Source organism: Schistocerca serialis, chromosome 4 (assembly GCF_023864345.2).
Source record: "Schistocerca serialis cubense isolate TAMUIC-IGC-003099 chromosome 4, iqSchSeri2.2, whole genome shotgun sequence".
Taxonomy (NCBI): domain Eukaryota; kingdom Metazoa; phylum Arthropoda; class Insecta; order Orthoptera; family Acrididae; genus Schistocerca; species Schistocerca serialis.
Window position 1 is genome coordinate 380,151,592 of NC_064641.1, and position 144,179 is coordinate 380,295,770.

Here is a 144,179-nt window from a genome sequence, read left to right on the forward strand (position 1 = left end):
TATTTCTAACATGGGGGAACAACTAGTGACTAGTGGAAAACTAATGTGATGAGTCAAAAATGAGTGACTTTCTAATGTTAGGTTACGCAAGTTTATTTTCTGCTACAAATTTGACTGCTCTTAAGTTTACTAATAAAATGGGAGTGTTTCGCATGCAAGAAAGTTTTTTATTTTCAACTTTCTTTACAGTAGAATACTCGTGTTTACTTTATTGCTGAAGAAATGATTCATACAGGATGACAGTTATTGAACTGTATGAAGAAAACGTAAATTATTTAGAAACTATGGCGTGCACACGCTTTATTCAGCATGTAAACGTCACTAAAGATTTTCGGATTTAAGTTACGATATGTTCGATATGCCTGCATCATTAGCGATTATGTGGTGCAAACGAATAGCGAAATTCTGCATGACCCACCGAAGCGTCAGAACATCGATGCTGTCGACGATCTGCTGAATGGCTGCTTTCATTTCAGCAGTGGTTTTGGGGTTATTTCTGTACACGTTGTCTTTAATGTAGTCCCACAAAAAGGAGTCCCACATGTTCAGATCCGGAGAATATCGCAGCCAATTGAGGCCCATGTCAGTGGGCTCTGGGTACCCCAGAGCCTGAATTCAGTCTTCAGAGTGCTCCTCCAGAACATTAGGCATACTCTTGCATCGATGGGGTTGATCTTCGTCTTGCATAAACCACATCTTGATGAAACCAGTGTGACTTTGGATAAGGGGGCTGAAATGATCTTCAGGTACCGTTCGGTAGTCACCGTGCCACCAAGGAATATCGCACCGAGTAAGCCGTGACTGGACATTGCACACCACACGGTCACCCATTGAGGCTGAAGAGACTTCTCGATCGCGAGATGCGGATTCTCAATCCCCCAAATGCACCAATTTTGCTTATTGACGAACCCATCCAAATGAAACTGGGCTTCGTCGCTAAACCAAATGCGCACGTGCGTAATAATTCGCATCATTCCCCGCGGCCAACCGTGCAGTTTGAACGTCCAAACGCAAACCGTTCAGAAGTAATGATGATTTTATTTCATATAGTTCAATAACCGTCACCCTGCAAGAAAGTGGAAAAAAATTTGTGGTAAGACCATTGGTCCCTAAGCTTATACACTACGTAATCTAACTTAAACTTACTTACACTATGGACAACACACACACACACACATGCCCGACGGAGGAGTCGAACTTCCGACGGGGTGAGCCGCACGGACCGTGACAAGACTCCCTAAACCGCGCGCCTACCCCGCGCGCCAAGAACGAGAACTTGGAGAAAACATGCAGATTCCCCTAGTGCAATGCTGTAGTTCCGGTATATGAAACATGCTCGAAACTCCAGTAGATTTTAAATTAATTACGAAGCGACTGTTTCTGTCAATACTTTCGCAAAATGAAAAATATTCAGTAAAAGACGACAGGAAGACAAAAAATACCAAAGCTTAGTTCGAAAAAAGAAAAAGCACAAACAAATCGATTAAAGGCATAGTTTCATAACCGACGAATATAAAAAAGCCACTGTTTTAAATTCTTCTTTCAATTGTTGCAACACACAAATAGTAGACGCACGTAACCTAGTCATATCATTAACTGTGAACCATCAAATGGGTCACGTGATAAGTCAATGTTATGTCATCAGTCAGTATCAAGTGGCTTATGTGGTCAAGTGTTATTTGGCATTCTCAATAGTCAATGAACGACTTGAGTACAGCCCTGGCGAGTCAATTCCTTCAGTACTCCCATATGCTACTCCCAGTTGAAGGCCAGTTATAGAGCGCTGTCTCCTGGCGGAGGCATGAAATCTTGTTGAAAGCAGATGAATGTTATCCCATCGCCGTTTAATGTCTATGTCCAGCAGTGCGCCTCTTGTCTTTTTGACAAATTTGACAGCAGCAAATATTGCTAAGGAAGGCAGCAGCGCCTCAGAGAACACCGTCTACCATATCTTGCTACAAAGGCAGCTTCTCCAAATGTGTCGTATGCGAAGCCCATGTTATAACACACAAACACACACAATCACACAATTACACGCACACTTTTCCTCCAACGCTGAAAATTAACAGTCATTGCTAACGTGAAGGGCGTATGACGTTATTCACATTGTATGTGCTTGTGTCAGAAATATACATATTATTCAATAGATCCCACGAGTACGGAAGAAAGTTCTAATTCAAGTAATTGTACAAAGCACATATTATCACAGACGAGCGTCGTTTAACTTTTGGAACAGGTAAATGGCGACGATCGTCAAGCATTTACATTCTGCTGCTATTAGTGTTTGATCATAACACAAGGAATGACGATAAGAAGACGAAAAGCATGTGCTGATCGGTGATGTCTTTGGGGTTATAGAACGTCTCAGGTTCACCTGCTCAGTAAAAGTAAAGCTGTCAATCACTCAAAGATGGCTTGCCCATTAACGTGTATTGGTGACGTGGTACTACAGCAAGTGTTTCATGCCAAGTGAGGTATTTACAGAGCTGCAAGTCACTGTAAACGGCATAAAAGTTGATGAATTTGTAAGTCGGTCAGTTCTCAGAGGAACCACGGATCCCATTCTGTTAAGGCGGCGGTTCGTGGCTCAAACGGTGGTACAGGGAAAAGTGTGACAACAAGACCTCAAACTTGCAATAACACGTCGAGTCATGGCCTCTTCGGCATATTGATCCACTTACCTTGTGTTGGTACTTTCTCTCGTTCATGTGAAACTGACTTTGGGTCACCGAGCGTAGACAGCTATCGACTCCATCACAAAAATGCTAGACTGGATTAATATCGGGTGATTCTCGTGACCAAGCCATGGTCGTGAATTCACTGGAGTGCTCGTCAACCCAGCTGTTTGCAACCAATGAGCAATGACACGTTGTATCATCCAGTTGTAACACAGCATCTCCATAAGGGCACTCCAATGCCAGATATGTGTGCAGATGGTATGCAACAATATCCACCATACCTGGACCACAATCTTGTTGACACGAAGGACACATAGCTTCATGGGTCACTCTCATGCGTCCATCATCAGCTCAATATAATTGAAACTGAGACTCATCGAACCACGCTACACACAGCCACTGTTCCAAAGTCTAGTAACGATGTTCACAGGCCCATGCCAACCACTGTCAGGTCTCGGAGACGAGTTGGTCATCAGCTGCTGAAGGCTATGCGGTCCGTTTTACTCCCTATAGTCCTGACAGAAATAGTTTCCTGATCGCCCACATTCAGACCGGCGGTGATCTCACAGTAGATCATCGATTGCCACATATGGTTCTGCAGAGATGACGTGACGTCCGTTCGTCAAAAACCTGTGGTCATACCTGAGACGGTACTGCAACGCTTGCAGCTATCGATCACAGAAAGATCTCGTGCTACCTCTGAGATCAACGAGGAGCCTCTCTGACCAAAGACTAAATGATGAGTGTGCACCAAGCTGAAGTGAGCAGTCAGTGGTGCCCAATAAGTAAATAACACTGCGGAGCGAGGAGACGGGCAGAACGGTCCCTGTGCCTCGTAGAGTCGATGATTAGATGTGTTACTGCAATTTTGAGGGCTTGCGCAGGAACATCTTGCTATCACGCCCAATGCCCTCCCATGACTTTTGGCCTGTCACAGCGTATTTCCTCTATTCCGTTCTTGCTACACAGCATTAGATGACCTCACCCCTCCCCCCCTCTCCCTCTCTCTCCCTCTCTCTCTTCTCTCTCCACCCCAGGGCTGTGGTCCGAGGATGGGGCGCTGGTTTGGGCTTCATCAGTCACTTTCAGTAAGGTTGCCTGCAGGAGTGGTGGTTACGCAGTAATTGGAGTGGCAGCTGGTTGAAGAGGTCATAGCCGCTATCAGAGACCAGAGTGAACATTTCTGCTATTGAACGGCTCTACAGACACCAAATCTTGTTAAATGCCATTTAAGTTGTTTTTTTTCTACGCTGATGTTGAGTTCCTACTGGTTCTGATCATTGCACTTCTGTCTAGTATAAGTTGACAGACCATCTGGTTGTCGCCAATGTAGCATTAAGATCTTTATTTAGTTGGTTATGTGTGTTGATACTGTGTATACGGTAGTGTAATATTTAACCCAGCGCATGCTTTTATTAAAGGTATCCACACAGAAATATTGTATCAAAGAATTTAAAGCACAATCGGCGCTTCGTATCATTTCAATTGAGATTTTGTCCTTTTATTCATGTTGTTTAAGAAAATAAGTTTCCTTTATATCAGGACAGTTGTAGTATATGCTACTATATAAAGACAAATCGATGTGTAACTTTGTTACCAAAAATCTAGAAAAGGTATTAACCGCTTTGCTTTAGACTTTTGATTGATACTTTAATAAAATATAAAGAGAAAATATTGTTACCAAAAATGTTGAAAAGATGTTTACCAAATTACTTCAAATTTTTAGGCGATAGTCTAACAAGATTTGAAGGGTCATGAGACATTATTGAACATATAACTTTCACTGCAGTCACGAAGGCTGAAAGTACGAGTAATAATCGTGTATCCTGCCACAAACGTTGATGTGTGGGAATCACGATTCCATCTCGGGACGTGCAATAGCGGCAAGTTTCGTTTATTTCAAGCGTCAACTTCGCTTTGCAATTTTTCCGTGTAGAATTGACCTATTACTGCAATATTCTTTTTGTGATTTTTCACGTTACTAATTGCTTAATAAATAATACAGAATCCATTAAAAACATAGATTTGTTTTGAAAATAATAATTGCTTACGTTTTAGAATGTCATATAGTATTTACTTCAAATGGCTCTAAGCACTATGGGACTTAACATCTGACGTCATCAGTCCACTAGACTTACAAGGAGACGGCACGACCGTGGGGTCGGGGTTTTGTCCGAAATTTTGTGTGGTGAAAGAGGACCCCAAATACCTCACGTGGTTAAAATATTAGGACGCATTACCCGGAATATCCCGAGAAAAATCTATCCAAAGTTTCTTAGGTGACTTATGAGTATAAAATGTTAATCAATTGCAGAGCCTCCGTCTGATCTAGATGGTTAGGGCTCGGACTCTCACGCCAGAGGTCTCGGGTTCGATTCCTCCTCTGGCACTTTTCTTTCTTCTGTTTCATTTTCTTTTGTTATTCCACCAATTATTCAAAAAGTTTCTCAAACCTACATTATTTTTAAAACTTTATTTTAGCTCAAGAACGTAAAGTTTTTCATTCACTGAAAAATATTCGTGCTCGTTGTTCTGTTTCGTTTTATGAGGATTCAAGATTTAAAGGGGCTTTCTAAGGGTCCCCTTGGCATTACAACGGTCATCTGCGCATAGGACTGTGAGCGAGCCATGAGAAGTAAACGGCAGTTTGTTTTTCGATTTCGTCGTGAACAGACGTACCTGTTTCAAATTTCAACGTGTTATTCCGATCCGAGGTTTAACATGTCGACTGAAGAAGTTGCGCTGGCTAATCTGGAATAGGAGAAGAAATTCCTGAAGAATCCATTCATAGTGATCTATAAAAATTACGATTGCAGGACGCAGTGGTGTATTATGAAAAGCTGTTGACGGAAAATAATTTAATTGCATCGACATCTTCGGAAAAATCTCTCGCGATGCTATGTTATTGGCCGGAGAACTTTATAATAATACACTGGAACTTTTGGGTGAAAAAACGTTCGTAACTGAAGAGGAATTAATTCACGCTCATGAGGATTGCGAAGAATGTGAGGAGAACGACGAACAGTTCGAAGTGCCACAAAGTGAGTCGTCTCCAGAAGAATATAAACCGTCACCGAAAGGATTTAAAAGTGACATGATTCCCATTGCCTACAAAGTCAAAGTCGTGAATATTGCTAAAGCGCACCCCACATAGTCCTTGGCTACATCGCAAAAAAAAAAAAAAAAAGATGCCGCCAATTGAAGAGAAATGAATATCTTTCACAATGGGAGTAAGATATTAAAAGTGGTGGTACGCGAATGGATAAATTTGGGATGATAGAATCGTTGACCTACGACCGTTTTATGGAAGCAAGACAGCAATATCAGCAAATCACGACAAGAAATTTACAGCAATGGGCATTGGCTGCGGCTGCACAATTCGTCGATTTCAAATTCAAGGCGTCTGATCGATGGGTCACGGCATTTAAACAGAAGCACAGAATTTCACAACGCAAGATCACGAAACTGGTTTCGAAAAAAGAAGCGGTGTCAATGGAGGACATCCAGGCGTCTGCGGGGACCTTACGTCGGCAGACGTGCCGTTTAATCCATCAATACCATGAGGATTATGTGATAAATACTGACCAAACAGGTAAATACATGTTTTCTGCGTACAAAATGTTTTTACCGATGTAAAATACATCAATTCAAATTTAATTATAGAAAAAGTTATTTACATACACATTCGAATATTGTTTAATATTAAAAATACTATTGTTTCAGGTTGCCAATATCAATCTGTTTCCAACAGGACTCTCACAGAAAAAGGGAGTAAAACAGTTTTCGTGAATAAGTCGGATTTGAATAAAGTGACGCATTCGTACACCGCACAATATTCAATAACATTTTCCGGAAAACTGCTACCACATGTCTTCATATGCGACCGGTCATTTCGGACCCCGTATTCACAAATTAATAGATGGCTATGCCAATACTTATACGAACGTCGTCGTAACACCACCGAAGTCCGGAAAATTAACAATAGTTTTATACATGGATTTTCTCCGGAATTTTTTAAATTTTTACGTCGGGAAGAATAAATATTTACTTCTCATTGACTCTTGGGGAGGTCAAACGAATCCGGAGATATATGATGCAATTTTTCAAGATGACGAAAATATGCCAACTTGGTCTGTAAAAGTCATACCTCCAAAATGCATTTATTTGGTGCAACCTTGTGATGTTTACTTTTACAGGCAAGTTAAAAATTTCAAAAAGCGCTTGCAAAATTGCAGCGCATTGTTACAGGAGAATCGTGAAATTAATTCCCGGGAAGGTTGCATAAAAATTCATTCTATACTTCACCATCAATTATCGTCACCAATATGCCGAAACATGATTCAATATGCTTGGTTTGCCTCAAAATTATCAGAAACTCGAAACATTTTCGTAAATGTTAATGGGGCATGTTTTTGTACAGATTTATTGCAAACGCCCTGTGATTGTAAAAAATCCGCTTTTAAATGTCGAAAAAATTATTGCTTTGTTTGTTTTTACGATAGTTACCACTGCGGTTCTTGTTTATAATTATTATATGTATAAAAATTGAATGTTTCCCAGCCGACTTTGTTGTTCTGATTAAAAACCCATGTTTCTCCTCATATACTTTACAATGAAAAATGGAAAACCCGCCGCCATGACTTGTATTGTTGGACAAAAAGAAAACAATTTTTATTCAATAATGTAACTAATTCGTTAAAGGTAACGTAGGTTTGGGAAACTTTCTGAATAATTCGTGGAATAACAAAAGAAAATGAAACAGAAGAGAAGAAAAAAGTTCCAGAGGAGAAATCGAACCCGAGACCTCTGGCGTAAGGTCCGAACCTCAACCATCTAGGCCAGACGGCGGCTCGGCAATGTACTAACATTTTATACTCATGAGGCACCTAAGAAACTTTGGATCGATATTTCCCGGGATTTTCCGGATGGTGCGTCCTACTATTTTAACTATGTGAGGTGTTAGGGGTCCTCTTTCACCACACAAAATTTCGGACAAATACCTGACCCCACGGTCGTGCCGTCTCCTTGTTAGAACTACTTCAACCTAACTAACCTAAGGACATCACTCACATCTATGCCCGAAGCAAGATTCGAACCTGCGACCGTAGCAGCAGCAGGGTTCCGGACTGAAGCGCCTAGAACCGCTCGGCCACAGCGGCCGGCTTAGTATTTACTTTCACGAGCCCTGCGTTACATTCATGCCATGCCCGCAAAAGTCGTCATTTTTCAACATCTATCGGCACTGAAATGTTTAAGTGGACCACCCTCTACACACACACAGACACACACACACACACACACACATATACAGGGTGTTACAAAAAGGTATGGCCAAACTTTCAGGAAACATTCCTCACACACAAAGAAAGAAAATATGTTATGTGGACTTGTGTCCGGAAACGCTTACTTTCCATCTTAGAGCTCATTGTATTACTTCTCTTCAAATCACATTAATCATGGAATGGAAACACACAGCAACAGAACGTACCAGCGTGACTTGAAACACTTTGTTACAGGAAATGTTCAAAATGTCCTCCGTTAGCGAGAATACATGCATCCACCCTCCGTCGCATGGAATCCCTGATGCGCTGATGCAGCCCTGGAGAATGGCGTATTGTATCACAGCCGTCCACAATACGAGCACGAAGAGTCTCTACATTTGGTACCGGGGTTGCGTAGACAAGAGCTTTCAAATGCCCCCATAAATGAAAGTCAAGAGGGTTGAGGTCAGGAGAGCGTGGAGGCCATGGAATTGGTCCGCCTCTACCAATCCATCGGTCACCGAATCTGTTGTTGAGAAGCGTACGAACACTTCGACTGAAATGTGCAGGAGCTCCATCGTGCATGAACCACATGTTGTGTCGTACTTGTAAAGGCACATGTTCTAGCATCGTGATAACGTGCTCCATTGAGCGTAGGTGGAAGAACATGGGGCCCAATCGAGATGCTACGTACTGATGTGCTTGATGCTAGTACTGTAGAGCAATGAGTAGCACGTCAACACAAGCACCGAAGTAAACATTACCTTCCTTCAATTGGGCCAACTGGCGCTGAATCGAGGAAGTACAGTACATACCGACGAAACTAAAATGAGCTCTAACACGGAAATTAAGCGTTTCCGGACACATGTCCACATAACATCTTTTCTTTATTTGTGTGTGAGGAATGTTTTCTGAAAGTTTGGCCGTACCTTTTTGTAACACCCTATATATATATATATATATATATATATATATATATATATATATATATGGTGCGGCATTATGGGAGGAAGGATAATTGGCCCCCATTTTATCGATGGGAATCTAAATGGTCCAATGTATGCTGATTTCCTACGTAATGTTCTACCGATGTTACTACAAAATGTTTCACTGCTTGACAGAATGATGATGTACTTACAACATGATGGATGTCCGGCACAAAGCTCGCGTGCGACTGAAGCGGTATTGAATAGCATATTTCATGACAGGTGGATTGGTCGTCGAAGCGTTCACCTGATCTGACGTCCCCGGATTTCTTTCTCTGGGGAAAGTTGAAGGATATTTGCTATGGTGATCCACCGACAACGCCTGACAACTTGCGTCAGCGCATTGTGAATGCATGTGCGAACATTAAGGAAGGCGAACTACTCGCTGTTGAGAAGAATGTCGTTACACATATTGCCAAATGCATTGAGGCTGACGGACATCATTTTGAGCATTTATTGCATTAATGTGGTATTTACAGGTAATCACGCTGTAACAGCATGCGTTCTCAGAAATGATAAGTTCACTAAGGTACATGTATCACATTGGAACAACCGAAATAAAATTTTCAAACGTACCTACGTTCTGTATTTTAATTTAAAAAACCTACCTGTTACCAACTGTTTGTCTAAAATTGTTGGCCATATGTTTGTGACTATTACAGCGCCATCTATCACAAAGCGAAAAACGTGGTCCAACTAAAACATTCATATTTCTTTACGTACTATACGAATATGTAATAAAAAATGGGGGTTCCTATTAAAAAAACGCAGTTTATATCCGCTTGACCTATGGCAGCGCCATCTAGCGGGCCCACCATAGCGCCATCTGGTTTCCCCCTTCAAGCTAGACAAGTTTCGTTCTTTCTACTTTTTTCGTTTGACGTTTATTTCGTGAGATATTTGGCCCGGTCACGATCAATGGACAACGGCGTACACACACGCACACACACACACACATACACACACACACACACACACACACACACACACATATATATATATATATATATATATATATATATATATATATATGTGTGTGTGTGTGTGTGTGTGTGTGTGTGTGTGTGTACGCTGAACCTATGCACAAGATATTAAGCATATTATAAACCACTGTAATCGGTAAAATATATAAAAAACACAAAGCACCTTGCCCAAAAGGCCATGATCAATTACATATTACTCAGAGATGCTTGTTACATGGTACAAGTACGGTACACAATAGCACATCAACCTTTCTTGCTTTCAGAAATCCCGTTCTGGAGAAAGGGAGTCAAACGGCTGGTCATCTGGCTTGTCCCAATTAATGAAGTTGTTTTTACTAAGTTAATGTGTGTTGCCATTTTCGGGGATCCACAACGATGTGTATGAGTTGTGCAACACGTACCTTGATATTGCAAGCACTACATGTTTCATATGTGATGATGCTGTTGAAAATAATGAAGATAAGGGTACAATAAAGGGAAGGGTATTGAAAACCTTTGTTGATACCAGCAAGAGGAGAAAAGATGGCCATCATACGTGGTTAGAACGTTAAAAATCACTTGTTTTTCATGAGAAGTGTCCAAAAGGAATCAAGTGTTCTCAAGCCTGAAAGAGAAGTAAAATATCAAGACCGAGTAAACAGAGGTAAAATGAACAAGTTCAATTTCAAGGAATTATGTATTTATTGTAAGAAGGGTGCATCTGTATCCTTTAAGGCCCAGCAAAGTAAGTTAAATAAACACAGGCGAGATAGCGTGCACCTCTTAATGAACTTCGAGGCTATAGAAAGTATAATAATGGCTGCCGCTGCTTGAGAGGATGAACGGGGTGAGTATGTTTTATGGAAGCTTGGCGCTAAAGCAGTTGTAGCAGCAGCAGAAGGAAGGTACCACAGTTCCTGTCCCATGCATTTCTTTTTCCATGCATCTTCTGCAACAGATTCGGAACCTCGTGGTCGGCCGGAAAGTGCTGAAATGACTGAATGTATTGACTTCAGCGTGAAATGGATCGAAGAGAATGAGGACTTGTGTCAGTTTACATTAGAACACAGTCTGCAGACATTGATGGAGTTGTTCCCAGAAAGAAAAATAGACTTGTAAAGTTGTCTGAAATGTTTGAACACGATACAGTTGTGGTACCCGGAAGCAGCCAATTCCAGCAATCAGCAATATGCTTTCGAAACACAGGTCACCAACAATTGTTATAAATCTAGGAAAGCTGACATGAATGACAAACGTATGACAGTAGTGAAAGCTGCCACAGAGATCATACGTGAGGAGATCAGGTCAAAAGTGCATTCATTGGATAAGTATCCCTCTCCTCACATGTTTTATGTAGTGTGAACAATGACATCCCAGATTCTTTGAAGTTGATGTTAGACACAATAACAAGCACTGTTAAAATAAGAAAGGAAGATGGAGAAAGAATGGACAAAAGTAAAATAAAACTCCAAGTCATTACCCATTCACTGATATTAGCGATCCAAGCAAGATCATTCACGTCCCCAATCCTACTAGGAGTTGGAACTATGTTGTACAGGAAATATGGATCGAGAGACCTAGTAGATGTGCTTTCGGCCACGGGTTTCAGCAGTTCACATGGTGATGTGAAGAAATTTGAAATTTCAGCTTTTCAGCAGCCTCTTGAAATCGTAACCGAAAAACTCATCCATATAATTCAGTTCTGACAATGGAAACATAAACATGGATACAATTGATGACCATGACACTTTTCATGCAATGGGGGTATTCAGTATTTTACTCCCAAAAAGTCACTGACCCCAAGAGCAGCTATTAACAAGGTTAAGTCATTACCGAAAGCAACAACCGTCCACTGGAGCACTTCGACAAACCTACTGGAGGAAGTTTAGCCACAATGACCGTTGACGCCATAGCTACTAGTGAAGTTGAAAGATGTACTGTCGAGATCGGCAGATCTGCTGTGGGTGTACTGGAAAAGGAACAGTGCTATCAACTTACCTGGATGGAATGGGTTAATGGAGACAATAACATCTAACCAGCCCTTCTGGACCTCAAATATTGTGCCTCCCATTTATCAGAGCCCGCTCCCCGCTCCCTTCCTTCACCGCTTCAGATGTTGACAACATCTATACAGCCCTCTAAACAGATGCTAAAAAAATGTGAAGAGTGTTATAAAAAGTTCAGTTTTGTCACATTTGCCCATGCACTCTATATGAAAGCAAGAAAAGGTCTTGTTTCCTGTGGACTACATAGTGAGATGAGCTGTGTTATCGTGCAACTTGGTGGCTTCCACTTACTAATGTCCTACGTGGGTGTCACTGGATTCATAATGGATGGTAGTGTTTTGCAAGATTTATTCACTGTTTGTTTCGCACTAGCATCGACAAAAACGATGCCTGGGAACTACTATTCAAAAGCTGTAAGAGCTAATATTTTGGCTCAGCTTGCTGTTAGTAAAATTATCCTATCAACAATGGAGCTAACACAGATGGAGCACGCAGCATTATCATCTCTTCTAGACACCTCTGGGATTGATTAATTTGAATTCAATTACCTCATCGTGGAAGAAGTGATGCGGAAATTCTAAGCACAGTTACAAAATTTGGAGGAAAAAGCGCAACAGCGAAACTGTTAGTGCAATATTTTCCTGTGTTTCATACTCAAACAATTCACTGAAGCTGAGAAAAGCGGGGATTGGGAGTTGCACCTATCAAACGTAAAAAACATGATACCCTACTTTCACGCAAGTGGCCACTCTAACTACGCCAAAGCTAGCCAGATATACTTGTAGGATATGCAGGATCTTAATAAAAGACTCGCTCATACCGCATAAGAGCAATTTGTGAATAAAGGTTATTTTACCAACAGTCGAACCCAAAAACACTGGTCAGCGTATGGTCAGACATGACCACTGAAACAGTTGTCATGGGGGTTATATTCTCCTCTGGGGGCATGTTACGAGGGCGGGGGTTAAAGATGGAACTCCGGCTAGATGGATTGCTGGAATGCCAACAGCAGTATATGTCACACACACCAAATCGAGGAATTTTATGGTGTATCGTTTGCTTCATCAGATCAACACGTTGATACCACAAATTCTCCGATGAAAAGAGACAAAATTCAGTAAATGGTTCGATTCTCATGACCGGTTCTGTCAAGGAACGTCCATCATGTGCATTAGAGCAAGAGTGTTGGGAGATGAAACATGAACTGTCAAGAAGCTTATAAAATGGGGAAAAAAGCATGAAAAATATTCAAGGGAAAAGCTTTAGGTAGTGCAGTTCCTGAGGAAGAAAGGAGTAGTGGCCTATGAGCCGTGAAGTGTACAGTCAAGATGAATGGTGAACCAGTCGCTATTAGTCCTGATTTAATTTTCCGTCGGACCCCTCTCCACATGAAGACACCACAACACCTCGAATCACATTTCGACTTTGAATTAGTTCCACATCCATGATCTCTTTTTGATGACAACTGAATAATTGGCAAGACAATAAAATCGGACCTTTTTAAGCTGTTCAATCCAGTCAGTGTTGAAATCACAAGCAACACAACTTCGTCCTTGACGGTGGGTTCCTCTTACACCGCATTGTGTGGAACACTGATGAAGTTTTTTCCTCCATCATTCAAAAGTATGTGAACTACGTCCAAAAATACTTTAGATACAAATGCACTATATTGTGTGAAGGCTACCTTGAGGAGAGAGCTGAGAAAAGCATAAAAATCTGCTAAATGTGCTCGAAAACACGCGGTATGCCATCCGATTCTATTTTATTTGATGAAACAACGTCACCAACTATGTCAAATGAAATTAGTAAGTGTATAAAGTAATAAGAAACGTCTTATCTCAATATTGAAAGAAAAATTATGTGGTGAAGGGTATCAGGTCAAGCAGGCCATTGATGATGCAGACTCCTTGGTTGTTGGCACAGCCATAGAAAAGTCGAGCCAGGGAGCCATCGTCTTCATTGTTGGGGAAGATACCGATTTGCTGGTCCACTGACTGATCATGTACCTAGTAGTAGCGAACAGGAAGCGCCTCCCACATCTTTCTTATGAAACCCGGAAAAGGCAAGCAAGGCACATCCATTTACACCCTCAACCGTTCTAAGATCTCTGAAGAAGTCAAGAAACATTTTATTTCTTATCGTCTTCAGCGGCTGTGATACCACCTCTACATTTTTTCGACGGGGCAAATTAAGATTTATAAACAATTTTCAAAAGAACGCGAGCCTCCAGCACGCCGCCTCAGACTTCATGGATCCCAATCTCACTCCCGATAAGACAGCAGAGGCAGGAGTGAAGTTCATTGTGTGTCTGTTCACGAGTGGTAGGTCTAAATCTTTGATAAACTGTTCCAGAGCGCTATAACGAAAAATAATATCTTCAATTTGGCATGTTTGCCTCCCACCGAAGCCGCCACTCGCCAGCGCTCCCTCAGGGTCTACTTGTAATTCAGATCTTGAGGAATAATCAGATGGATCCACTGAAATGGGGATGGAGGGAAAAAAACGGTTTTATGCTCATTGAAACCACCCAACCACCAACACCCCAGGAGCAGCTCAACACAATATCATGACGAGCAAGAAGAGATGTCAAGCAACTTGTTCCTGCAGGAAATCGTTCTTAAAGTGGTCGGCTATATGCAGGAACTGTCATGCTTTCACTGTCTAGCAGAAGAGGACATCCTTGATTCGGCACAAACAGACGGTGAGACTGACAGCACTGAGAGAGAAATCGATTACATCCACTGCCAGAAGAAGGCAAAGAATTGGACGACGTTTCCTCCCCGGACCATCTTTTCCGAAAAACGTAAAAAAAGAAATAAAATGTATATACAGAACAATAATTTAGTAATATAAAGAATGTTTACAAAAATTTATCTCTCATCAGTTTTATAGTGTAATTGAAGTATATTTCCTTTAGTAAAACCTTTCACTTGATATGATGTTTTTGGTTCATTTTTAAATCGGTTTATTACAATTTTGGACTAGTGTGGTAATTAATTCGTATTAATACATAGAGCTAAGTATCTAAGTTGGTATGTACCTAACTAAATAGCCTTTGAATTTGAATATTTGGACCAATGTGATTGAGTTGGAGGTTCAAAAGGAATTGGACTTCGTAAAAATGTTTTAGCAAAATTTTGCGCTGCAAATGCTTTCCGGATTCTATTGGTATCTATGCATAGGAGTGAGGAAATTTTAAAATTTAGGAACTCTTTTTACGCAGACTTTAATGCTCTGTAACTCTGATGCAAGGTATTTTTCATTTGGAGTAGTCATTTTTGACTGGCAAGCGCTGGACGATGAGCATAACTCACTTTTCCACAAGTTACTAAGAAAATACCAATTTTTTACGATCGTTTGTAGATAAACAGATGAACCGATTTTAGCTTTAAGTAGGTCAATACACGTGAAATTTTATGCTCTTTCATTTTGGTTTTGAAAATATTTTCTATAGGATCCATCGTTGTCAAGTTATAGGCGAAAGACTGAAAAAATGTCAAAAAATATCTTCGTTTTTCGGCACTCAAACGTTTAGCATAAGACAGAAATCGTCGCAGACTTTCAGCTTGTCCACATTTAGTAGCCAGTAAAAGTCTATTTGCATTGGCCTAAAGATGTCTATTACATATGCAATGCCACACATGAATACGTGATCGCATACCCATTAGGAGATTATTCTTGATGTGCTAGAAACTCACTTCCACTCACACAGTGGCGTCCTGCATGGCCTTGTGAGAGAATTTCTGCTTTCTTTTAGGATGTGACATCGCAGTATCGCAATATTTAATGTTAGCGTAAGAGGGATGAATTTTTTTATCTTGTCATTATTTACAGATTTTATTTTTAATTTTTTATCTTATTTTTTTCAGAGTATTTTCATCTTACTTTCTGTCCTGTAAATATGAACCTTTCTTATCATGATCAAAGTCGGTTATTTTCATTTCATATGATTGTAGGAAAATTAGACACGTTTTTTAAAAAGAGACAGATTTCTGTCCCGTAAATAAAATAAGGCCGCGCATTGTTTGTCCCTGATTTAATTTGTCTCTCTGTTTAATCTGTCAAAGAATATAAGTAACTTATAAATATCATTCTTTCTGTAGTTCACACTGTAATTGTGGATCTGGAGTACGTAACGTAATTTCCGTTTTTGCCAGTGGGAAGGATGGATTGAGAGAAGGGGGTTATTGGAGGTGAAAGCAGGGAGTTCACATTCAAATTAAAACACGTGCTCAATTTCGCATTTAGTGATGTTTAATAAAGGTGGATAAAAAGGGATAATTAAAACCGATCGTTAATTACCTACTAATCAGGGTATCACTCATTTGTAATTATTTAACGCTAAACATTTTCAGTAGCTGTTTCCTGCATCACGTAACGAACTGCGCACAATATAATGATCAACATAAAACGTTATGAAGAGCGTGTTTAGCTGTAGTAGCTCTCGTTGTAACAAACAAAAAAAGAGAAACGCACAAAAAATTGGAACAAGTTGGCAAGCGTGTGCAGTCCTCCCGAACGTTACGCGGCGGATCAAATAGGTAACACTTTTTCTCGTTTGTCACATTCAGCGTTAAATAAAAAATAACATCGTACTGTTTGTTACCGAGCATTTATGCTTTTTAAGTTGCGCTGCACTCTCAGTAAAATTCGTCTGATGAGGAACGCATAGAGGCCTGCTGGCAAACCAAATCAGTCTAGGCGATGGAGGCTCCAGAGTGAATTATTTTCTTCAGTGGGCAATAACAGAACAGTACAGTTCCGATGTATTTGTTAAGTTTTGTTCCTATACTCTGCTCCTAGCGAACATATACGCGATAGGGAGAAGTTTGTTTTGTTATATATTTCCAACATGCTGTCGGTTGGAACAGCGACCAGCACAATCAGGAAAATGTGTCTCCTTTTGTCTGTCGTCGCACTTTTATTACATCTACAGGCTACCGGTTCTGCTACCAGGTACGACCGTCAGGGAATCCCCTGGGCCGCAGTAGCCAAGTTCACTTCTCAAGTAGGTATCTCATAAATATTTCATACGCGATATATCAACTTGGGAAGCGATTTTGCCAACTATTCTCCAGCGTATGGCCTGATGGTAGTTGTTACCGTAATCGGTAACCAGCAGACGATATAAACTTGTTAAAATAATTTTTTTTTTTTTTTTTTTTTTTTTTTTTTGCTGTAGCACTTAATATGCAGGGTGTTCAGAAATTCCCGTAGCAAACTTCTAGGACTTGTAGAGGGGAGTGAGAAGATAATATTTTAATTTGAAACCCATGTCCAGAAACGTACTGTTTCCGTGCTACAATCATTTGAAAACGTGTTGATAACGCGATCCTTTTACAAGTAACAGATTATGCGTTACCCAGTATATTGCTTGTTGTACAATTCCACTCATTAATAGCCAAAGAAACTGTTCGCGTACTCGTTGACGCGATGCAGTAAGGCCTCTTCCAGCTCAGGTGTGCGGCGTCTCCTTGGAGCAGCACAATCACGCCTGCTGACAGCGAAGTTACCCTTTCTCGAATCCGTTGCGTAATTGTGGCGGAAAGCGCATACGATGGAATCGGGCGTTGTGGAGAAAGATCTCGTTAAAGGCTACGAACAGCTCTTCCATTACCGTGAGCTTCGCCATTCAGCCCTGTTGCTCGAACACTTCCAGACACTTGAATGAGGTTCGAACCAGGTCACAGAGGTAGGCCGACTTCAAATGACATCAGCCGATCCGACCTAACTGCCCCATACAATGGCTATACTATTGTATACCTACCTAGCAAACACGTTTTCAAACGGCTGCAACACGGAAACGGTACATTTCCTCACAGGGTTCCTGTTCAAAATATTATGTACCCACTCCCCTCTACAAGTTCTGGGCGTTTGTAACGGGAATTTCCCAACACCCTGTATACTGGCTTTTAATAGGCTTGTAGTTTCAGCGCAAATCAGTCTAGCTGCAGCCAAGTAGAATGCGAATTTTCTGTTATTACCTTTGTATTCGTCCTTGATTTTGACGACATTCTCTAGGGAGTTTAGTAGGGGCAGCAAATAGAGGAAAACAGGCAGTCCCATCCGCGATTTTCACGTCCTTCTAAAAATTTACAGACGGTAGCCAGAATCACGTACCAACCGAACATAAAATGATTTGTTCGTTACAGCTTTCTTTTACTGTCGATGGATTATGAAAGACGAAGATAATACGGAATTGAAGACGTATCTGCGCTAAATAGTGAGTACATGCAGTAGTCGGAATGTGGTTAAAACGAGAAATGGTATCGGAAAACTACAGGTGCGCTAGGATTTATCAAGAGTGTGTGTGTTCCAAATGGGAATTTTTCATTATCTGTTTGCATGGTCACAAGAGATCACTGCCGCCAAGCCATTCTGCTATGGTAACAGCGCAGCTCGTCATTCTTCGAAAATTTTTCTTCTTTAATTGTCTGTACAACAGATAGTATTGACACTACGCAATTTCTAAAACCTGTTATACAGGGTGTAAATTTTATGTTGACAAACCAGAATAAATCGAAAAATAAGCTTCACAAGAAAAAATGTGTAGAATCCAAAGCTGATTATTTTCGAGGGGGCATCTGCTGCTACTAAAATTAGCCCGCCACCCCAGCCTCTTGGGGGTGGGGTGGGAGGCAACTTTGAAATTTCAAATAGGAACCCCCATTTTTATCGAAAAATCAGATTCTACATAAAAACCTAGGTACGTTTTGTCTTAAACATTTGTTTTGATTCTTGGTAGTTGGCACTGTAATTCAAGATAATCCAGCTCTCATTTTTGCGTGGAAAATGGTTACGGATAAATAAAAAATACTTATTTACTTCGTAAATTTTGGTTTCTAAAACTAAAACTCCCCTCTCTCCCCATAGGGTGGAGTTTGAGAGAGAGAGGAATTAGACTTTTACAAAATATGTTGACCCCAATTTTCTACGCAAAAATGAGAACATGGATTTCTTTAATTACAGCGCCGATTACCAAGAATCAAAACAAATGTTTAAGACAAAATGTACGTAGTTTTTATGTAGAATCTGATTCTGCAAGAAGAAATGGGGATTCCCATTTGAAATTTTAAAACTGCCTCCCACCCCAACCTCAGCGGGCTGGGGTGGCGGGCTAATTTTAACACCAGTAGATGTCCCCCTCGAAAATAATCAACTTTGGAATCCACACATTTTTTCGTGTGAAGCTTATTTTGCGAGTTATTCTGGTTTGTCAACTTAAAATTTACATCCTGCATATTGACAAGAAGTGGGCGTCGATCCTGTACAGCATAGAACTGTAGCCGTTTACACAACTATACTTTTCTAGTTGTTTATTTCTTTCACGTAATCATGATTTCGGCGTCATAACTATTCTCAAGTGCATGTTGAAATTTTACAATGTGTCTGGCATGTTTGTGGTATGTTTCGTCGAAAAACCATATTTTTCGTCTTATAGACCAGTTGTCGTATTACTACATGGGTATCTATTTAAGATACGTAATGTGACTGAAATTGTGCACAGCGGGTAACCATAAACACACGGTATGGAATATTTAACAGCCAATACTTTCTTGTGATCAGCATTCATCACATCTGTGCGTAATATGGAATGTGGAATTTTATTTAAGCACATGCCTGGCTACACACCGGAAACCCGAGAAGTGATTCGTGTTTTGAAGAGGCACGTCACCCAATGGTATGCTAATGAGGGCCGAAAGAAGCACATGACTGTCTGCAAGATCAGGAATATCTGAACTCAGTCGTTTGGGACTTCTCCACAGCGTCTGACGGTGATCACCACGTGGGACTACAGTTTGTTTATACCAAAAGGTACCAAGCCCTTTCCAGTATCAGCAAGGCGTCGTGGGCAGAGCGTCGGAGACCCTTATACGGAGTTCTGCAAGAAACGGTTTTTGGGCTGGCTCTGCATACCTGCAATTTCCTGAAGATCGGCAGCATGAAGCTAGATATCTACATGGAAGATAAGCACACCAGACAAAAAAAATTGGTCAGCACCAAGAGACAGCATACTAATAGCAAGAACACTTCCCCTATCTAGCCTATAACGGCCTTAATTCAGTGAGGAACAGAGTTAACGAGTTTTTTCAGGTATATCCATGTGAGGCCACTCATCGACGATTAGATCCCGCAGAGCTACAAAATTGCGGGTATGCCGACTGCTACGTTTCAGCCGTGTCCTAGACATTTTATGGGATTAATATCGGGTTATTTAGCGGGCTATTCTTGCCACGATAGGTTGCCTAAGTGCTCGAAAAATTAAGTACATGTGCGTACAGCCATGTGAACGCAGTTGGGAGTCACCTTCAAAGACTGTGTCCAAAGCACGATAATCGATATCTAGAAAAAAGGCGAACACTTGGTCGCCGAGAATGTTGGAATATACGTCCTGGTTCAAGTTCGCAGCAACCTGAACGAGAGGGCTAAAGTCGTGGTGCGTAAAACACCCAGAAAACAACACATAACCACCTCTGGCCTGAACTACACACTGCATAGACCTGCGGAATAAATACCTCGTTAGGTCATCGGCGCACCTCCTCTGCCTGTTGTAGTCTTTTTGCGAGCACTGTTCTTAAGAGCAGTTACGTGGCTGCAAGTGGTGCATCACTTGTTCTACGAGATAAGTCGTATAGTCTATGTTGATACAGTTGTGCAACCACTCCCGGTGTGGAAATGGGCACGCCCAGACAGAATAGCTCCTTTCTGTCTCCGCGTGGACTCAACCTACTGCGCTGATTCCATACGACCGACTGGCACTCGCCATTTCACATCAGCGGTGGTGGCAGGGGGTGGGGGCAAGGGTGAGGGGAGGAGTGTCTCTTGAGCATCTGGTGCCAGTTGCGTAGCATGTATAATGCTCAAAAGCAGCAAGTATGTTCTTTGAAGTGATGACTAATGTTTTGTGCTGTGAGCTTATCATGATGTTTAAATGGGGCGTGAGTCCACTCCACAGACTGGGCTATGGCTGAGAAGCCAAGCGAGCACCTGAAGACCATTTCCTCCAACCATCTCCAGCCCATCTCACCATATGTCCACAATGGAGCATGCCCCGTCAGTTGGATCATTATGATGCACTGCTTCGGCATTGTGTTGAATATTCATTTAACATAATGTGAACACAGTGGGGAAGTTTGAGAGAAGATGCACGGATATCTCACATCTCCCGTCTTCAGTATCAACTGTTCTCCTTCACATAAGGTTACTTTAGGCTGCCGCTCCCACTAGTAGAATATGATACTGGATGTGATCTTCTTTAACGTGCTTATAAAGTGCCATAAAGATATGGAGGAGTTTTAACTCAACCATTAAAATCATGGATTTGTTAGCAAAACGTAAGTTACCTCTTCCGTAATGCTCCTCAACTGACACTATTGGATTCACACAGGTTCATACTAAAAATCTGTTACCATTCCGTCTAAATGCTTGGACTGCAATAAACACACCTATTTTGTTTTTTTCTATTAATGAAAAGCTAAGTGCAGCAACAAGAAGTAAAAAAGCATGAACTGCTAAGTCACTGTAACATAGTACCTGTGACTCAGAACGTATGAACTGTTCAGTATCACTTTCTATGGCGTTACAACAGCTGGACTGTTAAGTTTCGTCTCATGCAAAATGTGCTGTCTCTTAGACATAGCAACAACTCTATTGTAAAATCGTGGCCTCTCTCATCGAGAACTGTTCCACTGTAACACCGAAAATAGGGAGATCAAAAAATGGTTCAAATGGCTCTGAGCACTATGGTACTCAACATCTGAGGTCATCAGTCCCCTAGAACTACTTAAACCTAACTAACCTAAGGACATCAAAAACATCCATGCCCGAGGCAGGATTCGAACCTGCGACCGTAGCGGTCGCGCGATTCCAGACTGAAGCGCCTAGAACCGCTCGGCCACTCCGGCCGCGAACCATTTGTCGCCGGCTTCATTCTTCGTCATCCGCACAGCTACAACATCGTAAGACCGTTAAGTGAAAAATGACATAGGCATTTCCCAGAGGTATTTGCTGCACAAAGAATGACTTACATTAATCAACAGCCATTTTGGATCTGGGACGTGATACATCAACTAGTACGTATTTTGGTGTGTAAAATCTGAATATACCTTTCAAAAATGTTCTAGCACGTACAATTTTTGCGTTTTTAAAGGTTTTTATTCTTCGCATTCAGTATTTCGCTTTTTGCTGTTCTTCTGTTTTGATGTTTAATTGTTTGTTTTTTATTTTCAGAGGAGAGATAGAAGATCTACAAATCGTCAATAAATGATTGATGTGGTAATCCAGTGGTGTGAAAGAGATCCTCAGTGAATGTTTCCTGTGAAAGACAGGCAAACTTTTTGTGTTCAAAACTTATACTAAGAAAAATGGCAACTAGCAAATCTCGTTGCTGTCTAAACAACCCCAATAACTTTTGTTGTGCGTGTGGGAAATTCACTCCAAAAGCCCAAAGAAAACCAATGACTGATTTGGTTAAGAAGGCATGTAAACTGTATTTTGATTGTCCTGATGGTGATCAAGATATAAATGTTGCACCTCATATTGCCTGCATAGCCCCTACTACAACCTTAACCGAGTGGTTGACAGAAAACCGCCGAACCATGTCATCCGCTGTTCCGATGGTGTGATGTGAGCCTACAGACCCTTATTCAGGTTGTTACTTCTATCCTACAAATATTTCGGGACATTCAAGCAAAACTAGACATAACATAAAGTATCCAAATGTGTCTTCAGTGCATTTGCCGGTGCCCTATAAGGCTCTGCCTGTTCCTCTCTGCAACTTGAAAGTCACAGAACCAGACACAATGTCAAAAAAATGTTCGAATGTGTGTAAAATCTTATGGAACTTAACTGCTACGGTCATCAGTCCCTAAGCTTACACACTACTTAACCTAAATTATCCTAAAGACAAACACACACACACCTATGTCCGAGGGAGGATTCGAACCTCCGCCGGGACCAGCTACACAGACACCATGTCAAGTGAATCAGAAAGTATTTAACATATAGAAGAGTACTGCCCTCAATATAATGACACTTCGCTTCAGCTCTTTAATCAAAACGAACTGAACGATTTGGTTCGCGATCTACAACTTTCGAAACAGCAAGTTGAACTCTTCAGTTCGAGAACGCAACAACGGAACCTTCTAGCTCCAGGGACAAAATTTTCCTGCTTCAGATCAAGAAGTGCTTCCTTCGCTCAATATTTCGACATACAGAATTCAATGTGTGTATGTAGAGATGTCTCTGATGGTGCAGCTAGGTATACATCATAATCCACAGAATTGGCGACTATTTATTGACTCCAGCAAAGTCAGCTTGAAAGCAATACTACTGCATAATGGCAATGCATTTCCATCGGTACCTTTGGCTTACGTAATAGACATGAAAGAAACTTATGAAATCATGGCTTTGCTGCTAGAGGCAATCAAATATAAGGATCATGAATGGCAGCTTTGCTGTGATTTAAAAGTTGTTGCACTCCTTACAGGTTTACAGGATGGATTCACGAAATACTGCTGCTTTTTCTGCCTTTGGGGTAGCCGTGAAACCAAGAACCACTATACAGTCAAGGCATGGTCTATAAGGAAGTCATTTGTTCCTGGAAACGTAAATGTGAACAATACCCCATTGGTTGAGCCCGATAAAATCATTTTGCCTCCCATTCATATCAAGTAGGGCATTATCAAGAACTTTGTAAAAGCTCTGGATAAAGAAGTTGAGGCCTTCAATCACTTAAAAGAAAAGTTTCCCAGATTAAGTGAGGCAAAGCTGAAAGAGGGTATATTTGTTGGACCACAAATAATAAAACTGCTGAGAGATCCAAACTTTGATACCAAACTCACAATATCCAATCAGCTGCTTCGTCTTTCAAAGCAATTGTGAGGGGCTTTTAGGGTAACAGAAAAGACAAAAACTATGTTACCATTGCGAATGATCTGTTGGACAACTATAAGAACATGTGGTGCAGAATGTCACTTAAAATTCATTTTTTACATTCTCACCTTGATTTCTTCTGGAAACATTTGGGAGCCGTATGCGATGAGCATGGTGGACGCTTTCACCAAGACATTCTTACCATGGAACACCGTTACCAAGGCCGTTGGAACCCTTCGATGATGGGTGACTACTGCTGGGGTCTTGTTAGGGAGATTGAAGTGAAAATATCTTCTGAACTAATTTGCACCTTTCATTGGCATCATGCCCATATATACATACAAAATAGTATTGATTTCAAACGTTCGGAATGCGTATTTTTGTTGGATTTAACTGTCTCAATTTTCATTAGTATCATTTTTTATTCTGCTGTGTATCTAGGAAATGTGACGTCACAGAGAAAAATTGATTTTACCAGTGTATTCAGCACCCCAAAATCAGGTAAATGCACCCATTTACAAACCAGATGCCGAAAAAAAGTTTAAATTTGTCAACTAGTGTTATCTGCAAGACCTGAAGCTTATGTGCACCTGTGTTATCATTGTCTTCAGACATTATCACCAAGCAGGGTCAGTTTCATTTGCAGGTAATCACCGAGTGTCGTAAAATTATGAAAATTAACTATTTATTGACAGTTTTGTGTGTTTGCTGATGACCAGTTTCTGTCTAAATTTTCTGCCTCAGTAACTGTTCATTCTTGTCTTGCATAACTGGGGCTTAACTAATTTGCAATTTTAACTATTCCATTCATTCACTTACATTAACGTAAAATTTCACAGACAAAACTAGTAACTAAAGATACAACATAAATTAAGAGTGCGCAATTACATTTATTCTGTTTTTATCTTAGCGAGTGATTACTGCTGGCTTGGTAAGTATTTTATTGATGTTATATTGAAAGTAAAAGCAGTTGCTCATTTGCTTAAACTAAATTTAATTCTGTCTTTCAACAAGCAAATGTAAACTGCTTGCCTTTTTCTAAATTTTGCGTTACGTTACAGTGAGCTTACTGGATGTAATATTTTATTTTTTTTTTTTTTTTTTTTTTTTTTTTTTTTTTTGCATAGCAAAGTTTTAGTTACATTTATTTCACCAGTAATTCCATTTAACGTTACTTTCAAAATTTGTTATTTCGGAATAGATAACTGCAAACTTAATGGTTTCTGATTCATTTATTTTCTTATGAACTGTTGTATTGTGGAAAAGTGTGACAACCTGTTGCCACATCAGTGATCATGTCCTTAAATTACTTTGCCATTGCCTTTCTTAAAATTCTGGAGATTCATTGCCCTAGCGGGCTGGCGACCGTTTAATTATCCATTTTTAGCTAATCAGTGTTTTCTGTGTATTATCGGTAAATTTTATAGTAAATATTTCCCTCTGTGTGGTGCGTGAGCGATTGCAGTATATTCCACCTGTTTCAACATTATCATCAGTATTTAGATTAGGTTTAGAATAGATTCTTCCTTCAGAAGGGTCTGTTGTAAATTTTCCTACAACTGACCAGTGTTATTTCCTTCGGTAACAATAGCCTTAGTCACTGTAAAATATCATTAAACATATGTGATCACAATCCGTTATATCGCAGTCCAGTAGGCCGATTAAGAAGGAGGACGTTACACCACTAGATAAGAAGTATACCGTTTATGTACAACTATTCGTTTAAATTTGGGCTATAGTTCTCCGACGTCCTCCTGGGCATAGGTAAGTGTTTGCAATTCCTCTTTGAGATATAACTTGACTGTCTCTCTTTATCTAGATTACTGAACGTGCAAATCATTCAAGTTCCGCTTGTCATCATAGCTGCATATTTTATTTGGAGAATATATTCAATGAAACAGCCCTAGAGACAGAGACTTTCATGTATTAACCATTCTTTTAAAATTTTGTCAAATACAGTTGGTTGTAGAAGCAAGTTCAAATATGCACATAATCGTACATAATTCTGTGCCAACGTTCAGATATATTTTAATGACCATAGACACGTATTTCAAATTCGCCGAGGTCTTTCCTCCTATGGCAAACAGTGGAAGGGCACCGTTGCGCAGGTGTTTCAACACCTGCTGCAAACTGGTATGAATCGGTGCCCTGAAAACCTGCAGACCGACCACGGAGGTGAATTTTACAGTAAGCATTGAATCGTCCCCTTTGAACAATTATACATGACTGTGCTTAAACTGACACACAATATTTTTAGCGCAACGCAGTCTGACTTTCAAAAATCCCTACAAAAGAATGGCCCTGACTAACATTAACCCATACGTTTCACAAATCACTTACCTCACCAAAAATCTTCGTTACTCGAACTACTGCAATACAGGGAGCGCCACTACTGCCAGCTAAATAAAAGATTCTAACTACTGAAGACACTAGCTACTGATAGGCATAGTTAGCAAATGAAAGATTTTGATAGAGAACAAACAATGTATTTACCCTAATAGTGTTCATAAGTCATAATATATATAGCAGTTCATGACATCCATTCTTACAAATTTCAAAGCTCCGCCATTTCTCTTCCCACATCCACCACTGCTGGCGGCTCACCTCCAACTGCGCAACGCTACGCGCTGTTAACATCCAGCTGCCCAATGGCGAATATTAAAACAATGCCAACCAGCCACAGACTGCACACAGCACAGTCAGTGATTTTCATATAGAGCGCTACGTGGCGTTACCAATAAAAAAACCTAAACAGCCTACTTACATAGCCCCCATGCTCCCCACAAAAATTTTACAAATTGTTTTGGGCAGTGGCCAATACAGATTCGAAAAAATTTTTCATAGTTACAATAACATAGATATCAAATGCACACACTTATTGATACACTGTTGGTCAAAAGCTAAAATTTTCTCACAGTCCATAAAGACAGTCCTGGTCTTTCATCACAGTATTAATTACAATTTTATGCACAAACTCACAGCATTAAAAGAAAATGCACCGGAAGTAGTGGATTTCCATGCAGTCTTGAAGAAGTAGTGTTGTCCTTCCAACAGAAAGACAGTGCTGACTCTTGACATGCAGACAGGTAATGGGCCCCAACAGAGCAAACCCACAGCAGAGTTTGGTCGAAGTTGAAGAATATTGGTAGGTAGGTCATCACAGAGCAGACCACTGTAGTCTTGTTAGAGATTACGGTATTGGTGGGCCACCAGAGGTGCAGACCCACTGCAGTCCTTGTAGAGATGGCCAGCAGCCATCTGTTGCAACTGTGCAGGCGCACAATCACCACTGAAGAATCTTGTGGACAATATAGCAAGTCCATGAACCACCACTTGTTATTTATTTTCCATTATCTTACCTTTTTTTGAAACGTCCTTAGAACCAGCAATGCTTTTAACCAGTCCCTTGCTGAATTATTAACACAAGTGCAAACACTAAAAGTTCCAATTTCTCACATATTGTGCAAATACTATGACCAACAGAAACGTGTGCGGTGAAATGTAACTTAATTTGAAGAACTGGTGTCTATACAATTATAAATTTACTGCATAAGAATACAATAACAAAGGTACAAAACACATCATTAAAGAACATAACAATACAGATAACATTTGTAGTAAAACAGGCTTTACAAAAGAATAGAAATAAACATGTACATCAGTGTTACAAGAATTATGACATAAGTACATACATAAAAGATCAGAATAACTTTTGAAACATCAAACTCACACATGAGCACTAAAACAAAACAGAATAAACAGAATAAATAATGTCTAACAGAATAAATAATGTCTAACAGAATAAATAATGTCTAAACATCAGAAAAATTCTACAACGTAAATCTTATAAGCTAAACACATAAAGACAGGAAAAACACAAATTCACATAGCATAATAACACAAAGGTACAGGACAGGGTTTGTTTTCAGTGTGATATTTGGTACTGCAGTCCAACCCACAACTTCATTCTGTAGGTATTTCCTCTTATTTCAACATTTGTTTCCACCAAAAGAATCCTATCCAAGCATCCTTTCTGTTTTCTGTTCACATCCTCTTCCAAAAATAGTTTTTCTCCACTGTACACTACTTTTTTAGCCAAACCATTTTCTTATAGCTTCTCAATGCATTTCTTCCAATTCATAACAGTTGGTTTCTTATATAGTCTACCCTCTCTTAAGCTAACTTAAATCTAATGAGCTCACATATATATATCAAGGGACGAGGCAATGCAGCAGCACATAACAAATTAACACAAACAGCAAGAACAAAAAAAATGGAAATTGACAAAGCAAGCAGCAGTAAATCTAAATTTCAAGAGCAAATGCAACATTATCACTAATATGAGCCAATCTGCAGCAAAAAGAAAAATAAATCAATAGTAAAACTGGCTTAACAGAGTAATACAATGTGAAATTCAGTAGCACTATGCCTGGCAAGCAGCAGCAGCAAATGCAATAACTTATACCTAAACATGACAAAGCTCAAGCAGAAAAAATAGTACACTAAAGACAACAATGCAGATAAGGGAAATGTCTGTTCACATCTTAATATCCATGTCATTAAAGTGGTGCACCACAAAAACTTATTTTATGAAATAAATTACCAAGTACTTGAGAAGAAAATTATGTATGCAGTTCCTGAGAAGGGAAATGTCTTTTTGTGTTCCCTCATTTTTTTGGAAGTATATCACAAAACTATTATTTACTGGATCTGTAGACAGAAAATATCTATAGTAGTACATCTATAAAATTTTATTTTAACCAATGCTGCAGTGCAGCTAGAAACTAGATATTAAACAAAATAGGCAAAGCAAGGTGTGAAACATCATTCACTAGCCATATGGCATTTCATAATGCAGTAAACAATCTTTCAACTAGCAAGACAATAGATGTGAGATGTTTCTCATCATTTCATTAGGCATTTTAGTAAATATCATAAATTATGAGCTCCACAGTCTAATCATATGTTTTCAAGTTTGAGCGTGTCGTATTTGCGATGCTTTCTACAAAGAAATGTCAATAGCGAGGATAATGGCCTCCTTTTTTCTCCTCCTGTGCCTCTGAAAGGCACACACTAATGGCTTTTTTCCAGGTGACTGTTATGCAGCTGGGTGCCCACGACGCATTACATGAAGGTCGTCACTTAACTTTCTTGCCGAAATATTTACAACACCAGTTTGCACTACAGTGACAGTCTCATATAAAATTTCACAGGTCGAGAATTTGCGTTACAAATGTGTAGAAACAAAATCCATTAAATATAATAGTGTCCAAAAAATTTTCGGTGGTGTTGTGATAGATTCACGCATTTACACACATTTTTATAACTTTAAAGTACGATTCTTGATTTACATCATCCTTTTTCACAAGTCAGAGTCCCTAGCCACTACTCCTTATTCCTTACCTTATTACACATATACATATTCATCAACACGTCTTCAATATTTCATCATAATAAATACATAGCATAATCAGATTCCTCATATAGCATCATCTCATTGATCATAAACATACCTCAACAGCATAATACACATCATCGTCATAATAATAACATCATAACAGATCAATCACATCTCAAAATTGTCGTAGCTTTCTGAATATTTTAAAACCTAAAATAAATTCTCTGCTCATTTCAAAAGTGTCATCTACCTCAAACGTACTTTAAAAATCATGATCCCATACCAAATACGACATTCAAAGCTCTCATAGTATCACAATTGTTCCGAAAAAATATGAACGGTTCACAAAGTACAGACAAATACAACTTCATAAGTGTGAAGTTATCCAACGGTGTAATTACGTAAACATCTGTCACTGATGTAGTAAAATAAATGTTTCTCTCTCTCAGTTAAATAATCAGATAGCTGTGTAATTCTGTGTTAGAAAAACATGGTACCGATTTGTAAAGTTGTATAAGCAAATACCATATTAGCTAGGGCTCCTTGTGCTTGCCAAACACATGATACACAAAGTAAGCGTGTAGCCCCCTGAGGATTAATGTAAGTATACCCTCAGGTGTTACAGAATACAGCAATGTAATGAAATGTAACACGGAAAACTTTCTTTGTAATTCAATAATCTTTAAACATAAATGTTTTAAGTACAAAATTAATCACTCAAATGCGTGTCCTATAGCGCTAAATTGTGCGTCTTGTTGTAACATAATCTCTGTCATTACTTAAGGGTAAAAAAATGTGCCAAGTGACGTAATTATCGTCGTCCATAAGCAAACATCTGTGGAAGTCAAAGTACTTATCTCGTAATAAACAAAAGCGAAATGCTATGCGTATAGACATCGTAGTTATTACATACGGTACTGTGATCAAGAAAGTACTACACTGCAACAAATTGTTGTGCTATAAAAAAAAGGCTGTCTTATTGTAGCTATACCACAAAGTTACTACTAAAACATGTTTTACTTTCCAGAAGAATTCAGAAAAACTGTGCAGATATAAAGCAGATACAGCACAAAAGCAACAATGTAAATTGTGTCACACATTAGTAGGATCGTGATATAATTGTGTAGCTGTCAAAAAAACCAAACGCTAAGTCATCTTTAATCCCACAGAGAGTACTTCAAATAAAGAATGTCTTTTCAAGTAAACCAAAATGTTGCATGAAAATCTCATTAGCAGTGCCAGTATATGTCTAATTATGTGAGCCTTATAGTCGTTACGTGATCGTGGAACTAACAAGCAAGAATGTACAAATAACAACACTGTGTCATCTGTTCACTATAACAATGCATTCGTAAGAGTACAATGAAATAAAAACAGGTTTGGCTTTATGGTTCCAAAGCATGCGTGACCAAACAGCAGATCTGAATTGCGGTCCATTATCTGAAATGACTTTACTAACGTGTCCAACTTCACATAAGAAATTTTTAACAAAGGCGTTGGATACAGCCCATCCAGTGGCTTTACGTAACGGAGTGAAAGAAACAAATTTTGAAGTAAGTTCAACAGCGACTAGAACGTACGAAAATCCATTTGATGTTCTGACAAGGGGTCCCCAGAGATCAACAGCAGCTAATTCTTTTAATTTAGAAGGAATGATAGGAAACAACGGAGCACGATGTGAGTCAGTAGGTGGTTTCGCCTTTTGACAAAGTTTACAAATAGACAAGACTCTTCGAATTCTCTTTTCCATATTGTTAAAATAACAAATCGTCTGAAGAATATGATAACATTTTCGTGGACCAAAATGTGCATAGCTGAAATTAATGTATCAAATGAGCTTATTAACAAAATCGTCAGGAATGCAAAGTACTCATAGCTTGTCATCAACAGTGCAGCGTTTGAACAGTATGTTGTTTCTAACCAGATAATAATGCCGAATATGTGTGTGTGTCTTTTCATGCCATTTACTTTTGATGTCTTTCCAAGTCGGATCTTTATTTTGTTCATGAGCAAAGTCCTTAAAAGATGTGGTGATGAAGTTTTCAAAGGCGACTTTCTGAATGTAAAGAATACTGAAATTTTTCTTGAGGTTTCCTTCTGTGTTACTTTTCTCAAGCCAAGCCGGTGCACGTGACAGTGCGTCCGCAACAATGTTCTCCTTGCTGGGGAATGTAGACTATTGTGAAGTGGAATTCTTGCAGAAATAATGCCCAACGTGTTTTAACCTGTCATTGTTTAATTTTGAAGACATAGGAAATTGTAATGCACGATGATCATTGTATACTTTCACATGCTTACCAGAAAGAAAGAAACGGAATTTGTTAAACGCTCAAACGATAGCTAAAGCTTCTAATTCAGTAACGGAATAATTTTTTTCAGATTTTGTTAGTACTCTGCCAGCAAAAGCAATGGTTTTCTGAACAATAGTGTCATTTTCTATGGTTTCTTGAAATAAATGGGCACCAAGACCGACTTTAGAAGAATCCGTGCTAAGGCAGAAATCTTGTGACAGATCTGGATGAGCTAGTATTGGTGGGTTAAGTAGCGATTCTTTCAAAGAATTGAATTCCAACTGTGCTTGTTCGTCCCAGTTCCAAATACTATTTTTTCCAGTGAGAGAACAAAGTTTAGGTGTCACTAGAATTTGCTTATTCAGAAAACGACGGTAAAAATTTACGAGACCTAGAGAACTGCGGACTTGTTTTTTTGTGGATGGAACTGGAATGGCTCTGATTGCTTCCAACTGTTCAGGATCCGGCTGAATGGCTTCAGAAGAAATAATATGTGCTAAAAACCTCACCTTTGACCTACCAAATTCAGACTTTTCCAAGTTAACTGTAATTCCAGATTCTGCAAAAATACGTAACAAACTGTTGAGGATGCAATTATGTTGTTCCCATGAGGCTTCTGCTATTAGAATATCATCCACATATAAGGTGATGTGACGTTTTAAGAAATCAGGTAATATGGAATTTAGCCCGCGAATGAACGCTGCTGAAGAAATGTTCAAACCAAAAGGAAGTTTCCGAAATTGATAACAAACGCCGAAACAATGGAAAGCTGTGTATTTTCTACATTCTGGATGAAGTTCGATCTGATAAAAGCTGGATCTGAGATCAATAGAAGATAACACTTTTACACCATTAAAATTTTGAAGAAGTTCTTCCATCGTTTGCGGCCTGTCTGTTTCAGGAATGATGATAGTATTGATTTGTCTCGAATCTAAGACAACTCTGATCGATCCATTTTTCTTCTCAACAACATGTAATGGATTGTTGTATGAGCTTACTGCAGGCTCAATAATGCCCTCGTCAAGCATAGATTGTATTTCTGTTCTAACACGGTCCCTATAATGTGCTGGAATTACGTATGGTCTAACACAAAATTTAGTATGCTCACGAACACGAAATTGGTATTGAAATCCCTTCATTGTTCCTGTTTTGTGAGTACAAACTGTGGCGTACATCTACACTTTTTCGAAAAAGTGCACCTTGTAATTTAATCTTACGTAAAGGAAGTGTGGGACAATCGTTCGATTTGTTGCATTTGCTAAAAGCTGTTTCATTAATTACTGAAATGGGACTGCCAGAGTCAAGTACTGCCGTAAATTTTACGTCATTTACTGTAATGTGAATCACAGGATATGCAATGTTGTTATGTTTTACGTCGTGTTCCTGGAGTCAGATGTCCCTAATGTCTTCCATTTATTCGTAATTACTAGCTACGGCAGCTGCGTCGTCAGTTTCAGAAGTACGTTTTGTGGCTGCCAGCGATATGAGTCATTGCCTATTGTCTCTTTGTTGGCGTGCGTCGTTATTGGGATTTGGAGACCTAACTTCTACAATTTCATCTTGTGGAGAGGGCCCTGCCCTGTTTGAATCCCGCCAGTTCTGATGCAATTCAGGTCTGTCGTTACTATCATATCGACTGTCGTCATGTCGGTAGATTCCATAGTTTCTTTCTTGTCGGTCACATGGTGGAGAATTTCTCCCTGAATCGTAACTGCGCGCTGGACCATTGCGTCTATTCTGTCTCCCTTGATAATAATTATTTTGGTTCCCATATTGTCTGTTTCTTTGATTGTCTCTGTGATAGTCACTACCACGGAGAGGTGATCTTTCCCTGTAATTATTACTACTCTGTCAACGGTTGTCATACGGGTAGTGTCTGTTTTGGTCACGATTTGTGTTGTGAGAATAGCCTTGTCGTGTCCATTTATTATTTCTTTCATCGCGGAATTGCGACGGATGTGACCTGTAATTGTTGTGTTCCTGTTTTCGCGTTACGCGATTGTCAGTGTCAATTTCTAATTCTTGTAAGAGTCCCTGAAAAGCTTCAATGTCGTCTTTGCAACGTCCTGCCAAAATAATATGTCGTAAATGTTCAGGTAATTTGATTAAGCAAATGCGGATGAGTTCTGAGGGGGTGCATGGGTTTTTCAGGTACTGTTTCTTGTGCAACGTGTCTTCAAAATATTTCACAAGACTGGAAAATTCAGATTGTTCGAAATGTTTCATCATTATGATGCTATGTTTTACTCGGTCTTGTGTGGCTTGAGACCAATATGCTGAGAGGAAGGCATGGTAAAATTCTCCTTCACTGTGGACAATCGTGAATGACCGATCGCATTCTTACAGCTGGTTCATTCACTAAGTAGTCACACACAAATTCTAATCTGTGCTCTAATGACCAGTTGGGAGGAAAACAATGAGAGAATTGATGGAGCCACGCTTGTGGATGAATGTAGTTGCCAGAATTCTTAAATGTTTTGAATTTACGTGTAGTAAAGAACAGCTTATAGTCAAAATCATCATGTCGGCGAGTTGCATCTCGGTCATTGTTACATCGTGTCGGCGGTTCCATCTCAAAATTCGGTGCACATTGCCAATTTCTTTCATAACTTCCGAAATGCCCTGTGTTATTATTTTGCGGCTTTTCCGTATTTCTAAGTCCCTCTTCCCGTGTTGGAGCGCGAGTGTCCTCTGAAATTTGTAATTTTTGTATTACTTGTGCCAACTGATCTTGTACTTCCCAGATTTCTCTTTTGTATTGCGTATTAATTTGATTCTGATTTTGTTTGACTTTCATAATCTGTTCATACTCTTCTGTGTCAGTGATGGCTACAGGTCTTGTGTCATTCAGATCATCATCTACCTTTGTAGATAAGTTAGTGAACTGATCCGAAAGTTCGGCTACTTTCTCCGATAGTGTTCTTATTTCCTCATTGTGTTTTACTGAACCAAGTTTCAGAGTGTCCATTAGTGTTGAAATCGTATCTACTGCGTCCTTTAAGTTTCCCCGAGTTTTTGCAAGTTGCGTAACCGAATCGGTAGATGCAACTGAGTCAATTTTAGCTTGCAAGGTCTCATGATTTTCATGAACAATAGTTTGCAGTTCTTTTATGGCTGCCTCGTGATTCTGTAATGTATTTTCATGCCGCGAAAAAATTGGTTGGAAATGCTCACAAATTTGTGTTTTTGCGTCATTACAGACTTTTTGACATTTCGATTCGATTTTATGTAACTCAGTAGTTAAATTTTCACGTGTTTGTTCAAGCGTGGTGTGAAGATTTTGTTCCATTGCGTCTAACTGTTGCTCTGTTTGTCTCTGGTGTTGATCCATTGTGTCTAACTTTTGAAAATTTGGTTCCATTGTGTCTAACTTTTGAAGATTTTGTTCCATTGTGTCTAACTTTTGTAGCCTTTGTCCCATTTGTTGCATTAACTGTAATAACAATGCACTGGTGTCTGAAACATGTTCCTCAGTGCTTTTCGGCAGTGAAGTTGCACCGGCAACATTCACATTTTGACAAGCAGAAAATGTGTCTTGACTTATTTGAGAAAACGGCGAGGACCCAAAACCTGAATCTGCAGTACTTGCAAGATTGTGTCCTGTCATTCCTGATTCCTGAGGCGGGCTGTTGCCAACCGATCGATCGACAATGCTTCCCTGTTCATTAATTGTTTCACTATCTACACCATTGTTTGCCGCCCGCTCCATTTCCCTATGCACAATTACCAAATTACTATGTTGAACTTTAGTTAATTCATTACATGGTGGCGCTAACACACTGCTTTCGTCTTCACTGTCATTTCTCAGTTTACTTTGGAGCCTAGTATTACGTTTTTCACACGCCATTATTGTCACAATATTTCACATGACAACACACAAAAGCACAATTTGAAGAGCAAAATAAGAAAACACATTAACATAGCACTGAAAATAATATCTAGTTAATTGCAAGCGCAACTGCGAAATACTTGGTGCAAATCTACATGCATGCCACAACTGTTTTACTGTACAACAATGAAAGTCTACAACTACAAAGGAGATTCTCTCTACAATTACGCGCTAGCAATAAACAAAAGCTACACTAATTACACAAACAACAAGAAAAAATCTGAAGATTCCAGTGAGGCATCCTCGGCTAAGGGTCCCCTTTGAACAATTATACATGACTGCGCTTAAACTGACACACAATATTTTTAGCGCAACGCAATCTGACTTTCAAAAATCCCTACAAAAGAATGGCCCTGACTAACATTAACCTATACGTTTCACAAATCACTTACCTCACCAAAAATCTTCGTTACTCGAACTACTGCAATACAGTGAACGCCACTACTGCCAGCTAAATAAAAGATTCTAACTACTGAAGGCACTAACTACTGATAGGCATAGTTAGCAAATGAAAGATTTTGATAGAGAACAAACAATGTATTTATCCTAATAGTGTTCAAAAGTCATAATATATATAGCAGTTCATGACATCCATTCTTACAAATTTCAAAGCTCCGCCATTTCTCTCCCCACATCCACCACTGCTGGCGGCTCACCTCCAACTGCGCAACGCTACGCGCTGTTAACATCCAGCTGCCCAACACTACAATGGCGAATATTAAAACAATGCCAACCAGCCACAGACTGCACACAGCACAGTCAATGATTTTCATATAGAGCGCTACGTGGCGTTACCAATAAAAAACCTAAACAGCCTACTTACAGCATTTCAAGTAAGTAACGGAGAGACGTAGAATAAACAACTATTCTACATTGTCTCACATGAAAGCGAGTGTTGCGGAGTATCTCAACAGGGTCATTAAGACACGTTTGTGGTTGCAGTTTAATCTTCATGGTTCATACACATGGTCAGACATTCTCCCACAAATTATTGGGTCGTAAAAATGAAGTGAACTTATTACGACTAAGATGAGGCCTGTGAGTGAATATGACATTGAAGTTCTTAATACAGCATGCAGTCGTATTCGGATGGAGAACCCACGCAAGAAGTAGTTCACTGTAGGTAATTTTGTGTGTATTTCGAAATACAAAACTGCATTTGAGATGTAATGTCCTAGTTGGTCAAAAGAGATATGTACGGTATCTAAAGTACAGAGAACAAACCAGAGTACTTTCGTGTTAAAGTACAGCGACGGTGAAGATATCACAGGGAGCTCTTACAGAGAGGAATTACAGAAAAGTTCTGTACCAACCTTGGCTTTGCAGCATCACAAAACAGTTGAGTGAACGCTCACGATCTGCTATATAGCAGAGAGTGCAGTAGCATATTATGAATGCCAGGATAAGCTTCAGCAGAGGTGGTGGTGGTGCTCTTAATAAACATCTAGATGAACTTCGTTTTCCCAGATACAATATCTGTGGACTTGGAACGAAATGGAAAAACCATCTGTCTCAAGGTGATAAGAGAATTAATCTACTTGATGTGGCCTGCAAGGAGCATGTAAATCAAGGTTTGGCAGAATGTCGCTCTGCAGATGAAAGTTTAGCTGATAAAAACAAGCAACGCTGAAGAAGGCACATAGCCCTTCGACAACATTTTGTGGCACTCACATTTGATAAAGCAATGCGTACCAAATTTAAATTCGGTCTGGAATAAATTTCAAGCAAATAATGCGCACAGCTTGTTGTACACTAAAAAGACGAAACATACAGGGTGCTTAAAAAATTGTATCAAATTAGCAGGGGTAGTGGCAAAAACCATATTGAAGAAGAAGAAGCGTTGTAGAAACGCCAAGGTCTGCTCGAAATATTCTACTGCTAATGCCGGCATTATCGGGACTATTGGCAATTGGGTCATTGGCGGGAGGAGCTGCCACCATAGCCCAAATAGTGAAGAATGCATAAAACGTTCAGGAGCAAATACACAAATACAAAAGGCATAAAGGATGATGCAAGCTGTCACTGTCGGGTACAGAACTATATTTAAAACCATTCAAGATAGCGTCTGGTCTACTTAGAGTCGACTAACGACAGGCCACATACCAATACTGATATACTTAAATTAGTCAAGAAACTCAAAATTTCAAGATTTTATAGTGTGTTTATGCAGAACTGTCCCGCAGAGATTTGGAAAAGAAAGGAACGTGAGACCGTAAATTTAGATGTTGTAGGACAATCTGAAACGCAGTGGGTTGGATATGTGAGAAGAAAACAGATTTAACTCGTACGAAGTTTATGCCTGCCACAAGATTTGCACTGCTATTTCTGCAATTTTCGACGCTACCAAGACTTTGATTCGTACCTCCATGGACATTTCTGTCTAATTTTTGACCTGATGAATGCATGAAAACAAGCTACATGTTCGTCACCACATCAGTTGAGCCATAGATGTCATGTTGTACACTCTGACTTTAAAAGAACTCTCGTCTGTACTGAATGAAAATTACTTCCCCCCAATAGGTCTAAGGAAAGGTGCTGGAATATTGCCTTTACTGGTGTGGAAAATAATGAAACCATTCCAGACATAACCAAGCTTTACAGATTTGAAAATTCATTCAAATTAATACATAGTACCTACAGAGGTGATTGTATTGTTCATTTTTAAGGGAAATACATCATGTTTTGTCTCAGTCACGTCGCTAGTGCCGAATCGCACAGTAAGAAGCGCCAGCGGCAATTGCATTAAAGATGGCTGCCTTCACTGGACCCGAGTGTGCTAGCTGTGTGTTTTAGTTTGAAGAATCAAAGTCGGCACCAACAGTTCAGCGTAATATCCGTACGAAGTACGCTAAAAATCCTCCTAGTAGACCTACAGTTTATGAGTGGCATAAATATGTTGTAGAAACAGGTGTTCGGTAAGACATGGTAAATCATGAGGTACGACGTGACGTCACGTGTGCTGCAATGCTGTTGAAATTGCTCGTTAATATTATATAAAATTTTAGACTTCATTTACGTATTTTAAAGTTTTATTTGTGTTAATAATTGCCGTAAAAGTAACTTACTAGTGGATTTTCATTAATCTCAGTCTTTCTTCCTGTGTTATTGACTCGAGTGGTCTATTATTCGTGAGTGTGCTTGCGTCGTTCGTCTAAGCCTCGCGCCTTAGTAGTGTGTTTAAATTTTGCGGCGTGTACTGCAGCTGTAGCGGTTATATAAGCTAAGTACAGACAAACTTATTTGTGCTCTGTAATACAGTTATTAAATTTAAAGTTTTCAGCGGTGTTGCGTGCCGTTTGTGGTGAAATAACGACTCAATAAACTTCTGTTATCGTTCGCTCTCTGCGTTTCTTTAGAGTTTTCTGTGCGTCGAAGTCGTTTAGTAAATTTCGTACTTAAGTTTTCAACTGACGTTTATTATTGTTTCTAGTGAAATATTTCAGTAAAATTTTCATTCAGTGTTTTAACTTAGCTTAGTATTCCAGTGGTCGTTTGACTTTTTTGGTTTTAGCTATTAAATTTGTGAAATTTTGTTGGTACTGGTATTAGCCGTGGTGTCGTGGTATTAATACGAGTAGTTGCTTTCTTAATAGGCAGAGAATTTCTAGACCATTATTGTTAGTTCTTAAATAGGTCTACTGCTGTAACTGAACTTTGGTAACATAGACGTATAGTTTTTTCTGTAACTGTAAAATTTTACCATGAGTGAAAAGTGTGGGCTCTGTAGTTGGTTTGTGAGTAGTGGATTATGGTGTGGGATTTGTTCAAAGTATTTTCATTGGGAGGAATGCAGTGGGGAAGCCTGTGGTCATTTTAGTGAGATCCTCTACTGGGAATGCAGAATCTGTAGTAGAAGTAAGTTGATAGAGGAGCAGGAGCGTAATATCTGTGCCTTTCAGGTGCAGTTACAATGCACAAAGGAGGAACTAGATAGGTTGAGAAGGGTGAAGGGTGGTGGGGAATGGGAACTGGCAGTTGGAAAGAAGACAGCTAGGAAGAGGAGGTATTCAGACAGTTTTACTTTGCGTACATGCAATAGATATGACCAAGTGTCAGAATTGAGTGGAGAGGAGCCTCGTGTAGCTGTAGATGTGGGGAACATGCAGCAGTCTTCAGCAATTAGGAGGTCTAGGTTAGTCGCAAAGTCTAGCAGAAAGAAGAAGGTTCTGCAGCTAGGTAATTCTCACGGTAGAGGTGTGGGCCAGCAGTTGCAGGAAGTGTTGGGGAGTGAATACCAGATCACCAACATTGTGAAGCCTAGTGCAGGGTTGGCTCAAGTGACTGACAGCATAGGGAAGTTATGTAGAAATTTTACGAAGGAGGATTAGGTAGTGATAGTGGGTGGAGCAGGGAACAGTATCGATACGGACAGGGAATATGATGTAGGTGGTGACCTGGTAAAGATAGCTACTCAAACTGGTGGTAATAATCTGCATTTATATATGAAGACAGTAACTGTTCTCAAAAGAACAGAATACTGTTGATGACCGTGCAGCTTTTCCCTGGAATAAATGATGACTAACTGAAAACCATCAGCTGCCGACAGGTGTTGTTGATATACCTCGAAGTGGACAGCTGAAAATGTGCGACTCTATTCATCTGTGTCCTCGGTGGCTCAGATGGATAGTGCGTCTGCCATGTAAGCAGGAGATCCCGGGTTCGAGTCCCGGTTGGGGCACGCATTTTCAGCTGTCCACATCGAGGTTTATCAACAACACCTGTCGGCAGCTGAGGGTTTTCAGTTAGTCATCATTTAATGTGCATTTCGTGCAACTGTTTCAGCGTCATGATCGACTTCACCTTAATGCGGCTGTTAAGCGCATTAATGTGAGGCTGGAGAGGTCGCTGATGGCAGAGGGCATGGGTCACATCTCAGTGGTGCCAGTTGGGTCTATCAGTAGGTCGGGTTTCACTAGCCATGGCCTGCACCTCAATTGGTATGGGAAGGGGACACTGGCTAAGCTTGTAGGTGACAGTGTAGTGGGTGGTGGTGGTGGTGGTAGTGGTGTCACTCATGGAAAAATTCCTGTAGTAGTTGGTGTTAGAGCTGCACCTTTTTTAGACTGAAGTCAGCTGATAGGTATACTTGCATAAAGGAAGTCCCTCTAACTAAGGGCTCACCTTCCGAGGATGTAATGTTTCCAAGTAGAGAAGAAATTAGCATATTCCATCAAAAAATAAGAGGTATTAGAGATAAAGTTAGTGAACTACTTATAGATGTTGACTATGAAATTATTGGTATATCAGAGGATCACTTAAATAATTTGACAATTCAGAGGCTTCCTTTACCAGGCTACAGATTAGCTGGCTGTTTCTCAAGGAGTTACTTGCGGGGTGGGGGAGTGGCTCTGTACGTAAAAAACAGTATTCCATTTGAGTCTGTAGATGTATCACAACACTGCACTGAGCAGATATTTGAATGTTGTGCAGCGGTAGTTGAATTTAGTGAAAATAAATGTCTAATTGTTGTTGTTTTTAGGTCCCCTAACTCCGACTTCAGAGCATTTCTGCTCAAACTAGAGAGCGTTCTTGATTCACTTTGTAGGAAGTACCAGAAACTAGTTATATGTTGCGACTTCAATATAAATTTTGTATATGATGGTGCAAGAAAAAGGATGTTGGTAGATCTCCTAAATTCATATGATGTGATGCAAACTGTGTTTTTTCCAACAAGGATGCAGGAGAACAGTAGCGCAGCCACAGACACTATTTTTATTCATTCTTCATTACTAGATGGGCATTCTGTTAGTAAAAGTGTGAATGGCCTATCAGACCATGATGCACAAATTTTAACACTAAAAGGATTTTGTACTCAAACCAAGGTCATATTTAATTACAAACTATGTAGGAAAGTTAATCCCACAGCAATAGAGAGTTTTTTAAACCTTGTCAAGGAACAAGAGTGGCAGGATGTTTACAGTGCCGATAACATCTATGATAAATACAATGCTTTCCTTAACACATTGCTCATGCTCTTTGAGAGTTGCTTTCCATTAGAACATTCTAAACGGGGTACTAGCAGTAATAGGCAGTCCGGGTGGCTCACTTGTGGGATAAGGATGTCATGTAGAATAGAGTGGGAATTATATCAAAAAGTTAGAAGTAGTCACAATCAAGCTACAGTAGCCCATTACAAACAGTATTGTAAGGTGCTTAAAAATGTCATCAGGAAGGCAAAGAGTATGTGGTATGCAAATAGAATAGCTAATTCACAGGATAAAATTAAAACCATATGTTCTGTTGTGAAGGAAGTGTCTGGTCAGCAGCACAGGGTTGACGATATAAAGTCAGTTCGCAGTAAAAATATTTCTGTTACTGATAAATCAGATATATGTACAGTATTTAACAATCATTTTCTGAGCATTGCTGGCGAATTAAATAAAAATTTAGTTTCTGCAGGCTGTTCAGGCAATAAGTGGTGTAAGTTCACGAACCTCTTGTCGACCCCTGTTCACTAGTCTGGGTACTTTTACTGTCATTTCTTGTTAACAGTATTAGCTTATTCCCAAGAATAAGCAGCTTTCACTCGGTTAATACTCGGTAGAAATCAAACCTGCATTTCGATCGCACTTATTTAACTCTTGTGCAAAAAGTTGTGCATTATACTGCTGCATCCATTTTCAATAAGCTACCACTCGAATTCAAAAAATCTTAGCAGTAAGCCACGCGCTTTCAAACCGAAACTGAAGAGTTTCCTCATGGGTCACTCATCCTATTCTGTCGAGGAGTTCCTTGAAAAATTAAGCTGATTCTTGTTGTATTGTTGCTTGCTTTTACTTAAACTTATGGACTGACTTTTTTCGGGTTCACAAACATTTATTTTTATCTGTTATTATTTTATGTTGTAATTTCGTGTACTGACACGTTCCTCAATTTGGTCCTACGGAACGTGACGTCTAAATAAAAATAAATAAAAAAATTGCAGGTATAATCCAGAGGCGGGTTAAGGGTATGCAACGTGCAGCATCAAAGGCTCTCATGACTGAAGATAACAAAAGGTACCTCCCTGACGGCACTGTGCAACTCTAAATATGGTTCACCAGGAAACCTTTCGATCGAGAGGCCATGAGGTGCGTACTACACTACAGCCGAAAGTACACCTGTCTTATCATGAAGACAAATGGGTCATCTGTGGGAATGGGATTAAGCACCATACCGTACTCTCACTATTCACTGGAGTGGTTGAGTGTCTGTATATTTATTTGCAAATCGTTGATGCATGTATTCCCGTTTCCCATGTAGAAATTATATACAGAAGGGAAATGTAGAGAGAAAGACCTGATTGATCAAAACGTAAATAAACAGTATACTGAAAGAAATGTAAATACTGGATGTATTGAAACAAATGAGAAATAAATGATTATATGGGGAACATAGTATTTAACTTCTTCTTTTTCTACTAGTTTTTTTTTTCAAATAGTATCTCTATACCTGACAGTACTAGTTGTAAGGGAAAATGTATGTACAATCAATATATTAAATTACATGAAAACGTAAATTATTGTAAATATTTTATAAATGAGCTAAAAATTAAGAAAATGTTATTTTTAGTAAATATAAAAACTACGTTAACAAAAAGGGAAAATTTGTTATGAATGAGCCACAAGTTATTTTTTAGTATCAGTGTTATTATTTACAAACGACCCTTTCACTACAGAGCGCAGCTAACTAGGTTCTTGCAATAATTGAACTATAGAGAGGCAGTGAAAATGACTGTTGATAATTCAGAACTAAATTTGCTGTTGTTTGTAACAAACCTCAACGTCTCCCATGTGCTGCTCAGACTTCGAATGAAGAAGCCTACACACAGTTTATGGCAACTGAAAGAGAGAGAGAGCGAGAAGGATTTGTGTGTGTACGATAAATCCTGTGGCTCGAGAATTTCCATCCTACATACCTCCTCGGTGTTATCATAGATGATGTGTCACTGATCTCATTTGTTCTAAGATTGCAGTACACGCGAGGTGCCTAGTTTCTTTCACCACCCTGAGTGGAACGCATAAGTTCTCAATAATGTACACCAGCCTTCAGTCTTCTGTAGTTGTTGTGCACTGTCGAAGAAACAGTCCATAGGTGTGAATCCGTTACCTTGAGGCTGTAATAAACTGTGGATGAGAAAATGGTCCTGTATAAATAATTAAATTTTCAATTCGTTCGTTTAAACTGGATGCCACTCGTTTCTTACTTGCAGAACACGAGAAACTGCATATTCATGGTCCACTTTATGATTCACAAATAATTTACGCTTCTTCTCTCTTTCACAGACAATAAACAAAATAATGAACTGCATGTCTGTAATTACTATCAAACTAGTTTTCAATTACTTGTCAAAATCTAAGACATTCCTAATTAAGTTCGTAACCAATACTGACCGTGGTAGACAAAATGTCTGTCCTCCTTAACTGCCGATCGAGCCCTTACGTTTACAAACCAGAGATTGCTAATGAAGTCTTAGCCGATATCGACCGCGGCAGACAACATGTCCGTCCTCCGAGACTGCCGATCCAGCACTCATCTGACAGCCGAACCACCTCACCCGCCATCCAAGTTACGAACGACCCCAAGTTCTCTGAAGCGCTTCGTCTGCCTTTTCGTTTAACAATTACTTATTATTCTGCTGGTAATTAACACTTTTGAAATAATGAAATGGTACTCTGCTATTGAGAGATGCTTCTGTATGAAACGCAAGTAAAACCAATGTGTAGCGTTTCTAATATTAATAACAGTTATCATTTTGGCGCGCTACCTCCGAACACAGTAGCAAATCGTGGAGAAGGACCACAATTTAGGCAGTCTCTCTGACGACACATGTACCGAATAAACCATCTGTCACCGGTATGTCACATCACATTACATCATCTTCCCACGGCTGCCTTCTCAACAGCTCTAAGAACGGCTGAATATGACGACTGTAAAGCCATAAATATTACAAGTTGAGCTATCTATAAGGGATGATAAGAGGATGGAAAGGGAGCCGGAATCATGGAGGTCCATTGTGTTTCCCGTCATTTTACTGTGCCCTTATTGGCTTAGAGAAATAGGGAGATGAGACAGGTTTCTCAATAACTTCGTATCATATGATCAGCATCGAGCCATCTGTTAGCAGCTTTTGTAACTATTATTTCAAACTGATGTATAAACTTCTTGCAGCTTTCACAATAAACATACCGTTTACTGCATTCCTCTATCGATCTTTGTTTCGAGATATTTAATTTTGAAATCAGGGAGTCCTTTTCTGGACACCCTGTAATATTGCAGTGCCGTGTTATTCTGATGACGATGCACTGCGGCGACTACAGCTGTTACTAAACACATCAGATGAATTCGCAATTGTGAATAATAACTAGCATCAGCTGTAGATTGGAATGACGACAATGAAAATTCGCGTTGGACTGGGGCTCGAACCCGGATCTCCAATATCGTATTTATCTGCCGATACCGGACATGCGACTTTCAAGCACAACGTCTGACCTGTACGCGAATACACGTAACGGATGTGCGAATACTCATCGTAGACGTACGGTTGACGACATATGGAAGTTTGGGTCGCCGGCCGAAGTGGCCGTGCGGTTAAAGGCGCTGCAGTCTGGAACCGCAAGATCGCTACGGTCGCAGGTTCGAATCCTGCCTCGGGCATGGATGTTTGTGATGTCCTTAGGTTAGTTAGGTTTAACTAGTTCTAAGTTCTAGGGGACTAATGACCTCAGCAGTTGAGTCCCATAGTGCTCAGAGCCATTTGAACCATTTTGAAGTTTGGGTCTGGCCATGAGTCGTGCACGGATAGCCTAATGGTAAGGCGACCGCTCGCGATAAGCGGGAGATCTGGGTTCGAGTCCCGGTGCGACACAAATATTCACTGTCATCATTCCATTCTTTAGCTGAGGGTAGCCATTATTCGCAATTGTGATACCCCTTTATCTTATCAACGATAAGGCGGAAGAATCAGAAACGATCAATGGCATGAGGATGTAGAGGGCAATGGAAACCACTGCATTACAGACATGCAATGTGTATCCACAGAACATGTGGCATGTAACTGTAAAAGTGCCACGATGATCTCTCAGTTGACAAAATATCCCAGACTAGTACCCATTCGGATCTCCAGGAGGGGACTGCCAAGGGGAAGGTGACCGTGAGAATCTATAACCAACGAAAGGATAACGTTCTACTAGTCAGAAAGTGGAATGTCAGAAGTCTCAACGTAGTAAGAAGGCTAGAAAATCTGAAAAGGGGAACAGTAATGTTCAGTTTAGATATAGTAGGGGACAGTGAAGTGAAATTGAAAGAAGACAAGGATTTCTGTCTATATGGGCATACGGTAATATGAACAGCAACAGGAAGTAGTATAATGGGAGTAGGACTCATTTTGAATAGGAAGAAAGGACACAGAGTAAGTTACTGTGAACAGTTCAGTGACAGGGTTGTTCTCATGGGTACTGATAGAGAAAGTATATGAGGATATTGAACAGGAAATTCCGTATGTAAAGGGAGCTGAAAATCTATTAGTCACGGGGGACTGGAATATAGTTGTAGGGAAAGGAGTAGACGAAAGGGTTGCGGGAGAATATGGGTTTGGTATTAGGAATGAGAGAAGCAAAAGACTAATTGAATTCTGCAACAAATTTTAGCTAATAATAGCGAATACTCCGTTCAGGAATCACAAGAGAAAAAAGTATACTTGAAAGAGGCTGGGAGATATGGGAAGATTTCAATTGCATTATATCATGGTCAGGCAGAAATTCCCGAAATAAGATACTGCATTGTAAGGTGTAGCCAGGAGCAGACATAGACAAAGATGTCTTGATTCGGCCGACACGAATTCCTCTCCTATGCCAACATGTTCATCTCAGGGTAGCATTTGCAACAGACCTCCTCAATTATTTGCTGGATATATTCCAGTCTCGGTCTTCCTCTACTGTTTTTACTCTTTACAACTCCCTCTAGTACCATGGAATGTATTCACTGATGTCTTAACAGATGTCCTATTATCCTGCCCCTTCTTCTTGTGAGTGTTTCCCATAGATTCCTTTCCTCTCCGATTCTTCGCAGAACCTCCTCAATCCTTACCTTCGTCCACCTGGATACGAAAGTACCAAGAAATCAAAAGATTCACTTGAAGTTCTCTGAGGCTATAGATACTGTGATAAGAAATAGCTCAGTACGCAATTCAATTGAAGACGAAGGAACATCTCGAAAAAGGGCAGTCACAGAGGTTGGAAACAAAAATCTGGGTACAAAAAAGTTAACTGCGAAAAAAGAATGGCCAATAGAAGAAATATGCAAGTCAAATACGAATGAAATAAATAGGAAGTGCAGTGAAGCTAAACTGAAATAGCTGCATGTAAATGTAAAGAAACCGAAAAAGAAGACTCAGCATATATAAAAGTCAAAACAACCTTCGGTGAAATTAAAAGCAACAATGCTAACATTAAGAGTGCAACGGGAATTCCACTGTTAAATGCAGAAGAGAGAACGGGTTGGTGGAAAGAAGTTTGGAAGAGCCAAGAGGGAAAAATATGACTGTAATATCAAGAATGAAGTGCTCAGATTAAAAAAGGTGTAAGAGAGGGACGTAGTCTTTCGCCCCTATTTTCAATCAATGACGGAATGACGGAAATAAAAGAAAAGTTCAAGAGTAGAATTAAAATTCAAGGTTTAAGGATATCAGTGATAATATTCGCTGAAGACATTGCTATCCTCAGTGAAAGTAAAGAATAATTACTGATTTGCTGAATGGAGTGAACAGTCTAACGAGTACAGTATATGGATTTACAGTAAATCGAAGAAAGACGAAAGAAATGAGGAGTAGGGAAAATAAGAAGAGCAAGAAACTTAACATCGAAATTGATAATCATAAAGTAGATGAAGTAAAGGAATTCTGCTGCATAGGCAACAAAATAATCCAACATTTTGGTGACCTTGGGAGGAAATCTCTCACACATGCAAGCTCTGTCGGTATCCCCAACCAATTGGACATTTGCGCTTGAATTTCCCACCATTTTCCACCAACAAGGCCAGTGGCCTAGAGATCAGGGGGAGGGAGAAGGGGCAAAGGGATCGGAAGAGAGTGGGGGCGGAGGTTACCCTGAGGGAGATCTGTCAATAATGGTGCCTGTGCTTCAGTCGCCACAGCTACCCTAATAACTTTGCATTCGAGCGTTGTTGAGGTGGGACCTCATCAACACGGCCAGACCTCAACTACTCTAAGTGCTGGACACGTTTCAGTTCACATAACAAAGAATATGGAATAACTCTGAGCGTCGTCAGTTTCTGTGACGTCTGCTGCACACTAGATGTGTTACACTTGTCCAGATAACGTGGGGTTTTGTCTCGAAAGTACTTCATTTCCATATCTGAGCGTGGGAAGGAAATAGCACCTACTAACTGTCTCAAAAACACTACTAACACATTGTCTGGGCCACTGAATACTAAAAATACCCATTCAAAATAGTAAAACATGATTTTCGGGAAATCCTGTACTGCAAAAACCTCAATGTTTGTGCTGACCATGATCGCACTAACTTCGGTTCTTTACTGGAAGCTTTATCCACCTTAAGGCAGTATGCACCATTACTATACTTCACATGTTAGTAGCAGCGGCATACCCCATTTGCATGTAAGTTTTCTAGTAAGGTAGATACAGAGAAGCAGCCCATGATGCGGAAATTGTGCTAATTGTAATGAAAAGATTCTGCAGTAGAGAGTGTTAAGGGGATCACACCGCGGTTCAGGTCGAAAAAAATTGATTTTCGGTTTTCATCATATTTCGATAGATGAAGGTTTTATATAAGTACCCAGAAAAGTATTTTGCTGAAAAAATTTTTTTTGGAGCATTTAAAGAGCATTTTCCTACCACATGTATTTATGTACCACGCCCACTTTTCTGTCGCCCACAATTCTGCATATATTTTAGATCTTTATATCCCCTACATTACACGTTAGGGTTTTATTTTACTCCAGAGTGTGTTGGCTATCCTTGGAATGCAACGGTCGGTATTCTTTTGTTTCTGCTGTTTGTAAACAACACGCTTTCAAACACGCGGCTACTTTTGTTCAAGTGTGATTGCGAGTAGTTGTTATACTTAAGTTTGCAGTGCTTGTTTACGTGTGTTTTGTTGTGTTTATTGAAGATGACGAAACGTAAAGGCATTTTCAAGAAACGACAAGTTTCGAAAGCTTTCTGTACAAGAGGTTATATCGCCTGAAAAAGATGTTTCTAATTGTGATTCTTCAACAAGTGCATCATCAGAGAAGCTCTCCCTATTTCAAGAGAGTTACAATGAATTTATTGTAAGTGACAAGGGGTTCAGTAACATTATTATAAATCTGTGTAATTATTGTAAATCAGAAGCAATTTCTAAATTTGTACAATGTAGACAGTGTGGTGAGTCACAGAGTGTGAAAATTTGTGAGAGTGCCAGTGGGAGAAAAGGCCTAGCAATTGCTTTGGATTTAATTTGCACTAAGTGCTCAGCTGTGATTTCATTTATGAGTTCTTCAAAACCAGATGCAAGTGGCTCCTTAATAAATCAATACTAGATTATTTTATGCCTTAGAATTCACTGGCAAGGGCATGGCTTCAGGGAGAACATTATGTTCAGTGACGAACTTACATCAACCACCAAATAAATTTGAAAAACTGACTGCAGTATTAGAGAAACCTATATGTGAGGTCAGTGAGGAAAGCATGAAACTGGCTGCTAGGGAAGCAGTGGAAGAAAATGATGGATGTTCGGATATCGCAGTTGCACTTGATGGAAGTTGACACAAAAGAGGACATACTTCTCTGAGTGTACACACTGGTAAAGTGTTAGATCTGGATATAATGTGTAAATATTGAAAATGTTGTAAAGTCAATGAACGTAAAGAACACAAATGTGTGGCTAATTTTAGAAGAACAAGTGGTGGTATAGAAGTTTATGGAATACAACAAATATTTCATCGCTCCATAGAAACAAGAGGTGTACGGTACACCAAATATTTGGGCGATGGTGACAGTAAGGCATACAACAATGTTGTGAACTCTAAGCCATATGGAGATGCCATTATTAGCAAACTAGAATGTGTAGGCCATGTTCAAAAACATTTGGGAACAAGGCTGAGAAAAGTAACTGTTGATATGAGAGGAAAAAATAAGAAGATGGAAAATTGTTGACTGGAAAGGGTCGGTTAAATAAAACTGAAATAGAAAACTTGCAGATATACTATGGGCAGGCAATTAGGAGAAATAAAGAAAATCTGCAGGCAATGAAGAGAGATGTTTGGCTCATATTCTACCATAAGTCCTCTACTGATGATAAGCCATGTCATGGATTGTGTCCATCAGGAAAAAATTCGTGGTGTAAATACAATAGGGCTCAGGCAACTGGAGAATCTTATTATCACCAGCATTCTCTTCCTGCTGCTGTTATTACAGCAATTAAACCTATTTTCAGAGACTTGGCTCATCCTGCCCTTCTAAGGAAATGTCTGCATAGGCAGACACAGAACCCAAATGAATGTTTTAACAGCATAATTTGGAACTGCCTTCCTAAAACTGTATTTGTAGGCATGCATACAATGAAACTAGGAGTTCATTATGCTGTTATTACATTCAGTTTTGATAATACTGGAAAGTGTTGGGTACTGAAAAATCGGGAAGTTAATCCTGGTGAAAATATAATCACTGGGCTGCAACATTGAAATAAAGTGACGATAGCCATTGCAGACAGGTCTGCATCTAATATGGCCAAGAAAGCAAGACAAACATCCAGGAAGGTGAAAAAGAAGCTGGAAGACCTGCTAGAGGCCAAAGAAGGGCCATCATGTGCAGCAGGACAGTTATAATTAATTGTAAGTAACAAATTTCAAAAGTTTTTTCTTTAAAGTCAATTTCCCGCAAACTAAAATTGTCAGTACATATGCCCCATAATATCAGAAACAATCATTGATAAATGAATGAAATTTTCAGAGAATCTGCATAACATAAAAAGCCACTTCTGGTACTATATTCATTAACATTCCCCCATTAGAAAGTTGACAAAAAATATTTTTTGCAGAAAAAAACTTAATATTTTTTGTTAATAAATTTAAAAAAGTTTTGCTTAATACCTATAAAATGGGTAAGTAGATTATAGTACAGTTGACTCTATCAGCATCATGTAACATACAGTAAAAACATTAAGGTCCTGCATGAAATAGTTTTTTCAGAAATGGGTCAAATACTTGCCTAAATTAACAGGGTGTGGTCCCCTTAAAGGTACCCACAAGTAACAGTATACTGAAGTTTTAATGGGACTACAGAGTATTACAGCGTTACCTTTACGACTTTCTATGCAACACTGACAAGTTGGACTAAGTAGATAAAGGTATCTTTACAAGCGTAACAAAGTATGGCGCTATCAAAACTTGTAATTATCAGTACCGCTGAAAAGGCGTACCACCAAGGCTCAGAAAGCCTATTAGTTAAGATGACTGCTCGCGAAAACTAGGAAATCCACGTTCGAGTACCGGTCTAAGAGAGAATTTCTTTAGTCATGACATATTGACTACACTGGAGTTCAGCAATTCTGAAAGTTGCTTCACTAACATTATTTCCTGCACCTAAATTTTTATTATTTGCATTACAGTCAGCTGCATTCATTTCATGCCCGTTTAATTCACTCATTTTTAGTGTGTAGAAGAAAATATCTCGTATATTGCCATTCTCCGAAGAGCAATAAAGATTTGCAACATGTACATCCCACAGTTCAATTAGTCCATCATCTGTGAGAAAGGTAAATATCTAACGAAAAGTACTCGGAAAATGAAAACATCATAAATCACCCCAATCCCACCTAAAAAAAAAAAAAAAAAAAAAAAAAAAAAAAATTCACATCCGCTTATGATTTGTAAAGGCAAAATCTCAAGGTCTGCATCATTACTGATAGCTAGCTACCAGTACCCCAGTACCCATGGAATATTTAAAAGAATAAACCTAAGACTATCGACTTTTGTGCATGAACAGAGATCGATGACAGCAGTATTTACGTACTGGTTCGACCAAATCGCTCCGAAAGTTTTTTCCTACGTTAACACTCCTAAAGAATGAGCACGATTCTATCTTTTATAATTTTATTTGTCTTGTGATGCCACAGCCTTCCTAATTTACGGATGTATGGAACATTGGAATTACACCACCTCTACTGTCAGGAAGCCCTTTACTGTTCCTCACCAATTACTTATTGGAATTTTGAGGAATCTTAGCAATTCCGATTTTCACCGTAAACCACTTCTCTCAGTTATCTTAAATCTCCCTCTGCACAGTCGAAGTATTGCACATCATGGCGGCCGAATACTGTCCAAACATTTCAAGTAGCGGTAGTATAAATCTCTCCGTTCATATCCAGAGTCCCTATCAACAACAAACAGCAACACAGACGGCGCATATACGGTAAGTCTGAAGAATAAGAAATACATCGATGTACCTACCAAAATTCTGCCAATATCTGTCACAAAAAGTACAAACATTAAACTCTTAGATTTTCTAAATCAGATTATATATTTAAAACTTCTATAATTAATTGTAGCCAAATCCTTCTTAACAGGTTGACTGTTGCCGCACTTACTTCGTACATGACATACGTATTATAGAACACTATTACAATGTGGCAAATACTAAGTGATATCTTTATCCAGATGCACATTTCATTCAACGGAAATACAAAGTTCTTAATGGCTTGTTTTGCACTGTTTTGAGTATTTTCAATTTCCTTTTCTCGTTTGCTGATAAAAAATTCCACAGAGTAAAATGAATATTTCGTATTCCCCCTGTTCGTTAAGCAAAACGCTGTGTGGAAGGCAGCTCTGGATCAAAATTTTTTTTTCCTCACGACTTCCTTCAGAGTTAAATTTGTAGCGTCACTTCTGCCTTTGTCATCCTTACGACATCAGTGTTCTGGGCGAACGAGAAAATCGCTTTTCCCATTCCTATCGAAGCTTCTCGTCGATCTAAAGGTCGGTAGCGACTTCTACAGCGTAAACCGGGATCTTGCAATTATTACCGACTCAGTGACGCGGAAAATAGGCGCTCCCCGTCGGAAATGGAAGATGAAAGCGAAATTAAGCCCAGGGGAGTAATTCCGACACTCTCAGGGAACTGCTTCCCTTTACTTTCCTACATCTAAGAACCGTTCGCTCTTTAAAGTGCGATTGCTTCGCATGTGCAACCCACAGAAAGCTAAATATATCAGCTATTTTTGGTCATCATCACAAACATCTGCATTCTGAAACATTATTATACGTGAAATTTTTCAAGTTGCTGTGCGCATTAACAATGCTCACCTGTGTGACAGATTTAACAAACCGTCAGTATCCTAGATGTTTCAGAACAATGAGACATTGTCGAAGCAAGAAATGTTGTCAAATACGCTCCATGTTTATTCTTTAATATTTAAAATTATATTTAAGTCATCGGCCTTCGTACCCAAACTGAGCCCATTTCCTTTACTTCCTCCGCTGCAATTTGCTCTGTGTACATACTCTATGAACGTCCTAAATAGCCTGCGATTGTCTTCCCCTGCTTACATCTGTGTGACACCTGTGACACTAAACTGAGACCTAAACAGGGTGTCCCATCTATCTTGACCACCCTGAATAACTGTTTGTTCAGATGAAAATTACAAAATGTTTCAAGTAAATGTTCTTTAGCTGTCAGGAGCACATCAATCAGCATCACTGCCTTCGTTGTAGCTTTGTTTTTTACATAGATATGAACAGCGGTAAGACTTTTTTAAAAGGCATCCTGTATTTTTTATTCGGAAATTCATTTTCTCCCCTAAAGACCTATTCAAAAATGTATCACAGTGTACCATTCACTGAAACACACTTTATTAATTACATAACACAATACTGACTTTGAGCCCGGGATCACAAACTCGTCCAATTGATAGAGTTGTCAGAAAACAAATGAAAACCAAGTAAAAACATAACACAAAATTGACTTTGACTCTCCTGTACCATTGCCCAGGAGTAGAACATTCAAAGGTGCGCAAAGTGGTGACCCTGGACACAGATACACTGGTGAACTTCTTTAATGAAAGAATTATTTACTGCTTCCAGTGTTGTCTGCTGAAGAGAATTACAAGCAACCACTATAAGTTCCCGTACGTTCTCTGGAGTTGTTGGAATATCTCGATAGACAACGTCTTTAATGCCTCCCGAAAGAAAAAAGTGCAGAGGATTTAAATCAGGAGACCTAGCAGGACATGTAACTGCTCCTCCTGGACCAATCCATCTGGCAGGATACCTTCGGTTCTCAACACGAAGTGCACGCAAGGCATTATGTGCTGGACATCCATCGTGTTGACACCACATAACCATTCTGGTTCTTAGTGGCACTTCATCCTGAAGAGGAGGAAGAATTCGTCTGAGGAAGTTGGCATACGCTGTGCCATTTAGACTACCATTGATGAAATAATGGCCAGTAATTGTAGTACGAAGCGTCCCACGCTAGACGTTAACTCTCCCTTGATGCTGATGTTCCACCTGTCTAACCCATCGTGGGTTGTTGCTGGACCAATAATGCATGTTCCTTGTATTTATCCAGCCTTTGTTTGAGAAGGAACATTCATCGGTAAACAGAACATTGGAGAAGAAGTTCGGGTTGGCGAGGATTTGCTGCTGTGCCCACTGACAGAACTGTACACGATTTTGGAAATCATTTCCGTGCAATTTTTGATGTAGGTTTACATGGTAGGGATGGAACCGGTGACGTGTAAGAATACGATGTACACTGGTTTTAGGAATGCCAGTCTCGTGTTGAAGCTGTTGTGTGCTCACATGTGGATTCATAGGAACGGAAGCGAGAACAGTAACTTCGACTGCTTCGTCTGTGCGAGTGCTACGACGATTTCGTTGTCGTGGGTTAAAATTTCCCGTTTCATGAAGCGTCGCAAAAAGACGTGAAAGCATCCGTCGCTCTCTGTACAGCTCCGCCTACCCTTCAACAGTAACAATAAAAGAAACGTTATGTCGATGCAGTTTCTAGGAACGACAGCCTTTAGTGTATGCCTACTCCACACAACAGGACTAAACTACTGTACTAAATGTACCCGTACATAAGAAAACAGTATTGCAGTTACTCTTCTGCTAACTTACATTCCCCATAGATGAGCAGCATTTCTACCTTCCCTTCGTTGGTGTACATTCTACTCACACAACTCTTTAACTGACGATGATTGACGGAATGACGGGCGTGCATTCTACTTATGTTTACATATGTCCTCTGTCAACGTCAGCACCTGGATGTGTTCCGTTACCCCGAGTACCTGCACTAAGGGCTGGGAGCGCGAGCGTCAGTGTTGTGTTAAGTAACTAATAACCTTGTGTTTCAGTGAAAAAGTACACTGTGACACATTTTGAATAGGTCTTTTAGGAGAGGAAATGAATTAATGAATGAAAAATACAGGGTACCATTTTAAAAAGACATACCGCTGTTCGTATCCTTAAAAAAAACAAAGCTACAACGAAGGCAGTCATGCTGATTGATGTCCCCCTGACGGCTAAACAACATTTGCTTGAAACATTTTGTAATTTGCATCTGGACGAACAGTTATTTAGGGTGGTTAAGATAAATGGGACACCCTGTACACCGTACTTTCTGTCCGTGTAAGTAGTATCGCACAAAGTTATCTCTGCCACTGATCGAACACAACATCAGTGTGTGCGTAAACCGTTGAATTAATTTTGAATCTACTTGTTTTTCAAGGTGTCTGTGCGGCAACAAATTTCAGACATCGCAAGCTGCTTCTGGTCTAGGTTCCCCATCAGCCTCGTTCGTCTCAAGCAGAGTGATTCGTCGTGTACGTACGTTTTCGGAAACGTTTCGTTCAGTCCAAGGTGGTAAGTATCGCTCCATTATATTTATTGTACTAGCTAAAAAAAATCGCGTCCACATGGTTTTATTTTGTTTTCTGCGAACATTTCAGATCACTCGAGAAAATTCGAGAACATAGTGAAAATTAACATTTAAAAAAATCTTAAAACTTTTAGTAAGCCACGCTGAAAATTACCCTCGAAGGCTCAAAGTATTCTTAACTCCATCCTAATAGGCCTCGGAAGGTTCAACTGTATCGATCGACCGCCGTGTCGTCCTCAGCTGACAGTCGTCACTGGATGCGGATATGGAAGGGCATATGACAGCACACTGCTCTCCCAGCCGTTGTCAGTTTTTGTGACCGGAGACGGTACTTCTCGGTCAAATAGCTCCTCAATTGGCGTGACAAGGACTAAGTGCACTCCGCTCGCCAACAGCGGCCCTCAGGCCGAATGGTCACCCATCCACGTGATCCACGTGGCCGAATGGTCACCCCAAAACTTCTATGATCTTACGGGAACTGGTGTTACCACTGTGGCAAGGCCGCTGGCCAACAAAAATGCTGTCCAATGCTCTTCAATCCACTGACGTATTCAACACTACCATAATCTGAAATATTCTGCCAATTACTTCTTTATATAAGGCTAAAAACTTTCCAACGTTAAAAAAATTCAGGAACTTTCTAGAACATTCTAAAATCTGGAACGTTCGTTGATATTTTAGAACATTCGAAAGATTCGCTAAAAGTACAATAATTAATATTCATAAAAGCTTGACAAAATGAACAAATCTCCAACTTTTCCCCTTAAAATATACTTCGACGCAAAAGAAACGGAAGACGCCCTGGTAACTACCACAATGTGACAGCGACCAATTGAAACACTCATATCTCAAGAAACGTAGTAGCTACCACCGCACAGCCAGAAAAGCTTATAATAATAGGGAAATCAGGGGCGGTGACAAGGGGGGGGGGGCTATCGGGGCTATAGCCATCCCCCACAGGAGTATCATATTACACTGGATGAAATGACTTCAGAAATCAACGAATGTATTACTTCAACAGATTCAATCATTTTTTTAATAATTATGTAGCAATATAGCTTGCAATGTATTCCAAACGCATTTTAACAAAACAATAAGGGCGGCAAACAAACCAATTAATATCACTTAACTTAAAATGGGCGCCCTATTATTTATTATATACATTGGATGTATATTAATGTACGAGTACCATTTACAATAATCAAGGAAGCTAAACATGCCGGGTGTGCCTACCAACACTTAAATTGCTAACCCCAGACAAAAGCTTCGAAATCACCGGACATTTGGGTCAAATCGTATTATTTTCCTGGGCACACACATTCTGTAGACACGTGTTTACCATTAACTCCAAAACAGTTACCAAAAACTACTTTAAGCAACACCAAACTTTACCAAGTTTTCGGAAGAGGACCCCAAGTCTCCTTTTGTTAAGCGATATCCCATTCCCCCAAACCTGCCCCCCCCCCCCCCGCCGCCATTAGCGCACCCCCCACCCTTAACGGACTTGAAGAATCGCCCCTGAGAGGGGAACCAAGAGTAGCACCTGACACAAAAACCAGTGATTGGCGGCAGGACTTTTAAATACGAAAATTATGAAGCTATACTAAATCATCACATTCCAAATACAGCTGTATTTTAGTGAATGAAATTCTTTGGATTTACGATCCTTAGAGCAAGCTAAAAATAACTGACCCTGAGAAAACCGTTATTCTTTCAAGTTAGTGCCACAGCATCTTAAATTTTGTATTTATGCCTTATTTATAGAGATACTAAAAGCTAACCTTACTGGAAATTGCAGTCTTTTGAATTGAAACGGCGATTCGGAGGGCATGAGCGGAATCCTCTGAATAAATACTGTTTTATTCTTTATCTTTTCGTGATAGTGCTTTTGCTTCAATTATAACTGTTCGCGATCATTTTTTGTTTTGAATTTTTAGCTTAATATCGTCAGCTGCTTAATTTCTTACTGATAAAATAGCTCTTTCAAATAATCGAGTAATTTTTAACAGTGTTCTGGAAAACTTTATCTATTAATATATTTGGGCAGTTGCAAATGTCACATGAATCTTTTGGAAGCATAGTTTCACCAGTTACTCACTCAGTTTCGTTTCTTCGTCTTTGGGAAGTTGAACTCCCATATTTAATCGTAACTGTACCTTCCTCATCCCAGACCAAAGAAATGATTTCTTCAAACGTGCATTGATTTCATATGAGAGTTGATTTTCGAAGTGTTTGCCGAAAATGTCCGGAATGTGTAAATAATGCATCTCCCATTGATTCTGGATTCCCGTAAGAAATACATTAGTGCGGTGTCCTCTTTTGAAACCTGTGTCTTGGAACTGAACTCTCGCAGTTCCAAACCAGCGCTTTTTCATGGATTCAGGATGGAGAGCTACCACCATACAACCCCCATGGGGATGCGGGAGTGTGTGGCGGAGCTACAGTCGCACGCACTGACCAAAAAAAATTGTTCAAATGGCTCTGAGCACTATGGGACTTAACATCTGAGGTCATCAGTCCCCTAGAACTTAGAAGTACTTAAACCTAACTAACCTAAGGACATCACACACACACACACACATGCCCGAGACAGGATTCGAACGTGCGATCGTAGCAGTCGCGCGGTTCCAGACTGTAGCGCCTAGAACCGCTAGGCCACCCCAGCCGGCACGCACTGACACCTCACTTACTTTTATTATGCGTTGATTAGGGAATGCTTTTTGGTCCTAGACATAAAGCCTGAGAATCAGTGACAACTGAATGACGCCATTGGTTATAACATACCAGCTGTTACCTGTACCTGTGAAACATATCAGCAGTTTTGTTATGATGGATGGTCACGAGCAAGTAAATTGTTGTACATGCAGCAGCGTTAACTGCCCTCAAGTGTCTGCCTGTTAGGGTAAGCATAGCTCGTGATGTGCGCCCTTCGCCGGCTGCCCAAAAGCTCAACGATGCAACACGTGTAGCGTCGTTACGAAGTGATGCGTGCAGAGGGGCTTCGCCATTTTCACATTATACAACATGTACACTGTGCAATAAATATAATACTTTTAAATTGGTGTACGTTTTCTGATGTAAAAAAAACATTGCGTTCAATTACCCTACCGTCTTAAAGGTCGATATTTAATTATTTTACTTTCTAAAGTAGTCTATGTTCTTCCTCAGGGTTCAAGCTATCTCCACACCAATTTTCACTGAAATCGGTTCAGCAGTTTTCTCGTGAAGACGTAACCGGCAGAGTCATTTTCGCGTCTAGTAATAAAATTATTGAAGAGGATTGTATAAGCATTCTGTTCTAGTTGTTAGCCACAGATGTTCTTGCGTGTCAGAAAACGAAATGAAATGTGTGTATGGCTTTATTGGCCCCGAGTCCCCATTCGGGATGTTCGGTCACTTGGTGCAAGTCCTTTTATTTGACGCCACTATGGTGTCTATGATCATAAAATCATGTGGAGGGCAACACACACATCCAGTCTCGAGCGGAGAAAATCCGGTGCAGCTGGGAATCGAACGTAGGACCCCGTGATCGAGGATCAGGACACTAACCGCAGGACCATTTTTTTTGCAGATTGTTTTATTGTATTAAAATGCTATGAATTACGATGTGATACAAAGTTTGTTACAAACTCAGTTACTATCAAGCCATTTTTCAAACTGTTACATCGATGAAAGAACTTTTTTTTTTTTTTTAATAGAATAAACAAAGACGAACATGAGCTATAGACGTATATCAGCAGTTTTGTTATGATGAGTGATGGTGAGTGTAGGCCTACTAAAATGAAATGTGATCTTTCTAAAATTGTTAAATAGCGTTAAACTAACGAAGAAAGAAAATAAATAATTTGTAGTTTGGCGCAGAGCAAATTTTGTAATATCTGTACGTGCAGCGTCGGCTGCCTTAACATGTCTGCCTGTTATCCGCTGCTACACTCGCAGTTCATAATGAAATGGAACCTCACTAGAGGCCTCCCACATTCTACATGTAATGGCACGATCTCTCCCTGTTTGCTGTACAGTATAAATGATACCGTCGTCGTGTCTTCAAGCGACTCGACAAATACAGTATAACAGAGGTGTCACGCTCGCGGGGCTAAAATGCGGCGGGCTTGTGATTTATATTAGCATGGAGGTATGGATTAAACACGCTGAGAGTTTTATAAGCATTATATTCATTACATCGAATCATGTTATGTAGAAAATATGAAACAATAAAAGCATTTTCGCAAATTGATAAAGTTCGAACGTCAAAGAGTAAGTATCTTATTCAAAGAGTTATTAGTATTCCATGTTTCGCCTTATATTCTTCTAATCAAGATATATCTTGTACTACACACTTTCTGAGGTAGCCTCTGTTCTTCAGAGTTCAGGTTATCCTTTTACGAAATTTCATGAGAATTTCACCGGATTAGTCGCGAAAGCGTAACAGATTGACTTACTTTCATATATTTTAAATATACAAAAATCAGTCGCTGCATGTATGAAAGATCATCACTTGAGAATGGCTCGACCGATTTGGTTGTTTTTTGTGGACGTTCGTGTGTGTGTGTGTGTGTGTGTGTGTGTGTGTGTGTGTGTGTGTGTCTTTGTGTGTGTGTGCCATTTTATTGGTGTTATTGTATGAAAATCTGAATGAAAGATATGTGACAGTCAATTTGATAGTTCTGCTGTCACACGTTTTCACAACAACAAAAACCGTGATGGTCTCTCTGACAGTTCTGCTGTCGTATGTTTTCATAACAACAACAAATTCCGCATTGAATACTAATATTTTGCGAAAAATATTGCATTTGAAAGCGATATCTCACTGTGTTATCGGTGGTGCTCATGTCTTTTGTGTGTTGCAAAGCTTGAATTGATGTCAGTTCGTAGAATCTGGTGTGTTAAAACCTTTCAATTGATTTCAGTTTGTGGTTTATTTCCTTGGAAAAAATACCACCAGTGATGCGTCGAAATATCGACCGGCCTAAGCGCAACGCAGGCCAGTTATATGAGACTGACGAAGAGCGTCGACAGCGTTTGGAGGTAAGTCGAATTTGTTTTGTTTGCAATGACAATAAATAAGGTTAGCGAGACAGAGAAGGGCATGCATATAAAGAAGGGGAAGGAGAATATGGACAGAGAGATAAAAGACGAGATGCATAGAGTGTGGGATAAGAGATATATAAGTACATGGAGCAGGGGAAAGGTGATGGACAGAGATAGGGGGGGAGGAGGAGGAGATGGACAAAGGGAGGACGGAGAAGAGGGATAGAGAGATAGAGAGATAGAGAGAGAAGTAAATTATGACGTATATCCATTCCCCATGTGTATTTAGCAACTGCGAAATGTTGTCGCGTTCGCTAGTTTATAATATTAGTATAGACGGTGCTTCGTCCCGTTCCATTGTAATGCTTCAGTTACATTTTTTTTTTTATTTCCTCTTTTTTTTTTTTTTTTTTTTTTTTTTTTTTTTTTTTTTTTTTTTTGGGAATCATCAGTCTTCTGTCTGATCTGATGCCGCCCGCCACGAGTTCCTTTCCTGTGCCAACCTTTTCATCTCAAAGTAGAAGTTGCAACCTACTCCCTTACCTCATTAGTCCACCTAATTTTCAACATTCGTCTGTAGCACCATATCTTAAATGCTTCGATTCTCTTCGGTTACGTTTTTCCCACAGTCCATGTCTCACTACCACACAATGCTGTGCTCACACACACGCACGGCAGCACCTAAGAGGTACGGCATTCACAACCCGACATGGTTACAGAAAAAAGAGGAATTATTGAACAACATAATAACCCATCTCTCCTATTTATCCATTCTAGACTCAAGTGCCTCTGTGTTTGTTCTAGGCTAACGCTGCTGCATTTACTACTGACTTGAAGATCAGTAGGAAATTATGACGGGGTGCAGTGCCTCTAATATGTTAAAGATCAGTTAACTGTCCGATATCAACATATTTTGAAACGTTTGATACTCACACGTATGTCTAAATCTACATGGATACTCTGCAAATCACATTTAAGTGCCTGGCAGAGGGTTCATCGAATCATCTTCACAAGTCTCTGTTATTCCAATCTCGTATAGCGCAAGGGAGAAACGAACACCTATATCTTTCCGTGCGAGCTCTGATTTCCCTTATTTTATTATGGTGATCGTTTCACTCTATGTAGGTCGGCGTCAACAAAATATTTTCGCATTCGGAGGAGAATGTTCATGATTGAAATTTAGCAAGAAGATTCCGCCGCAACGGAAAACACCTTTGTTTTAATAATGTCCACCTCAAATCCTACATCATTTCAGAGACACCCTCTTCCCTATTTCGCGATAATACAAAATGTGCTGCCCTTCTTTTAACTTTTTCGATGTACTCCTTCAATCCTATCTGGTAAGGGCCCTGCCAATAGAACGCAGTCTTTTCTAAGTCAGCAAGTTCGATGAACGTGTCTTGAGTTTTCTTTAGTCTTACTTCTAGTATCAACCGCACTGGCGCTTTTACCTTCCTAAAGCCAAACTGATCATCATCTAGCACATTCTCAATTATCTTTTCCATTCTTCTGTGTATTACTCTTGTCAACAACTTGGATGCATGAGCTGTAAGGCTGATTGTGCGATAATGCTCGCACATGTCAGCTCTTGCAGTCTTCGGAATTGTGTGGATGATATTTTTCCGAAAGTCAGACGGTATATTGCCAGACTCATACATTCTACAGAAAAACATGAAAAGTCGTTTTGTTGCCACTTCCCCCTATCACTTGAGAAATTCTGATAGAACGTTATCTGTCCCTTCTGCCTTATTTGATCTTACGTCCTCCAAAGCTCTCTTCAATTCTGATTCTAATACTGAATCCCCTAGCTCTTCTAAATCGACTCTTGTTTCATCTTCTATCACATCAGAAAAATCTTTCCCCTCGTAGAGGCTTTCAATGTATTCTTTCCACCTATCCGCTCCCTCCTCTGCATTTAATAGTGGAATTCCAGTGCACTCTTAATGTTACCATCGTTGCTTTTAATTTTACCGAAGGCTGTTTAGACTTTCCTATATGCTGAGTCAGTCCGTCCGACAATCATTCTTTTTTGATTTCTTAACATTCTCCATGCAGCCATTACATCTTAGCTTCACTGCACTTCCTATTTCTTTCATTTGTTTGTGACATGTATTTCTATGTTCCTGAATTTCCCTGAACATTTTTGTACTTCCTTCTTTCATCGATCAACTAAAGAGTTTCTTCTGTTACCCTTGGTTTCTTCGCAGTTACCTTCTTTGTACGTATATTTTTCTTTCCAACTTCTGTGATTACCCTATTTAGGGATCTTCATTCCTCTTCAACAGTAGCCTACTGCTACTGCGCTATTCCTTATCCCTGTATCTATAGCCTTAGAGAACGTCAAGCGTATCTCGTCATCCCTTAGTATTTCCGTATCCCACTTCTATCCGTATTGATTCTTTCTGATTAATCTCTTAAACTTCAGCCTACTCTTCATCACTGAGTCTATATCTGCTCTGGGTACCCCTTAGAATCCAGTATCTGATTTCAGAATCTCTGTCTGACCTTGACGTAATCTAACTGAAAGCTATCCGTGTCACCCGGCATTTTCCAAGTATACTTCCTCCTCTTGTGATTCTTGAACAGACTATACGCTATTACAAGATGAAATTTTAAAGGACCAAGTTAGTCTTTCTCCTCTCTCATTCCTTGTCCCAAGCCCATATTCTCTTGCAACCTTTCTTTCTACTCCTACCTCTACAACTACATTCCAGTCCCTCATGACTATTAGATCTTCATCTCCCTTTATGTACTTATTACCCTGTCAATATCCTCAGCAGGCCGGTGTGGCCGTGCGGTTCTAGGCGCTTCAGTCTGGAACCGCGTGACCGCTACGGTCGCAGGTTCGAATCCTGCCTCGGGCATGGATGTGTGTGATGTCCTTAGGTTAATTAGGTTTAAGTAGTTCTAAGTTCTAGGGAACTAATGACCACAGATGTTAAGTCCCATAGTGCTCAGAGCCATTTGAACCAAGCCAATATCCTCATATACTTTGTCTCTTCATTTTCAGCTTGCGACGTCGGCATGTATACCTGAACTATCGTTGTCGGTGGTGATTTGCTGTCGATTCTGATAAAAACAACCCTATCACTGTACTGTTCACAGTAACACACTCTCTGGCCTAGCTTCCTGTTCATAACGAATGCTACTCCCGTTATTTTCTGTTGCTGTTGATATTACCCTATACTAACCTGACAAGAAATCCTTGTCTTCTTTTCATTTCACTTCACTGACCCCTACTATATCTATATTGAGCCTTTGCATTTCCCTTTTCAGATTTTCTAGCTTCACTGGCCACGTTCGAGCTTCTGACATTTAACACCCCAACTCGTAGAACACAATTCATTCGTTGATTAGTCACTATTTTTATCATGGTCACCACCCCTTTGGCTCCCCCTCTCGGAGACCCGAATGGAGGATTATTCCGGAATCGTTTGCCAATGGAGACATCATCATGACACTTTTTCAAATGGCTCTGAGCACTATGGGACTTAACATCTGTGGTCATCAGTCCCCTAGAACTTAGAACTACTTAAACCTAACTAACCTAAGGACATTGCACACATCCATGCCCGAGGCAGGATTCTAACCTGCGACCGTAGCAGTCCCGCGGTTCCGGACTGCAGCGCCAGAACCGCACGGCCACCGCGGCCGGCTGAAGGGTAGAGCCACCATTTTGAAAAAGTGTCATGATGATGTCTCCATTGGCAAACGATTCCGGAATAGTCCTCCATTCGGGTCTCCGGGAGGGGAGAGCCAAAGGGGAGGTGACAATGATAAAAATAGTGACTAATCAATGAATGAATTGTGTTCTACGAACTGGGGTGTTAAATGTCAGAAGCTCGAACGTGGCCAGTGAAGCTAGAAAATCTGAAAAGGGAAATGCAAAGGCTCAATATAGATATAGTAGGGGTCAGTGAAGTGAAATGAAAAGAAGACAAGGATTTCTTGTCAGGTTAGTATAGGGTAATATCAACAGCAACAGAAAATGCTATAACGGGAGTAGCATTCGTTATGAACAGGAAGCTAGGCCAAAGAGTGTGTTACTGTGAACAGCACAATGCTGCTGCAAATGTCGTCGAACTGTTCGTGCAGATGGTTGTTGTCTTCAAAACGTCTCCATCTGTTGACTCAGGGATCGAGACGTGGCTGCACGATCCGTTACAGCCATGCATGTAAGATGCCTGTCATCTCGACTGCTAGTGATACGAGGCCATTGGGATCCAGCACGGCGTTCCGTATTACCCTCCTGAAACCACCGATTCCATATTCTGCTAACAGTCATTGGATCTCGACCAATGGGAGCAGCAATGTGACGATACGATAAACCGCAATCGCGATAGGCTACAATCCGACCTTTATCAAAGTCGGAAAAGTGATGGTTCGCATTTCTCCTCCTTACACGAGGCATCACAACAACGTTTCACCAGGCAACTCTGGTCAACTGCTGTTTGTATATGAGAAATCGGTTGGAAACTTTCCTCATGTCAGCACGTTGTAGGCACCAACCTTGTGTGAATTCTCTGAAAAGCTAATCATTTGCATATCACACCATCTTCTTCCTGTCAGTTAAATTTCGCGTCTGTAGCACATCTTCTTGGTGTAGCAATTTTATTGGCCAGTATTGTAAATACGTCGGGTGCTGGTATGTATCCGTCGTGAAAGACTGTTCTTGAAAATATGTGTACATATAGATACAGGGTGTAACGTCATAAGTGCAGTTTTTTGCTGTATGTGATACACATCAGTGGGTTAGTTATATTTTCTCTGCGTCTAACAGTCTTCCCACAAAAACTTCACCAACTGATGTTTTCCGCACGGTCGTACTGCAGTACTAGGTGGATTGCGCCTGTCAGTATGGTTCAAATGGCTCTGAGCACTGTGGGACTCAACTTCTGAGGTCATTAGTCCCCTAGAACTTAGAACTAGTTAAACCTAACTAACCTAAGGACATCACAAACATCCATGCCCGAGGCAGGATTCGAACCTGCGACCGTAGCGGTCTTGCGATTCCAGACTGCAGCGCCTTTAACCACACGGCCACTTCGGCCGGCGCCTGTCAGTATACACTAACAGTTTCGCGTCCACACCCTACCTGCTGCCCGGGATAAATAAGCATTAAAGGCCTGCTCTTGCCACTTGTACTTGGTGGTGCTAACCAACCTAAAAACTTATGAGTAGTAATGGCTATAATTACTAGTCTGCGAATGACGTAAATAGTGGTATTATGTTGTTCAGTAGAACGTGCTCACTCGCCAACAGAGAAACGATTATCTGATGATGGTGAGGTCTCATACTCAGAGGTGCATAGGGGACGATGCGGGAGACCCTCACCGCTGTACTAGGCAAGGTCCTAGTGGAGGTGGTTTGCCATTGCCTTCCTCCGACCGTAATGGGGATGAATGATGAAGACGACACAACACCCAGTTATCTCGAGGCAGGAAAAATCCCTGAACCCGCCGGGAATCGAACCCGGGACCCCGTGCGCGGGAAGCGAGAACGCTACCGCAAGACCACAAGCAGCGGACGATTATCTGAAGTGATACTCATTACATAAAAAAACGTGCACCACGACTACGAAGGAGTTATGCAAATTGGTCACATACTGATATTCCTACAGGTATCTACGGAAAATGCAAAATTCTATAAACTTTGAAGAAATATGGATGTATGTGTGACATTGCAGCCGAATTTCACCACTCAACTGGCAGGGATAGTAAAGAAGGGAGATGTAGATACTAGGATATAAAGTCTTTGTGAATCTCATTCTGTGTACTCAGTTGGCAGGAATGGATAAACCACGGTCGAACACATCGTCAAGAAGGAAGAGGTCGACCGATCTTCATAGAGGCACTCAGAACACCGGATTCGTCATTATCACCGATTCGACATGCAACTGGTGCTTCAGTGAGTACAAGAACCATTAATACGCGGCTCACAGAAAGGTGGTTGAGCTCAAGACGCCTCTTGCGTCGAATACCATTGACCTCTGTTCACCAACAAGCCCATTTGCAGTGGTATAAGGCACAATCATCCTGGAACCTCATTGACTGGACTATAATTGCAGTCAGTGATTAACTCTGATGACCAGAGATACTTGTCTGGAGACGCCCCACACAGCAGTGAGATACCAACCTGATTGTCAGCCGCTATACGCCCCGACAACCAGGAGTTATAGTCTGGAGTGGAATATCATTTCATAGCAGGACCCCTTCGGTTGTCATCCGCGACACCATTACAGGACAGCGGTAAGCTGATGATATTCACGCCCCTTTTGTTGCACTTAATGGCATGCCATCCTTGGTATATATTTCAGCAATATAATGCCCGCTTGCACACAGTGAGAGTTTCTACTCAGTCTCATCCTGTTTGCCTAAACCTACCTTGGCCAGGAAGGCTGCTGGATCTATTCCCAACTGAAAACGTCTGGAGCACTATGGTCATGGCCCTCCAGCCAGCTCGGGATTCTGGAGATATGAAGCGCCATTTGGACGGAATTTGGCACGATATCCCTCAGGACATCCAAAACTCTGTCAATCAATGAATCAATGCCAAGCCAAATAACTGCTTGCGTAAGGGCCAGAGGTGGAACAACGCGTTATTGATTTGCTCACTTTGTTGAGCTCCTTCTCTTGAATAAATCATAATTTTTTTCTGAAACTGTAATCATTTATTTGCCTGTACTTGTACATCTACCGTTTTCCGTTCCATTAGGGTAATTCCTTCGTTGTGCATCATATTTCTCTTTCGTCTTAGAATAAACCAAGCTATCAGGCCCAGAAGACCACTAGATAGTTGACTAGCCGCCGTGTCATCCTCAGTCATCCGTCATCGGATACAGTACCGAGGGGCGTGAGGACAGCACACTGCACTCGCGGTCGACTTCGACTTTCAACCTAGGAGGCCATACCTCTCAATCAGATAGCTCCTCAGTCGGCATCACGAATCTGAGTGCACCCCTTCAGCCTGGTCCAGTCCTCCCACCAAAGAAAAATCCCATAGCAATACAGAGAATCGAACTAGGGTAGGATACTAAACACAGCCTTCCGAAATGCCTTCACAAAAGAAGACGAAGTAAATATGCCAGAGTTCGAATCGAGAACAGCTGCCAACATGAGTAACGTGGAAGTAAATATCCTCAGAGTAGTGAAGCAACTTAAATCACTTAATAAAAGCAAGTGCCGGCAGAAGTGGCCGAGCGGTTCTAGGCGCTACAGTCTGGAACAGCACGATCGCTACGGTCGCAGGTTCGAATCCTGCCTCGTGCATGGATGTGTGTGATGTCATTAGGTTAGTTAGGTTTAAGTAGTTCTAAGGTCTAGGGGACTGATGACCTCAGAAGTTAAGTCCCATAGTGCTCAGAGCCATTTGAACCATTAAAAGCAAGTCTTCTGGTCCAGACTACATACCAATTAGGTTCCTTTCAGAGTATGCTGATGCATTAGCTCCATACTTAACAATCATATACAACCGTTCGCTCGACGAAAGATATGTACTCAAGGACTGGAAAGTTGCACGGGTCACACCAATATTCCAAAACGGTAGTAGGAGTAATCCACTAAATTACAGGCCCATATCGTTAACGTCGATATCCAGCAGGATTTTAGAACATATATTGTGTTCGAACATAATGAATTACCTCGAAGAAAACGATCTATTGACACACAGTCAACATGGGTTTAGAAAACATCGTTCCTGTGAAACACAACTAGCTCTTTATTCACATGAAGTGCTTAGTGCTATTGACAAGAGATTTCAGACCGATTCCGTATTTCTGGATTTCCAGAAGGCTTTTGACACTGTACCACACAAGCGGCTCGTAGTGAAATTGCGTGCTTATGGAATATCGTCTTAGTCATGTGACTGGATCTGTGATTTCCTGTCAGAGAGGTCACAGTTCGTTGTAATTGACGGAAAGTCATCGAGTAAAACATAAGTGATTTCTGGCGTTCCATATCTATATGAACGATTTGGGAGACAATCTGAGCAGCCGTCTTCGGTTGTTTGCAGATGACGCTGTCGTTTATCGACTAATAAAGCCATCAGATGATCAAAACAAACTGCAAAACGATTTAGAAGAAATATCGGAATGGTGCGCAAAGTGGCAGTTGACCTTAAATAACGAGAAGTGTGAGGTCATCCACATGAGTGCTAAAAGGAACGCGCTAAACTTCGGTTACACGATAAACCCGTCTAATCTAAAAGCCGTAAATTCAACTAAATACCTAGGTATTACAATTACGAACAATTTAAATTGGAAGGAACACACAGAAAATGTTGTGGGGAAGGCTAACCAAAGACTGCCAATTATTGGCAGGACACTTAGAAAACGTAACAGACCTACTAAGGAGACTGCCTACACTACGATTGTCCGTCCACTTTTAGAATACTGTTGCGCGATGTGGGATACTTACCAGATAGGACTGACTGAGTACATCGAAAAAGTTCAAAGAAAGGAAGCACGTTTTGTATTATCGCGAAATATGGGAGAGAGTGTCACAGAAATGATACAAGATTTGGGATGGTCATCATTAAAGGAAAGGCGTTTTTCATTGCGAGGGAATCTTCTCACGAAAATCCAATCACCAAATTTCTCCTCCGAATGCGAAAATATTTTATTGACACCGACTTACATAGGAAGGAACGATCACCAAGATAAAATAAGGGAAATCAGAGATCGTACGGAAAGATATAGGTGTTCATTCTTCCCGCGAGCTATACGAGATTGGAATAAAGGGAAGTGTGAAGTGGTTCGATGAACCCTCTCCCAGGCACTTAAATATGATTTGCAGAGTATCCATGTAGATGTAGATCAGGGCCTGTCGGCTACGAAGACGGACAAGGCGGTTCATAATGTATTCTAAACAACATATCCCAAAATGAATGCAGTCTTTATTCAATTACTTGTCAGTTACGATGTTTCAACATTTCTATCACATTGTCTTACCAGTCAGGCAAGCATGTAGATATTCGTATCACCTTTCTTTGCATCTACTCGATGACTCCTGTTAATCAGATCTGATACGAGTTCCATACACTTGATGGGCACTCAAGTATTGTCCGAACAAGCCCGTTGTTTCTAATCTCTTTTGCTGACAAACGACAGTTTCTCAACATTCTACCAAGACTGTAGCTTATTATTTGCTTTATCCGCAATTGAGCTTATGTGATCGTTCCGTTTCTTACCTCTACGCATTGTAACTCCAAAATGCGTGAAATGACTGAATAGCTTTGACTCATTAATGCTGTAGTCAGAATATATCACCTTTTTACATTTCCGTAAGTATACAACCTTGACTTCCGCCAATGTCTTTGCACCATATTCGGTGAGATCTAATTGAATATCATAGTGGTTTCTTCTGGACAGAATGTTGTCATGAATAGCTGCAAGATCTGCGAAATTACACCGATTACAATTAATTCCATCTGCTCTCTTTAATGTTTCAAGAGAACAACAATGACCCAGTTACATTGCTCTGAGGCACATCGAATATTACTATCATTTTTGATAGCTGTTCACCCAACCCCCTTGCAACCTGTCAAAAAAATAATTTATACGCCTATCCAGTCGCGTACCTGTTGATATATATCATAGCGAACAATTATTTTAGTAAGAGTCGATGTGGTGCTGAATCAAAAGCTTATCGAAAGTCGATATTAAGAAACACCTGGTCAAGTTGGTTTCCTGTATCCATGTCTGAAGAGCTAAATTCGTTTTGCTTAATCAGTGCTTTCGGAACCAATACTGATTTTCCTGCAGAATGTTGTTTTCTCCATGGTTGTGGCAATGGTTCGTCTCAATATACATTCTAGAATACAGTTACAAATAGATGTTAGCGAAGTAATACGGTAGTTGTGAATCAGTTCTAGGTCGTTTGTTTTAGATGTTCATGACTGCGCTTTCAACCACAGCGAACACATCACTTCTCAAAGGTCGTTGTAATGGTACTTAAATTACGTAAACATTATGGTACCTCACTTGAACCTCTCGATACCAGTAATATTCTACTGTATTTCTGTTAACTACTTAACATATTTCTGAGACAACATTCAGATTTGATTTCACTTTTGATACATCGATATGTTTATATTGCAATGATATTATTCTTATGTGTATTCTTTCTTTTGTCACTATGATCTTTGACGTACTTGTAACTCTGATTTTTGGGCGCGTAAGCGATAGTTAGTTAGTTGTTGACTTGCTAGAGAGTCGGACCTTGAGAGAGTCTAAGCGTTGGACGTCATGTAGGAAAGATGCATATTGCAGTTGGCATATAAAATGTGAGGAAGATGTTTTCAAGTATGTTTTGTATTGTGAAGTGATGTCTTGTGTTTACGTGATATTGCAATTAAAAAGAAGTGTAACTTAAATTCGGAGTGCTGATTATTTTTTTATATCACCATTGTCCAGCAAAAGTGTAATTTTCAAGAATGGTTTGTGAAGCACATCTACAAAACTTTTGAATATAGCAGAATAAAACCTAGGCCTCTTTGCATCCGAGCTTGGAATCATAACCACCTAGATTTTCAACGATTGAGCCATGATATTACGACGAGACCAGCGTGGGAAACACAAAAAGACGAGTGCCTAGTTTTTTCATCATCACATGAAATGACTATAAACTGTGCTCTAATGACACCTGCCACCTAATATGACTGTTGTTGCCCGATGAGCAGTATTTAGTAGCGTGAGCAACACCACAATCGTTATTAAATGCTGACCTTTGTTGTGGTAGGGTTGATAGAACGTGCAGAAAAATTCGAACCCCGCGTCATCAATCAATTTCAGCAATTCCAGATGCTTTGACTACATAAATACATCGAGAAAAGAACGCCTTAACGTTCCATCGACGGCGTGGTGACTAGACCCCCGGAGCAACTAGGATTCCTTATCAAGGAAGGTGTCACGAAATTTGCCTTAAACGATTTAAGGATATCCCAGGAAATTTGAAACTCGGTGCCTTGCACTGACCATCCCTCCAAGTCGTTCGGTGTTAAAATGCGAGATCCAACTAAATAGGAAGCACATGAGCTTTCCATCCACCAGAAATAGTACTATGTTGTGTGGTACCCAGTTATATTTAGCACTGCACGCTACTGAGCTTTTAAAACAAAGACGGGTGATTCTCAAATAAGTATGAAAACGTTATAGATACCTGTCCCATCAAGTTTTTACATCGCATATGAAGAATTGCGTTTATACATAAACATAATAGTTAACGTATTAGTCTGTTAATAAGCAACAGATATATGAGTAATTATTAGGCTGAATATATAAATACACAAACTGGAAAGTATTCACAATGCCGACAAGACCCATAAGCAGTTGTCAACTTCACACTGCATTAATCGGTCGTTTAATCCAGGGTTTCACCGTTGGCATTTGATTTATCACAGATTACACAACTGTGTTACGAATTTTTCTTACATGAGTCTCAGGCTGTCAGTTGCTCAGTACCATCACTACTATACTGCCCACACACACAAACTGACCAGATGTAGACGTAGTCGCGTTAAGTATACGGAAACTTGTCAGCATAGCACATAACGCTGTTGTTTTAAAAAGATTCCCCTTCAGTTCGTAGACGCGTCTATCTGCGCTTACACAAAATACGTAACGTCATACGGGCACCAACGTAACGCTAGATGAAATATTTTATTATCCAGCTGGATATGATCAGGCAGACACCTCGCTTTACACAGTAAGGAGTTAAAGAATAAAGCTACACAAAAAGTTGATACCTTCCAGAAATACTGTGAAACAGTGTCGCTTGCATTGCTATTCGGGTCGGTCGTACATGGGAACAGTTTTTCCGCGCAGTTTTTTTCATCTCTTCTATTTTCTTTCTACGTTACGCCGAAAAACATTGTTTTCTCTTAACAATGTTAATTCATTTCACTGGTCCGTGGATGTGTATCTTTCATTAAACGTTAAATAAAATATATGAATAATATTCTCCTGCCTTTCGTTGTAAGCTCTGATATTGTACTTTTTTAATCTTCCTTATGAAGGCCGTAGTGTTTAAATACTCCTAGTACTCCAGGACGAACACAGAAAAATTTTTTGACTGATGGAACTATTAGCGATAATTCCAACAGTTGACGCAAGGTGACAGAAAAGTATTGATCTCCCTTTAGACATTAGAGGTCAATCGCCAATTCTGATGCAGAAGGAAATATTCAGTATATCTTCATTCCTGGAGTTCTCTCATGGGTTTATAACTCTTAACGATTGGTAAAGATGCCACATTAGCATCCACATCCACATGATTTGCGGCAACTTTTTGAAAAAAAAATGTAGTTAGTTTCTCAGTTCTCCAGTAGAGTTAGATTGACATTTGGGCAACGAACCTTGCTATCGTCCCAAGACTGCCGCTGTTGAATGATTAACTGTTCCAGAGCGGCAGTAGCGCTGCACTGGCACGCGCTTGTAGTACCTCTCTCCCTCCCCCCCCCCCCCCCCCCACCTCCCACCTCCACCACTCCCACCATCAGTCGCCCGCCATTTCCGCGACAGGAAACCGCACTGGGAGGAAGCACTCGCGGAGGGCATGTCAGAGAGCCTTCCACCCCTCCACTGTATAGTGGAAGGGGGGTGGAGAGGGGAATGTCACGATATCCCCTCGGACTAGCTCAGCATTCGTCAGTGATCACCTGAGAATAACACAATGCCCGTCTCCGGGACCATTCCTATTATAGCCCTCTCACCGTTACGGAAGCAACCTCCCTTCTTCCATATTATCACTTAGCAGCACAAGTTTTCTCAGGGGTGTGGACATGGAAGCGAGTAATGACGATACGGCCATCTGAAAACCGATTTAACAATCATCTTATTTATTATAAACTTTTTATGGCACATTATAAAAGAAGACAATTTTTTTTCGGCGCCGGTAAAATGATTCTAACAAGACTGATGATAATGCTGCAAACTGAAATATAAATATCAGGGGTGCCCCAAGGCTTTCGTTTCACTAGGGGCAAAACATTTTCCCCATGCATGTAATTTTTGAAATTTGGAGAATATCATTATCTGCTCATGATTTTCTTCTATTGGTTTCTAAAGCGCACTTTTAGTACCTAGGCAATGTTATAAAAATAAGGTAGTGTTACAAAAATATACATACTAACAGCAGAATTTTTGTAAAACCTATTTTTATATTATCAGATTTTACATTTCCCACCAAGTATGCCATTTTCTGTTTGTCCCATTATAAGCTCTGTTCTCCCAGTTAATTCTTTTCCTGCTATTAACAATTTCGTAGGGATAACATCTCCTACTTTTTGCACTTCTGAACCTATACCAGAAGCTTCAAGGTCGATTTTCAAATCGATTTTTGTGGAAACTATATCATGTTCCCAACCACGCAAAAACAGCAGAATACTGCATAGTGTAAAACTGCACCTATTGTTTCAGCATCTTCATCATTCTGAGTCCTATGAGAAATATATGTAGCATTTTGAGTGGCATTTCAAAATATTTTAACAGTGACCATACACTAAAATGGAATTAATCATCAGAAACGCTATTTGAATTTGTTTTTCCTCTTATTGGCAAGACAACAAATGCAAAAAGCAAAAGACATAAACAACTGGTTTCAACTTAGCGTAGTTCTTCTGTACTAATTTCGCTATGTGAAATTAACGACTTCTTCTACATTGTTATTTTTGTTTTCATAACTTCAACGAAGTTGCTGGACTTTTGAACTGCGCCTTCATGCTATTAGGAATTCATAAGCATTGTTACTGACTCATAAAAGTTCTTGAAACTGATGACAGGACGGTTCCCGAATACGCAGTGATGACGGGATAAGAACACACACCGCAGTAAGAGCGCCTTTATCTATTTTAGAATAAACCAGCCGTGGAGGTAGTGGAAGCCAATCCAACCGAAATGTTCTCTTCATAACACCTACGACAGTTATGTGGTTTTTGTAATTTAAGGTCCAAGGTCCTATAAAGCTTTTCATTACCCTATTTCATTCTACAGCTCACGTTTCTTGAGTCTCAGTCTTCTGATTGGTTTGATGCAGTCCACCACGAATTTCTATCCTGCACCAATCTTTTCATTTCAAAGTAGCACTTGCAGCCTGCGTCCTCAATTAATTGTTGGGTGTAGTCCAATCTCTGTCTTTCTCTACAGGTCTTACCCTCTATAGTTATATCTAGTACCAGGGAGGTTATTCCCTGACGGCTTAACATGTGTCAAATCATCCCATCCCTTTTTCTTTTCAGTGTTTGATGTTCCTTTCTCCACAGATTCTGCGAAGAACCTTCTCATTCCTGATATTATCGATCCATCTGATTTTAACTTTCTTCTGTAGCTCCCCATTTCAAACGTTTCGGTTGTCCTGTGGTCTAGTTTCTCCAGAGTTCAAGATTCACTGTCACACAGTGCTGCACTCCAAACGCACTGTACATTCCCATAAATTTCCTTCTCAAATTAAGACCAATGTTTGGTACAGTAGACTTCTCTTGGCCAGGAATGCCCGCTTTGCCTGTGCTAGTTTGCCTCTTATTTAGTCCTTGGTTCGTCTGCCATGGGCTACCTTGCTTCTAGCGTAGCAGATTGCTCAAAGAAATTAATTGGATGGATGTTTACAGCATCCAAGATACAAATGGAAAATACAAAACATTCTTTAATAAAGTTAGCGCCTTATTTGGAAATTGTTTCCCTTGAAGATAACTCACATTAAGCAGATGCCTAATAAGAAACCATGGATCACACAAGGGATAAAGATATCATGTGAGACAAAAAGGAAACTCTATCTGGTATGTAGGGACACCATTGAGACTAGCATAGCTCATTACAAAAATTACTGCAAAATATTGAAGAAGGTTATCCATAAATCTAAACACCTGCATTATGAGAAGAAGATAAATACATCCACTAAAAAAATAAAAACAATATGGGATATAATTAAGTCAGAGACAGGTAGGACCAGAAATGAAGAGGAGCAAATAGCTCTAAAAATAAATGAAACCCTGATAACAAATGCATGTTGTGCAGCAAACCATTTAAACCAGTATTTTGTCTCTTGTTACTGATAGCATGGGGTTGTCAGGTTCAGTAAATAATGCAATGGAATATCTGAGACCAGTGCACACAATCAACCTCAGTAAAATGGAATTGACACTTACTTCACCCAAAGAAATAGAATCCACCATAAAGTCCTTGAAATCAAAGCATTCTGGTGGTTATGATAACATATCAACAAAGTTAATAAAAGAGTGTTCATGTGAGCTTAGTCATATCTTAAGTTATTTGTGTAATCAATCACTTATGACGGAACATTCCCAGACTGGCTTAAATATGCTGAAGTTATGCTTCTCCACAAGAAAGGGGACAAATAAATGCCATCAAATTACCGACTGAACACAACTTTTGCCAGCTTTTTCAAAAATCTCTGAAAAGGTTATGTTCAAGCGTCTACTTAAGCACCTTAGTGAAAATAACATACTGTCAAAGTCACGGTTTGGGTTTCTTAAGGGTTGTGATATTGAGACGGCTATTTACACTTAGAGCGAAAATGTCCTTAATTCATTAGACAACAAATTAGAGGCACTGGCATATTCTTTGACCTGTCAAAGACTTTTGACTGTGTGAATCACAGCATTCTTTTAAGTAAATTAATATATTATGGCATCACTGGTAGTGCTACAGTGGTTTCAGTAATATCTCACTTATAGAAAAAAGGGTGCCTTTATGTAACACTTCAGAAGTAGGCAATCAGACAGCATCTGACTGGGAAGAAATTACATGTGGTGTTACCCAAGGTTCCATACTAGGTCCACAAATTTTTCTTGTATATGTTAATGACCTGTCATCTTTACATTACCAGATGCCAAGTGTTTCTTATTTGCAGATGATACAAACAGTGCAATAAATAGTAAATCAAATATATATTTAGAGAGTAGCTAATCAAATTTTTACTGACATTAATAAGTGGTTCATAGCCAATTCACTGACATTAAACTTTGAAAAGACCCACTATATGGAGTGCAGAACTTCCAAGAGATTTCCTTCTAATGTGTGTATAAAATATAATGACATGGAAATAGGAGAAGTTGACAGTGATAAATTCTTGGGATTACAACTTGATAATAAATTCAGTTGGGAGCGACATACTAACGAACTGCTAAAGCGCCTAAACTAATCTGTGTTTGCAATGCGAATGATGTCAGACATAGGAGATATAAATATAAAAAAACTGGCTTATTTTGCTTATTTTCACCCCTTTATGTCATATGGTATCATATTTTGGGGTAACTCCACAAACTGAGAAAAAATTTTTAGTGTACAGAAGTGTATAATAAGAATAATGTGTGTATAAATCCAAGAGCATCATGTCAAAACCTGTTCAAAATTTGGGCATACTAACCACAGCTTCTCAGTACATTTATTCCTTAATGAAGTTTGTTGTAAATAATACATCTCTTTTTCCAACTAACTGCTTAGTACACAGTATGTGCACTAGGAATAAGAACAATATACATAAAGATTTAAAATCATTTACTCTTGGCCACAAAGGAGTCCAGTATTCAGCAACATATATTTTCAATAAGTTACCAGTAACCATTAAGATTTTAGTTTCAGACAAGGCACAATTTAAACATAATTTAAAAGAACTTTTGGTGACCAACTCCTTCTATTCCATCCATGAGTTTCTCAACAAGTGCAGTAGACCATTTTAATCAACATTTATTATACTTTACTTTTTGACAATACTTGGTTGTAACAGCCAAGTAACTACCTACTGTGTGAATGATGAACGTATTGAAAGCAGATATAAGTCTTAACTCTGTAAATAGTGGAAGTTTAATTTTAAATCTTGTACATAATTTGAGTGTTCTTAATTGAGGATCATTGAAATGAATAATCTGCATTAATTTTTGACAATAATCAGTTGTAATAGCCAAGCAACTAGCTACTGTGTGAATGATGGATTTAATGAAAGCAGACTTAAGTATTAAACCTGTAAATATTAGAAGTTTAATTTTAATTCGTGTACATAATTTTACAGTTTATTGATTGAGGATCATTAAAATTAATGAAAATCAAGTTTTTCTAATTACGTTTTGGTAATGTGTTTATCTGACATGTTCCACACCCATGAGGATGCCCTCTTTTGTGGGTCTATTGAATGAATAATTAATTGAATCTAATTGAATCTAATCTAAGAATTCCTTAACTCATTTTACTTCATGGACACCAATTTTGATGCTAAATTTCTTGCCAATCGATCCTGCTACTTCTCATTACTTTTGTATTTTTATTGTTTCCTCACAATCCTCATTACATGCTTTTTATATCATTTTTACATCATTTTATCAATACTATCAGGTCATTTTAGTGATAATTTTTCAAGTATTTTAGATAATGAAAGTCTATGCACTGCTACTACAGGTCCTTGTTCATATTTGTAAACTAGAGGCAGCTGTCCACACTTTCCTGACCCTTTCTTTGCGGTCATCCCAAATAAGTGTAAATTTAACGTGAATCCTGCAAATGGTAACAGAATGCATCAATACTTTAGTCTTATTGTGAGACGACAACAATCAATATTGTTCAGTTTTAACTCATTCTGACTGACAGAGACAACCCTTTAACGAGGCCCAGACTGTCATATATGAGTACATGCCATGTTACATTTAAAGAAAATTTTCTCGTACACCATATGCACCATAAACATAATGTTTTGGAGTTCCAGACTTGCAATATTTAATACCTTTTGTTATAGGCTTTTCAATAAATTGGTAAATATTCTTCAGGTAACTTTTTTTGTAATTTATAAAATAAAACCATTGCTTTCTTACTTTTTAACAAATTAAGGAATTTGTAATTGATACACTGAATAATTTCTTTTTTGTGTCTTGTGTATTTTTCTTGATATATTCTTATCTATCTGCTCTACTTCACTTATCATGTCTCATGAGATTGTACAATTGTTTAGGTAAAATGCTGTCTGTAGTTTCAAACTGTAAAATTTTTGTTTAGTTCAACTTTTTTCAATGCTGTTGCCTAAATTCATTATGTAAATAAGATCTCTGTTTTTATGACTTAGTTTTGTTTGTTGCTTGAAAATCACTACTTGTATTTACACAAATGTAATAGCCTGATCAAATGATATTGATGACACTATTTCTTGAATTTGAATTTATTCCTTATGCAGCTTCTTGTATGCATTGTAGGACTTGAATTGAATTGCTTGACAGACAGGAATAGTATTGTTAATATTTGGATCCATTCTTCTTCACTTGCTGCTTCATTTATGTTTATCATGTAGATAAGAACAAATGGTATTTGTCCCACTGGAATATATCCTCAATTAGACCTAACGCCAAAACTAATGATAGTATAGTAGAAAGCTGTATTAGAGAGTCAACAACACGAATTATATTTTTCAAGTGTAGAGCACTATGCTTTATCATCTCCTCCTCTAAAATGGTGGTTGGTGGACTGCACCATTCCTGAAACACTTCTAAAAAGTCAGATAACGATAATTTTTTCGTATCCACCGATCCTTGATCGTTATTTGCATAACAGATGCTACTCCACATCGCAAACAATACTGACATCAAAATTCAACTCGTATTACTTAGAATATAGAAAGTTATTAGTACAAAACAGCAGTGTGTGGTAACTACAGAGTCCATTTTATAATTTTTCCTCACAGTATGTAAGACTTGCTTTCAAAGTAGCATCACTTCCAACAAAAGGAAAACACGTTATAGAGGTAACTCTGCAAATGGCTGTAAAGTTAAATATGTTTCTCACAAAACAAATTGCAAAATAAATCTGCTATGTGTTTGCAAGGCCCACAAGGTCAACACATAAGTACAATTGCTCACAGTAACTTTATGAAACAAAATGTCTAGCAGAAAAACTCAATAACATCTTCTCAAAACTGCATGTAATATTATGTTTTGTCTTTTTAAAACCCAGCTGTAGGAAAAATGAACCACCAATGGTGAAGGAACAAATATGTCCTATGCCTTACAGGCATTTGGCAATTTCCATCACTACTCGAAGAGAATTATGTAATTCCCCAACCATCCATGCTGCAATAAGTCTCTGATAGATCTGTTTCCAAGAAATTATTTAGAGAAAGGTGTGGCTTAAGGAGGAGTCAAGCAATGTGACTGGATGGGTTGATACAGCAGTAGATTATTGATCAATGTCTGACAGAGCTAATTATGTGTGACAGATTTGGCTTACAAGCTGCCTGATTGGTCTGTTTCCGAAAAAAGGGGCGTGACCTAGAAAAGAACTGTGGCTTAAGAAGGAGACGTGGCTTAGGATGGTATGGGGCATTATGGTGTCATGTTTTGCTACTAACCCTGCATGAGGGCAACCTGACAGGCAAAGGACAAAAATTTTTTTCAAAATCGGCATTTCATTCCTCCCAAGACCCAAATTTGGTACTGGCCTTCCCCATGATCTAAAGTCACCATTGGGTTCTCTCATGATCCAGAACCACCATTACTCTTCTACTCTAAGTTAATGTATACTAAATTACTGATCGTAGTCTTCAACCACAAATGAAGGGAATGTCATCTTTGTGTTTGGCGTCTTTTTCTTGTAGTCGCACAATGTGAAAAGATATCTGCAGTCAATCATAGCTAGAACGTAGTGCAGTATAGTTGATTGGTTGGTGTGCATGATTTACTGATATTTTTGTGCAGTGCAATGCACAATGTTGGATGGAGACGTCAATTGGTATACTTACGGTAACACTTGTCTTGGTTATGTCATAGATTCGGATGCAAGAATGTTTTCAAGGCTAAATAAATACTGAAGTCTCTCGCACCACCAACTCCAGCAGGCATCGCGGTCAAGAAATGTGGTATGGTGACCAGAAACCACATTCTTGACGTAAGACAGAGAGGTTCAAATGGCTCTGAGCACTATGCGACTTAACTTCTGAGGTAATCAGTCCCCTAGAACTTAGAACTACTTAAACCTAACTAACCTAAGGACATCACACACATCCATGCCCGAGGCAGGATTCGAACCTGCGACCGTAGCAGTCTCGCGGTTCCAGACTGAAGTGCCTAGAACCCCTCGGCCAGTCCGGCCGGCAAGACGGAGAGGTACTGCAACGTGTTAACCACACACTGCTTACACGTCTGCATTTCAGACTATATTAGAAACGCATCAGGAGGATCAGTTATATTAGTGAAAATGAAAAGAAATCATATGCAGTTTAGAAGTTTGTGCGCTTACGTTAATGTTACGTAACACGAGTAATAATTCAATGCTGTCAGCATATAGAAGTAGTTAGTTAATTTCTTATTGCGGTTTGCTATTACTTGGGTTCTGAACAGTAACAGAAAAAGTCATAGTTTTAAAATAAGTAAAGCTTTAGTTATTCGCTTGAATGGTCGCTAAACGTCATAGTTAACAGAATATCAGGTTTTATGCAATTAACATAAAACAATCTAATTTACAAACAGTCATATTCTTTTTCAATAATGCCTCCAGTGTTGTTTGCAAACGCGATAATTATTGTGCTTATTGGTATAATTCATTTTCTGTCACAAAAATCGAGTAGTAAACCTTCGTGATACATTCTACTGACGGTTTTGAGAAAAATACGTGAACAGTTCTCTGTTTCGTCCCTTCAGTACGCCAGCGACCGAAGTCTCCAGGTACGAGTATGTTTTCAGGTGGTTAACTTAGAACGTAATATTGTACTGATTCTCGTCCCATTATTGAATACAAACATTATCGTTTAGTAGATATCCCTAAATCATTTGGATAATCCCTAAGGCCAGGAGTGTTTTGTGTGTTTGTGTGTGCGTGCGTGTATGTGTGTGTGTGTGTGTGTGTGTGTGTGTGTGTGTGTGTGTGTAAAATGTTTTAGAGAACGATCCAAACTAGCATCTACTAAACCGTTGGAACAATGTGATTGCCTTAACAGCAAATCATTCAGGTTTATGTCACGTTTAGCCTTTTTCTAATCTAAAAATCATTAAAAGTTTCATTAAAATTATCGATTATAGTGTCGTGATTCCACTATATTAATTTGTTTCCGTGTAAAGCTAATGCATGTATAGCGTCTGTGAATGTAGCTAAATCGAGCGAGTACAAAAACGCGAAACGACGCTCGAAAGTTAGTTACTTTTAATATTCAGTACAGTAAAAAAAGTAGAGCTAAATTTAAATTAAATTTAGTCTAAGAGAAAATATGAATAAAATGGTTCGCATATTACATCTGGCCTCCTGGTGAATTGGAAAGCTGAAAATTAAAAATTAAAAGATGGTGTAAAATTTAAAAAAAAAGGAGGCGATTGTTAAAAACTCATCTAAATTTCTCTGACGTTTTATACAGAGACTCGTATAGAGAAATAATTGCTATGTATTAAGTCTAGGATTAACAGAAACAGTCGACTGAAGAAAGTTGATTTTACATCTACAGTGTGAAAAAAAAATGCCGCACTTGGTGCTCGGCATTCGATTCCTCATCCCATTTCAAGACAAAAATGTATGTAGCAAAACCCAGTATCACCATTAGGTCTAATAGAAATACGATTTAAAAAACGAAGGTCTGACAACACTTTAACCGTGTGCCGCTGGGCCAAGAACTAGTAGCACAAACTTCCTGCAGTGTCAGAATTGTTCCAATAGCTCAGTTAGACGAGGTCATGTCGTGAGTAAGTGATAACCGCGCTCGCCGATGTTCGAGTCGTGTTCGTGCGAAACGCCCTTTTTCAGTTAAAGCACCAAACTGTATCCAGCTTACACCTCCACAGTGCGGAATCGTGTGTGTTTCTTTTTGTTAACCTTTATTATAACGTTAAGACATAGCACGAACTTCTTACAGACGTAAAGAACGCTTTGTGTCGTCCAGATTATTGGACCCCCAATTCCATTTCCCTGGGAACTCTTCACTTAAATAGCAACGCACATTCATTCCAAAGTGTGGCAGTGCACCATCATACTGAAACCATAGCTGTCGCTGAACACGGACAGGAACGTTTTCTCGTCAAACAGAGTACTGCAAAAAAATGTACGGTACAGGGGCGAATTCAACTTGTCTTGCAATATTAACGGCCCAAAAGCACTCCTCACACGATCCCAGCCCACAGATTTATGTCAAAGCGTGTTCACTGGTGACGTGAGGACTGTATACCGACCAATAATGGCTGTTGCAGAGGTTGAAAATGCCTTCGTGAGTAAAGCAAGATTCGTCGCTCCATATCACGTAATTTACAAAATGTTTACAAAACTAGACTCGTCGAATGCGGTCTTCTGTTCTGTGGTGTTGAGCTACCGTGTAATGATATGGACGCAGTTCTTCATCGTGCAAAGCTTCAACATCCATTCTTTGAGATATCTGGAACGGCCTCGGAATATCACGAGTACGTCGCCGAGGTGAATGGTGAGCGGTTACAAGAATTGTATCCTCTGACTGTGTAGTCTGTCTAGTCCATTACTTGTGGACCAATAGTACCGGTTTCCCGAAGGCGCTGCTCCACGCGACGGAAGACATTCTTATTGGGTTTTCAAAATGGTTCAAATGGCTCTGAGCACTATGGGACTTAACATCTGAGGTTATCAGTCCCCTAGACAGAACTACTTAAACCTAACTAACCTAAGGACATCACACACATCCATGCCCGAGGCAGGATTCGAACCTGCGACCGTAGCGGCAGCGCTGTTCCGGACTGAAGCGCCTAGAACCGCTCGGCCACAACGGTCGGCCTTCGGTTTTCATCTTTGAGGGTAACTTCCAGAACGCGCACGAGCAGCACTAGCAGCAGCTTGCTTATCGGATGCACCCAACACCAAAAGCGTATCGACTTATTCATCATTTGTGTACCACATTGGGAAGCCACGCTACAGGAACTAGACGGGTCCAGTTAGGATCGTGCACTGCGCGGTTAGCAGACACATGCATTCAGTTTAAGCATCTCACAGTCGTGTGGTAGACTACTTTTATGTGAGAAAATGATGTCCCGCTTATAAACGACCATAAATAGGGGACGGACGTCTAAAAAATGAAAAGAAACATGAAAAGGATTCGAACCATAGCTCCTTGGTGGATGTGGCTTTGATGTACCAGCAGTCTACACAGTTAGCTACGACGGCTGTACGGTAGAGCGAAGTGATATACATTCCTCTGTACATTTTGATGCGATGCTCGATGTGACAGTGTTGCCAACTCCTGGTTTCCATATATGTGTTTTCAAAATGCACCATAGCTGATTTTGCCACATAAACTTTTGTCTTGAATCTGGATGAGGAATCACATGTCGACTTCCAAATGCTCCATTTTTTGCTTCGCCCTGTCTTCAGTTCACACTTAACTGCATGGGAGAGGGTTAATCGAACCGCTTTCAATCTTTATCTTTACTGTTCCAATCTAGAACAGCGCGCAGAAGAAACGAACACAAAAATCTTTCCATGCTCTTGTCTACTCAGAACCATAAATCACTCTGATAAGTGGTTCTGGGTAGACAAGAAGGGTTGTTGACACCTTTACTTGGATCTGAAGATGGTCCAGAGTGATTGAAACATGTAATTTAATTAAAAATGTGCAACTGAGACGAAACAGTAAATCAGAATTATCCTAAAAATTGCTTGCTGTATGCATAACAGGAGAGATGCATCTGCTAGAGATCAGTATGGTGTCTGACTTATAAACTCCTTTGGAAACACTTCAGTTGCAGCCATCCATCCATAATCAGCACCGCAGGATATTACTAGAGGTCGCCAGATCGTGGGTAGTAACATCCATGTTGTATTCCTTTGTTTGTCTGTCTTTATCTGTCATGTTTCTTACCAGCAATTAGTGTCCCATTTTTGTTCACGAGCCTCTCCCGGATTCCTCCACTGCCCCATGACTCATGCTATTGTTCTTACCAGGGCCCAGCATACGATTACACCTTATCTCGTCATCTTTTTCCTCGATTTTCCTTTCTCGGTTGTCCTTTGATGGGGAGTTAGTCTGTGGTTAATTTATTTGTAAATAATCCGAGGTGCATCCACACGCTATAAAGAGTCCCATAATTCACATCCAAGGCCTAAATCGAGCATGATAAACTCCAGAATAATATTATAAACCCGATGAAGAAATTGGAGACTTAATAACGAATAATGTTGGTAGAATCGCATGTCATAGAGGCGACATCATACTTTATTCTACGTATGCACTTTAATAATAGGCATAGAAAGTCAGACAATAGTTCTACACATGTGATGGACGGGATCAGGAGACTTATAACTGTGCATTTTTTTAAAAATACTTTGTTTAACTAGATATGAGGCAGGATGATCCAGTGAATCCTATGTTTACTACCTTCAAAATTTTACGCTGCTGTTTGGTCCAAATTCAAGGAACTACACCGTTCTGGAAACCTATTTACGCTAGAACACAAAAGGGGGTGGGGGTGAGGAGAACATTACATTGGTTTAGTAGCAATGAAACCATAGTAAATTGTACTACTCCAAGTTTTATTCAAAGGAAGTTGTAAAGTATAGTTATGCATTAATTCATTAGTATTACGTAAAGTTACATAGCAAATTAAGTACAAAGTGTGTTAGAGACATTATTCCGTGAGAAGTACCCATAAGTGATCCATTAACGTAGTGTTACTAATTTGATAATATTTCACCTTTCGTGAGAATTTCAATGTGCACACTTCTCGTGATGTAATAACTAGTTCGCCATCAATCAGCTAATTTACTGAGTACACGTAAACACTTAGTTACAAAAGCTATTATGTGTAGCTCAACTAATGTATACTAATAACAGAACTATAAAAGCGTCGTGTGTGTCTATTTGTCTGTTTGAACATGCTATTCTCCAAAACTACCAGACAAATTTTCATGGGTGTCCACAGATAACTTGAGCGTAGTTTGGGGTAGTGTATAGGTTTTATTTTGTTGAAGTTTCGGGGGTCGAACCCTGGACTCCAAATGGCCGAGCTGAAACCGGGACCCACCATGCCATATTTCGTCAGGAGGTCGAGCAAGTGCAAGAGCGTCGTGGCAGTGCAGAGTGATGCAGGGGTATTCAGTAGCATTGCTTTATTCAGCTAATTTACAGTATTCAATGGGTACAGCGCAGTGTCGGCGTGCCGCCCGCAGTGCTCTTCCACGAGTCCAGCCGGCTCAACAACTCCTGGTACGCCAAAGCTGCTGCTGTTGTCATCAAGGCTGCTCAGCTGGGAGTCAGCCGCGCTCTGCCCAGTCGCCGCCCTCCGATGCATTGCGTCTCACACCGCGTAGCTGCCTGCAATTCCAGAGACTGCTACAGACCCTGATCCTCGCCGCCCTCCGCCCTGTTTGGCCTGCTCTCTCCGACCATGGGACGAAGGTGGATGTACTGGTCACCCGTGGCAATCAGGCCCCCGCTGCTCCCAGAATAGGCCCAGACTCCAACCCGCACCCTCCTGGATGCTGTGCCGCAACTTGCTGCTAGTGGTGCTTGCCGGATGGCAACACCCGCCACTGTCTCTGGTACTGTTGCAGTGCTGCTGCACCTCCTGCAGCGTACGCCTCGCCCAGACCCCGGTACATCAGGTGGGAAGCGAATGTGGCCCGTAGACAGGAGTGGAACTGAGCCCCTCCTGGATGCTGCAGACCATTGTCACTGCTCTCATTCAGGCAGACCGTGCGATCTCCAAGTTCCAGGCTGCCGTTCGGTCCTGCCCCGGTGTTGTGTCTCCGGAGGTGGAATATAGCCCGAACAAGTACATAGAAACAAAGTACAAGTTTATGGAGAATACTTATAACATTGCTGCCAGACTGGCCCCTATAAACGTAGACCAGCGCAGGTCCATCCCGACGCTCGACTGAACTGGCGCACTCTGCCCCAAGCTAAAATTGCCCATCTATTATATTGGTTTCTCCCTCGCTTCAGACGTAGTGTGTCAGAGAGAGACAGAAACTATGGCAGGGATAAATTCCCAAACGTCAGCTACTTACAAATCTCCCCTCTTGAATCCGGCCTAGTGCCCTGCCTCATACATCGCAATAAAAGCAACGTTGATGTTTCCTGCCTCGTTGTTGCTCCACTCAAAACAAATCGTGCGTGCAATACCGCCATCGCAGCTCCGCGCCCGCGAGTGCCATGTTTACCCTTTATGGTCTGCTGGCTGTCGACTGTTACCACACTCTGCCAGTGGCCCCAGATTCCATGGTCCAACCGCACCTTCATTGACTTTTGATAAAATTTCCCTTTCCCTCGACTAGGACTGACACTAGCGCAGCAATTTCATCAAAATCGGATCAGGAAAAAAGAAGATATCGTAATTTAAAGTTTAAGAAGTCTGATCAGCTTAGTAGTTTGGGCGTTTATCCTAAAATGGCATAGTGCACCAAAGAACCAACAGATAGCGCTGTTACATCACAGGAACACAAGTATTTTCAGAGGTTTACGTTAGTGACAGAATTAAGCGCCGCAATCTTATCATTTACAAGTCGTTTATGAGGTATGTATCCTCGGCTGAAGGTCTCTCTCGATATTTGTCAGGGTTATTGCGAGCATTGCGTCCATGAGGTACAGATACACACGAACTCCGAGTTATTAGCCATTGCCACTTTATTCCTACGAAGACATTTATAATAACGTGCTCGCTACGCCGACCCGTCGTAACTGTGTCTCACATCCTACCACAAACAAATACGGATTTGTCAATACTCTACTGTGAGTCGAAAAGACGCAATTCTGAGTCGGAACCACGCACGTTGGAACTGTTCTGCTCTCGCAGGAGGACAGCGGCGCCACACGACGAGACTATTGTGTGTGTGCGTGTGTGTGTCGCTTTGCGGCCGGCGTATACTGACACCGCAGTTTGTCCACATTCCACGATAACTTCACCTCGCACTCGTAACCGTACGTGGCGGCTAGCCTGTGACCCTTACACTTTACAAGTACACTACTGGCCATTAAAATTGCTACACCACGAAGATGACGTGCTACAGACGCGAAATTTAACTGACAGGAAGAAGATGCTGTGATATGCAAATGATTAGCTTTTCAGAGCAGTCACACGAGGTTGGCGCCGGTGGCGACACCTACAACGTGCTGACATGAGAAAAGTTTCCAACCGATTTCTCATACACAAACAGCAGTTGACCGGCGTTGCCTGGTAAAACGTTGTTGTGATGCCTCGTGTAAGGAGGAGAAATGCGTAGCATCACGTTTCGGACTTTGATAAAGGTCGGATTGTAGCCTATCGCGATTGCGGTTTATAGTATCGCGACATTGCAGCTCGCGTTAGTCGAGATCCAATGACTGTTAGCAGAATATGGAATCGGTGGGTTCAGGAGGGTAATACGGAACGCCGTGCTGGATCCCAACGGCTTCGTATCACTAGCAGTCGAGATGACAGGCATCTTATCCGCATGGCTGTAACGGATCGTGCAGCGACGTCTCGATCCATGAGTCAACAGATGAGGACGTTTGCAAGACAACAACCATCTACACGAACAGTTCGACGACGTTTGCAGCAGGTATGGACTATCAGCTCGGAGACCATGGCTGCGGTTACCCTTGACACTGCATCACAGACAGGAGCGCCTGCGATGGTGTACTCAACGACGAACCTGGGTGCACGAATGGCAAAACGTCATTTTTTCGGATGAATCCAGGTTCTGTTTACAGTATCATGATGGTCGCACCCGTGTTTGGCGACATCGCGGTGAACGCACATTGGAAGCGTGTATTCGTCATCACCATACTGGCGTATCACACGGCGTGATGGTGTGGGGTGCATTGGTTACACGTCTCGGTCACCTCTTGTTCGCATCGACGGTACTTTGAACAGTGGACGTTACATTTCAGATGTTTTACGACCCGTGGCTCTGCCCTTCATTCGATCCCTGCGAAACCCTACATTTCGGCAGGATAATGCACGACCGCATGTTGCTGGTCCTGTACGGGCCTTTCTGGATACAGAAAATGTTCGACTGCTGCCCTGGCCAGCACATTCTCCAGATCTCTCACCAACTGAAAACGTCTCGTCAATGGCGGCCGAGCAACTGGCTCGTCACAATACGCCAGTCACTACTCTTGATGAACTTGTTGAAGCTGCATGGGCAGCTGTACCTGTACAATCCATCCAAGCTGTGTTTGACTCAGTGCCCATGCGTATCAAGGCCGTTATTACGGCCAGAGGTGGTTGTTCTGGGTACTGATTTCTCAGGATCTATGCACCCAAATTGTGTAAAAATGTAATCACATGTCAGTTCTAGTATAATATATTTGTCCAATGAATACCCGTTTATCATCTGCATTTCTTCTTGCTGTAGCAATTTTAATGACCAGTAGCGTACAAACTAGCATTGAATTTATTCGGATTCACAGACTGCGCTTTGTGTAGAAAGATTCAGAAAATCTACTTTGCTTGTTTAGATAGGCTTCATTTATGTCTGACTTCCTGGATAGGAAAAATGAATTTATCAACGAAGTGACCTTATAAGAGTTCCGTTTTTACCTATTGAGGTATGGAACCTTAAAAAGCGATATTATTGCAAAAGACCCTTCTGTAAATTTCTTTGCGAAGCATGGGCGTGTAGCTGGTTTGTAATGTTCCTTATGCTGAAATGGGAATGATTTTCATGTTCGGTTGTCTTTTTTCCTTTTTTAAATTTATTTTATGGTTAGATACTTGCTTTGACGTAAGATACCATATCGTCCACTAAGTTATGAAGTAGAAAAATAATTGAATTACGGCACAGACGATGTGCGGCAAGGTCAGCTTGTTCGTTAGTGTCACATCGATTTCAAAATGTGGATAAACATTACGTGAAATTTCGCCGCCATTGTCCTCCCAGTGAATTCCAAAAAAAAGAAAGAAGTGTTAGTGTAATGGAACTTTGAGTTTGCAGTTACTATCACTACTAACCGAGCCTTCAGTCATGTGCACAATCCGTCTCGTTCCAGCTGAAGTCTCGAAGCGCCCTGTAACAGCCTGGCAAGTAAGGGAACCTTAGCACACAGGACACAGGCGTTTACTGTGAGAGCCTCGGATAACTTGCATTTCCTCTATCACTGACCCGCTTTTTCTGTATGATGTCATGCCATAGCCCGATGCTTTGCTACTATTGCCAAATCGTTCGAATGTTTTGCCATTTTTTTTACACTGGCCGAATATTTTTCTGTCGATTTCAGCCGTACACGATATCCAATTGTAGATACCTTTAAGCTAGTTCCTTGAGAATCATTTTCGTTTGTTATATGACAATAGTGTGCATAACGAACACTGATTAGAGCCTTAGAAGCTAACATCCATTTTATTTTTCACCCATAAAGACGGTTGTTGCGATACAGTACGTAAAACACACATTGTCGTCTTAAGCCAGAACTACACTGTGGGATTTGCAACAAATATATGCAGTCAACAGCTAAAATGTTCGAATCCAAATGAAATTACAGGGATGTTCAACGAAGAATGGCAATCTTCTTCAAATACTGTAGATGAGTTTGAAGATTCAAAACAAATGCGATGGCATTACCACATCTTCTTTGTCACTCCCGAAAAAGGTGGTAAAGGTTGTACTTCGTCATACACTTACAAATTACCTTACTGCCAGGATTCCCTTTGCAAAACAATGTCCATCAGGTCTGGACTACAACGGGGCACCATAAAAGGACTTTTCTGGCCAGAGCCTCAATCACAATTTCGGCAACTGGCACTAATCATAAAGACCTTTCGCGGCCCAATAAGCTCTTGATTCTTCTTTTGAATGTGATCAGTCACCAGTTGGCTCAAGACTCATCTCGTCAGCCCAAAAAGCTCCAGAACTGGACCAATAACAACACTGATAAAAGTTAAGAAACGCTTTCCCCCGCCCTTCAGTAAAACACACAGAACGTTTACATAACCATTTGACACTGTCAGCAAATTCTTTCTTTGGGATTTTCTTCGGTCTTGGCGAACCATCAGTTTCTCTTCTGCAGAGTATTCTGAGGAATGTCTTCAACACTTGATTTAGAGATGCCCATTTCGTTGCTCCAGTGCAATTTGTGACACAATAAAGTCGACACACTACTGTCGCACGTCCACTTCTTAACATAGTTTGCTCACAACTGATTGATAGATTGTACAGCCGTTGTTTAAAGTTGTCTGTTACAGCTGCCGTTGTAGATGTTGTGTTGTTGTCACTTATACGCCAGGAATAAAATCAGACTTGGGACGTTTTGGAGGAACAGTGTATCTATAGTACGCTGGAGCGACTGTAATCCCCCTTCGAACAGCATGAGTCTGCACCATGCCTTTGTAATCTATGTGATGCGTCACTCCCATCGTCGGTTCACAGATTCCAGTAGCAGCAGACACCAACACCATTCTGAGTTTGCTCCAGGGTAAGTAATCATGGCCTCCAGCAAGCGCATTCTCTAGACCAGGGGTTCCCAACAAAATTTTCTCGAGGACCCCCTCATCGAGCATGATAGGTACCTTGTCATATCACAGTATCAAGTACCTAAAAAAGCCAAATTAAGAGTCTTTTTATACGTTTGCTTTTGTTGGTATTTAGAAAAAACATTGACATATTCATTACTGAAAAACTATTGGGCTTAAAACTGCTCTTGCAGGAAGCGGCCAAAACAAAAAATCTGTTATCATACGGAATATATTTAATATATTTTTTATTCTAATAGCATCTTGCGGACCCATCTGGCATAGTTCGCGGGCCCCTGGGAGTCCGCGGACTGCCTGTTGGGAACCACTGCTCTAGACAAATGTGCAAACGTGTGTTTAAAAAAGTTTGAATGTTGCAGTTTGTATCGCGAGAATGTGTGCACGTTGTCTGAAAGTGAGTAGTGAATCATTGCGATACGGAATTGGTGACCGCAGTACTGATTGTCGTATCTTCCAATTCCATACCAGACGCGCCTTTTCCTCCTGACAATTTCTAACTTTCCTGGACATCTTGAAATGCCTTCTGTCAGAGAAGAAAGGCTCAGTGGAGGATAACAAAGACACCAAAAGCTGTTTTCAGTTCGTCGAAGCTGACATAAGCATTTTTGTTCAGACGTAATAATGCAAGACAACCTCAGTCATGTTGAAGTTACAGAGGCGCCAATTGTTGCAAGTGAACTGCGAGAGCAGGAAGAACGATACTGCAGAGTCCAGCAGAGTGATATTCAACCTGGTAGCTACCGCCCACAATTGGGTGTTAATACTTTCATGGTGGGCGGTAGTGGTAGGGGTTTTATAAGTATTTGCTTTAAGTTTTCATAAAATTTTGAGATAAAGTATTTGACAAGTAATTATTGTTGTATACTTTAACTTGTAATTCTGCTTAATATATTTTGTAGAGTTACTGCCGTAGTTTATAAATCATCATTTCTGAGGAACTGGAGGACGGTTAGAAGATTTCCTACTAAGAGAGACAAGAAAGTGGGCAGTAGGTACAAAAGGTTGACTAACACTGGCTAGCATATATTCCCTCCCTTGCGGTTCCAGGCGCTACAGTCTGGAGCCGCGAGACCGCTACGGTCGCAGGTTCGAATCCTGCCTCGGGCATGGATGTGTGTGATGTCCTTAGGTTAGTTAGGTTTAAGTTGTTCTAAGTTCTAGGGGACTGATGACCTCAGAAGTTGAGTCCCATAGTGCTGAGAGCCATTTGAACCATTTTTTGTATTCCCCCATACTGACGCACGTGGCTCCTCTTCACAGCATGCGCGAATGAGAGTGCTAGTGCTAGTCTTCATCGAACATCCTTCGTACAATTACATTGTCTTCTATTCTCTTGGAAGTTCGCGGTCGAATCACATATTTGGTCTTCTGCCCGCAGTGACATTAGCACTGCGTGTACGTCATGCGGCGAAGAAAACATTATAGCGGAGCAGAGACTTCTCTCACCAAAACAATATTTAGTAACGTCAAACGAATCCGACGTCTCTCTACACAGATCGTTTCCACTCAACATTATCGCCTTCTTAAGCTCTATGATGAAAAAGCATTTTCTTTGAACATCTTTCTTTTTAAAATGATGAAAGATAAAATATATTCAGTTTTTGCAGGTATTTTTCTGAATCTCGAACCAACGAATAAATGAGACAATGAGTACTGCTTATTTCTAACAACTTTTTTTGAATGAGTAAGCAATTCCCAATATATAGCGAATGCTACTTAAAACTGCTCCTCAGAAAAGAAAGCAAACCTCAACATTGGGTCTAGACACTTGTTATAAAACATGATTTGCACCACTTCACTTCCTAACGACACTTGATTCACCCATACCCTGCGACCCCATCTAAAATTAACCAAGTTAAAATGTGTGCACTATAAATAACGTTTGTAACTCACTTGATGACCAGACTCCTTACTTTTTAAAGGCAGCAATTCAAAGGCTACAGGCTGCCAGTGCCCTGTGTCTGACCACTGACACTAATAAGAATGATAACAACACAGTGCAGACCTTACAGCAGTCTGGAAGTCACTACAAAGTCACTGTTGTGTTGTGCTGGCAATTAATTCGTTTATTGTTGCGAAGTGAATAATAAAGCAATTCCCGGTCGATTACGGGAACTACCTGCAACACAGAGAAGGCATTTTCATGAGATATTTAAGCGTATGTCGTATATATGGCTCTGTTTTACTGTCATAGATGCATGGTAAATATGTGTCTAGTGGGTGTCCTACATGGGGCATTTTCGTACTTTTGTTTCACTTCCACCACATTGTCTCAAACGTTAATGCTCGTATTTGAAATAAAAATGTCAATTATTGAACTTAAGTAATCAGTAACGGAAATGACTTATGGCTAGGGCCTCCCGTCGGATAGACCGTTCGCCTGGTGCAAGTCTTTCCAGTTGACGGCACTTCGGCGATCTGCGTGTCGAAATTAATCATTATTACAGTCTTACGTACTAGTTATCTTTTAAAAAGAATTAGTTCCGTGAGAGAAACACCACTGAACCCTTTTGTTTTTACCCGTGAAAGATGCCCCTTATCACCGACGGCACGAGCATGAAATGTAAGGATATAGCTTTCGCCGGCCTTTTTCATTCAGATGATACGCACTTATACGCACTTATACAGATGGCAGTATTATCTCGTACACAAGGTATAAAAGAGCAGTACATTTCCGGAGCTGTCGTCTGTACTCAGGTGATTCATGTGGAAAGGTTTCCCATCTGATTATGGCAACGGGAGGGGAATTAATAGATTCTGAAGGCGGAATGGTAGTTGGAGCTAGATGCATAGAACATTCCATATCAGAAATAGTTACGGGATTCAATATTTCGATATCCACAGTGTCGAGGGTGTGCCGTGAATAACAAATTTCAAGTATTGCCCATCACCAGGGACAATGCGACAGCCGATGGTCTTCACCTAACAACCAACAGCACCGACGTTTGCGTAGAGTTATCAGTGCTAACAGACAAGTAGCACTGCATTAAATAATCGCAGAAATCAATGAGGGACGTACGACAAACGTATCCGTTGGAACAGTGCGACGAAATATGGCGCTAATGGACTATGGCAGCAGATGACCGACGTGAGTGCCTTTGCTAACAGCAAGACATCGCCTGCAGTGCCTCTCGCGGGCTCTATTATATCGATCAGGCCCTAGACGACGTCTCTCTTGTGCAATACGCTTATAATAGGCATATTGTTTACATCCGCTCAATTCAAGTTATTCAAACAGTGTAACATCACACAGTTTATTATTACAGCCGCCAAACCAAACTCACTTCAGCGGCGCGTATAAACACGCTGTTTTCGTTATATAACTTTATCATATACATGGATGTTTTGAAGCTAGTACCAACGCATCGGTTGAAGAAATCCGTCGAAGGTTCATATGGTCATTTGGTGTAATCAAGTGTGTATCTGATATTCAACCACGCACGTCCATTTGGTATGTTGTGCTGTATCTCAAAAAGAGCGATGCACCGTCACTGACCAGTTACAATGAAAATGTATTATTCCGTATTATTCATTTGTATAGGTGAGCGACGAGGACTGAGGAACCTGATTATTCGAACCACTTCCTGGTTAATAATTGTAATCACGTCCTATTTGTGCCATATCAATAACCTTTAAGTAAATTCTAGCGATGATACGGTCCGGGAATGGAGAAATCCACTGATTGACTTTGACAAAAGGCTGATTGCTGTTCTCGCTGATTGCTGTTCTCCAGAGCCTGGGGACGGGCAGCTCGACGAAGCTGGTCGACTGTATACCTACTACTGTCAAGAGTACCTATGGAAAGTGGTTAAAGGATGGTGAGTTCAGGAGTAGGCAACAAAGTGTTGGAAGACCAGTTTCATAAGAGAATGCAGATGTTGAGGGCTCGTTCACTGTGTAAAGAAAGTTAAATGGCAATCTATGGCTGGTCTAACGATAGACTCCGGTGGTGGTGCAGGCTCCAACTTTTCAGGGCACGTGTTTCAGTGAACGTTGTTGAATATCTCTATAGCAGGCGACCAGTACTTGTTGCTGTGTTGCCGATATCGACGTGCAGTCGGGACGGGGTCATCGAGAGTGGATGGTGAATCAATGGAAACATCGTCTGCTCATATAAATCACGTTTCTTGTTAGACTAGGTCATCCAGGTGAACAGCTGCCCAAACATGCAACACGCTACAGGTATAGGATCATGGGTTCAGCGTTATGCTAAGGAGGACATTTATCTGTACTTCCATGGATCCTAGGGCAGTAATCCAAGGCACCATGACAGTTGCGGAGTACATAGACATCACTGCAGACGACCTGCATCCCATCAAGCTTGATGTCTTCTCCAATGGCGATGTCATCTTCCGGCAGGACAACTGTCCACGTCCCAACGCCAGGATCATGCTACAGTGGTTTGAGGAGCAATGAATGAACTTACATTTATATCTTGGTCACGAAATTCACATCATCTGAACCCGGTGGAACACATCTACACTCCTGGAAATGGAAAAAAGAACACATTGACACCGGTGTGTCAGACCCACCATACTTGCTCCGGACACTGCGAGAGGGCTGTACAAGCAATGATCACACGCACGGCACAGCGGACACACCAGGAACCGCGGTGTTGGCCGTCGAATGGCGCTAGCTGCGCAGCATTTGTGCACCGCCGCCGTCAGTGTCAGCCAGTTTGCCGTGGCATACGGAGCTCCATCGCAGTCTTTAACACTGGTAGCATGCCGCGACAGCGTGGACGTGAACCGTATGTGCAGTTGACGGACTTTGAGCGAGGGCGTATAGTGGGCATGCGGGAGGCCGGGTGGACGTACCGCCGAATTGCTCAACACGTGAGGCGTGAGGTCTCCACAGTACATCGATGTTGTCGCCAGTGGTCGGCGGAAGGTGCACGTGCCCGTCGACCTGGGACCGGACCGCAGCGACGCACGGATGCACGCCAAGACCGTAGGATCCTACGCAGTGCCGTAGGGGACCGCACCGCCACTTCCTAGCAAATTAGGGACACTGTTGCTCCTGGGGTATCGGCGAGGACCATTCGCAACCGTCTCCACGAAGCTGGGCTACGGTCCCGCACACCGTTAGGCCGTCCTCCGCTCACGCCCCAACATCGTGCAGCCCGCCTCCAGTGGTGTCGCGACAGGCGTGAATGGAGGGACGAATGGAGACGTGTCGTCTTCAGCGATGAGAGTCGCTTCTGCCTTGGTGCCAATGATGGTCGTATGCGTGTTTGGCGCCGTGCAGGTGAGCGCCACAATCAGGACTGCATACGACCGAGGCACACAGGGCCAACAACCGGCATCATGGTGTGGGGAGCGATCTCCTACACTGGCCGTACACCACTGGTGATCGTCGAGGGGACACTGAATAGTGCACGGTACATCCAAACCGTCATCGAACCCATCGTTCTACCATTCCTAGACCGGCAAGGGAACTTGCTGTTCCAACAGGACAATGCACGTCCGAATGTATCCCGTGCCACCCAACGTGCTCTAGAAGGTGTAAGTCAGCTACCCTGGCCAGCAAGATCTCCGGATCTGTCCCCCATTCAGGATGTTTGGGACTGGACGAAGCGTCGTCTCATGCGGTCTGCACGTCCAGCACGAACGCTGGCCCAACTGAGGCGCCAGGTGGAAATGGCATGGCAAGCCGTTCCACAGGACTACATCCAGCATCTCTACGATCATCTCCATGGGAGAATAGCAGCCTGCATTGCTGCGAAAGGTGGATATACACTGTACTAGTGCCGACATTGTGCATGCTCTGTTGCCTGTGTCTATGTGCCTGTGGTTCTGTCAGTATGATCATGTGATGTATCTGACCCCAGGAATGTGTCAATCAAGTTTTCCCTTCCTGGGACAATGAATTCACGGTGTTCTTATTTCAATTTCCAGGAGTGTATAACACTATCAGGCATCTGCAAACCACCGGTCCAGATTTACTGGAATTCGACTGATGACCTGTGCATAGATTTCTGCTGCCACGTACCTCGAACTGTCGAATGCATGCCTCGCAGAATCGCTGCTGTACTGCGTTCTCAAGATGGGCCGACACGCTGTCAAGGAAGTTGTCCCAATGTTTTCGGTCATTACAGTATATTGCTTAGTTCAAATGGTTCAAATGGCTCTGAGCACTATGGGACTCAACTGCTGTGGTCATCAGTCCCCTAGAACTTAGAACTACTTAAACCTAACTAACCTAAGGACATCACACACAGCCATACCCGAGGCAGGATTCGAACCTGCGACCGTAGCAGCAGCGCGGCTCCGTACTGGAGCGTCTAGAACCGCACGGCCACCGCGGCCGGCTATTGCTTAGTACACGACAGTGTGGAACTTTTAAAGCATGCTCATGACGTTATCATGTTGGTTGACCTCTGTTTAGTGTATATCAGGCCACATTTAAAAGCTTGTTCATGTATTTTGCGTTTCGTCGCCTGATGCAGGAGTCGTCGTCAGAGGTTGTCAACGAAGCTTTTTTCAGTTAATACAACTCAGCACTACCTAAATTTTTACCCGTCAGTTGCGCAACGATCGTGACGTCATTCGTCCTGTTTTAGTTCGACAGATTAACTAACTTCGAGTGTACAGACTCTGAGAAGAACGCACAGGTAACACCTATCTGCAAGAAGGGTGATAGAAGTGATCCACAAAAGTCCGTCCAATATCTTTGACATCGATTCGTTGTAGAATCTTAGAACGTATTCTGAGTTCTAACATGATGAGGTATCTTGAACAGAATGACCTCCTCCATTCCAGCCAACGTGGATTTCGTAAACATCGATCATGTGAAACACAATTCCCACTTTTCTCACACGACATACTGAAAGCTTTGGATCAAGGCGGTCAGATAGATGCAGCATTTCTTAATTTTCGGAAAGCATTTGACTCAGTACCACGCGTACAATTAATGTCAGAAGTTCGACCATATGGGGTACCAAGAGAAATTTGTAACTGTATTGCGACCTTTTTTGTATGGAGGACAAAGCACATCATCTCGGATTGACAGTCATTTGCAGAAAAAACTTCAGGTCTGCCCAAGGGAAGTGTCTTGGGCCCCTTGCTGTTCATATTGTATATTAATGACCTTGCGGACGATAGCAATAGTAACCTCAGACTTTTTACAGACATTCTAGTTATCTGTAATCAAGTACAGTCTGAAAGAAGCTGCATAACTATTCAGTCAGATCTTGATAAGGGTTCAAAGCGGTGGCAACTTGCTTTAACTGTTCAAAAATGTAAAATTCTGCACTTCACAAAACGAAAAAATGTAGTACGCTATGACAGTAATATCAACGCGTCACAGCTGGAATCGGCCAACTAATACAAATACCTGAGTGCAACACTTGCAACGTACCTACTGCCAATATTGCCGATGTTCGTCTGTGAAACTGGAATCGATAAGCAACCTGAGTTATCAGTAAATGGTGTTGTATGTGTGTTGTATGAGTGTCAGTTCACTCTCATTTAAGCCCTCAATAGATGGTTACATGGAAAACTTAAAACTAACATTTGGATAAGCTATCTGACTGCGTATTTTGAACAAGAATTTACCATTCATACAGAATCTGACTTGTGCAACGGAATTTACTAGACCAGAGTAGATGACATGTTGTGATGTATCAGGGTCTCTGTTTTGGCCCCAAGTGTTGCACTCACCTCTTTAGATGACTGTCTTTTTCCATGTGGTTTACAGCAATGCGCAGCAGCATGCAACGGCAGCGGCTAAAGCTTATTGTTACTAAGAATGAATTTAATAAAAAGGAGTTTGCTTGGGTCCTTTTAACTACTAAATAACTTTTGAGAAGAGATTTCATTAATTAAGTTTATTTAAAACTTCAGAATCATCATGAACAAGTATCAATAATGACAATTACAAATGACATATGTGTCAATAATGGCTGAGAGCCAGATTAACAAATTATTTCAATTACAAAATTGCCTTAATATTTAGTAACCACAGCATATTATTTAGAGGTGGAAAATAATAATTATTATTTGGAGGATAAGGAGGCTTCCTCCAATGACAACCATGGGATTATTGCAAACTCGGACTAACAATCACAAGCCTAACCCTGCAATTACTTTTGCGCTATGCTTGCGAATTTTACCTTGAATTCCATCTTCAAGCGTTGTTAAGCCATCTAAACCTCTCCTGGCTATATAAATGAAATCAGGCCTTGAATGTGGTAAGATCTGCCATCACCGACGTGAGGGCAGCGTGATACGTCTTCTGTCTCCGAGCTCTCGACCGACACTACTACTTCCACTCTCGCAGACAGACCTCGTCTCACAACAATGCTTAGAATCGCGCCCCCATATTTCGCACTCAGATTGTTACTATCGATATCTGAGTGCTTACACAATGCACAGAATAGCGCTAAGTTGGATATATTGCTTTATGTAATGGAGAGTTCTGACACACTCCTTACACACTTTGTAGGGATATGAAATGGAATGATCACGTAATCTCAGTTGTGGGTAAAGCAGGTGGGAGACTTTGGTTTATTGGTGGAATACTGAGGAAGTGTAATAGGTCCACAAAGGAGATTGCTTACAAATAATTCGTGTGACCCATTCTAGAATATCGCTCAAAAGTGTGGGACACGTACCAAATAGGACTAACAGGGGATATTGAACTTGTTTAACCTGTGGGAGAGTGTCACACTGATGCTACAGAAACTGAATTGGCAGACTCTTCAAGATAGACATAAACTATCCCGGGAAAATCTATTACAAAGTTTCAAGAACTAATTATAAATGCCGACTCTACGAATATACTACAGCCCCTTACGTATTTCCCACACAGGGATCATGAGTGCAAGATCAGAATAATTACAGCACGCACAGTAGCATTGAAACAATCGTTCTTCCTGAGCTCCGTACGTGAATGGAATGGAGAGAAACGTTAATATCTGGTACAATGGGGCGTACCCTCTGCCATGCACTCTGTGGTGGTTTGCAGAGTATGAATGTTACTGTACAAGCAGAATGTCTCTGACATTAGGAGGTGGAACGTTGCGAAGCCTTTGACTACGGCCTAATATCCATGAAGCATAAATAATCAAGTGATGTGGATACCGACCGTAAAAACCTTCACTGTATGGTTCTTGTTTTGGAGTAATCTTTATTTTGGTTAACCTCGTCGTGCCGCTGAATTACCTACAAATGTAAGTGTAAGCGAGCGCCGGCATCCCACCATTAAATCAGGCAAGTGTAGTCTTGGCAGCCCTAGGAGTTCCCTCCAATTACAGGCGGGAGCGGTGGGCAAGGTTTACTCGCGCCGCCCCCCAGAGTGGACAAATGGCCCCTTTTTATCTGGCCGCGCTGCGTGCGCGTTCCGCGATACGGCCCGTAATTCTCGTCCGCCTAAATTAAAAGCGGAAGCGGGTGGCCAGCGCTTCCGGAAGAGTGTTTCGCGTCTTTCGTAACGCCATTGTGGCCAAGGAGCCAGCCCTCATTAATATCAGCTGCGGGCGTCGCCCCCAACAAAGAAGCCACTCAGCTGAGCCGCGCTGCGGCCCTTCCGCGTCGCGAAATTAGTTTGCTGACCCTGCCGCCGAGCGGCGCTGGTGCGCCAGAACAGAACGAGTGCAGATTAACGGCACCCGCGCTCTTATTCGCGCGTCTGTAATTACTGCGCGCTGTCCGCTTTAAGGCCGTGTCCCTCCCGCGTCTCCATTCAGGGGATATATTAAAATTCTTCCGCTGCAGTGAGGCCTGCTCACTGGGACGACCGCTTCCTTGCCCCAATTCTTGTCTCACGGAGCGAGCCCAGAAAAAAAAAATCCTCATTTTTGGCGATTATTTATCGCCTTGGAGCGTATCTAAGAAATTTATAGTTCCTCGTTATAATTCAGCAGCTAATTTACAATTTCAAAAATTTGTATTTTTATGTTATGACCCTCATTATCTAGTATTTACAAGAAAGGAAGGAAAATTAAGGTTTAACGCTATGTATGGTGTTCTGAAATAAAATACGAGTGCTGTTCAAATGGCTCTGAGCACTATGGGATTTAACTTCTAAGGTCATCAGTCCCCTAGAACTTAGAACTACTTAAACCTAACCAACCTAAGGACATCACACGCACCCATGCCCGGGGCAGGATTCGAACCCGCGACTGTAGCGGTCGCGCGGTTCTAAACTGTAGCGCCTAGAACCGCTCGGCCATTTCGGCCGGCACGAGTGCTGTGAAAGTGCTCTAAAAATCTTCAGAGTTCACTATCGATTTGGCTGTTGCCAGCAGTTATCCTTCTGTTTCGACAAACAACCAACACTTAGCAGCCTGCTGCTGCATCACAGAAAGGGAAGCTGTGTCAGTGAAAAGAAGACCGCCCCACTGTCGATTTTGCACAGCGATGGAACGGCGATCTGTGATTCATTTACTGAGAAGTGAAGTTGGAAGCTGGACAAATATCGAGAATGCAGATACAGGTGTTAAAGTGTTGTTTACGGCAGTGAAATGGGATGAGTTGTGCTGTCAAAAGCCTACGTCGAGCATCGGTTGACCGCCGAGTATTTGCCGAGCCGTCCTCCTCCCCACATTTACTGTGCTGCTCTAACTCTATCAGTTACAACAGGTTCAAATGGCTCTGAGCACTATGCGACTTAACTTCTGAGGTCATCAGTCACCTAGAACTTAGAACTAATTAAACCTAACTAACCTAAGGACATCACACACATCCATGCCCGAGGCAGGATTCGAACCTGCGACCGTAGCGGTCGCTCGGTTCCAGACTGCAGCGTCTAGAACCGCACGGCAGTTACAACAGGGGACAATGCTTCTGCACTCTGTGTGAAATCACGTGACACATCCATTTATCTACAGCACTCCACCGTTACAGACGAAGGTCTACAGATTGTGATATTCATTGTGTTAAGGCTGTACATAGGGACATTGCAGAGTATCTCTGTACGAAGAGTGTGCACCCACTTCGAACAGTGGGTCCATTTGGTGCCAACGGAAACTAATGTGCTGCCATTAAGTTTGGGAGAAATACATGCCAAATTCTGTGCTTACAAGAGGGCTTTATTTCTATATTCTGTACTGGTGCTAACATAAAGAAAGAACCTGTCGATGTTATGCATCCGGTGTATGATTACTGAGTAAGAATGTATACGGGGCGGAGAAAAACTGTGTCACGAAATTTTAACCCTGTATAGCTGACACCAGTAGGAACAAAAATTACTAATGTTGTGTAGGTCGACAACGCACCATTTTTAAACTACGGAAACTTGGCGCCACGCGCTCCGATTGGCCGTGGGGTTGCTCTGTTGCCGTTCGTCGGTTGACGGACAGGGCTATGGTTGTCGGTTCACGCATACAAACGTCCCTTGCCCAATCACTGCCCCAACATGATGCGCACACGTGTCGAATAGGTCTTGCTGTTTGTCTCCATCTCACGTCAGAGGCATTACACGTAAGTTTTGCTTCAGAGCACACACACGTCACCTGCGATTAGTCATACAGCGGCACAGTATTCGTTTGAAGAACAACAAGTAATGGTTATTGTTTATGGACTAGCTGATGGCATGCGCATGAAGCGCATGAAGCTCGACAGTTGTATGAGGAACGGTACCCACCAAGACGCTACCCACACCCGCAAATGTTTACAACAATTCACTGGCGACTTGGCGAAACAGACTCATTAGCTGCTGGAAGACCTCGAACACGACGGGACGCTGCATTTGAAGAGACTGTTCTCGAGCACCTCGAGGAAGCACCTTTGACAAGTACTCGAGCGGTTGGACACGATATGGGGTCCCTCAACGATTAGTCTGGGAGTTTTTGACGGATGACAGCCAGCAGCCATTAAGTTTCCGCCCTGTCCAAGACCTAAATCCAGTGGCTAACTATGAACACAGGCTAGGGTTTTGCTGGTGGTTTCTGCGACGTGTTGCACGAGATCCCAACTTCCCTGCCTTTGTGTTGTTTACCGACGAGAGCACCTTCCATCGGGATGGTCTTCACAACACTCCAAACGTTCATTACTGGACAAGGGGAAATCCTCACGTCACGTACGTCCACGGATACCAGGAACGATTTTCACTCAACATTTGGGCTGGCATTGTGGATGACCATCTGATTGGGCCAGTCCATCTACTTGACTTACTGGGACCAATTACTTTCACTTTTTGCAAGAAACTCTACCCAGCCCACTGTAAGATATTCCCCTGGACATACGGCTATGCATGTGATTGCAACATGATGGGGTGCCCGCACATAACAGTTGTGCTGTGCGCGGATGTCTAAGTGAACTCTTCAACGTCCAGGTAATTGGCAGAGGTGCTAGTAGGACACGGCCCCCGCGATCACCAGACCTCAAACCGCTGGACTTTTTCCTGTGGGGATTCTTCAAGGCTCTGCGAACAACCTAGAAATGATGAGGAATCAATGGATCGCATTCAACATGCCGCCAATCACATCAGGCCAAGCCAGGAATCTTTGAAAGTGTCGCGTCAGAGGGTCGCCAGTTCGGCACCTGCTTTAAGTAGACAATGTCCTAGCTACAAAAAAGGCCCTTTTCAGGGCTGACACAATTTGTAAAAGACTTTCTGTATGCGAACTAACAGCTGTTGACGGGTTTGTTCCTGGTATGTCTGATTATAAAACTACAATGTCTGGGTCGGGACCCCAGCGGATTCGCCCTCAGGCCCCCAAAGTGGAAGGCTGGCGAGCTACCACCGAGCGTGCGGGCCGCCTTGGATATACTGCGATCTCCGCCAGACAAAGCATTCGCGGTCTTGCGTTGTCCAGAGCATCTGGCAACAAGGCAATCCCGCGGCCAATCGGAACGCTTGGCGACAAGTTTCTGTAGTTTAAAAACTGCGCTTTGTGAACCTACACAGCATTATTAATTTTGGTTCCTACTGGCACCAGCTATCCTAAGTTAAAAATTCGTGACACATTTTTCTCCATCCTGTATGACCATGTATGTGTATTACATCGCATCTCTCATTGTACTGAATGTACCAAAGCTATTGCTACCAGTATTTTCACTGGAAATATGCAACAGCAGAAAAGTATGTCATTTAACTAAATTTTCTGTAAAAAGCCCATTGCACGGCAGTACATGATGTAGTAGGTACCATGGCAGGGTGAGTGAAGCATCAAGACTTTGTTGTAAGGAAATGAAGCTGTGACGGCATGCAAGAAGACCGGAAGAAGAATGGCATACTCCTTCCTGACAACATATGTGCAATAATTGTAGGTCCATCCAACAATAGCCAGACACATCTGGATGGAGTCCGCTTTGAGGATGCATGTCTATTTTCAAAAATACTGTTTCAGCCCAAATGCCAACTGTTACAGGAGATACTGCTGGTTGTAAGTGGTGTGACATACACAACAGTCAGTGAGAGCAGTGATATCCCTCCATTGGAAAAAGTAAAGCCAAAAGCAGTGTTCATAGCTGACGATGTTGCTGCGGAAAACCAAGATAAAATTCGACGATATTTCTGTTTTGGTCGTCATATAACTGTTGATGTATTTTATCAAAACCACACATATTCCAGAATCCCACAAAAGCTGATGAGGGATAACACAAACCTAATTATAGTTTCCAAACAGGACTGTCTACATTTGCAACACATTTGCCAGGCTCATGTAGGAACCGATATACCATTCAATGATTCTATAAAGACATGTGCAGATTGCTGGAATCACTCATAGTATCGGTTTCTCTTGTTGATAAAAACAAGAAAACTGGATGATGTCAGGTATAGAAGGAACTTCCAGGAGTTCCTATGTATATAGCCTTGGAAAGGCGTGGGTACATCAGTACACGCATCACCATGGATACATTCACATGCGTGCCGGGAGATTAGTCTGGTAGCATGGGTGTGCATAGACAAAACATTCGCTTTTACAATGACGTGAAAATTCAAACCCTCGAATATAAAGTTGTATATGCAAGCAACTTGAGACATATTGTAATCCACAGAACTTGAGGCATATAGTCATACCCTTCTGAGACTGAACGATACACTGAATTATTGGGTTAATGCAATCGAAAAGAAAGTAAACTACTTAAATGAAAGAGAAATAGCTGTTATTGAGAAGGGGACCTTGTATGAAGGGGTTAACACAACTGAAAAGAAAATAAGTCACTTAACTGAAAGGTTAATAGTTGTTATCGAGAAGGGGGAGCAGCATAAGAAGAAGAACTGCAATGTAGTGGATGGGTGCCAGGAGGTGCCGCATTAAAACTCAGCCGAACTTTTCAAATGATTTACCCGTTTCCACTACAGTGTTTCATTGATCTCGGTCCGCGTCACAGGGCCTGCGTTGCTGAGGCCACTGCCCCAGCGACCTGTGCAACGCAATACTGTGTGGTGCCAGCCTTGCTCACCAGCTATAGAGTTCTGACTACGTCAGGATGGCTGCACCAACAGCCGAATCAGTGGCCACCATCCCCGTTGACTCCGCGCTGCTCCGCCGGGAGCCGTAGGCCAGCCCCGCTGCTGCTTCTTCCTCGGCTGGCGTAGCTGGGAATGTGGCGGCAATGACCGCCCGCGATCCGGCGTCCGAATCTGCGGTCCTTGTAGTGTGTAGCCCGGCGGTTTGACACACGCCGCTGTCCAGGAGAGCTTCCACACTTGAATCAATCTCGTTAGAAAATGGCACCTATTTATACTCTGCTGTGCGCCTCTGTTTCGCCAATGCATCGCTCCGAATCACGTACGCACCACAACCCGGTTCTGCCTATAGCTTGCGCCCTGCAAACCGCTGCGTTTACTCTTTTCAGTAGTTCGATGGTTGCTGCAATCCAGCCCGCAACTGGCTGTAACTTGTGCTCAGAATATCGCACAAAACTAACTTTCCATATCCTAAACGGTGGTGCCGCTACATTATTCCCCTCTTCAGAAAGACCCGGTCCCTGGGCCGCCTTTTTAACTAACTCTTAAACTTGTTTGGATTTGGACTTATGACATACTTACTTACTACTAGAAAACTGAAATGTGGTCTAGTGCCCCCTTAAAACCATGACATAAAATGTAAAAATTTCTTACTGGATGACCACTGCTAAATTAACCCCTTACCTACTCGCCCCACGCCCTCGGTATCCAATCCACTGGGACTCGAACTACCCTCAGATCCCTCTGGGAATTGGCTCTCTGCCTGATCAGAAAGAAAACAACACATAACAAAGTTAAGGCTTGCGATGACACTTGGCACAGAGGTGCTCAAAATTATCGTTATTTGCCGTTGCCTTTCCCGACGCTGCGCGACATGTTGAACAAGCTGTTCGGCTGATATGTTCGCCTCTTTCTCTATAATGAACTGGTTTACAGATCTCAACAGACCTGGCTTCAGAGTTTGATTTAACAAGGTCAGATTCCGCTTTGGCAAAAACTCTACAGTGGTTTCTGGCAAGTACAGCTGTGGCTGCGTAACATTCAATTGTGTGAATCCTGAAATTGACGCTGGCAGATGGAAGGTTGGTCCTACTACGTTATACTTAGTTCCATTGTTTAAAATTCCGCTTCCTTCGATCTCTACACGTTTCGCTTCCGTAAACACTCCTTGCTCAAAACAACTTGCTACTACTACCAAATTCTCGTAGGTGGAGAAGATCCAAAGCATGCTCAATTTTGGCTCCATGATGTCCCTTGGACAGTATATTCATTTTCCCCTGCCTAAAAATAACTGCACCGGGCATGTGTCCCATATTTGTAGCTTCACAGATTTTCTTCTAACATTCACTATTTTTTATTCAAACTCAACACCGATTGTGTGACTACTTTCATCCTTATATTTAGATTATATGAACTGGTGCAATAAACACGACTTTCCTGACCCAGCACAGTCGATAACAAAAAATTTAAACAAGAAATCATACGACTCTGACATCGTTCAACATCTATTTATTACGGCTTTGCCGCAAAATTTAGTCCGGCGCATTCATTTCTCCAGAACTGCGTTCGATTTCTCCTCCAACAACACTCCACATACGTCAGACACTACACGTCCATTTCAGTGACCTGAGGACAGGGATCACCATCGCCCTTCCTCCCTCTCCAGAAAGACTGCAGCCCCTAGCACGCTCACAACACCCGAAAACACATACAACATACAATGCCTAATTAATCTACGCAAACCCAATGATACATGACATGAAAGCAAAAAAAAAACTACAAATACTCTGCTACTTTCTAGATCGCAAAGCATACGGCACTTCATGCTGTAGTCTATCTTCCTGGTTTTCTCTGCACTTAGCAATCTCTTCATCTCTCTTTCTTCCTCTTTCCTTCCTGTGACACGCCTGGAATGACATCCGGGCAACCCTTAAAGGGCCGTAATCGCCCAACGTGTACTATCGTCGTTCTAGTTGGCAGCTGAAGCTTAAAATTAACGGGAGATGTGGTTTCAACAACTTGGTATGGCCCTTGATACCTCGTGAGGAACTTCTTCGTTTTCCCTTTTTTGCGTGTAAGGGCCCCACTTTATACTGCGGTAAACTTCCTTTCCGCTTTACTGCGTCTTCCTGCCTTTCCAAAGCCTTTGTATTCGCCTATTATACCCGTTTCCAAACATCCCGAATTGTCCTAGCGAATTGCCGTACAGATTCATCAGTCCTTCCTTTCTGTAGCTTCACTAAATCACACGGTGACGGCATTTTTCGCCCATACACTATCTCATATGGAGACAAACCGGTATTTTTATGGACTTCTGCATTGTATGCACATACAATATGCTTCAAATACTCGTCCCACTGATGGTGATGAGAATCCACATAAAAACTCAGCATCTTCCCGATTGTCCTGTGTATCCGTTCTGCACTTCTGGTCACCTGTGGATGCAACGCGCACGTCCTCAACTTCTTTACCTTCAGCAATTGACATAGTTTCTTCATTAAATCCGACATGAATTTGGTCCCTTGGTCAGTAATTATTGTCTCTGGTACACCAAACTTCAAAATCCAGTTATTTAGTAACGCTTGCGCGACCATTGCTGCCTGTTGGTTTGGCATAGCCACCATCTCCACATACCTTGAAAAATGGTCTATTATTGTCAGAACGAATGTATTCCCAGATGGTGTTCGCCTAAAAGGTCTTAAGACATCAGTCGCCAGGAAAGAGAATGGACATGTTGCTTCCGGTAATCGTTGTAGCTGTATCTGTTTCCGACTCAAATCTGCTCTCTGCGCACATGGTATGCAATTCTTGACATACTGATCCACATCTCCTTTTCTACCTCTCCACCAATACCTCTCCGACGCTCTCCTATTCGTCGCTCTACACCCTCCATGACCAGACAACACGTGATCATTTGCTTCCTTTAAAACCTCGTCCCTCAGTTTCGCTGGCACTACTACCCTTGGCCCTAACTTCGTTTCCCTGCACAGAAGACCGTCATACATATTAAACCGTGGCTGTGTCCGATACAATTTACAATTGTCTTCCGCATCCTGTAATTTTTGCCATACCGCTAGGTCATAACCTATGACTTCTACTTTTGCCACCTTCCTACTTAGCGCATCCGCATTACCGTGCTTCTTCTCAGGCTTGTGCACCACCTCGTAGTCGAATTCACTAAGCCTCACAGCCCATCTAGCGAGTCTAGTGGACGGATCCTTCAACCCAAACAATCACTTCAACGCAGCATAATCTGTCACTACCCGAAATCTTCTCCCATAATTATAACAATTGTAATATGTGATTCCATAGATTACGCTAAGCATCTCCCTCTCAGCTGTTGAGTAATTCTTCTCTGCTGCATTCAACTGCCTAGAAGCATAGGCTAGAGGATGTTCTTTCCCATCAATTTCCTAATGACACACCCTAATGCTTTATTCGATGCATCGCATGCTAGTATAAACTCCTTTTCAAAATTTGGAAACACAAGAACTGGGCTTGATGTTAACACTTCTCTCAGTTTGTCAAATGATTTCTGGCACTCTTCTGTCCACTCAAATTTCACACCCTTCCGTAACAATCGCGTCAACGGCTGTGATAAATCTGCAAAACCCTTCACGAACTTTCGATAGAAATTGTAAATTCCGATGAATGACTCCACTTTCTTAAGTGTCTTCGGTTTGCGCAAACCCCTTACAGCCTGTACCAACCTCGGATCTGTTCGCACTCCGTCCTTACTGACAATACGACCCAAATATTTTACTTCTAATGCGAAACGACACTTCTCCAGGCTCAACGTCATACGAACTTCTCTTAACCTCATAAAGACTTCCCTTAACCGCTGTCTATGTTGCTCCATATTACTTGAAAACACTATATAATATCATCCAAATAGACAAGACACTGCCGTTGTTTCAAGCCCCTAAATACACTGTCTAGCAACCTCTGGAACGTTGCCGGGGCGTTTTACAAACCGAATGGTATTCTAATGTACTGGTAATGGCCTCCAGGTGCAGAGAAAGCAGTTTTTGGACGATCCTCTGGAGCCACCTCTAACTGATGATAAACACTTGTCAAATCCATCGTAGAAAAGTACTGGCACTGCTAAAGTGATCCAAAATCTCCGATATGTTTGGAATGGGGTATGTGTCCGTTACTGTCTTATTATTGAGATATTGGTAGTCACAACAGAACCTGTATTTGTTAGTTCCATCGGCAGATTTTTTAGGCACAACGACTATGCCTGCTCCCCAGCAACTAATACTATGCTCTATAATACCGTCCGCTAGCTGCTGATCAATAAAATCCTCCACAATCGACTGCAAATACCTCGGTATTCTGTATGGTTTACGGTAAGCCGGTGCTTCATTCCCTGTTGGTATCCTATGTTGAACTAATGGAGTTGCTGGTAACGGCCTTGTGGAAAAAACAAATTCTTCAATTCCCACAATAATTCTTCCGTATGCTCTCTTTCTCCTCCTTTCAAATGTTTAATTTTGTCAAGCAATGCAGTTCTATCGGCAGTTAGTGGTTGATCGCTTCGCCTACCTCTCGAACACCAGTCTTCATCATCTGGCACATCCAAATTTGCTACTAAAACTCCTTTCCTCAAATTCGCGTCTACAGCGCTAAAATTATCCACGTTCACGGGAACTATTCGCCCGTCGTTTCCCTCCTGTGCGCGTACAACACTACGTTTCCCAAAACAACCCAATGGACCTAAAACTTCATTATCCTGCAATGGTTCAATTCGACTCCACACTTACCCAAATCGACTTCCCGGGGCCACTACACACACACTCATGCGAATTAAGCCTTAATGCTAATGAACGCGGTTCAATTGGTTTGTTCATTACGTTGAACGCCCCTCGTGACAGCTCTGCATTGACAACAGTTTCCCCTAGCGGAAATAACATTCCACCAAGTTCCACAGTTTGTTGTCCTAGGTCAATTTTGGCATGATGTTGATGCAAGAAATCTGCTCCTAGGATCATATCGCAGCCCTCCCTCACCCACGGTACCACCTCCTTGCATGCATTAAATCGGACTTTCTCTATGCGAAAGACAACTGTCACTGACCCCAAAGGCGTGACCCCCGTACCCCCACTCCACGAGACCTATAACGTGGTGGGTCTAACTTCCTTCGTCCCATTATATTCTTAGTAGCCAGCCACTGACACTTGCGCCCCTGTGTCTAACAAAATCTTAAACTTTTTAGTTCCTACGGATCCTACCACTGACCATTCAACCTCAGCATACGTATTCGTAGCATTGAAATTAAATGGGAGCTCCTTTAAGTGGGTTTTGGGCCACCTCTGTCGTTTAACGCTTGTCCACCTCTCCTTGTATGCCAACTAGCTCTGCAGATGATGAAGAAATTGATGAAATGTATGACGAGATAAAAGAAATTATTCAGGTAGTGAAGGGAGACGAAAATTTAATAGTCATGGGTGACTGGAATTCGTCAGTAGGAAAAGGGAGAGAAGGAAACATAGTAGGTGAATATGGATTGGGGGGAAGAAATGAAAGAGGAAGCCGCCTTGTAGAATTTTGCGCAGAGCACAACTTAATCATAGCTAACACTTGGTTCAAGAATCATGAAAGAAGTTTGTATACCTGGAAGAATCCTGGAGATACTAAAAGGTATCAGATAGATAATATAATGGTAAGACAGAGATTTAGGAACCAGGTTTTAAATTGTAAGACATTTCCAGGGGAACATGTGGATTCTGACCACAATCTATTGGTTATGAACTGCAGACTGAAACTGAAGAAACTGCAAAAAGGTGGGAATTTAAGGAGATGGGACCTGGATAAACTGAAAGAACCAGAGGTTGTACAGAGTTTCAGGGAGAGCATAAGGGAACAATTGACAGGAATGGGGGAAAGAAATACAGTAGAAGAAGAATGGGTAGCTCTGAGGGATGAAGTAGTGAAGGCAGCAGAGGATCATATAGGTAAAAAGACGATGGCTAATAGAAATCCTTGGGTAACAGAAGAAATACTGAATTTAATTGACGGAAGGAGAAAATATAAAAATGCAGTAAATGAAGCAGGCAAAAAGGAATACAAACGTCTCAAAAATGAGATCGACAGGAAGTGCAAAATGGCTAAGCAGGGATGGCCAGAGGACAAATGTAAGCATGTCGAGGCTTGTCTCACTAGGGGTAAGATAGATACTGCCTACAGGAAATTTAAAGAGACCTTTGGAGAGAAGAGAACCACTTGTATGAATATGAAGAGCTCAGATGGCAACCCAGTTCTAAGCAAAGAAGGGAAGGCAGAAAGGTGGAAGGAGTATATAGAGGGTTTATACAAGGGCGATGTACTTGGGGACAATATTATGGAAATGGAAGAGGATGTAGATGAAGAAGAAATGGGAGATAAGATACTGTGTGAAGAGTTTGACAGAGCACTGAAAGACCTGAGTCGAAACAAGGCCCCGGGAGTAGACAACATTCCATTAGAACTACTGATGGCCTTGGGAGAGCCAGTCATGACAAAACTCTACCATCTGGTGAGCAAGATGTATGAGGCAGGCGAAATACCCTCAGACTTCAAGAAGAATATAATAATTCCAATCCCAAAGAAAGCAGGTGTTGACAGATGTGAAAATTACCGAACTATCAGTTTAATAAGTCACAGCTGCCAAATACTAACGCGAATTCTTTACAGACGAATGGAAAAACTGGTAGAAGCGGACCTCGGGGAAGATCAGTTTGGATTCCGTAGAAATGTAGGAACACGTGAGGCAATACTAACCTTACGACTTATCTTAGATGAAAGATTAAGAAAAGGCAAACCTACGTTTCTAGCATTTGTAGACTTAGAGAAAGCTTTTGAAACGTTAACTGGAATACTCTCTTTCAAATTCTGAAGGTGGCAGGGGTAAAATACAGGGAGCGAAAGGCTATTTACAATTTGTACAGAAACCAGACGGCAGTTATAAGAGTCGAGGGGCACGAAAGGGAAGCAGTGGTTGGGAAAGGAGTGAGACAGGGTTGTAGCCTCTCCCCGATGTTATTCAATCTGTATAATGAGCAAGCAGTAAAGGAAACAAAAGAAAAATTCGGAGTAGGTATTAAAATTCATGGAGAAGAAGTAAAAACTTTGAGGTTCGCCGATGACATTGTAATTCTGTCAGAGACAGCAAAGGACTTGGAAGAGCAGTTGAACGGAATGGACAGTGTCTTGAAAGGAGGATATAAGATGAACATCAACAAAAGCAAAACGAGGATAATGGAATGTAGTCAAATTAAATCGGGTGATGCTGAGGGGACTAGATTAGGAAATGAGACACTTAAAGTAGTAAAGGAGTTTTGCTATTTAGGGAGTAAAATAACTGATGATGGTCGAAGTAGAGAGGATATAAAATGTAGACTGGCAATGGCAAGGAAATCGTTTCTGAATAAGAGAAATTTGTTAACGTCGAGTATAGATTTAAGTGTCAGGAAGTCGTTTCTGAAAGTATTTGTATGGAGTGTAGCCATGTATGGAAGTGAAACATGGACGATAACCAGTTTGGACAAGAAGAGAATAGAAGCTTTCGAAATGTGGTGCTACAGAAGAATGCTGAAGATAAGGTGGGTAGATCACGTAACTATTGAGGAGGTATTGAATAGGATTGGGGAGAAGAGAAGTTTGTGGCACAACTTGACTAGAAGAAGGGATCGGTTGGTAGGACATGTTTTGAGGCATCAAGGGATCACAAATTTAGCATTGGAGGGCAGCGTGGAGGGTAAAAATCGTAGAGGGAGACCAAGAGGTCAATACACTAAGCAGATTCAGAAGGATGTAGGTTGCAGTAGGTACTGGGAGATGAAGAAGCTTGCACAGGATGGGGTAGCATGGAGAGCTGCATCAAACCAGTCTCAGGACTGAAGACCACAACAACAACAACAACACCTCTCCTGTCTTCACTTCTCCCACCTCCACGCTGCTGATTTCCACTCCTTCCTCTATTCAAAAAATGGCTCTGAGCACTATGGGACTTAACTTCTGAGGTCATCAGTCCCCTAGAACTCAGACCTACTTAAACCTAACTAACCTAAGGACATCACACACATCCATGCCCAAGACAGGATTCGAACCTGCGAGTGTAGCGGTTGCGCGGTTCCATACTGTAGCGCCTAGAACCGCTCGGCCACCCCGGCCGGCTTTCTCTATTCCTTGGTGACTGTGTACATTGCCTCTGCACATGTCCCGTACGACCACACTCATAACATTTTATACCCACTGCAGATACTGTTTGCCTCTCCTGTTGCCACGTCTATTTCCTCACACTGAACTGCTAGCTGAATGGCCGAATACAAATCTTTCGGCATTCCTTCACGCACTTTCCGTGACATATGCGCTGGTAACCCTCTCAAAAATACATCAAGTGACCTTTGCTCGGCCTCCTGCAACAGAACACTATTCGCTTCATTGCTCTGACCCAACTCGTAAGTATACTCATTAATTTCCCTTATTCTGTCGGCAAATTTCTCCACCGTCTCCCCTATCTCTTTGTCATTGTACTTAACCTCTCGCTAAAGTACCGAGCGCTATTCTGTTTCTTGTACCTTTGTAAAAGCCCTTCTTTTAACTGGTTCGACTGTCCTGCCCTCCTTAAGGCCTCAGAACACCTTAAATATATTTTCACTTCACCCACTAGTCTAATCTTGGCTACATGTAACAACTGCTCATCAGACGAACCATTCATCACAGCTGAAATTTACACGTCTTCCACAAACGAACGCACATCCTCAGATGCCTTGCCAGAAAACGGAATAATCAAACCTTAAGCGGCTGGATCGATCTCCTGCACCCTAGGCAACCACGACTGATCAGATGAGGTTTCTCGCTTCCCACGCCCGGGTTCCCGGGTTCGATTCCCGGCGGGGTCAGGGATTTTCTCTGCCTCGTGATGGCTGGGTGTTGTGTGCTGTCCTTAGGTTAGTTAGGTTTAAGTAGTTCTAAGTTCTAGGGGACTGATGACCATAGATGTTAAGTCCCATAGTGCTCAGAGCCATTTGAACCATTTTTAGATGAGGTTTCCTGCTCACTTCTAGACGTTAATTCATTTCTCAACTGCGTATTGTCCGCTGTCAATCGTGCTATCTTTTCCATTAAAATCCGTACCGCTTCTCGTTCCGACACACCTTGCGTCATTAACTCTGCCATTGTGTTGCTTTCGTTCTCAGTTAGTCGTTTTGTTTTGGGAGCTGCCACACTTGAATCGATCTCGTTAGAAAATGGCACCTATTTATTCTCGGCTGCGCACCTCTGTTTCGCTAACGCATCGCCCTGAGTCACGTACGCACCACACCCCAGTTGCGCCAGTGGGCCCCTTTTGCCCATAGCTCGCGCCATGCGAACCGCTGCGTTTACTCTTTTCAGCGGTTCGACTGCCCTGTGACCTCCATTCCACTTCGCAACTGCTGATCGGCGTAACTTACAGCAATCCAGCCCGCACCTGGCTGTAACTTGTGCTCAGAATATCGCACAAAACTAACTTTCCCTAACCTAAATGGTGGTGCCCCTAAAGCGGATATATAAAACCTCACGCTACACACGAAATGTCGACTAAGCATAAAGTTATCGAAACATGGAAGGGCATTCGACAAAAGTTACAGTTGCTGAGGTTAGGGCATTTCAAGCGGGAGAAGACACTGAAAGAAACCTTTAAATCAATTACCGAATCTCTCGATGATCTCTCAGTGAAATTCCACAACGACGATGATGACGCTAGTGCCGATTTCAATAACCATCACAGCGTCACTACGATAGACAAAACATTCGGTGTCAGTGGTGATAAACCATACATGATGGGCTCACATCCTGTAACTTTAAATGAAAACGCGACACAGATCGGCGATGAACAGTTTCAAGGAACAAATGGCTCTGAGCACTATGGGACTTAACTGCTGTGGTCATCAGTCCCCTAGAACTTAGAACTACTTAAACCTAACTAACCTAAGGACATCACACACATCCATGCCCGAGGCAGGATTCGAACCTGCGACCGTAGCGGCTGCGCGGTTCCAGACTGTAGCGCCTAGAACCGCTTGTTTCAAGGAACACCTGGTCTACTTAACCTTATTTTCCTAAGACCCACCTCGATAACGAGGCAGAAGATTAGTGTCAGAATATAGGCGTAATGGCAGATAGTATTTGATTTCTGTTGAGTATTTATAAGTGTTGATTTACAAAAGGGTGTTTTAATTAATAAAATCCAGTATTTGAGAAAGGACATGTTGTCATTTAGTATTTTTTCTTGGTTTTCACAAGAACAGAAGGGCACAACAATGAGTTTCATGAAAAGGAACTACTACTTATTATGCTAAATTAATTAAATACAATTTCGTACTAAGCGTATGCGAAGTTCGGTGTGAAACTGGGGGGAAGTTATACATGGCGACGTGTGTGTCGGACTTCGGTTCCACAGCAATCTTCGGAGACGACGGAGAAGACAACCCCAGAAAACGGTGAGTCCGCAGCATTTCAGCACAGCTGCGTTTCGAAATTAATTGAATTCAGCTTTGTGTAGCAATGAAGAGGAATATCAATAGTGTTACTAACTTTTAAGTTGCGAGTGAACTTTTCCATTAAGAAGAGGGATAAGTTGTAACGAACAGTAATTGTTGTGAACAGTGTTAATATGGCCTATTCAGAACAAAAAGTATTACTAAAGACGAGGGAGGACAATTTAATAACGTGCTTGGCGGGGAACAAATTAATGAGATGGAAAATACTACAGATAATTCGACAGAGGACTGTGGTATTGTTAGTTTTGATTTATCTAATACAAGTTCAACACTGGTGGTTATCCAGCAAACAGAAGCTGCTATTGTCAGTAGGGACTGTATGTCTGAATTTTTAGAAGCAATCAAAAATGTTCATGAGCAAAATAAAAAGGCGCATGAGGAAACAATAAAACTTTATGAGGAAACAAAAAGTTCCATCAGGAAATGAAAAATGATTATCGGACACTAACTGATGCAATTAGTAATTTACGAATGGAACTCACCAGCTCATTTGAACAAAAGCATGATGAGCTCCGAAAAGAATGTCAAGACAAACATGAGGCAATTGGCAGCGAAATTACAGATCTTAAAATACTAGTTAATGGAGGGTGTAGGCAAACGGAAGATTCTGTTAGCAAAGTTAATGAAAAAGTTAAAGTTCAAAATGACGAAACCGTCAAAATTAAAAGTTCTTGTAAAGCCAACACAGAGTCGATAATTAAGATGGTTAATGGCATACAAACGCGATGTGATGAACTAAATTATGAAGTATGTGAGGTACGACAAAAGGTTAACAAACAACGACACACTGTCAAAAGGAATTAGTAAAGAAATTTTGCGTGATGAAATATTAATGCAATATTACATGAACCAGATAATATTGTTGGTTTGACTCAGGTAACTGCTGATAATGGACTGAGCGGTTGAATATTTCATGACTATGAACCGAAACAAGGCATCCACGCAGTTGCGTTCATTAAACAATGCAAACATGCATTTCCGAACCATTATACAGAATGTGCAAAAATAGATATTTGCGTCAGCCACATGAGGGGAGAGGCACATATTTGGGGTGTAAGTGTATCCGACAATCACACCAAGTATGAAGAATTTGAAACAGCATTTTTGAATAAACTTTGGTCGAAAGAAAAACAATGGGATGTGAAATCAATAATTCTCACACCGCCGAATTACCCAAGACATCACAGTACAATGCGTGAATTTATGCAAAGGTACTGGAACGACAATGCGTACTTGGACGATGCGGTTAAAGAAAAAGAGCTGATGCTTATATTAATACAGAAATTACCATTTTGATGCGTGAGGAGTTAGTACTCACATCTCAGTTAACAATGGAAAAATTTGGAAATTTGTGGTTAAGTTCCTATGGGACCAAACTACTGAGGTCATCGGTCCATAGCCTTACGCACTACTTAAGGTAACTTAAACTAACTTACGCTAAGGGCAACACACACACCCATGCCCGAGGGAGGACTCGAACCTCCGACGAGGGAACCGTGGCAAGGCGCCTCAGGCCGCACGGCTAGCCCGCGCGGCAGTTAACAATGGAGCAAGAGTGTTTGCTAATTGACCGAATGGAAATGCTCAATGCCGAACGGGAACAACGTGAGCGAAACAGTAATAATAGTAATTACCCGAATCGTCGCAAAGGCCCATCGTAGGAAGAAATTCCAAGTTACGGGCGACCGAAAGTATTTAATTGCCGAGTAAACAGAAGAAACGGATATATTGTACAAGACGGATTCAGGTCAAATCGTCCGCCGAACTGGCCACACAATGAAACAGACAGAACGTGCAAGAAGCCGTGATCGCAATGAGTGAGATTCTGAACGGTTAAACTAAGCAAAGTTTCGGAGACGACCTGCTCCGAAAATCTGTCAGAGGGACAAGGATCGGATATTATGATAAATGCCACAAAGTGTGAACATGTAAATGACGTCAAAGAGGATTTGTGTGAGAAGATGAAGAAACTAATAACAAAGAAATTCTGATGCCATTTGCAGAAGTATGTGGTATTGTTACGGATGAATTAATTGATTCAGCTAGCGAGGCAAGTACTATTTCCGAAAATCTGTTTACCCAATTAAACATTCCCACAGTTTAGCCGAGCGGTCTTGGGCGCCTTGTCATGTTTCGCGCAACTTCCCCAGTCGGAGGTTCGAGTCCTCCCTCGGGCATGGATGTGTGTGTTGTCCTTAGCGTAAGTAAAAGTTAGCTTAAGTAGTGTGTAAGCTTAGGGACCGATAACCTCAGCAGTTTGGTCCCATAAGACCTTACCACAAATTTAATTTCATTCCCACACTTTCCTGTTAACGGCGTACGTATTGTCAGTTGGAAACAGAAGCAAACCAATTAAAGGGCAAACATTACTAAGATTTCGTCTTAAAGGGAACGAATATGAGCAGAGTTTGTTATTCGTTGGTTCTCTCAGACTTGGACTAGTTCTCGGAGTTGATTGGTTGTCAGAGATGAGATGCAGTATTAATTTTGAGGAGAATTGTCTGCGGGCGAAGAAAGATAATGAAGAAAGAAGAATTGAATTTAAGGGATTTATTGTGGATGATGATAAGGGCGCTGCGGACGTCAAGATAAAGATCATGCGTAATAGAAGAGAAGATGAAACTGTAACTTTAAACATTTCAGAGAACTACGCTAAGCTGCGAGAGAGGAACGAGGAGGGTACTCTAAATTGTATTCAAACCAAGATTCGAGCGTTAGTGGACTTGCCTGAAGCAGAACGAGAAGAACTGATGGAACTACTGAGATGCTACGTCGACATATTTTCAAAGATACCGGCATTAATTAAAGAATGTGTTTGTACAATTAAAGTAAAGGATCATGAGCCATTCTGTAGTTAAGTCATACGCGATACCACTGGCAAAGAGGGAAGCTGTTAAGAAAGAAATACAGAGGATGTTGAATAATCGAATAACTGAGAGCTCAGATAGCAAATATTAAAGCCCAGTACATGCTGTAGCAACGAAAGATGGCACAGTTCGCATTGTTCTTGACGCCTTTGCAATTAATCGCACAATTTTACCACAGCGTGATCACCCAGAAAATCTGGAGTTTTTGCTATCTAAGTAGCCTTGATTTGACTAGTAGTTACTGGCAATTACTGCTAGCAGAGAGTAGTAGAAAGTATAGTGTTGATTTGTGTGGGGTAATAATAGAATAGTTTCACGTCAATATTGTGTAGTAGTTAGAGTTGTCTGTTTGTTATTTTCTTTACTTTGAATCACATTTCTATTCATTCAGTCATTGGCAATATAATGATTAGTATTCAATTCATTATGACAAATTACATGAACAGTAAATGCTAACAGACAATTGTTATTAATGTGTCATATTTAGCCATGCCATTTGAACATGACCTTACGGCATTGGAATTCATGTTGCCATGTCATTTCAAAGAGACTATGCAATATGGACAAGCACTTGTGATTAACTTGACTTATCTTGTTGATAATTAGTGATTGAATGAGCTAATGATATACTTCGACTTTAATACAGTGTAATTAAGTGGTACTAACTATCATTTCTTAAATGTCATTTGCCACGTACAAAGTATATAAGCAAATATTGTAAACTGGGACTCAAACGAGAATTATTTTTAATGAATTGAGGTTCTGCATTAATAAACAAATAGTTTTAACTAATAACTGTAATTTTACAATTTTAAATTATACGTTTTTTTCTTTTTTTGCATTTTTACGTATTTTTTAAAGTTTAATATTCAAATATAATGCCGCAATTATATTTTATCATATTAAAGTGTTATTTTGGTGGGGATATGTAAAGGTACAGTACCCTTACATAGCTGTACCTTTACGTAGCATCAATCACACGGTCTATGCAGCAATCATAAATTAAAGCAAAGACAACAGCGCAGTCAACAATGTGCGAGTGGGTGAGCAAGGAGTCGAGTTTTAGAGTGGGTGAGTGGAAGTCGGGTGTGCGAGAGGCTAGACACGGTTGCTCAGTAATGGGGCCGGAAATCAGTGGCAGAACATTGGCGTAATGGCACACAGTATTTGATTTCTGTTGAGTGTTTATAAATGTTGGTTTTCAAAAGGGTGTTTTAATTAATAAAATCCAGTATTTGCGAAAGGGCATGTTATCATTTAGTAGTTTTCCTTAGATTTCACAAGAACAGAATGGCACGACAATGAGTGTCACGAAAAGAAGCTGTTACGTATTACGCTAAGTTAATTATATATAATTTCATCGTCAGCATATGTGAATAATAAAGTTCGGTGCAAAGGTGGGGGGATGTTATAAAGTGTACCGCGAAATATTGCATATCACTGATCAGCATAGGAATGCAAAAAGCTGAAGCAATGTGAAATGCAAATCCAGCGCAATGGTATTGACATTCAGCATGAAAGAGTGAGCAATCAATTCCCACAGTATACACACGTATTACGACGACCCAAAAGGCTCATAGGTTGGCTACAACTGCACATGGCATCAGCTGCTGCTGATAACACAGCTCATTCGGATGAAGCTGTTTCAATAATTTTTGAGCTTAGAGGGAGAGGTATCATCGAATAAGTATGGAGACTGTTGTTCGAGAACTGCACAAACCAGTATGCAAAACATAGCCTCGAAGATATATTATGATTAAAGGTTTGTACGACCTGTGGGAGGTGGAGCTTCTCAACATGAGGGAATATTCACATGTGAATAATGGCTTCAAATATATTTTAATGGTCAGTGACCCTTATTTTAAATTTACCCATGGAAAGGAAAACATCGAAGGATGTCGCACACGTGTTTGAGCAATTGCTGCAGACAGGGACTAATCGACGACCAAGCAACCATCAAACAGATCATGGCAGTGAGTTTTAGCATAGATCTTTCAAGACTGTGATGGAGCGGTATGGAATATATCACTATTCGACATTCACCCACCTGAAGGCGAGTATCGTAGAACAGAACAGTGAAAGATTAAATTTGGATGCGATTCAGTCAATGGCTCACACACATGGGCCGATGTGCTCCTGAAAACAATTGCAAAATACAATAGAAACAAACATCGCACAATAAAAATTAGACCAATCTATGTACAATATACAGTCATATTAAAATGCTAAACTCACTCAAACAGCAATTTAAAGTAGATGAGTTAGTATGCATTTCAAAACCATAGACAGCATCTGATAAGTAATACATGAAAAACGGGTCAACCAAGACATTCCACAGTTCCAAAGTACAGAGTATGAATGCAAGCACCTACCTCTTAAAGGACAGCAGTGGTATACAGAAGAGGTACAGCAGAGCTCGGAACCAGACGTGTATCTCATAGAGAGAGTCATACGGCGTCTGATGATTTACTATATAACAGGGTGCACGGACCACAACCGCCTCAGTAGCAAAAATGTGTAACTTTTTTTTCTTGGATCATCAGTCTCCTGACTGGTTTCATGTGACCCACAACGAATTCCTCTCCTGTGCCAACTTTTTCACCTCAAAGTAGCACTTGCAACCTATGTCCTCAACTGTTTGCTGTCTTCCTCTACAATTTATGCCCTCTACAGCTCCCTCTAGTACCACGGAAGTAATTCCCTGATATCTAAACAGATGTTCTATCATCCTGTCCCTTCACCTTGTCAGTGTGTTTAACATGTTCCTCTCCTTTCCCATTCTGTGCAGAACCTCCTCATTCCATACCTCATCAGTCCACCTAATTTTCAACTTTCACCTACAGCACCACATCTCAAATTCTTAGATTCTCTTCTGTACCTCTTTTCCCACACTCCATCTTTCACTACCACACAATGCTGTGCTCCAGACGTACATTCTCAGAAATTTCTTCCTCAAATTAAGGCCTATGTGTGATACTAGCAGATTTCTCCTGCACGGGAATGCCCTTTTTGCTGAGGTAGTCTGCTTCTGATGTCCTCCTTGCTCCATACATCATTGGTTATTTTGCTGCCTAGATAGCAGAATTCCATAACTTCATCTACATTTCTGCTACTTCTCATTACTTTCGTCTTTCTTCGATTTATCCTCAGTCCATATTCTGTACTCATTAGGCTATTCATTCCATTCAGCATATCATGTAATTCCTCTTCATTTTCACTCAGGATAGCAATGTCGTCAGTAAATCGTATCATTGATATCCTTTGACCTTGAATTTTAATTCCACTCCTGAACCTTTCTTTATTTCCATCATAGCTTCTTCGATGTACATATTGAACAGTAGGGAGGAAAGATTACGTGCCTATCTTACATCCTTTTTAATCCGAGCCCTTCGTTCTTGATCATCCATTCTTATCATTCTCTCTTGGCTCCTGTACACATTATATATTACCCATCTCCCCCTATCTTATCCCTATTTTTCTCGAAATTTCGAACATCTTGGGACGCTTTTTCCAGGTAGACAAACCCTATGAACATTTTTTGATGTTTGTTTAGTGTTGCTTTCATTATCAGCCGCAACATCAGAATTGCCTGTTTGGTGCCTGTACCTTTCCCAAAGCCAAACTCATTGTCAGTTTTCTTTTCCATTTTTCTGTATATTATTCTTGAAACAACATGGATGCATGAGCTGTTAAGCTGATTATGCGATATTTCTCGCACTTGTCAGCCCTTCCAGTCTTCGGAATTGTGTGGATGTTATTTTTCCAAAAATCAGATTTTATGTCGCCAGACTCATACATTCTATGCACCAACGTGAATAGTCGTTTTTTAGCCATTTCCCCAATGATTTTAAAAATTCTGATAGAATGTTATCTACTCCTTCTGCCTTATTATATCTTAAGTCCTCCAAAGCTCTCTTACATTCTGAATGTAATACTAGATCACCTCTCTCTTCTAAATCGAGTATTGTTTCTTCTTCTGTCAAATCAGACAAATCTTTCCCCTCACAGAGGCATTCAATGAACCCTTTCCACCTATCCAGTCTCTCCTCTTCATTTAACAGTGGAATTCCCATTGCATTCTTAATGCTGCCGCCACTGCTTAGAACTTCATTGAAGGTTGTTTTGACATTCCTGTTTGCTGAGTCAGTCTTTCTGACAATCATTTATTTTTCGATTTCTTCACATTTTTCAGGCAGCCATTTTGTGTTAGCTTCCCTGCACTTTCTCTATATTTCATTCGTCAGCGACTTGTATTTCTGTATTCCTGAGTTTCCCTGCGCAGTTGAACTGCCTACTGAAATATTCCTTTTTGCTGTATCTATAACCTCAGAGAACTCCAAGTGTTTCTCGGCATTCCTAAATACTTCCATATGCCACTTCTCTCTGTATTGATTCTTCCTGACTGACTTCTTAAAATTCAGCCTACTCTTAATCACTACTACATTTTGATCTGAGTCTGTACCTGCTCCTAGATGTGCCTTACAATCCAGCATCGATTTCGGAATCTCTGACCGTGATAGAATCTAACTGAAGTCTTCCCATATCACCTGGTCTTTTGCAAAGTATACCTCCTCCTCTTGTGATTCTTGAACAGATTGTTGCCTATTACTTGCTGAAATTTGTTACAGAACTCAATTAGTCTTTCTCCTCTCTCATTCCAAGTACCAAGCCCATATTCTGCTGTAATATTTTCTTCTACTCCCCCTGCAGCTGCATACCAGACCCCCATGACTAGTAAATTTTCATGTCCATTTACGTACTTTACTACCCTTTCAATATCCTCATATACTTTCTCTACTCTTCATCTTCAGCTTGAGCCTCGGCCTGTATAACTGAACTATCGTTATCGGAGTTGGTTTGCTGTCGATTCTGACAAGAACAACCCTATCACTGAACTGTTCACTGTAACACACTCTTTGTCCTACCTTCCTATTCATAACAAATCCTACCCCCGTTATACCATTTTCTGCTGTTGTTGGTATTACCCTGTATTCATCTACCCAGATATCCTTGTCTTCTTTCTTTTTCACTTCCCTGACACCTGCTATTTCTAGAGTGAGCCTTTGCATTTCCATTTTCAGATTTTCCTGCTTCGCTACCACATTCAAGCTTATGACATTCCATGCCCAGACGTGTAGAACGTTATTCTTTCGTTCATTATTCAATCTTTTTCTCATGCTTAGCTGCACCTTGGCAGTCCCCTCCAAGTTATCCGAATAGGGGACTATAGCGGAATCTTTTATTAATGGAGAGATCATCATGAGACCTTTTCAGCAACAGGCCACGTGTCCTCTGGATACACATTATGTGCATTTAATGTACTGGTTTCCGTTGCCTTCTGCATCCTCATGCCGTTGACCATTGCTGATTCTTCCACCCTTAGGGGCAGTTTCCCACCCCAAGGAAAAGAGAGTGGTCTGAACCTCCGTCCGCTCCTCCGCACTCTTTGTAAAGATCGTTGCAAGAATGAGGTTGACTTCTTATGCCACAAGTCTTCAGCAGCCAATGCTGATTATTAATCAAAATTGAAGCAGTGGCAGGTTTCGAAACCAGGACCCAGGTGGTTTTGTTAATTAAAGGCGCTACGCTTCCCCTAGACCACGGGTGACAGTAGGCACAGTAGAGGAGAAAGTCGTATTCTCAACAAACTACCAGTCGAATTACACATTCATGGATGTAAAAAATACTGTGGACCCGGAACAAAACTTCATAAAGGATTGGCACGCGGAGACAAGAGGATAAATCTCCATGATGAAGCGTGTACGCAACACGACCTCACATATGCAGCAAATAAAGATCGTCACATTGCCGATCGAATTTTAACTGATAAAGCTAAGGCAATACGTGCGAGAAGGGATATTGGAATAAGACAGCGCATTGCAGCATTTGCAGTTGAAAAAACTATGTGTGGTAAAGTGAAGTTGAGCTTGAGTCTCAAGAAGTTCATCCAAGTTACGAGCGCTGCACATAGTGGGCTAAGGACGAAGATGACAACCAAAGGGTGCACGAAAAACTTCGTCCAGAAAACGATGTATGCAGCTAAAAGAGCCCTGAAACAAAAAGGAGCGAGAAAAAGAAGATCTGTTAAACCACCCAGGGTTCTATCAGTACCCAAGAAGTCGGGTGGAACGACTCCCTTCCTCATTCTTGCCCTAGTTTGTCTCTCGGCAGTGGGTTCACTGGCTGTGGGTGCTGCAACTATTACCAGGACAGTCAAGAATGCACAAAACTCTTAGCAGCAACTGCAGAAGGCACTAAGAGATGGTGGCAGCAGTCATCAGGGACGGACTACACTTGAAAACATACAAGAAAGCACTTGGTCTCTTCATAAGCAAAACAAGCCCCCCTAGCAGTCCTGCCAGATTAGGCACTTACAAATACAGATCTGCTGAAATTTGTTAAGAAGAAGTTCAACATTTTGAGATTGCAAGGTGTGTTTATGAGGAATACAGTACCGAAGACTATATGGAAATCAGGAGAATGCGAAATTGTGAATCTGAATATAGCAGGGAGACCTGTAACTGACTGGGTAACATATGGTACATAATAAATAGAATCAACGTCTACTATACCGACTAATTCGGCGACCTGAAAAATTACAACGATACTTCACAAGCAGAAGAAGTGTTCTACAATTTTCGACGCTACCAAGACATTGATACATTGCTCCGTGATCATTTATGCGCCTTGTTCCTCCTGACGAATCATGTATAAGGACAGGCATTAAGCATACATTCACCAGTTGATGTTTAGATGCAATGTCGTATTCTCTGACTTTAAAGGAATGATTGTATTATATGCGTATTACTCCCCGCCATTTGGTTTAAGCATTGGAGATTGGAGTACCGTACTGATAGGACTGGAGACATACAACGACATCCCAAATATCACAGAAGCTAACAATAAACTGCATCTGGAAATTAATGGTAAAAACGAAATTTTGGAAACTGAACCTGGTGCATACGATACTGACGACTTAAACGAAGTTTTAAAACAGTCTGGAGAAGGGATTGAGCTCCATGCAAACATCGGTTCACTTAAATCTGAAATAAGGACGGTGAATGCATCGATTGACATTAAACAGAAGGGTTCAATAGGCCCACTACTGGGTTTCACAAAGGTATATGCTTCGAAGACGGATTCCAGTAAATTTTACAAACCTGGTCAGACAGTTGATTTTCTTCCTGTCAGTACAATCCGCGTTGAGTGTAACATTACAACGAATTCATATCTCAATGATAGATTGCTTCGTTCAATTTACGGATTATTCCCATCAGCTGGAACAGGGTATAAGATTGTTGAGACTCCTGCCAACATTTTATACCTTCCAGTGACAGTTCAGACACTAGACTACCTGGAGCTGCGTATTGTGAACGAGAATAACCAGGTTGTTGACTTTCGTGGTGAGGAAATCATTGTGAGACTACGTCTAAGACAGCATGGGTGTAAGGTATAAAACCAGCACACACAGCGCACAGCACAGCACTTCACACCAGAACCGCAAGGTGGTAACACGTGCAAACTATGAGTTTCTTAAATGAGTAGGCTTGAAACCTAGCAATGACGTCGTTGCTCAATATAACTCACTCAGTGGAATATGATGAGCGAATCATACACCTGGCATACTTATCGCATGAACCTTATGCTTCAACGACATTTAACAGGAACGATGAAATCATAATTGTCATCCAGCACCAAGACGCTTTGGTATATTTGGATGGATTATATAACAAAGAGGATGGTATTCATACAGTGGGATCAAAGCTTACAAGTAATGCTTTGGCATTCATGTTGCAGCAAATGCGATATGAACTTCATGGTTTAGACATTGATTATGCACGTGATGTTGGCTTAGCATTAGCCCTTAAAATATATGTCTCATCTTCACCCTCGGATTTGAATGACTTACAAAATTCAGGACGGTTCATAGACGAACCTGTGAGCAGAACAGCAGAAGAATACCGTCAATTTACTGCATGCATACCTCGAAAAATGCTTATGGGATGCTTTGGAGTAATGCAGTGAATTATTATGAATGCTAAAAATGAGCTTATTCTGATATGGAGCGCAACGGATAGCAGCTCATACATTCGAGGAGTTCAAGAGGAGAATTGGATAATCGTCAAGAAAATTGCATGGATAAAACCACACATCACTGTGGCAGACGAAGAGTGTTTGAAGATTTTAAAAGTCCTGATTACCAATACATATCTCCTATTAACGTTCTACTTATAGGAGGTTTTTGAGTGTCCAGTGCGACTGACAGAGGGCAGACAAACATTAGCTACTAAAACCTCCGTGCAGCTGGAAACACCGAGATTCATACTTGCATTTCGGACCAATAGAAGGAGGACTTTAGCTAATGACTCCGCCGTGTTTGGCAGCTGTAATTTAACTAATGTCAGAACTCTATCCATACAACAATTTACGACTACAATGGCACCAGTATGCATACAGTCTAGCGTCTGCCATATGTGCAAGCTTCAATGCTTCTTACTACAAAGGTGTTGAAGTGGAGGGATGCCTACTCAGTCCACAGAAATTTGAGGAACTAGCACCAATCATTGTATTAGTCTGTTCTGAACATAATGAGATAGTTAAATCTGGAACAATACATTTACGAATCGAATTTGAATCTTCATCAAATTTTCCAGAACACACTGCAGGATATGCTCTAGTTCTACAAGGCTGTGTGATTAACTATTACCCAACTACTGGTGTGGTGCAGCGTGCTATATAAATTACCAAGTGCTGTGTCATACACAGAGCATTTCACAATGGGAACTTGGAGTGTGAATATCGCTGCTGTCATTCAGGGTTTCAGTGATGATGAGTGTAGACAATTCATATTTAAATATGTTGCATTCATACTGTACACAGATGATGCTAGCATAATAGAGACATTCCATCCAACCATAGCACTTCTGAAGCCTTTCAAGGATGTGAATGGTGCTAAAAAACAGAGGAATGAAAAGTGGTTAACACGTTTCTTCCATGAACTCCACTGTGACGATCCTGGTGTACCCTATAAAGATATAGTGATGTCACTTTAAATATTCGATCACTCTGCACCATCACCTACATCAAAGGCGAGGACAAGATCTCATGGATCCATGGAATCTTCAATCTTGCATCTATTCAAGATCTGCAATTCTACAGGTGCCCTGACATCCATCAACCGAAGAAGAAGATGTGTGAAAATAGTGTAATGTCTGCTTATGAAAATGTAAAATTACTTTTAAGTTTGATTAATAAAAGTAAATGAATGTTATACCTCGCATTCTGTGTTTTTCTTTCTTTCTACCTAGCTCATATTTACATAATATGTTGCTTTGCCCAGATCCTATGTTGTTCAAGGACAGCTGATATAATTTCAGACATGTTTGCTATATGCCTTTGGAAGCAGACACAATCACGTGCCGCTTTTTGTTCCCAAACATTTATGTGTGCAGCAAAATAGACGAAATTCTATGCAATGAATACATATATTTAGTTTGCCTCCATCTCAAAAGGTACCTCCCTCACGCTTCGCATTAATACCTTGTGCATCGTGCACAGCCTTTATATACCTTTTCTGGGCTAGGGATTTGTGTAATAACAAGAAAGACATATGGTAACGAATAACAAGTTTTTTATTCATACATAAATACTGAAGTAGTGATATAGCTTTACATTCACAAAACCCTTTGTTCTTACCATATCCGAAGCAATACTGTTTTTAATTCACAGTTCTCATTTCTGTTTGAAACTGTTTTATTCACTGTTCTTGGTTGAACAGTTTTTTTTTTTTTTTACTTTAGATTGCAGTACTGATTACAGGTATTGCAGAGGTACAGTTCCTCTTACACTAATAATATTACTATTACAAGTGAAATTCCACCCAAACATAAGACTTAATTTATACATGGAACCAGGTGGCTCTAAAGATTTTCCACCTCAAGCAGCTGAAATAATTTAATAATACAATGAACTGCATGACACTAATATTTTCATCCCAAATAGATGCAATAAAATGAACTGGGTTTAGCTCACACTTAAAACTTTTGTGCCTTAGACAGCTAATGGTATGTGAAATTTAAAAACTATTGTATTTACACATGCACTCACACTGTCACACACAGGCATGAAGTGCAAAAGAGAGAAATATGGTAAAACTATTTTTTCTCCATTTTAGTTTTTTTAACTTTTTTATGTTTTTAACATTTTTATAATTTCATAACATTTTTCCAGCACATGGTGCTTATATATTCATGCATACATAGTACACTGCTCATTAAGAAAAAAATAAACAGAATGTATTTACACACAGGCATATATATTTACACAGGCATCCACACTCAAACACACTCACCAGCATACACACAGACACATAAGCGATCACACATGCAGGCACACCACCCACCACAAACATAGAATATTTACACTATGATAAAAGAGCCATAATATTCAGCACAAGCTCCCACTCAGCCAGTCACTCATTCTCCCTCATTCACACTGTCAGAGTCCCCCACCTCCTCTCATGCTTCAAGTAAATATGTGAGTCATCACAAATGGCTCTTTCATCATCAATCCGATTTTAGTTTGCAGCACAGTGCACACCTCATGGCCTCATGACCGAATATTGGTTTTCTACACCATATGTGAAGATTTCGGCGGAGCACCATATCACCATACAAGCACTGCAAGTAGTCTTCAACCATGAGGACACATGATGCTGAGCATTGCACATCATTAGCCTTGGTCTGGGTGGCTCCATCTACTGTATGATATGCATACATTTTGGATCTTAGAACCACAAACTCCACAATTCACAGTGCGTCTACCTCATCTTTCATTAAACTGATAATCTTCTAGTTCTGAGGAATGATAGCATAAGGATTATCAGCTGGATACCCCAATGGGTCGAACTCATTACCATGCCACCTAACTACATCATGTGGATTGCTGTGCTTCACCCAATAGATGAAGCTATCTGTATACATATAAAGTAATGTTTTAGCAAACTCATAGTGGAAGCGATTCATATGGAGTTTGGAGATGTCCAATAGATTTCATAATATCTACTGAAACCTTCAACATCTTTACAACAACAAAGTTCTCATTAAAAATAGTGACCCTTTAAAATTTGGTCTAGCAATGCATTTTCTTATGAGTCAACGCCCCTCCCATTCTGTCCTAATCAAAACATAGTATTCATTCTTTACATTCAGCATTGTTTTACTGAAATCATTACTCGCACCCACTCTCTTTTTGGTATTTAATTCAATACACTCCTTCAACCAGGGGGACTCATAAATGGGTGATTCTACCTAGCTCCATCCCTAAGCTGATAAACAGCTGGAGATTGCGATAATATCCCACAGTGGTCATCATGTTAGGGATATTGCTTCCTCATGGATCTTGTTGCTCTGGACATAACGGCAAGTCAGTTGTCATTTCATGCATGCTAACAGGGTATATGAGGTCTGCCTCCTCCAAATACACTACATCAGAATCAGCTCCCAGCAGAATCTCACTAATTCATTTTCAGGCACCCACTGGCAGTGGCTGCATCATGGCATGCCCACATAGGTTATTCACATCCAAATATAGAATATAACTTGAACCAAGAGATGCACTGAATCCTGCAACCATATGTGGATTACTTACCTTGATGTGTCTATGGACATACTGACAAGGTCCTCCACTCAAAGAAAAGAAGGATATCAGAAGTTAGATGCTGTGCCTCGTTTTCTTGAGCATTGCATCCCAGAACAACCCATATACCGTATAATAAAAGGTGGGGTCCAGTCAGTACATGTCCATGCATACACTCGTGAACTTTACAAAAACATCCACAAGCAAGAGTATGTTGATCTCTATAGGATAGTCTTGCATATTCACCCAATTGGGAATGTTAAATTTCCACCTGACATTCACGGCATGCTCATAACCTGCACTAGCTACGGCATCACCTCTGAGGGTACTGATAAATGCAGCCTGGTTTTGTAGAGTTTTTCGTTACTATTGAGATATGCGCAGTGGAAAACTCCATTCCTAGTCACAAGCTGAAAGTTTTCCTCATCAGGGTATGCAAATTGCTACAGTGCCACATATGGTATGTGCTTCTGGGTGAAGGTGGTATGTGAGGCTGAGGGGTTCCCTTCACAGCAGGTGTCAGGGGCAAGAGACCTTCAAAGTCAATGTATACTCCAAACAGACATCATTCCTCGTGGTGAGCATTCGTGATATTAATGAACTTGTTTTCTGTTGTAGGCATAACAACACATAGTGGTTCCTTAGATTCACAGTCCCTCAGATGCCTTTTTAATAATTTTCTTCTGAAGAGGTATTTAGATACCTGAAGCAAAGGTGTTTTTTATGTTGTTGTTTCGACGATTGGCTGTAAAGGAGGCAGACGACATCCTTGATCCATACGTAATGCTGATTATCACCTTCATAGGAGAGCAGCACATTTACATGAAGATGAAGCTCACCTGCATATTTCGGAAAATGGAGTGGCCCAATGACAGTGTGCTTGTCCTTCTCATCTCACTTGCTTTTCTGCTCCTCCAGCCCATAAACATGAACTGATATTAAAGGATTTTGTGCCTCAAATTTTGATATGTCCTGAATCCATACTAGGAATTCGTTACCATCAAAGTTATAACCCCCAGGGGTCATATTTTTGCGCACATGGTGTTGACCTGTATGGCCTGGATGTGCATGGTAATTTCTCTCGCAAGGCAGGATTGGCCATGCAAAACAAGCACTATGCTTTTCATTTTGGATATTAATACAGACCCGCTTGTTTATAATGCCCTCAGGCAGTTTGATATAACTGGACCCTTCATTTAATAGATGATAGACATGAATATAGATGTTGGGTTGTGATATTCGGCTGAGTGCTTTAGATGAACCTCCTACTTCCGTCTTGGAAAACCTCTCCAGTATAGCAACCAAGGTGGACTGACGATACCACTCGGCAATTAATGTTCTCTGAGATATAATGCCGCCATCACCTAATATGTAGTGCAGGCTTTTTTCCTCAGCAGCACACCGCTGTTTGGGTGGGGGGGGGGGGGGGATGAGTAAGCTTGCAACAGACTACTGTATTACATCTAATGGCATTAAATCTCGAATCCTGTAGGGCTTTGAAGAGCTCTCCGTCCAGCACCAGGAGGCATGCTTCTAGAATCCTGGGTCGCGATATCTCTCGCCCAGATTCTCAATTCTAGTGAATGCGTTACGCCCCTCAAAGGCGCTAGCAACCACCTAGTGTTCTAGAGCGGTCATGACTCCAATAATCTGTTTTCCTTCACTATTAGGATGAGAGACAGCGCTCCACTAGCCACAGGTTCATTATCAATAACACTACAACTAGGAGACGACTGTGTCCACTCGTTGAAGGAGGTGCCTCCTGGGGTGAGGGGTGTGTACCGAGGCACACATATCTTTCGTTTCCAGCTAGGACAAACAGTCAGAGCCAGAGTAGGGGGAGCACCCAGGCTGTGGAGAGAGCACTTGGTGATACAGCTGCCTCCTGGTGCCTTCACCATTACCAGTCTGGTGGTGGGAGGTCGTTGCTCTGACTGAACCAGTCATGCATGCTAGAGGGTATACAACAGTGTGGGGGCCAACACTGCAGCGGTCACAGTTGCTTCCATTGCCTCTCACCCAGCCATGAGTAGTGCTTTGCGTGGCAGTGCACACCTCTCAGGTGTGCGTCTGATTCCTGCCCCCACAGCCACCACCCTAGGTGCTCATGACACAGCAAGCTGACGTGGTTGCGGTGTTGGTGGCACCCCTGTAACATACGAATAATGGAAAAAAATTAAATACAATTCTCAAGATTTTTTTTCTATGCTGTAAATAAATAATGACAGTTAAATATACATCAGCATTCCAGAATAATAACTATTTGCTGTAATTATGATGGTTGCATTGTAACCACATTTTACACTCTGGGTTCCAGGATAGAGCAGTTCAGTCGATCGTTCTGCTAGTTCTCCAACCCAATCAAAAATTTCCTCCTCCTCACACAAAAGGGCGAGATAGCACTACCTTTTAGCGGCCACCATCTCATACACCCACTCCGGCGTTTCACCCTCAGAAGAATTGTTGTTGTGGAGCCACTGATCCACCTCACAGAAGTCATCTACAACAAGACACTGATTATAAGAAACAACAACAAAAGAAACTGGTACTGAATTTGCCTACATCAAGATAATAATTATACATAACTACAAAACAAATAAAAATTTCATACCAGACGGAAGTGATGACTCTGGTCATCATTCTCGATGCATACCCCTGCTATATTCTCATCCTTCTCTTGCTCCATAGCAACCCCTACAACATCGAAGAATATACGTCTCACTCAATTGTGTAGAACGAAAAAAAATGTCTAACGGCAATACATTACAAATGTACTTATGTTCTTGCTGCATTTCAACCTCCAGCAGCTGTTCAACGCCAGTCCGCTGCCGCTCTAATTTTATAAACACTTCTTATGATTTGAGTACATCAAGAGCTGTTTTCTGAGCAAGTAACCTGTCACACAGAATTAGGAGATGTATTTATGTGATGGTAGCATAGCCTCTTCGACTTGTTGGTGCTGTTGACTTTCACCATGCAGGTGCTCCTAATACTAGAAAAACAGTAGAAATATTATAAGCGGTTGTTACGATTTGAATACTTTAAGAAATGTTTCCTGAACATGTAAACTGTCACACAGAGAATTTTGAGATGAACTTCCATGATGATAGAATAACCTCTTCAGCTTCCTGATGCTGGCGACTTTCAGCTGACGTACTAATTCAGGAAGCCTTTCGAAAATGAATGCTACAATAGCAGGAAAAAAAGAACTCTTATACCCACTTATTACGAAAATGTATCACGACCTCAAAAAATTAGAATAATTTGCTAGAAAATTTTATAACTGCCACAATTTGAACTCATATATTTTTATAAGCACTTACATGGCAAATGCCCCAAGTTCGGCTGTTTCCCATCACCACTGCCACAGGAATGTTACTGGCTGGCCATTTCATGTTCCGAGAATCGCATGGACTCAGCTAGGCACTTCAAGGACTGCCGATGGGTGTGGGGAGGGAGTGATTTGGGCTAAATATACCTTCAGACTCCACCCTTTATTTTTCAGAGAACCACTAGATACTCAGAATGCCATACCAGCACGTTAAAACTTGCCTTCTTTCTTTCTTCAAACAGCCTTGCGTAGGTGGCTGAGAAACAGAACACTGCTGTGAGGTAGAAAAAAAGTTTGAGACAAACAGATAACTTTTGAAAAAAATCCTTTGTTTGTGGGCAAGTGACTTAATGAGGCTTGAAAATTGGACACAGCTGCAATGTTTAGAAAAACAGCCTTTTTTCATTATGGGACAAACAGCCAGCATGCACTTTCGACATCAGCTGAATCCATCGAAATAAAGTTGTTGTTCGCTGGGGCACGGTTATGAGAGGGAAACGCTAACCTCCGAAAGCAAATCTATTGTTCATGTTAGATGCCAACCGCCGTGCGCTTCGGGAACGGCACCACACATTACGATTCTCTGCCGATTTCTCTTTGACCGCTGGCCTGCTGCTGAACGTATGCATTCTCCCTTGTGGCGATGAATAATAGCGGACTGCGAGGATGCTGTCTCGTGTGGGAGGCATTGTGTATGGTCTGACAACGAGGTACGTGCAGTCTGACATGGGGGTGGCTCCCATGGTTCCGCTGCAGGCCGCCAGATACCAAGCCAAGCGGCGCATGTCGGACCTCGTGCAACTCATCGTTCAGCAACAGACCACCTTGCAAGCGAGACCCCTCGCCAGACAGCCATGACTGTGCTGCATGGTGTGCTGCGTGTTAAAAAAAATGGTTCAAATGGCTCTGAGCACTATGGGACTCAACTGCTGAGGTCATTAGTCCCCTAGAACTTAGAACTACTTAAACCTAACTAACCTAAGGACATCGCAAACATCCATGCCCGAGGCAGGATTCGAACCTGCGACCGTAGCGGTCTTGCGGTTCCAGACTGCAGCGCCTTTAACCGCACGGCCACTTCGGCCGGCGCTGCGTGTTAAATACACATGCAACAGCTGGTAGAGCGCCCGCAGTATACAACGCTGTCGGAAGATAAATAAGAGTATACCTGTCCTACGAAATGCAAATTACGTCCTCTCCACTGTATAATTCCCCGGTTTGCCGTCCTCTGAATTTTTTTTTTTTCCATTTCGGCCACCTATAGCCGTTTCATAAAAAATTTCTATCAAAAATTTACGTTAATGATACGTTTTCAGAATTGACAGTTGTATTTTACAGCGAAAATTCCATTTTACTACGGAAATTCAGAATTGCCGACAATAGGGTAGGTTGGGGAAAGGGGAGGGGAAGGAGAGGGGGCAGGGACCCACATACAGGAGAGGAAAACACATGACGCCATCTGGGCCTGGGTGTAGTGAGGTTGTGGGAATGAAGTGATCGGTGTAATTAACTTGCGCATCAGTTCTATATCAAAAGTGTCCCAAGCCGCCACCTCTCTTCTATTTTTCTGTATCCATAAACTGTGAGAAATATTTGCATCATTGTTGTGACCAGATACATGATTATTGATTACAGGTATTGAGGAGTAATTTTAGTTTTCAAACTGTTCAGGGAAAAGAAATGTGTGAGTAAAGTTTGTCATCATCATCTTGGACAGTTTCCAGCCACACTGAGGAAATAAGTACACTATCGGAGAAAGTAGCCGAACTTTCGGATCAATTCACTAATTTATCTACGAAGGTAGATGATAATCTGAATTACACAAAACCGGTAGTCTTTAATGACACAGAAGAGTGCGAACAAATTAGGAAATTCAATCAAAATCAAATCAATATACAGTACAAAAGAGAAATCCGGGAAGTACAAGATCAGTTGGCACAAGTAATACAAAAATTACAAATTTCAGAGGACACTCGCGCTCCAACACGGGAAGAGGGACTTAGAAATACGGAAAAGCCGCAAAATATTAACACAGGGCATTTCGGAAGTTATGAAAGAAATTGGCAATGTGCACCGAATTTTGAGATGGAACGGCCGACACGACCTAACAATGACCGATATGCGACTCGCCGACATGATGATTTTGACTATAAGCTGTTCATTACTACACGTAAATTCAAAACATTTAAGAATTCTGGCAACGACATTCATCCACAAGCATGGCTCCATCAATTCTCACATTGTTTTCCTCCCAACTGGTCGTTAGAACACAGATTAGAATTTATGTGTGGCTACTTAGAGAATGAACCAGCTGTAAGAATGCGATCGGTCATTCACGATTGTCGCAGTGAAGGAGAATTTTACCATGCCTTCCTCTCAGCATATTGGTCTCAAGCTACACAAGACCGAGTAAAACATAGCAACATAATGATGAAACGTTTCGAACAATCTGAATTTTCCAGTCTTATGAAATATTTTGAAGACATGTTGCATAAGAATCAGTATCTTTCAAACCCATACGGGCCCTCAGAACTCATCCGCATTTGCTTAATGAAATTGCCTGAACATTTAAGAAATATTATTTTGGCAGAGCGTTGCAAAGACGACATTGAAGCTTTTCAGGGACTGTTACAAGAATTAGAAATTGACACAGGCAGTCGCCGGATGCGAAAACAGGAAAACAATCACTACAGGTCACATACGTCACAATTCCGCGATGACAAAAACAATAACTGGACACGACAAGGCTATTCTTACAACGCAAATCGTGGCCTAAACAGACACCACCCGTATGACAACCGTTGGCAGAGTAGTAATAATTACAGGGAAAGATCACCTCTCCGCGGTAATGACTATGACGGAGACAATCATAGAAACAGACAATATGGCAACCAGAACTATTATTATCAAGGGAGACAGAATAACTTCAGACGCAACAGTTCAGCGCGCAGTTACGATTCCGGGAGAAATTCTCCACCACATGACCGACAAACAAGAAACTATGTAAACTACCGACATAACGACAGACCTGAATTTTATCAGAACTGGCGGGATTCAAACAGAGCAGGGCACTTTCGACAATGTGAATTTGTAGAAGCTAGGTCTCCTAATCCCAATAACGACGCTCACCAACAAAGGAACAGACAATGACTCGCACCGCAGGCAGCCACCTGCGCCGGCTGGCTCAGAGAAAAATAACACAGACGCTAACCTTGAGAAATTTTAGCATTCCTCACCGACGTATACCGCATGATAATTCCGTTCAAGTTGAACCTCTGTGTACCAGGAAGAGTAAAGGTTTACACCACATTTCACATGTAAAACGGTTTATCGAAAGATAATCTGCTTTTTAACTTTGTCTTTGCCATAAAAGTTTTCACTTTACATTGCTAGTATGCTTTGTCAGACTTAGAATCTGTTAACATGCAACTATGTTTGAAGTTAAATATCCAGTCTTGAACCAAGAAAACTTATTTAAACAGAAATTACGAATGCATTGTTATTGTGAACAGACGACACAGTGTTATTGTGTGTGTACATTCTTGCTTGTTAGTTGCATGATTACGTAACGTCTATGAGGCTCACATACTTAGAACATTTACCAGTATTGCTAATGAGATTTTAATGCAACATTTTGGTTTACTTGAAAATACATTCTGGATTTAAGGTACTTTCTGTGAGATACCAGATGACACAGTAGTTAGTTTACGTGACAGCTACACGATTTTATCACGACGCTACTAATGAGTGACAATTTACAATGTTGCTTTTGCGGTGTATGTGTTTTATATCTGCACAGTTTTTCTGAATTCTTCTGGAAAGTAAAACATGTTTTAGTAGTAACTTTTGCGGTATAGCTACAAGGAGACAGCCTTTTCTGTAGCACAACAATACGTTACAGCAAAGTACTTTCTTCATCATGGTAATAAGCGTAATAACTAAGATATCTATACGCAAAGCATTTCACTTTTGTTTATCATGAGGTAAGTACATTGGCTTCTGCAGAACTTAGCTTTTGGAGGACAATAACTACGACACTTCAACATAGATGTGCAAGACGCACATTTAGCGCTACAGTACACGTATTTGAGTGATTAATTTTGCACTTAAATCATTTATTTTTAAAGATATTTGAAGCACAATGACACAAAGGTTTTCCGTGACACATTTCATTCCATTGCTGTAATCTGTAACACCTGAGGGTATAATTACATTAATTCTCAGGGGGGTACACGCTTACTTTGTGTACCATGTGTTTGGCAAGCACAAGGAGCCCTAGCTAATATGGTATTTGCTTATACAACTTTACACATCGGTACCATATTTCTCTAACACAGAATTACACAGCTATCTGATTATTTACCTGAGAGAGACAAACATTTATTTTACTACATCAGTGACAGACGTTTACGCAATTACAGAGTTGTATTATTTCACACTTACAAAATTGTATGTTGTTTGTACTTTGTGAACTGTTCATATTTTTTCAGAACCATTGTGATACTATGAGAGCTTTGAATGATGTATTTGGTATGGGATCATGATTTTTAAAGTGCGTTTGAGGCAGATGACACTTTTGACATGAGCAGAGAATTCTTTTAGGTTTTGAAATTAGTGGAGGAAGCTACGACGATTTTGAGAGTTGACTGAGATGTTATGATATTATTACGACGACGATGTGTATTATGCTGTTGAGGTATGTTTATGATCAATAAGATGATGATACCGTATATGAGGAGTTTGATTATGCTACGTATTTCTTATGATGAAATACTGAAGAAGTGTCGACGAATAAGGTAAGGAATAATAAGTAGTGATTAGGGACTCTGATTTGTGGAAAAGGTTGTTGGAAACCAAGAACCGTACTTTAAGAGTTATGAAATGTGTGTAAATGCGTGAATGTATCACAATACCGGCGAAAATTTTTTGGACGCTGTTATATTGATAAGACTTTGTTTCTACACATTTTCAATGCAAATTCTCGACCCGTGAAATTTTGTATCTCTGTAGCTGAAAACGATGTCGTAAATATTTCGGCAAGAAAGTGACCTTCACGTAATGCGTCGTGGGCACGACGCATCACGTAGACAGCTGTGCGACAGACGCCTGGAAAAAAGCCTTTCAGAGGCACAGGTGAAAAAAAAAAGGGAGGCCATTATCCTCGCTATTGACATTCCTTTGTAGAAAGCATCGCAAATACGACACGCTCGAACTTGAAAACATGATTACACTGTAGAGTTCTTAATTTATGATATTTACTGAAATGAAATGATGAGAAACATTTTATGTCTGTTGTCTTGCTATTTGAAAGATTGTTTACTGCATTATGAAATGCCATATGGCTAGTGAATGACGTTTGACTCCTTGCTTTGCCTATTTTTTTTTTTTAATATCTAGTTTCTAGCTGCACTGCAGCATTGGTTAAAATAGAATTTTATAGATGTACTAATATAAATATTTTCTGTCTACAGATCCAGTAAATACTAATTTTGTAATACATTTCCCAAAAATGGGGGAGCACAAAGCCATTTCCCTTCACAGGAATTGCATACGGAATTTTCTTTTCAACTACTTGGTAATTTTTTTGTAGAATAACTTCTTGTGGTGCACCACTTTAATTACATAGACATTAAGATGTGAATAGACATTTCCCTTATGTGCATTGTTGTCTTTAGTGTAAAATTTTTCTGCTTGAGCTTTGTCATGTTTAGGTACTAGTTATATCATTTGCTTCTGCTGTTTGCCAGGCATAGTGCTACTGAATTTTAATTTGTGTTACTGTGCTAAGCCGGTTTACTACTGATTTATTTTTCTTGTTTGCTGCTCATTGCCTTATATTACTTGTAATTTATGCTGCTTGCTTCGCCATTTGTATTTTTGATCATTGCTGTTTGTGTTAATTGTTTTGTACTGCTGCATTGCCTCGTCCCTTAGTTTAGCATCTGAGCTCAGTAGATTTAAGTTAGCTTAAGAGGGGGTAGACTACATAAGAAACTGACTATGGACAATAGGAAAAAAATGCATTGAGAAGTTATACGAAAAAAAAGTACAGAAATCATGTATAGATAGGACTTTTGGGAATAATGATGAACCAAGGGAGATCTCCATGCAAAATACTGCAGTAAAACAAACCCTGTCCTTTCCTTTTGTATTATTTTGCTATGTGTGTATGTACCATTGTGTATTTGTATTTTTCCTGTCTTTAAGTGTTTAGCTAATAAGATTTATGTTGTAGAATTTTTCTAATACTATGTCATTTACTTTGTAAAGATGTTTAGACATTATTTATTCTGTTTTGTTTTAATGCTCATGTGTGAAATTAATGTTTCGAAACTATTCTCATTATTTTATGTATTTACTTATTTCATAATTCCTGTAACACTGATGTATATGTTTATTTCGATTCTTTTGTAAAGCCCATATTACCACAAATGTTATCTGTACTATTATGTTCTTTAATGATGTATTTTGTACCTTTGTAATTGTATTTTCATGTTGTAAATTTATAATTGTATAGACACCAGTTCTTCAAATTAAGTTACATTTCACTGCACACGTTTCTGTTGGTCATAGTATATGGACAGTATGTGAGAAGTAGGGACTGATAGTGTTTGCACGCGTGTTAATGATTCAGCAAGGGACTGGATAACAGCATTGCTGGTTCTAAGGACAATTCCAGAAACTTTGTGAGTGCACAAGTGGTGGTTTATGGACTTGCTATATTGTCCGCAAGACTCTTCGATGGTGATTGTGCACCTGCACATTTGCAACAGATGGCTGCTGGCCGTCTCTACAAGGACTACAGTGAGTCTACACCTTTGATGACTCACCAATACCATTATTTCTACAAGGACTGCAGTGGGTCTGCACCTCTGGTGGCCCACCAATACCATAATCTCTACCAGGACCACAGTGGGTCTGCTCTGTGATGACCTACATACCAATATTCTTCAACTTCGACTGACTCTGCTGTGGGTTTGCTCTGTTGTGCCCCATTACCTGTCTGCATGTCAAGAGTCAGCACTGTCTTTCCGTTGGAAGGACAACACTACTTCTTCAAGACGGCATGGAAATCCACTACTTCCGTGTGCATTGTCTTTTACTGCTCAGACTTTGAGAAAAGAAAAGGCAGTTTCACTGTGATGAATGATCAGGACTGTCTTTATGGACTGTGAGAAAATTTTAGCTTTTGACCAACATTGTATCAATAAGTGTGTGCATTTGATTTCTTTGTTATTGTAATTATGAAAAATTTTTTCAAATCTCTATTGGCCACTGCCCAAAACAATTTGTAAAATTTTTTGAGGGGAGCATGGGGGCTATGTAAGTAGGCTGTTTAGGTTTTTTTATTGGTAACGCCACCTCTGTATAAAAATCACTGGCTGTGCTGTGTGCAGTATGTGGCTAGTTTGCATTGTTGTCTGCCATTGTACTGTTGGGCAGCGGCAGCTGGATGTTAACAGCGCGTAGTGTTGCGCAGTTGGAGGTGAGCTGCCAGCAGTGGTGGATGTGGGGAGAGAGATGGCGGAGTTTTGTAATTTGTCATGAACTGCTATATATATTATGACTATCAAGGTAAATACATTGTTTGTTCTCTATTAATATCTTTCATTTGCTAACTATCCCTATCAGTAGTTAGTGCCTTCCGAAGTTTGAATCTTTTATTTAGCTGGCAGTAGTGGCGCTCGCTGTACTGCAGTAGTTCGAGTAATGAAGATTTTTGTGAGGTAAGTGATTTCTGAAAGGTATAGTTTAATGTTACTCAGGGCCATTCATTTTGCAGGGATTTTTGAAAGTCAAATTGTGTTGCGCTAAAAATATTGTGTGTCAGGTTAAGCACAGTCATGTATAAATTGTTCTAAGGGGTCGTTTCAGTCTTTCCCTCACATACACATTTCGCAATCTGTCTCGTCTTGTTACACTCAACCTGCTCCTCTGGAACTTCATTTCACTAGCTTGTATTCTACTTTTGTCGCTTTTGTGCATTACCCATGTCTCACTTCCGTATGCCAATATGGGGACAAAGTAGGTTAGGTATATAATTCCCTTGGATTTCTGTGGCACCTCCTTGCTCCAAATAAGCCCCCTAATGCATTTGAAGAACTGCCCTGCTTTTCTGCACCTTTCATTTATTTCCATTGCGTTTCCCCCCTTACTTTCAATCATGCTTCCCAGGTACTTGAAGTTCTCTACCACTTGTAGTTTTTCCCCTCCACAAGTTATATCCACATTTGGCCTATTCTTCTTCCTTGTTGTGACAATTATTTCACTTTTCTTTGCAGAGAAATGCATTCCATATTGTGCTGCCGTTGCCTCCCATACATCTAACTGCTCTTGCACCTCCTTCTCGCAATTTCCCCATACCATCAGGTCATCGGCAAAAAGCACTGCTTTCATTTTGTGATCTCCAATTGCATCTGATACTTGCTGTAGGATTTCATCCATAGCAATAATAAAACAATAAAGGCGAAAGTGCACTTCCCTGTCGCAGCCCATTTTCCAGCTTGAACCATGCAGTACGTTCCCTCCCCACTTTCACACAACTCTCACTTCCCTCATACATTTTTCTGACTTTTCATGTTATCTCTTCATCTATCCCTTCTGCGTTCAGCACATCCCAGAGCTTGTTCCTATAGATACTGTCATACGCCTTCTCAATATCTAAAAAGGCCATGATTAAGTCCTTCCCGTACTCATTGTGCCTTTCCTGCATTTGCCTTACAGCAAATATGAGGTCCGTTGTTGATCTTCCCGGTCTGAAACCATACTGCTCCTCTTGCAGTCTACTTTCAATACTGCTTCTTATTCTCTTCTCCAGGATCTTTTCATAGATTTTTCCACAGTGGCATAGCAGGGTGATTCCTCTGTAGTTCTCACATCTCCTTTTATCCCCTTTCTTGAAGATCGGGACTATAATTCCTTTCTTCCAATCCTCAGGAATTCTGTTCTCCTTCCACACCACCCTCAGCACTCTGTATAGCCACTGGGTTCCTACTCCTCCCGCTGCTCGTATCATATCCACTGTTACTTCGTCCCAACCTGGTGCCTTGCCCCCTTTCATCCTCTTTATGGCTTCTTCCACTTCATTCCAAGTTAGATCATCAATTTCCCCACTATTATAATCGTCTGCTGCCTTAGGCTCTCCATCGCTGTTAGTTACCCGCTTGACGGCATTCAACAGATCTTCAAAGTACTCCTTCCAAATCTTTTTGAGCTCATGCATTTCCTCCACAACTCTTCCATTATTATCCATGATCCTCAGGCACTCGCTTCTGTCGTTCCTCTTATTTCTTACCATGGTGTAAAGTACTTTTTTGTTCCCTTCACTGTCCTCTTCTAACATTCTTGTCCATTTTTCCATCCACTTCTTCTTCTCCGCCCTTACTATGATCTGTGCCGCTTTCTTGCTTCCCTTATATTTTACCCTAGCTTCCTCTGTTCGGGTCTGGAACCATTCTCTGAAGGCTTTGTTCTTTCGAAGTACTGCCTCTTTACATATGTTGTTCCATCATGCGGTTTCCTTACTTCTCTTCTTTGTGCTAGTTCTTCCGCACACAGCCTCAGCTGCCTCAACTAGAGCCCTCTTAAAATCTCCCCATTCTTCTTCCACTGTTCTCTGATCTTCCTTTGGCAGCTTCTTCCTGATCAGTGTCTGTTACTGGGTCCTCCGTTCATCCTCTTTCAGCATCCATGTCTTCAACCTTTTCTCCTGTATGTCTGTTGCCCTCCTATCTTTTTTCTCTCTCAGGGTGGCTACCAACAGCCGATGGTCACTGTCTAAGGCCTCAGTTTGAATGACCTTAACATCTGTGAGGCTGCTCATCATCTGCCTATCCACTAGTACATAGTCTACTACTGAAGTTTGGGACCAGTCTCCACTGTACCAAGTTATTTTGTGGCTACTTCTCCTCTTGTACCAGGAATTTGCGATCGCCAGCCCATTCCTCTTGCAGAATTCCAGCAACAATTTTCCTTCTCTATTTCGGTTCCCCCAGCCCTCTGGTCCCATTATCTCCTCGAATCCTTTCCTGTCTGTGCCAACATGTGCATTGAGGTCCCCTATTATAATCTGATTACCTCCATTTAGCTGCTTTTGCATGTCATCTTCAAATTCCTCCTTCTCCTTTTTTGTACACCCCACCTGTGGGGCATATGCTTGGATGATTTCCATGCTTTTTCCTTTCACTCGTACTCTGGCTTTTATCATTCGATCATTGATACCTTCCACCTCCTCCTGTAGACCCTCTCTGACCACTATTGCCACTCCATTTCATCCCCTCTCATTCCCTATCCAGTACAGTTTACATCCTTTACTTAGTGGTTTTTCACCAACTCCTCTCCACCTAGTCTCAGCAAGTCCCAAGATGTCCAATTTCCTCCTTTCCATCATTTCTACAATTTCTTCTAACTTCCCAGTTAGAATCCTTACGTTTAAGGTACCCAGTCGTAAACCATCTCGTAATCCTTTTCCATTGCTTGGTCGGTTTCCTTTAAATCCGTTCCGTGATCCGAGGCATGTTCCCTTTTTGAAAGCAGTTGATTTATCCACTACTGGCTTGCTAGGCCTATCGCAGCTTCACCAGAGCCCCGTTAGCCGTCACGTTTCAGGGTTCCCATAGTTTGTCAATGTATGAATCTCCATTTTCAGAATACACACACATTAAAAAAAGTTTTGTATCACCTCGGTTCCGAGAGTTCCGGAGCCTGTACAGAAAATTGGAATAGAGATCAATATAAACATCATTTCCGCCCTCTTTATTGCTCATGAAAACCACACATTGCATGTTGTACCACCATACAGCGAAACCTTCAGAGGTGGTGGTCCAGGCTGCT